The sequence below is a fragment of the Mustela lutreola genome, chromosome 8, assembly GCF_030435805.1.
Source record: "Mustela lutreola isolate mMusLut2 chromosome 8, mMusLut2.pri, whole genome shotgun sequence".
Lineage (NCBI taxonomy): Eukaryota > Metazoa > Chordata > Mammalia > Carnivora > Mustelidae > Mustela > Mustela lutreola.
The window spans coordinates 30,577,710-30,721,888 of record NC_081297.1 but is presented as its reverse complement, the minus strand read 5'-3'; the positions used below and the strand labels follow the sequence as shown (position 1 = coordinate 30,721,888).

The window sequence follows — 144,179 nt, the reverse complement described above, 5'->3', positions numbered from 1 at the left end:
CAAGATTTCTTTCTTTTCTTTTTCTTTTTTTTTTTTTTTAAGATTTTATTTATTTGAGAGAGAGCATGAGAGAGAGAGCAAAGTGAGGGGAGGAGCAGAGGCAGGGGGAAGCGCAGATCCCCCACCGAGCAGGAAACCTGATGTGGGGCTTGATCCCAGGACCCTGAGATCATGACCTGAGCCAAAGGCAGATAGATGCCCAACTGACTGAGCCACCCAGGTGCCCTGTAACGAGACTTCTTAACTGGAAAATCACATGCACAAACTCAAAGAAGACATATCTCCAGAGAAATTTTGAGAGGTCCCAGAATCTCCAGCTGGGCTTGTTGGTTATGGTCTTCCCCTACGTGAAGACAGTCTATAAAGACTGGAAGAGGTGATTGTTTTTTTCAAATGCCAAAATCTTAACAAAAGATCACAAGGTACACAAAAATATAGGGAAACATGGTCCAATCAAAAGACCAAAATAAATCTCCAGAAATTGATCCAAAATAATCAGAGATTAATACAATACCTGACAAAGAATTCAAAATAACCATTTTAAATATGCTTAATAATGTAAAAGAAAACACAGAGAACCAACAAAGTCAGGAAAAGGATTCATAAACAAAAATGAGAATATCAATAAAGAGATAGAAAGTATAAGAAAGAACCCGAATATAAATTCTTAAACTGAAAAATACAACAACCAAATTGAAAAATTCACTAGAGAGGTTTAACAGAAGACTTCATAAAAGCAGAAGGAAGAATCTGTGAACTTGAAGATGTTGAAATCATTGAGTGAAAGGAGCAAAAAGAAAAAAAATGAAGAAAAGTAAAGATAGCCTAGGGGACTTATAGGGCACCAATAAGCAGACTAATATATGCATTTCTGGAGACCTGGAAGGAGAAGAGAGAGAGAGAAAGGTCAGAAAGTTTTTCTCAAGAAATAAGTAGCCAGAAATTTCTCAAATTTGAGGGGAAAATGAACATGCAAATTAGAGAAGCTCAAACAATTTCAACTAAGAAAAACCCAAGGATACCTATGAGGCACATTATATAAAACTGTCCAAAGTCCATAGTAAGAGGACCCAAGGTTTATCTCATCCCTTGAACACAACCAGATAATTATCAGATCATTTGGAATACTCAAGAAATCAACCTGAGGACTGACAGAACAAACTGTATAACTAGAAGAAGAGAGGAGGTCACATCAAGGAGGGTGGGAAGTGCAGAGATGTGATTTAGGGAAGAAACAGATTGTAGGTGTTGTGGAGGGTTGGGAACCATAGTTGAGGAGAAAAGCAAGAGAGAGTGGAGCACATTGGGATACACACAAGGAGACTACATCCCTAAAGTTATTGACTGGGAAAATAAAAGGGGATGATTTTTGTGAGTTTCTGCAACTTGCAGGGCTCAAAAACTTGAGTTTTAAAAGTTAGTGGGCTTGGCTGGGATAGAGCACTAAGGTCACTGCCCTATTCCTGGAGAGAAGGTAAGCAGACAATCCAGGGGACAGATAGCACGATCTGAGGAATGCCTGTGGCACACGAGTGGGTATTGATTTTTCTTCTTGGAGCATATCTGTGAGATGTGGCATTCACAGAGATACCTCTCTGAAGACAAAAGAGCTGGTGGTGCCATTAATTTCCCTTCTGCACATCTCAGCATAGATGCAGGGCAGTAAACATAGAGATCCCTCTCCAGGAACAAAGGAGTTGGCTGGCACCATTTCCCTCCCCCGCCTCTCAACATAAATGTGGAAACACCTTCAGTAAACAGCACATCACTGACACACGTTGCCTAATCTTCTTACACTGGGTTCCACTCCCTTGTGCTTTACTGGTACTGCTGGTCAAGTGTACCTCAGTCTCAGTGCAGCAAGCCCCTTTCCCAGAAGACCAGCAGAAATTTACTGACCACACCATGTCTGCTGACCAGAAAGTTTGGCAAGGATTTCGTTCAAGTGGAAGTAGAATAAGGTATCATTTAACAAGCAGACCAGAGGAAACCTAGTTGTATATGTGTATAAATAGCCACACATTGTGGCTAAGAACCAAATACTGCTCACTGCAGGCAAGGAGCTTCTCTGCAGCTGACTGACCTGAGGGATAGAGCAGTAAAAACACAATAGCACAGTACACACCAGAGAAACTCCTGGAAGTGCCAGGCCCTGGACACTATATGACCTCTTCTTCATAAAGTCATTACTTTCAGGAGGAGGAAATGTAATGGACTCTTGTAACACAAAGGTGAAGACAGAGACTTTAGACAAAATGCCAAGACAAAGAAATTCATCCCAAAGGAAAGAACAAGAGAAGGTCATGTCCAGAGATCTAATCAAAATAGATATAAGTAATATGCCTGATGGAGAATTTAAAGCAAAAATCATAAGGATACTTGCTGGGCTTGAGAAAAGAATGGAAGACTTCAGGAGGCCATTACCACAGAGATAAAAGAGATAAAAACAATTAGAAATGAAAAATACAATAACTGAGATTCAAAAAAGACTGGATGCATGCTCACTTTGGCAGCACATATACAAAAAAGACTGGAAGAAATGAGCACCAGGATGGAAGAAGCAGAGGAATAATTATGTGACATAGAAGATAGAAGAATTGAAAATAATGAAGCTCAACAAAAGAAAGAATTATGGAACACAAAAATAGACTTAGGGAACTCAGTAACTCCATCAAACACAATAACATTCATATGATAAGAGACCTAGAAGAAGAAGAGAGAAAAGGGGGCAGTAAATTTATTTAAGGAAATCATAGCTGAAAACTTCCCTAATCTGGGGAAAGAAACAGACATCTAGATCAAGGAGGCACAGAGAACTCCTACCAAAATCAACAAAAGCAGGTCAAGACATATTATAATTAAATTTGCAAAATATAGTAATAAAGAAAAATCCTAAAAGAAGAAGGACAAAAGAAGTCCCTAACTTACAAGGGAAGACCCATAAGGCTCCCTGTAGATATCGCCGCAGAAACTTGGGCAAGCCAGAAGAGAGTGTCATGATATACACTATATATATGGGAAAATCTGTAGCCCACAATTCTCTATCCAGCAAGGCTATCATTCAGAATAGGAGAGATAAAGAGTTTCTCAGACAAACAAAAACTAAAGGAATTCATGATCACTAAACCAGACCTGCAAGAAATATTAAAGGGGACACTTTCAGTGGAAAAGAAAGACCAAAAGTGACAAAGATGAGAAAGGAACAGAGAAAATCTCCAGGAACAACAATAAAACAGGTAATAAAATGGCACTAAATACATATAAATCAATAATTACTCTGAATGTAAATGGACTAAACACTCTAATCAAAAGATATAGGGTGTCTGAATGGATAAAAAAAAAACCCAAGACCCATCTTGTTTTTTAAAATGAAACTCATTTTAGACCCAGAAAGTGTGGAGATGGAGAAACATTTATCATGCAAATGGAAGTAAAAAGAAGGCCAGAGTAGCAATTCTTATATCCAACAAACTAGATTTTAAAGCAAAGACTGTAACAAGAGATAAGAAGAGCACTGTATATAACAAATGCGACTATCCAACAAGAAGATCTAACAATTGTAAATATTTATGCCCCCAAGATGGGAGCACCCAAATATAAACAATTCATAACAAACATAAAGGAACTAATTGATAATAATACAATAATAGTAGGGGATTTTAACACCCAATTTATTTTAATGGACAGATCATCTAAGCAGAAAATCAACAAGGAAACAATGACTTTGCATGACACACTGGGCCAGATGAACTTAACAGATATATTCAGAACATTCCCTCCTAAAGCAGTTTGTACACATTCTTTTTAAGTCCACATGGGATATTCTCCAGAACAGATTACATACTAGGTCCCAAATCAGGCCTCAACACAAGTACAAAAAGACTAAGATCATACCATGGGTATTTTCTGACCACAATGCTATGGAACTTGAAGTCAACTGCAAGAAAAAATTTGGAAAGACCACAAATACATAGAGATTGAATAATATACTACTAAACAATGAATGGGTCAACCAAGAAATCAAAGAATAAATTTTTAAAACTATATGAAAACAAATGAAAATGAAATCAAAATGGTATAAAACCTTCGGGATGCAACAAAAGTGGTCCTAAAAGGGAGTATATAGCAATCCAAGCCTACTTCAAGTAGCAAGAAAAATCTCAAATAAACAACCTAATCTTACACCTAAAGGAGTTAGAAAAAGAACAACAAACACAGCCTAAAGACAGCAGAAGAGAAATAATAAAGATTAAAGCAGAAATAAATGCTATAGAAACAACAACAGCAGCAGCAACAAAACCAGTAGAACAGATCAATTAAACCAGAAGCTAATTCTTTGAAAAAAAGTAATAAAATTGGTAAGCTCATGGCCAGATTTATCAAAAAGAAAAGAAAAAAGAGCCAAATTTAATAAAACCACAAATGAGAGAGGAGAAATAACCACCAACACCACAGAAATACAAATGATTGTAAGAGAATACTATGAAAAAGGATAAACCCATAAATTGGACAACCTAGAAGAAATGGATAAATTCTTAGAAACATATAAACTAACAAAACTGAAACAGAAAGAAATAGAAAACTTGAACAGATTGATCATCAGCAAAGAAATTGAATTAGTAATCAAAAATCTCCCAATATAAGAAGATGGCTTCACAGGGGAATTCTGCTAAACATTTCAAGAAGAGTTAATACCTATTCTTCTCAAACTATTCCAAAAAATAGAAGAAGAAGGAAAACTTCCATATTCATTCTATGAGCCAACATTACCTTGATACCAAAACCAGATAAAAACTCCACTAAAAAAGAGAACTGCAGGGGCACCTGGGTGGCCCAGTGGGTTAAGCCGCTGCCTTCGGCCCAGGTCATGATCTCAGGCTCCTGGGATCGAGTCCCGCGTCGGGCTCTCTGCTCAGTGGGGGGCCTGTTTTCCTTCCTCTCTCTCTGCCTGCCTCTCTGCCTACTTGTGACCTCTCTCTGTCAAATAAATAAATAAAATCTTAAAAAAAAAAAAAAAAAAGAGAACTGCAGGCCAGTATCCCTGATGAACATGGAAGCAAAAATTCTCAATAAAATACTAGAAAATTGAATTCATCAGTACATTAAAAAAATCATTCATCACAATCAAGTGGGATTCATTCCTGGACTGCAAGCGTGGTTCAATATTCTCAAGTCAATCCACCTATAACATTACATTAATAAAAGAAGGATAAGAAACACATGATCCTTTCAATAGTGCAGAAAAAGCATTTGACAAATTGACATTATCATATTCATGATAAAAATCCTCAACAAAGTAGGGTTAGAGGGAACATACCTCAACATAATAAAGGCTATATATGAAAAACGTACACTTAACATCATCCTTAGTGGGGAAAACTGAGAGATTTTCCTCTACAGTCAGGAACAGGACAGGAACTACCACTTGGAACACTGTTATCTAAGATAGTACTAGAAGTCCTAGCCACAGCAGTCAGAAAAGACAAAGAAATAAAATGCATCCAAACTGGTAAGAAAGAAGTCAAGCTTACTTTTTCAGATGACATGATACTCTACGTAGAAAACCCAAAAGACTCCACCAAAAACCTACTAGAACAGACACATGAATACAGTAAAGTCACAGGATAAAAAATTAATGTATAGATATCTGTTGCAACCCTGTACACCAAAAAAGAAGGAGCAGAGAGAGAAATCAAGGAATTGATCCCATTTATGAACGCACCAAAAACTGTAAGATACCTAGGAATAAACCCAACCAAAGAGGTAAAAGATCTGTACTCTGAAAACTATAAAACTTTGATGAAAGAAATTGAAGATGACACAAAGAAATGGAAAAACATTCTATGCTCATGGATTAGAAGAATAAGTATTTTTAACATGTCTATACTACCCAAAACCATCTACAGATTTAATGCAATCCCTATCAAAAGGCCAACAGTATTTTTCACAGAGCTAGAATAAAAAATCCTAGAATTTGTATTTAACCACAAAAGACCCCAATAACAAAAGCAATCTTGAAAAAGAAAAACAAAGCTGGAGACATCACAATTCTGGGCTTCAAGTTACACTACAAAGCTGTAGTGATCATGAAAGTGTGGCACTGGCACAAAAATAGACACATAAATCAATAGAACAGAATAGAAAACCCAGAAATGGAACCAAAACTTTATAGTCAACTAATCAACAAATTAGAAAAGAATATCCCATGGAAAAAATACAGTCTCTTCAATAAGAGGTATGGATAAAACTGGATAGAAACAGGGGCACCTGGGTGGCTCAGTGGGTTAAGCTGCTGCCTTCAGTTCAGGTCATGATCTCGGGGTCCTGGGATCAAGTCCTGCATCGGGCTCTCTGCTCAGCAGGGAGCCTGCTTCCCTCTCTCTCTCTGCCTGCTTCTCTGCCTACTTGTGATCTATCTCTGTCAAATAAATAAATAAAATCTTAAAAAAAAAAACTGGATAGCAACATGCAAAAGAATGGAACTGGACCACTTTCTTTCAACATGCACAAAAATAAAATAAAAATGGACGAACACCTAAATGTGAGACTTGAAACCACTGAAATCTGAGAGAAGAAAACATCAGCAACCTCTTTGATATCAACCTGAGCAACTTCTTATTAGATATGTCTCCTGAGGCAAGGGAGACAAAAGCAAAGCAAAACAAAACAAAACAAAAAACTATTGGGACTTCATCAAAATAAAAAGCTTCTCTACAGAAAGGAAACAGTCAACAAAACTAAAAGGCATCCTACAGAATGGGAGAAGATATTTGCAAATGATGTATTTGATAAAGGGTTAGTTTCCAACTATATAAAGAACTTATAAAGCTCAACACCCCAAAATCAAATAATGCAATTAAAAAATGGGCAAAAGACATAAATAGACATACAGATGGCCAATGGACACATGAAAAGATGCTCAATATCAGTCATCCTCAGGGAAACACAAAGCAAAATACAGTGAGCTATCACTCACATCTGTTAGAATGGCTGAAATTAACAACTCAGGAAAAAACAGATGTTGGTGAGGATGCAGAGAAAGGGGAGAACTCTTACACTGTTGGTGGGAATGCAAACAGGAGCAGCCACTGTGGAAAACAGTACAGAGGTTCTTCAAAAAGTTAAAAATAGAACTATTCTACAACTCAACAATTGTACTATTGGGTATTTACCTAAAGGATAAAAAAAAAAAAATACTGCCTTAAAGGGATACAAGCACCCCAATGTTTATAGTAGCATAATGAATGATAGCCAAATTATGGAAAGAGCCCCAAAGTATCAACTGATGAATTTTTTTTCACTATGAAAATGCTTTAATGGTGGCATCTGTACCACATGTGACATTAAGACAGGAAGGAGTACAAGTGCACACAGAGAACAAGTTGCAAGTGAATAAACAGTTCACACAGCTTTCTCCTCAAACTCACCCTCGTCCTTGGCTGTGGTGTCCTGGTACTGTTGGTACTCAGACACCAGGATGTTCATGTTGCTCTCTGTCTTGGGGAACTCCATCTCATCCTTGCCCTCACCCGTGTACCATGTACAAGGAAGGCCTTGCGCTGGAACATGGCAGTGAACTGTTCCAAAATGCACTTGAACAGCTCCTTGATGACCATGCTGTTGCCTTTGAAGGTGGCAGACATTTTTAGTTGCCGGGGTGGGTTGTCACATAAAGAGAATTAAGCCATTAAAAAGAATGAAATCTTGTTATTTGCAACAACATGGACGGAGCTAGAAAGTATTAAGCTAAGCCACGTAAGTCAGTCAGAGAAACACAAATATCATACAATTTCATTTGTATGTGGAATTTAAGAAGCAAAACAAAGGTACAGAGAAGGGGGGAAAAGAAAGGAAACCAAGAAACAGAATATTAAGTATAGAGAACAAAATGATGGTTGCAAGAGGGCAGGGAGGCAGGGAGGATGAGTTAAATAGGTGCTGGGGATTAAGGGGAGCACTCGTGATGAGCACGGGGTGATGCAAGGAAGTGCTGAGTCACTATATGATATAACTGAAACTAATATTACACTGTGTGTTAACTAACTGGAATTTAATAAAAACTTGTAAAAAAAAAAAAAAGTAAGAATCACTGATGTTCTTCTGTTAGTTTCCTCCACAGGGTTAGCAGTATTAAATGCTATGCTTTTTATTTTTTTTAACAAATATTATTAAAATAAAAAAAAAAAAAGAAACTGCCAAAGATCACAAAGAGGGAATACTGAAATTAGCAAGAGAAAAATGATTTGTCATTTTTCATGTAAGGGAGCTTCTTTAAGATTACCAACGGAGAGTCATCTGGGAGGCTCAGTAGGTTAGGCATCTGACTTTTGTCTTTGGCTCAGGTCATGATGTCAAGGTCGTGAGACTGAGCCCTGCGTTGGGCTCTGCACTCAGCAGGGAGTCTGACTGAGATTCTCTCCTTCTCTCCCTCCCTCTGCCCACCCCCGCCCCCAGCTCTCTTTCTCAAATAAATAAATAAATCTTAAAAAACAAACAAAAAAAAGGACTGAGATTGTTGAAGTGGGTCAAACAGCAAGACCCAACTATATGTTGTCTACAAGAAATCCACTTTAAATATAAAGACACATATAGATTTAAAGGAAAGGGATAACCATGTGATTGAAATCATATGTGGAATTTAAGAAACAACACAGATGACCATAGGAGGAAAAAAAAAGAGGGGCAAACCATAAAACAGGCTCTTAACTACAGAGAACAAACTGAGGGCTGCTGGAGGGGAGGTGGGCAGGTGGACGGGCTAAATGGGGGATGATTATTAAAGAAAGCATTTGTTGTGATGAGCACCGGGTATTATATGTAAGTGAGAATCACTAAATTCTATTCCTGAAACTAATATTGCACTATATGTTAACTAACTAGGATTTAAATAAAAACTTGAAACAAAAAAAAAGGAGAGTATGGAGAAAAATATACTATGCTAGCACTAATCAAAAGATAGTAGGAGTAACAACATTGATTTCAGACAGAAGACTTCAGAGCAAGGTAAGTTATCAGATATAAAGAAGACCATTACATAATGATAAAGAGATCCATACCTAAAGAAGACATACATAAATATCCTTAACCTGTACATGCAAAGTATCAAAATACTACAAAGTACCAACAAATTATCAAAATAAGCGAGGCAAAAACTGATAGAAGCACAAAGAGAAACAGATAAATCCACTATTATTGTTGCAGAGTCTACACCCCTCTATCAGAAGTGAACAGATTTATTTCTCACAGTTCTGGAAGATGTGAAGTCCAACATCAAGGTGCCAACAGATTTAATTCTTGGTAAGAGCCCTTTTCTTGGCTTGCAGATGGCAGCTTTCCCAGCTGCCTTCTGGTTGTATCCTCATATGCAGAAAAGAGAAAAGTCTGATTTTCTGTTTCTTCTTACAGGGCACCAATCTCACCATGAGGGTCCAAACTCATGATGTCATCTAAACCTAATTATCTCCCAAAGACCCGCACCTCCTAATGCCACTACATTGGCAATTAGAACTTTAACATACGAATTTGGGTGGAATAATTCAATCCATAACAGATACCAAAAAGAGAACTAAATAAATGGGGAGATATTCCATGTCCTTGGACAGGAAACCTCAACATTCTCAGGCTGTTCTTTCAAACTTGATCCATAGATTCAATGCAACCGAAGTCCCAGAAAATTATTTTGTGACTACTGCCAAAGTAATTCTAAAGTTTATGTGGAGAAGCAAAAAGAAACCCCCCAAAAACCAAAAAACCCCCCAAATAGCAAACTCAATATTGAGAGAGAAGAACAAAGGACTGACATTTCAAGACTTACTAAAAAGCTGTACTAATCCAGATAGTGAAAGAATAGACAAATAGATCTGTGAACAGAATGGAGAGCCCAAAGATGGACTCACGTAAATATAGTTAACTAATCTTTGACTAAGGGGCAAAGGTAATGCAATGGACAAAAACAGTCTTTTTCAACAATTGGATCTGGAAAAACTGGATATCTGCATGCAAATAAAGAATCTAGACAGGCCTTACACCCTTCACAAGAACTAACTATGATCCAATATGGATCATAGAACTAAATGTAAAATTCAGAACTATCAAACTCCTGGAAGATAACATAGAAAATATAGGTGTTTTTTTTTTTTTTTGGTGACTTTTCAAATACAACAGTAAAAACACAATCTGTGAAAGAAACAACGAATTTCACTAAAATTAAAAACTTCCGCACTTTGTAACACAACACCAAGAGAATGAGAAAATGAAGAACAGACTGGGAAAAAAATATTTGCAAAAGGCATATCAGAGCAAGTACTATTATCCAAAATATACAAAGAACTCTTAAAGACTCAATAATAGGAAACAAACAAGAAAAAAACTTGATTTAAAAAATAGGCTAAAGACCTGAATAGACACCTATCAAAGAAGATAAACAGATGTCAGGTAAGAATATGAAAAGATGTTCAACATTATACCTCATTAGGGAATTACAAATTAAAACAATAGTATGGGGTGCTTCGGTGGCTCAGTCAGTTAAGTGTTTGACTCTTGATTTCAGCTCAGGTCATGATCTCAGGGTCATGAGATCAAGCCCAGCATGCGGCTCCACACTGGGTATGGAGCCTGCTTAAGATTCTCTTTCCTTCTCCCTGTGCCCCTCCTCCCCCTCTAAAAGACAAATTAAAAAAAAAAAAAAATCCAAAGCCCAATGAGACACTACTACATTTCTGTTAGAATGGCCACCACCACCCCCCCCCCAAAAAAAAACCCTGACACCACCCTATGCTGACAAAGATGTGGAGAAACAGGGGCTCTCATTTACAGCTCATGGGAATGCAAAGTGGAGCGGCCCCTTTGGAAGACAGTTTGGAAGTTTCCTACAAAACTACATATACTCTCACCATATGATACAGCAGTCATGCTCTTTGGTATTGAAATTTTATGTCCACACAAAAACCTGCACACAGGTATTTATAGCAACTTTATTTATAATTGCCAAAACTTAAAAGCAACCAAGATTGTCCTTCAGTATGTGAAAAGATAAGCTACTTGTGGTATATCCAGACAATGGACTATTACTCAATGCTGAAAAGAAATGAGCTCTCGAGCCTTTATAAGATATGGAAGAAACTTAAGTGCATAATACCAAATACAAGAAGCCAGTTTAAAAGGCTACAAACTGGGCGCCTGGGTGGTTCAGTGGGTTAAGCCGCTGCCTTCGGCTCAGGTCATGATCTCAGGGTCCTGAAATCGAGTCCTGCATCGGGCTCTCTGCTCAGCAGGGAGCCTGCTTCCTCCTCTCTCTCTGCCTGCCTCTCTGCCTACTTGTGATCTCTCTCTGTCAAATAAATAAATAAAATCTTTAAAAAAAATAAAAATAAAAGGCTACAAACTATATGATTCCATGTATATGACATTCTGGAAAAGGCCAAAGTATGGAGTCACTGAAAAGACTGGCGGTAACTGAAAGCTGGTAGGTAGAGGTGTGGAGAGAGTGAGCATCTGCCTTCAGCTCAGGTCATGATCCAGGGATCCTGGAATTGAGCCCCACATCAGGCTTCCTGCTACGTGGGAGGCCTGCTTCTCTCTCTCCCTCTGCTGGCTGTTTCCCCTGCTCATGCTCTCTCTTTCTGTAATAAATATTATTTGTTAGAGAGGAGGAGGAGGAGAGGAAAAAGCAGGCTCCCTACAGAACAGGGAGCCTGACATGGGGATTGATCCCAGGACTGCCGGATCATGACCTGAGCTGAAGGCAGATGCCTAACTGACTGAGCCACCCAGGCACTCCAACTATAATGATTATATATATATCTCCACCTAACATGACAGCTCTTAAATATAAGAGCAAACAGTGACAGAATTAGAAGGAGGAATAGACAACAACATAAAAATAGTAGGATTTTTCAATACCTAATTTTTAATAATGGATGCAAAAGCCAGGCAGAAGAGAAATAACAAAACAGAGGACTTGAAGGACACTATAAACCAAGTGTGAAGAACAGATATATACTGGATATACACAATCCATCCAACAACAACAGAATACATCTTCTCAACTATACATGGAATATTCTCCAGAACAGATCACATGTTAGGACACAAAAGAAGTCTTAAAAAATTTAAGAATTCTGAAATTGCACAAAGTATGTTTTCTGCATGCAAGAGAATAAAACTAGAAATCAAGAGCCCAAAGGAAATGGGAAAATTTACAAAGACTTGGGAATCTAACAATACAGTATTTTTTTTTTTCCTTTAAGAGCAAGAGTGAGGGAGCGAGTGAGCAGGAGGTAGAGGCAGAGGGAGAGGAAAGAGAGAATCTTAAGCAGACTCCACACCCAGCATGGGGCCTGATGCAGGGCTCGGATCTCACATTACTCTGAGATCATGACCTGAGCCGAAATCAAGAGTCTGATAATTAACCTACTTAGCTACCCAGGCTTTCAACAACACACCCTTAAACAACCAGTGGGTCAAAGAAGAAATCACAAGGAAGATTAGAAAATATATCACAGATCTAAAAATACATTTACTGTTTTCTATTAGGGGCTGCAATTTACATCTTTCAGTTACCACAATCTACTGCCAAATAGAATTTCATATAAGTTAAAGACTCTTACAATTTACCTACATTTTTTCTTCTTAGTCTTTCCACTATTGCAGTTATTCATTGTACATGTAAATATGTATTAAACCCTCAAAATTATTAGCACTATGTTTTCTTTAAAGAGTATTCCCATATTTACCATAGCCTGTAGTCTTCATTCCTTTGACATCCAGATGATTTCCATCTGGTTTCACTTCCCTCTGCCTGAAGGACTTTCACCTACCTTGAGGGGTTGGTCAAAGGTCTGATGAATTCTTTCAGCATTTATATGCCTCCAAATGTCTTTATTTTACCTTAATTGTGAAGATATTTTTACCAATTAAAGTATTCTAGGTTGGCTGTTTTTTAATTTCATTATTTTAAGGATGTCCCTTGACTCTTTTCTGGTTTGCATTATTTTCAGTGAGATGCTTGTGTCATTTCTCTGTGCTTTTAAGATTTTTTTCCCTTTATTAACAGTTTTAAGCAATTTGGTTATAAAGTCTTATAAATTGTATCATTTTTCTTGTTCTTAGGGTTCATTGAGCTACATGGATCTTGTGGGTGTATACTTTTCACCAAATGTGGAAAAATTTTGGTCGTTATTGTTTCAGTAGTCTTTCTACTTCCACTCACCCATTCCACATTCTCTCCCTTTGGAACTCTAATCACACATATATTAGGTTGCTTGATGTTGTCGCATAGCTTACTGAACTATGTTCATTTTCACATCCAATCTTTCTTCTCTTTGTTTTTCATTTTGGATAGGTTTTATTGCTTTGTCTTCAAATTCACTAATTGTTTCTTCTCTGGTGTCTGATCTGCTGTTAGTTCCCCTCCCACCTTTTTTTTCCACATTAAGAAGTTTATGTGGGTTATATCTTCTATATAGGTTTTTTTTTTTTTTTTTGCCATGCTTCTTTAACACATGGAAAATATTTATAATAACTGTGTTTTTAAAAAATATTTTTTAAAAATGGGGCCTGGGGCGCCTGAGTGGCTCAGTGGTTAAGCCGCTGCCTTCGGCTCAGGTCATGATCTCAGGGTCCTGGGATCGAGTCCCGCATCGGGCTCTCTGCTCAGCAGGGAGCCTGCTTCCTCCTCTCTCTCTCTCTCTCTGCCTGCCTCTCTGCCTACTTGTGATTTCTCTCTGTCAAATAAATAAATAAAATCTTAAAAAAAAAATGGGGCCTGAATTCATGACCCTGAGATCAAGACCTGAGCTGAGATCAAGACTTAACCAACTGAGATACCCAGGTGCCCCTATAATAACTGTCTTAATGACTTTGTCTCCCAATTCTATCATATGTTCCATAGGTGGGTCTGCTTCTATTGATTGATTTTTCCTCTCACTATAGGTTGTATTTCCCTGTTTCTTTTTATGCTTTGATTTTGTTTAGATGCCAGACTTTGTGAATTTTACATTGTTAGGTATTGGATTTTTTTTTTAATGCCTATACATATCTTTTGAGCTTTCTTTGCCTTTGGATGCAATCAAGTCACTTGGAAACTGATCTTGTCAAGGCTTGCTTTTATACTTTGGGAGGTAGAACAAAAACTAGCTTTACTCTAAAGCTGATTTGACCCTTTACCTGAATTAATGCCTAATAATGTCTATTTAACATCTAATAATTACAAGGTTTTCATTCTGGCTGGTGGGAACAATAACCATTCCCAACCCTGTTTGATCTCTGAGGATCAGTCTGCCTCCTCCCTTCTTCTTCTTCTTCTTTTTTTTTTTTTTTAAGATTTTATTTGAGAGAGAGAGAGCATGAAAGGGGTGAGGGGCAGAGGGAGAAGCCAGCCCCCTGCTGAGCAGAGGGCCTGATGTGGGACTTGATCCTGGGACTCCAGGATCATGACCTGAGCCGAAGGCAGTTGCTTAACCAACTGAGCCACCCAGGTGCCCCTGCCTCCTCCCTTCTGGTGGTCCTTTCTCTAGCCTCAAGTAGTTTCCTTACAGGCATATACTGATCAAAACTCAACTGGAAACCCGAGGGGCACACCCGGTAGCTCCCATAGCTCTCTTTCTATACAGCTCCTTCCTGTCCAGTACTCCACCCCTCTTCCCCCAAATTCTAACCACCTTCACCTCAATTCTATAATTTCCGACTGTTTCCTCAACTTAGGCTCTGCTTTGGTTCCCCCATCTTTGAGCTATAGTCTGGAAACTGTAGACAGTAAACTGTGACAATGGTAGTGCTCACCTCAATTGTTTTCCTTCCCAGGGGGAAGCTTTCTGTTATCCAATGTCAGTGAACAGATGCTTCATAGGCTTTGTCCAATTTCTTATTTAAGATGGGAAGGTAAATCCAATTTCTGTTCCATTACGGTTGGAATAAATAACCACTTGATGGTTTTGGTTTTATTAAATGACTTTACTCATGGTCTGAGATCTAGTGATGAGAGAAATAAGCCTAATAATGAGAGTAAAACACTCGGTCAAATATCCACTGTGTATCAGTGCCATTTAGTATTATGTGCTAACAAAGAAGCACTCCCTGGGCGCCTGGGTGGTTCAGTAGGTTAAAGCCTCTGCCTTCGGCTCAGGTCATGATTCCAGGGTCCTGGGATCGAACCCCGCATCGGGCTCTCTGCTCAGTCGGAGCCTGCTTCCCCCTCTCTCTCTGCCTAGTGATCACCGTCTGTCAAATAAATAAATAAAATCTTGGAAAAAAAAAAAAAAAAAGAAGCACCCTCCCCTTTAAGGTCTTTTTAAAAGACTATTCTCCTCGTTTGGGGTGTTTTCTCTCCCAACTTTTGATTTTGAAAAATGTGAAGGCTTTGGAGAATATGAAAAAATTGAACAATGAAAATCCGTAGCCTTTCATCTAGATTTGACAAATTAGTATTTTACTACATATGCTTTATCTCCATATATTTTTAATTGATTGAAAGTCAGTTTCACACCTAAATATTTATCCTTCACCTTCCAAGGAAGGCTAACATAACCACAATAGGATTATTCTACCTAAGAAATTTAATACTGATATAAGAATTTTAGCTATTACATAGCCACATTCAAATTTCTTTAATTATCCTTTTCTCTTTCCAGAATCACAATCCAATTGACAATTACTGCATTTGTTACTGTGTGTTATTAATCTCTTTTTCTCTGAAACAAACCCCCTGCTATTTTTTGTATTTATAATGTTGACATTTTTGAGGAGCTCAGGCCTGCTATCTTATTCAATTTAGATCTTTAAAAATTGTAATACTGTTAGTAAATTTTATGACAATTTGGGAAAGAGAAACTCCTCATTATTTTAGAATTATATTCATCCTGTCACTTTGAAGACTATGCTAAATTTTGAGTATGAATAAATCTCATTTTAAGCACTAATATCCTTGAAAATGCTCAATGACTCAAGTGTGCTATTATAGAAATTAGAAGTAGAAAACATCTAATACTGCATTCCTCCCTGGCGAAGGGAAAAGCAATTGAGACATTTTAGCTTCATCTTGTCACTTTTGTTTTATAGTACTAGGGTTAAAAATGTGGCCCAACTTTTTCACAAGCACTGTTCTTGTGTGATTGTTATAGAAAGTCAGATCTTTCGTCTACTCAGCCGCAGAACATATTGTATACTCCCCCAAAGTGAAATGGAAGAGGAAAATGCTTGCTTTTTCAGAACCCCAGAATATGCATGAGAGAAACAAATGCATATTTTCCCCTGATGAAAACTTCCGGATATTTCAAAACTACCATATGGTCGTCCACCCTGTTTTTCCACCAGATGGCAATAATCCATAATGGCTGAGCAGGCCGAATGGAATGTACACAAGGGTGTGAGCATTAGAGGCTATGAGCTTGCAATGTGGTAATGTAGGAAAAATGATGAGTCCCGGGAGAAGACAATAAATAAGGGGTTGCTAAATCGGCATCATAGCCATCACAGCCATCATAAAAGGAATCACACGGTGATTCTTCATCGGTGTAAAATTTAAGAATACAACAAGCTGTACCATTGTTACTTTTTTGTTTGTTTTCAGAATCACATAGGAAGGCAAGCTAATAGAGTGGAGAAGCTGTTGATTTTCAAGTAGGGTTTATCAAATTCAGCACCAAAAACACACGGTATACTCCTAACCAAAGGCACAAATTTAGGGGTGCCTGGCTGGTTCAGTCAGTAGAGTGTGAGACTCTTGATCTTGGGTTGGTGAGTTTGAGGCTCACGTTGGGTATAGAGTCTACTTAAAAAATAAATTAAAAATTACCTTCATTTAAAAGAAAAAGTCACAGATTCAGAGTATTTTCAGAAGAGCGTAGAGGACAGGAATCTTTAGGAACTGCTCTTGAAACCTGAGGCCATTTCTCTTCCCTGCCACCATGACTTGAAGAGGAATCCTGCTGACATTTTTTTTTTTTTTTAAAGATTTTATTTACTTATGTAACAAAGAGAGACATAGTGAGAGAGGGAACACAGGCAGGAGGAACAGGAGAGGGAGAAGCAGGGAGCCCATGCAGGGCTGGATGAGGAGCTGGATCCCAGGACCTTGGGATCATGGCCTGAGCCAAAGGCAGACGCTTAACAACTGAGCCACCCAGGCACCCCTCTTTTTTTAAAAAAAACATTTCAGTCTGCCTGCCTGCCTTCCTTCATTCCTTCCTTCCAAGATTTTATTTATCCATTTGGCAGAGGGAGAGAGAGAGAGAGTACAAGCAGGGGGAGCGGCTGCACAAGCAGGGGGAGTGGCAGAGGGAGAGGGCATAGCATGATGCGCGGCTGGATCCCAGAACCCCGAGATCACGATCTAAGCCGGAGGTAGACGCTTAGCTGACTGAGCCACCCAGGCAACCTGATATTTCTTCACCGGTCTTTCAAACTCTCTTTCATTGAGCATACCTACTTGTTTTTGATTTTAGGTGGAAGCATACAAATCCAGTGCTTTGCTACACTATCTTATGCATATAATTCCCAGAATGCTATAGCGCAAAATTCCTGTACAGTTCTATACCTTGGCAGGTTACATGGGAAAGGATTTTTCTCTCACTGGGTATGTGTCATTTTCTCCTCCTCTGGGTTCTTTTTTCTAAGTACTGAATATTCCTGTGGTAAAAGCCAGGCTGTTATTTCTGAAGACTAAATAGTACTATCCTTTATCATTGTTTTTACCATTTTCCTTTCTTTTGTTTTGAAAAATAACAATACAGTCACCCAAATTTTAAAAAGAAGCTCTAGCTTATGAGATAAAGGTTATAATTTTAAATAGAGTTCAAAAGAAACTGGAAAGAATTAAAAAGAAGTTGTTTATTAGAGCACAACCATACAAAAATTCTACGAAACAGCTACGAACATTTTTTTTTCTTGTTGTTTTGTTAAACAAAACAATTATCTATTTAATGTAGGTAAAGTATAAAGGGGGAAAAAAAAGACAATAGTGAGAAGAGATGTAATCCAGGGAATTCTGTTTTCCCTTTAGACAATGTTTTTATAAAGGGAACTGTAATAAAACTTCTATCCTTTTTAAAATATGTTTTTGTCTTCATTATAAGTGATCAATAGAAAAAATTGAAATCCTAAAATTCTAACAAAAAAAAAAAAAAAAAAGAAGAAGAAAGGATAGAAGTCCTGAAATTCTGGTAACAGAAAAGAGTTACCAATCTGAAGACAACTGCTATTAACATTTTAGCATATTTTCTCACACAGTTTTTTTCTAGAAATGTTTCTTTTTATCTTTTGAAAACCTTTGTTTTCTTGATGATTTCATGCTTTTTATGACCTGATTTCTTACATTTCATGATAACATATGTATCTTCTTATGTGATTAGAAACAATAAAATAATTTCAATTGCTTCATAGTGTTTTAGTAAGGATTGAGCTGTACTTTAATTAACCTATTGTTGGACATTGATTTTGTTTCTCCTTTATTGTTCAACAAATGGCACAGTGATGAACACATTGGTGTATTCAAAATACTGTTCACATTTATTTAGACTTTCTTAGAATGGATTCCCAAGCATGGAATCACTAATTCAAAAATTATAAAATATATTTTTTAAAGATTTTATTTATTTGACAGACAGAGATCACAAGTAGGCAGAGAGGCAGGCAGATAGAGAGTGAGAGAAGGAAGCAGGCTCCCTGCTCAGCAGAGAGCCCGATGTGGGACTCGATCCCAGGACCCTGAGATCATGACCTGAGTCGAAGGCAGCGGCTTAACCCACTGAGCCACCCAGGTGCCCCAGAAAGTATAAAATATTTTAATGCTTTAATTTTGAGTTCGATCACTGCCAATTTTCTTTTTAATGGAGCCAAATCGGTTTACACTGCTAGTAACAATGTGCAGAATGTAGCTTTCACACTGATGCCATTGCTGGGTATTCTGATAAAAAACAAGCAACGGAACAGTTTGCTAAAAGGCCTCTTACTGGTGCTTTCATTTGCATGTCTTTGATTACTAGTGAGATGGAACCTATTCCTACTGTTTGTTAAACAGTTGAGTTTCCTCTTTTATGAATTGTTTACTTATGCCCTTTGTCTGTTCATCTCTTGGGGTCTTTGTAATCCCCATTTACAAAGAGAACTACCAAGCCCCATCCAGAGAACCTTCTGTCTGCAACGTCCTGGAATTCTTCCCCTTGCAAGTCTTTTTTTTTTTTTTTTTTTTTTTTTTTTTTTTTTAAGATTTTGTTTATTTATTTGACAGTGAGAGAGGAAACACAAGCAGGAGCGGGGGAGGGGAGGCAGACTCCCCACAGAGCAGGGAGCCCTATGTGGGACTTGATTCCAGGACCCTGAGATCGTGACCTGGGCCAAAGGCAGACGCTTAAGGACTGAGCCACCCAGGCGCCTCAAGTCTTGGTCTTTCAAGTCTTGTCAGAGGCAGCATCCATCAGAATAGCACCGTGAGGGAGAAACCAGGAAGGGCAGGAAAGATCGGTGATATATTTCCCTCTGCTGTACAGATGAAATAAAAAAGAACACATTGCCGTGGTGAAAATGTTCTGTTCCTTTGCTGAACCCAGCTCTCAGTTGAAAACTGCCTTCTAGTAAGTTTTGACCACTTTTCAAATGTTACGTTCTGTATTATATAACACCAGAAATACACGTCAGTATGAGTCACAGTGGGGCCATGGCTGTTCCACAGATGTTGCCATTCCAGGGTCATCTTTTAAAATGATCTAATTAGCTATCATTTAATTTAATTTAACTTGGAGTGTCATCCTTTATTCTCTAGCCCTTCCTGGGAGGCTGGCACTTCCATGTATAATTTTTCTTACATGGATACAACGAGAGCAAGTAGAGAAGGGGGCATAAATGCAGACTCCTAGCCCAGAAGTGATACTGAACTGTTCTCTGCACAGGTGACTATCCAGACCCGGGCTCAGAGAACATTCCTCCTACGGGCAATGACGGGGCTCAAGATAAACAGGGCTCGGATACTGATAGGCACTTGAAACTCCCTAAATTCCCAACCTGAAATATGCAGGTAATCATAGTTCCTCCTCTTATCCAACGGATATTTTGAAGATTACATTATAAGAGATAAATCTTTGAGGTTGAAAGAACTAGCATTAAGTGTTTATTACATTGTAGTAAATGTTATTTTTATTTTATTTACTTATTTTTAAAAGGTTTTATTTATTTGACAGAGAAACCGCAAGAGAGGGAACACAAGCAGGGGGAGTGGGAGAGGGAAGTAGGCTGTGGAGCCCCTGTGGGGCTCCATCCCAGGACCTGGGATCATGACCTGAGCTGAAGGCACACACTGAATGACTGAGCCACCCAGGCGCCCCAATAAATGTCATTTTTGAACATAAGTCAAGACTGAAAAATGGTCTCTCCTCTCAAATATCCTGAGGTCAATAAAGAGAATTAAGTACCATGGAATCATCAGAGTGAACTCTCTTGTCTGACAGAAGAAACTGAGGCTCTGAGAGGTTTCATCCAAAATTACACTTGTATAAAGTGATGCTGCTAATTCCTGTCAGAGTTAGCATACTAATCCCAAGTTGCCTCAAGAAATCTGTCCTGCCTCTATCCCCTCATGCAGTGAGTAAAAACTTCTAAGAGTAAAGAATTATATTTTATTTTCTGATCATCTTTAACAGGAACTGTTTCTAGCTCCGTCTTTATTGTGAGAGCTAAATTTCTGTTCACAGTAAAAATAATTATTTCAGGGCCACCTGTCTGAGCATGCAACTCTGAATGCCAGGGTTGTAAGTTCGAGCCCCATGTTGGGTGGAGAGCCTACTTTAAAAAAAAAAAAAAAAGATTATTTCAAATAGGCTAAAATATGTATGTAAAGTTTTCTGACAAAGAATGTGAGTTTATTGAAACATAAAATACTGTATGTCTGAAAGTTTAATAAATAGGCATCAAAGAGCAGGTTTTAATCAGCGGAAGCATCTTTTTAAACTTACACTTGCAATGCAATACCATTGTCTATCAGCTGGGGCAGAGCTGCAAACACAAGAGGACAAAGGTCACCGAAATGAAGTGGAACCAGTTTGACAGAGAGCCTGCAATCTGGTTTCAACAGTTTGATAAATATCAGAAGAAACAAATTTGTTACACTAAGGAAGAGGGCTTCAGAATCTTTGTGATTTAACAATATATGCCCCTCTTTCCAGCTAATCAGATAAGGGAATGTGGGAACTCTCTATGGAATTAATGTGGATTGCAATGAGGAAATCAAGTACCAATACATCAGAGAATCCTCTTCATCAAAGACGGGGAAAACAGGCAGCAGGTTGATTGATTTGTGTGAGGCTAAGGGGAATCAATCATACCAGTAGATACTTTCAAATGATCACGAATTCAAACATGTTGGGGCACCTGGATGGCTCAGCTGTTAAGCATCTGCCTTGGGCTCCGGTCATGATCCTGGGGTCCTGGCATCGAGTCCTGCATTGGGCTCCCAGGTTGACGTGAAGCCTGCTTCTTCCTCTCTCACTCCCCCTGCTTGTGTTCCCTCTCTTGCTATCTCTCTCTCTGTAAAAAAAAAAAAAAAAATTAAAAAAAAAAATCAAACGTAATCATAAGTGGTGCTTAGATGGAGAGGGGAGACACACCGTCAAATCAAGAGAGAATCTCTTTTTTCCCCCAATTTCTTTAACGGTTAAGGAACTTTTGTTTTCTTTTATATATTTTCTCCCAACTCAAGTAGGATTTAATATATATTTAGATATAGGGGTTGCCTGGGTGGCTCAGTGGGTTGGACGACTGCCTTCCACTCAGGTCATGATCCTGGAGTCCCGGGATCGAGTCCCACATCAGGCTCTCAGCTCCACGGGGAGTCTGCTTCTCCCTCTGACCTTCTCCTTGCTCATGCTCTCTCTCACTGTCTCTCTCTCAAATAAATAAATAAAATCTTAAAAAAAAAAACTTTAAAAAAATATATATTTAGATATAAAAGAATCTCTCCTCTTTTATTCTGTGTGTGCACATACACACACACATGTGAAATGTTATGAGTTAATCAGACAGAAAAAAACCCTAGGAAGTTCTACATGGCAAGAACTTTTGTGATGCTTTTTTTCAAAGTAGCCAGATTATTTACCTAGTTTTATTCTTACTGTTAAGGTAAATCTTTTACTACTTAGGATACCTAGGTGGCTTAGTTGGTTAAGCATCTGCCTTTGGCTCAGGCTATTACCCCAGGGTCCTGGGATTGAGTCCCATATCTGGCTCATAGCTCAGCAGGGAGTTTACCTCTTCCTCTGCCTGCTGCTTCCCCTGCTTGTACGCTCTCTCTTTCTGACACTTTTTACCACTTATCATGCTGTGGATACTTGGTGTTTAAGATTCATTAAATAACTTGCTCTGATTTCACAGATCTCACTGAATACACAAACATATGAGCTTTACCACAATTCTGGATTTGAATTCAGTAGTCCTGACAATTTGAGATTCTGTGATGGCATGCCAGGAAATGAAGAAAAAAACTATCTCATTTTAACCATTAAATTCAATCTCTTTTCTCACTTTTTTTTTTTTTTTAAAGATTTATTTGTTTATTTTAGGGAGAGACTGAGAGAGCGCATGTGTACAAGTGGGAGGGGCAGAGGGAGAGAATCTCAAGCCGACTTGATGCTGAGCAGGGAGCCCAAAGTGGGGTTTGATTCCACAACCCTGGGTTTACAACCCTGAGATCATGACCTGAGCTGAAACCAAGAGTTGGGCACTTAACATACCGTGCCACCTAGGCGCCCCTCTTTTCTCACTTCGAAACAAAACTGGTAAGGCAGCAAAAAGAACTGTTTCACTTTCCACTGACCTTGCATCCCAAAAAAGTGAAGAATATGTTTTGAATTGCCTGAAAACAAAAGGAAGACAAATAAAGGGTGCACATTAGCACAAAGTGAAAAATCTGTCTCAAAATCCATGAACATTGAATGTGATTAAGAATATTTAAGGAGGGGCGCCTGGGTGGCTCAGTGGGTTAAAGCCTCTGCCTTTAGCTCAGGTCATGATCCCAAAGTCCTGGAATCTAGCCCTACATCGGGCTCTCTGCTCAGCAGGGAGCCTGCTTCCTCCTCTCTCTCTGCCTGCCTCTCTGCCTCCTTGTGATTTCTGTCAAATAAATGAGTAAATCTTTAAAAAAACAACAAAAAAAGAATATTTAAGGAAACCAGTACCTTGCGCTTATGGAAACTGTCACAGATCGTGTAGTGGCTGTATCTTCTATTTCCTATGCTGAGTGAGAACATTGGTATTTTCCTGACTCACAAGGACAGGAGTGTGCTGCCTGCTGAATCACCCTCCTCACTTCCCGGGGTGCCTGAGTGTTCCAAGACACTAATGGAGGATTAAATTGTGGTTGCCATGACAATTACCTAAATGCTGTCCTGATAATATCAACAGATGTAGTACAGTGTTCCCTGAAAGTTGAATTTTTTCCCCTTCCAAAACTTCAGTAATTTTAATCATTGAACTTCTTTAATAACTATGCGAAGTTGATCTAAAGAATTAGCAAAATCTCTTTTTTTTTAAAAAGATTTTATTTATTTATCAGAGAGAGAGAGAGAGAGCGAGCACAGGCAGACAGAATGGCAGGCAGAGGCAGAGGGAGAAGCAGGCTCCCTGCCGAGCAAGGAGCCCGATGTGGGACTCGATCCCAGGACGCTGGGACCATGACCTGAGCCGAAGGCAATTGCTCAACCAACTGAGCCACCCAGGCATCCCCCAAATCTCTTTTTTTAAAAAAAGATTTTATTTATGCATCAGAGTGCAAGAGAGAGAGAAAAAGAGAGAGAGTGTACAAGCTCGGGGAGCGGCACGCAGAGGGAGCAGCAGGCTCTTCACTGAGCAAGGAGCCTGATGCGAGACTCAATTCCAGGACCCTGGGGTCATGACCTGAGCCAAAGGCAGATGTCCAACTGACTGAGCCACCCAGGTGTCCCAGTAAAATCCTTTACTTAACTAGATAGGTTGCTGTATTAAGATACAACTCATCTCTTTACTTAAAATTTATTTCTCCTGGGGCGCCTGGGTGACTCAATCGGTTAAGCGTCAGACTCTGGGCTTCTGTTCAGGTCATGAGCTCAGGGTCATGGGATCAAGCCCTCTGTGGGGCTCTGCACTCAGTGGGGAGTCTGCTTGAGATTCTCTCCCTCTGGCCCTCCCTCACACTTACGCTTGTGTGCTCTCTGTCTCTCTCAAATAAATAAATCTTTAAAAAAAAAAGTATTTCTCCTAGTGAGTGGTGATTGATAAATGATGTTGCCTATTATAATTTTAGAAATTGAAATGAATATTGAAATAGAAGTAAAAAATAAAGTTTTATCGGGTGCCTGGGTGGCTCAGTGGGTTAAGTCGCTACCTTCGGCTCAGGTCATGATCTCAGGGTCCTGGCATTGAGTCCCGCATCAGGCTCTCTGCTGAGCAGAGAGCCTGCTTCCTCCTCTCTTTCTCTCTGCCTGCGTCTCTGCCTACTTGTGATCTCTCTGTCAAATAAATAAATAAAATCTTTTAAAAAGAATAAAGTTTTATCAGTTTTCTTTAAGTCTAGGAACTCAAATTTACAAAAACAAATCTGAATACCTTAAGCATTAGCCAGCATCTTGTGGTAACGGACTCTTTTTTATGTGTGCCAGCATTTTATGCAAATTATATCATGTAAGAACCTGCCTGTGGAGGGTTTGTATTTGCTAAGTAGATGTTCTGTCCCTCCTTCCCTCTATTCCAGTGATTAAACCATTAATAAGAACAGAGAAACAAGAGCAGAGGTTCTTATTTTTATTTCAAAGATCTTACTTTTTGGGAGGTTCACAATGTCTTTTAGGATTACCAATTACTGTTCTATTACCAATTACTAGGAGCACGTAGAGTCATTAAAATGAACATCAGAGTAAGTTCAATGACCTTGAGGGTTCTTGAAATGCCTTTACTAAATGCTTTCAAAATTGGGCTTGAGCATTTGCTGCTGCTTTTGATAGAGTGTTTTTCTCCTTTCATTTCATCTGCCCTCAGGGTGTTGATGTTGTTGTTGTTATTATTATTATTATTATTATTTTGCTGAGGTGTCTTTGGAATCCTTTTAATTTCAGTGGCAGAAAAAAATCATCACAATTTATCAAAGACTAAGCTGCTCTTGATTAGGAACACGGTCAATCCAATGTGTCAGGCAGGGACCAATCAGGAAAAGTTCCACTTAAATGAATTTAGTGGAAGAAAATTTAATGATGGGACCATTCACAGAGGTGTGGGTAGAGTTAAAGGAGCCAACAAGAGGGTGGGTGATTAGGCACTCCAGGATTAGAACAGTCAAGAATCATTCCCACCATCCTGACCTGAGAGCTGCCTAAAGGGAACTGCATTTGTGGAGGTGAGCATCTACCTCACCACCAGAACCTTGGCAAGACAGGGAATGGGGGTAGGAAACACCAGACCTTCCTCTCTTTGCACCTTCTATCTTTGTCAGTACTTCCCAACCCCAAACCAACAGGACAAGGAAGCCTGGGTTTGGATACAATTCCAAGGGACTGGCTTCCAGGGCATAAAGCAGGACAGAGAAGGGCAACAGAATGAATCTGGGGATGGTGGTTAGTAAGGAGAATAACCAGCCCATTGAACTCAGAATTTCAAATTGGGTAAGTTTTTTGCATGAATTCTGTTCCATGTACCAGTGTCCCTGCTTTTAAAAAATTTCTTGGGAAAAAAAAGAATAAATAAATAAATAATAGAAAATAAAAAATTCCTTGGTTCTCAGCAATTTAGACAGTCCAAATGGCCAAGTATTTGATTTATAGTTGACCCGACTTCGAGTTTTGTAGTCATAGCATCACACTTGGATTGATTCTGGAAAATGACAGTGTTCTAATTTACATAATGGTAAAGAGGACAATATGCATTTTATTATTTTTTTTAAAGATTTTACTTAATTTGACAGAGAGAGACACAGCAAGAGAGGGAACATAAGCAGGCAGAGTGGGAGAGGGAGAAGCGGGCTCCCTGCCAGGACCCTGGGATCATGACCTGAGCCAAAGGCAGACGCTTAACGAATGAGCCCCCTAGCTTCCTTGACAATATGCATTTTAATGTTCTAGTATTTTAAACATAATTCCGGCCACACAAAAACAAATGTTTCTTCCTAACTGTGGAACAGAGAAAATTCTCCAGGACTGACTCTTCAAACCAATACTATACAGAATTATAAGAGTGAATTGGCAGCACATACACTGCAAGCAATGCAAAGTTCACACACTCACCTAAAAGGAGCCAAGGCCCCTGCTACCATGGAGGAGGAGGCTTCAGCCAGCATCTTTAAGAAAATGGGATTATGGGCGCCTGGGTGGCTCAGTGGGTTAGGCCGCTGCCTTCGGCTCAGGTCATGATCTCAGGGTCCTGGGATCGAGGCCCGCATCGGGCTCTCTGCTCGGCGGGGAGCCTGCTTCCTCCTCTCTCTCTGCCTGCCTCTCTGCCTGCTTGTGATTTCTCTCTGTCAAATAAATAAATAAAATCTTAAAAAAAAAAAAAAAAAAGAAAATGGGATTATGGCGGCTGGTTCCATCTTGTGTATATCTTAAAGAAAACTCAGAAACTGAAGTTTGTGTTTGAGCTCAGGACTGCTATCAGCTTTATTTGAAAATAGAAGTTATTCTCACTCTGCTCCCAGAGTTTCCCTGGGGGGGTTAACCTCCAACTGCCCACCACAGACATTCTTTACCAATTCCTCTCTTCCCTATCTCCTTCCCTCACATCCAAATCAACGTCCTATACTTTAATCCTTGCCTCAAGATCAGCTTCTGGAGGAGCCCAGACTAAGAAAGAGGTATCTTTTCTTTTTTTAAAGATTTTATTTATTTATTCATTTATTTGAGAAGAAAAAAAAAAGAGAGAGAGAGAGAGTGCAGGTGGGGGGAGAGTAGAGGGGGGGGGAGAGAAAGAATCCCAAGTGCTGAGTGTGGAGCCTGATGCGGGGCTTGATCTCACATGATCTCGCATGAGATCAGGACCCATGAGATCATGACCTGAGCTGAAAATAAGAGTCAGGTGCTAACCGGCTGAGCCACCCAGGCATCCCAGAAAGAAGTCTATTTTCATCCCTTGCCTGTTTAAACCTGTAAAGGTCTGTCTTCCACTACTTCAGAACAAATGACTCTTTCGCAGAGTTGAAAAACTCCACATACTTCAAGTTTAGGATGCCTGGGTAGTGCAGTGGGTTAAAGCCTCTGCCTTGGGCTCAGGTCATGATCTCAGGGTCCTGGGATCAAGCCCAGCATTGGACTCTCTGCTCAGTGGAGAGTCTGCTCCCCTTCTTCTCTCTCTCTGCCTGCCTCTCTGCCTACTTGTGATCTCTGTCAAATAAATAAATAAAATCTTAAAAAAAAAAAAAGAACTTCAAGTTTATCATTGCTGACTACCTACCAAATGCCAGGTTTGGGGTAGGTACTTTTATCTTGTTTAGTTATTTATTTATTTTATCTTATTTAATCCCCCTTGCCCAATCATATGGATTTTAGTAATGTGATTTGTGTGCTTTATCTACTGTACGACATTATATAAATGTACATTAAAGTTTTATCTACAAATTTACTTATTGCCAGATACTTGGTCGAACCATCAGTACAATGTTGACTAGGAATGGTGAAAGCAGACATTTCTGCCTAATTCCCAAAGTTAGAGAAGTATCTTTGTTTTTAAATCAAGAAATATTTCTATCTTAGCTGTGTTTCATGTTGAAGCACTGTTCTACTGCTTACTCGTGACAAATACCAAAGGTTTTTCATGAGTTCTAGATGATGAGTTATTCATCATTGATTTTAATTAACTTTAGGGTCATTTCTTATATCTGAGTTATATATAAAGCTTAAAAGAGTTCATATTTAATTTAAAGGATATGAGCAGAAGAAATTAAAATAGGTCTTTAATTATTGATTGGCTGGTTACATAGTTTAAATTGTAAAGCCCATTATTCATTTTCCGGTATCAGGCAGCCTATGGAGTTTTGGAAAAATTTCCAGGTGGCAATTCGCCGTTTAGTCCTAATTATTTATGTTTGCATTCGTCTTTCACAAGAGTGTAAAAACACTGTTCATATAAGTTTATATGGTGAAAACTGAGATTTCACAAGAAAATATTTACAAGCCCTTGAAATCCTTAAGTAGATGGTGGTATGTAAATTTGAATGCTACTGTAGTTTGTAATTATAATTCATTTTAAATTTCTGGGAATTAAGCCTAGAAATATATAAGATGGTGAAGCATAGGCAAAATAATTTCCAGGGCATCTTGGTGAACTGTGGAAGACAGGAGGCAGTTGATATTCCAAAGTGGGCGAGTTAACAGATACACACAGAAGATATGCCTTCAGGGTTTTATCCCAAATATATTTTTCTTGACCTTAATTAGGAGATGAGCAGAGGGTTCACAAAATTCTAGTTTTATTACTTAAATCAGAGGATCCAAGTCATTATAATTTGTTCAAGTCAGGCTCTACTTCAAGAAAAATAAAGTACTTTTGAAAATGTACGTGTATTTGATATGGTGTATACCAGGCTTCAAACTAAGGGTAAGACCTGGATCTTAAATTATTTCAGGAGTATTTATTGTTCAATCAGAAGTTAAAGAAAATAACTGAATCTTTAAAAAGTTTATCTAATGTATGTACCAGTTTACTTGATATACTTATTCTGATTAGGTAAACTTTGATAAATAGACGAAGCCTGGATTTTTTAATAACAAAATAAAGATACCATAAAAAATGTAAATAAAATATTTTATTTAATTTTTTTTTTTAGGATTTTATTTATTTACTTGACAGAGATCACAAGTAGGCAGAGAGGCAGGCAGAGAGAGAGGGGGAAGCAGGCTCCCTGCTGAGCAGAGATCCTGATGTGGGACTCAATCCCAGGACCCCAAGACCATGACCTGAGCCAAACAAAGGCAGAGGCTTTAACCCACTGAGCCACCCAGGTGCCCCTTTATTTATCTTCTTGACTAGATAAAGCACTCTCATGGTTTGAATATCAAAAATTTTAGATATGAATACAATAAAGGCTCTTTTCCATGACTTCCATCCACAGATTTCTTATACCTCAACAGTTAGTTTGTCCTAGTTTAATGCATATACAAGCCAATACATTACTCTGCACCATTTTCTCATTTAACAAAAAAAAAAAAAAATGGGGATTATAATATTAAAACATAAAGATCTTTGCTTCTATTGTTAGCCACATTTGAATGTATGGATTTATCCTAATTTAAGTAGGGGTCCCGAGGATGGATATTAGTGTTATTCCCAATCATTTGCTATTCTCAACAATACTATAAGAAATACCTTATCATTTCTCATGTGTGGAAATACATCTGCGGGATAAATCCCTAGAAGTAAATTCAGAATGTGTATGCATTTGTAATTCTGATAGATACTGCCAAATTCCCTTCCTCTAGAGCCTAGCCAAAGCAGGGATGCCAGATATAATTTCATGCCTTTTCATTTAGAAATACACAATGAAAAGCGGGTTTACCTATTAAACAATTAGAAAGCAGGGCATATCTAGCCATTTACAGAGTACGTTTTCACTCAAAAATACATTCAACAAAAATGTATTGTGTTTCAGGCACTTTGGAGACACATACACGCATGCATACACACAAATCAAACACAAACCTCTGCCTTTGTGGAGCTTACATTTGAATTCTACATTTTGGAACTCTATGCTACCTCATTAGTAGTCAGTTAAATGTCAATATCCTGAAAATGATCTGTTGCGATCCTGAGCACAGGCGCCAGACATATGCTACTGGTGTTATTTAAAAACTAACTAGAGGCAGTGTTGCAAATGATTGCATAGCTCTCCATCAGGTCCTTTTCAAACAACACACATGGGTGAGAGCTCTTTTTATCCGACTCCATCTGCTGTTGGTAGTGATCAGCATACTGTGGGCACTGTGGTATCATCTGAGATTATGTTGTGAAATAGGAAGTAGAGTCACAGGCAGATCAGCAACTATGTGCAAACTGTTCAGCTCTATCTATTCCTGAAACCAAGGGTGCCCAGTTCAGGGGTGAGGAGTAGGGAAGATAAAGTTATCAGCACATTCCTATCAGGGCACAGTTTACTTTTCACAGTCGTTCCTTGTTTTGGTTCTAGAAAGAGATCACGAGGGATTCTATGGCAAATAGTTTCAGAAGCATACAGGAGCACTACTCCATACACTGAACAAGGGCATAGAAAAGAGAACATGTAGAAACTGAGAAACACAGAAAAAAAAAAAAATCAGTGCCAAGGAAAGGGAGTGCAATGATAGAGACAGTATGGTCTTGGCTTTTTTTTTTTTTTTTTCTTCTTTTTCTGTAGCTTTCCTTTCTAAAAGGGAAATATTTTAAACTTAAGCACTATCCCCCCTTAGATTTAATTTAATTTAATAAGAAGGTGGAAAACTACAGCTCTTAAACTCTTACCAGTAGCCCAGTGGGTTCTTTGCAGTCATTAAAAAACAACAGGAAGTTCAGCTTATGAGGACACCAGACACAAATGGCATCTTTAAGTATGAGATAAGAACAGAAAAGGGCCAATTCCGGAGAGTGCCTCCCCAACCATACCTTGCTTTTTTTTTTTTTTTTTTAATCCGGTATCATTAAAATTTTATCCAGCACCATAACAGACACACTCAACAATTGATTACTAAATGACTGGTTTCTTAGAACCTAATACTTATGAGTTAGTTTTCCTCAGAGTCATGAAATTTAGGGCTAGAAGAAGGAGTCTTTTCGCTCAGTCAACATACTCCGTTGACAGCTGAGGTCAAGAAGCGACAAAGGCAGAAGCTAGGTGTCTTTTCCAAATTCCCATTCCAGTACTACTGCCGCCATAGGCTCACCCCCACATGAAAAACCTTTAATGCCTCTGACTTCTGGATTCTGTGCTGCCAAACTGCAAACGCTGCGATCTGTGATGACTTTGGCCAACGACACTGTGGCCCTGGGGCTTACACACAGCAGGCCCCGTAGGCAGCTTAATGAGTGGTTATGCTGCTTTGGAGCAGCCTGATCATGGAACAGGGCCTCCGTCATCTTTGACTGTGTACAGCTGGTGAAGCAATCTGCCCTGGTAGCCCCAGCGCAGGACAGCTCCGCATGGCCCCACTACATGGACTCAGTGCCTCCAGAGTTCCATTTCGTCCCCTTGAAGTGGCGTGTGGCACTTTTTCCGAGTCTCCCCGCGGGATTTCCGGGGCAGTGAACAACGGACTGACCTCGTCTGGCAGCAGCTCCCAGCAGGCCAGTGGGCCAAGAAAGGGTGCGGGCAATGCCCACCGCCCCTCTTTCCCTGGGCCCATTCCTGCCATCCTACTGTTGGGTCCGTTTCCCCTATGCCTTTCACTTGTTTTCTCCCGAGCGTTTTCTCTCAACGTTTCCCATTTCAGGTTTACAAAGTGCTTACGCCCACTTGGCGGGCAGCAACCTCGCCAGCCCGAGTCCCTAATCCAATCCCTCCGCCCCGCCCTCTGCCTCCCCTCCTCCCGCATCCACCCCCGCCGATTCACCCGGCGCCCGCCCGGGTCGTCACGTGAGCCTCGCCTCGCCCCGCCCCCTACCGTCACGTGAGCCCCCAGCCCCGCCCCGCCCCCGCGCCGGCGCGCTCCGACGTGCCCTGGAACTTACCCTCCCTCGGAGACCAGCCTGCGGGGACGGGCTGGCCGCAGCCGCCGCGGTGTGAGCGATCTTCGGGCTCGCCTCGGCGTCCCGCAGACCCCGTGCTAATACAAGAGGGAGCTGCCTCCTGCGAGGCCGCCGTGCTCTCGGTAAGGTGGCGGGACGCGGGTCCCCGTGGACAGAGGGCAGGTTGGTAAGGTGCTGCACAAAGGCGTCCGCGGTCGGGGCTGTGCCCGCCGAGGGCGGCGGAGTTAGGGGGAGGTGTGTGCGGGAGGCGCGTCGCCGCCAAGGTGCGCGCGAGGTGCGGCCGGGAGCGTCTCTGGAGGGGTGGGGCGCAGGACGCAGGGTGGGCGCGGGGGGAAGGGGAGCCGTTGCCAGCGCATTGACTGACGTGGGCGAGAGGGTTTAAATGGCTCGAAGTTGTGGCTCCTCTACCCCCCGGGTTTCCTGACTTCCTGTGTGAGGGCAGCGCCCGCCCGCCCCGCCCCTAGGAAGGAGTGTGTGTGTGTGTAAAAGGCAGGCTGGTGCCGCCCTCTTTCCTCGCCTTCTGCAGCTGCGTGTGCCCGCTCTCAAACTGCTGTTGGGTGTGTAAGCCTCCGCCCCCCCGGGGAGCCTACCTGAGGCCTCCCCTCGAGGACTGCTGACCTTAAACGGGTACTTTTGTCTCTGCAGTCTTTAGAAGTGCCCTGCCCCATTGAATGGACACTTGCTACTCTGGCTCTTCTGGGAGCAATCTTCTCAAAGTCCTTGAATTAAAAAACAAACAAAACAAAACAAAAAAAAAACTCTTTACAAGAGTGGTGCCCTCCTCCCATTTCAGCGTAGTTGATTGTCTTCCAAGAATGGCTGTCCTTTACGTGTTGTGTCTTTAGTTACTGCAGACCCTCTGAGAAGAAATGTCTGCAGGGTCATCATTACGGAAAAATGCAGGGCCTTCAGTTTCAGAGGCTTGTGATGTTTTTCTTCTGACTGCAGCAGCAGTTTTCAATGCATTTGCAAAGGTTAAAGCAAAATGTTTAAAGCATACCTTTAGGAAAGTTCGGATGTCATTCCAAGTGAAGTGTTTATGATGGGTAAAGTCAGCTAACACTGGAATTGCTTTATGTTTAGTTATGACACACGAGAGCAGCTTTTATCGAATATTTATGCACATATTCCAAAAGGGAAGGAAATGTGGAGGAAAGCTCGGCTTCTGGTTGAGATTCTGCCACACTTCCGAAGCTGAGACCCGGAAGACTCAGTGTTAGTGAAAGGTTGTTAAAAAGTATCTAGCCCCTAGCCACGCCTGTTTCATCCGAAAACTGGGGGGAAACAGTGGCCTAGAGCGGTTATTTGCCCATATCCAATGTTCCTTACCTGAGCTATAGGAAGGTGTGTTACAGAATGGGTCATCTTTCTGTACCTTTTCTTGTCTGAGTAGACATTCGGTTCCTGGTGCTAGTAGTTTTCTCTTTTGCTCTGTTTTGAAATGCCTTGGAAACGTTTCAGAATAGGGATTGGGAGCCCAGCAGAGTGCCTAAAAGCAGGATCTGAAGAGTTAACCTTGAGCCATGCACCCTGAAGAACCAGACAACCTGGATGCATATGTGTGACCGGTGGTTGCATGTAGCTTTCTGCTTTGGAGGTGTTTGTTCTTGGGGAAAAACAATTAAGTGTAATGAAACAGATTTTATGTGTGTATGTGTATGCCTGTATCTGTTGATGGGTTTCTGTTCATGCTTTATCAGCCATAAAAGTTGGAAAAGGTCGATAACTCATTGATTCTTAATGTGCCATTGGTAAAGATTTGTTATCCGTATATAGTCAATATGTATCTTTTGGTGTTTATTTTTTACTTACTATACCAGTTGTGAGGCACAAGTGAAAATATGTAGTATAAATGCTGTAGAAGAACAGCTTATTGTTTGTAGTTAATCATTTGGTTTTCATTTCATTTAGAAAGTTTTTGTTTGGTGCTTTTTAAAAATAGGTGGGTAGACCGTGGGCTTTACAAATTTATGTACTTGAAGTTGTGCAGTTGACATTCCTGAGAATAATAGGGTAATAAAAATTCGAAGTTGACTGAAATAAAACTGAATACAGTGATGTGTAAAATCCTTATGTGGCACTACCAGTATTTTGCTTACCTGAGAAAATTGGTACTAAGAAAAGGTAACTTAAGGTGAATCTGCCCAAAATGGACATTCCAGTTTTCTAGTAGTGGGAGAGAAAAGTGAAATTAAACTTTTATTTTCTTGTATTTACATTTTTAGTTTTAATTGCAAATATGCACTGTTTTGTGGAATGAGTCAGACATGAAAAAGTATGATATGATGGTATCACCTATAATCCTCAAATCATGCTTTTCATATCATCCTCTTTTGAGGAACCCATTGGGTCACTATCTTTGTGGTTTTTCTTTTCTTCAATTGTTAACTGGTCTAATTATGCCACATCCTTAGTTGTTGATGGCTTTGCTGTGATTCAGCCATTTCCCTGCTACTTTTATTGACTTAACAAATATCATGCAGTTTCAGTTTGCAGTTGATTAGCTTTTTATTTGAACCAGACTGCCAAATACTGACGTGTCTAAGTATCCCTCCCCTGTTGATAATTAGTGCTTCTCAAACTTTAATGTGCATGGGAATCACCTGAACTTCTAACAAGTCCCCAGGTGATACCCTTGATGCTCTACTGCCCAGACCACAAACTACGCTGCAGTCCGATAGAAATATAACGCCAGTCACCTGTGTAACCTTATTTTATTTTTATTTTTATTTAAGTAATCTCTTCACCCAGCATGGGTTTTGAACTCAAGCCAGAGATAAAGAATTGCGTATTCCTCCAACTGAGCCAGCCAAGTGCCCCTCACTTGGGTAATTTTCAAGCTTTTTAGTACTCCCATGGTAAAAAGTAAAAATAGGGGGAAAAATCCCAAGTGAAATAAGTTTTTTTTTTTTTTAATCATCTCATCATGTAATCAACATGATTCTTTTATTCAGACTAAGTCTTTAAATCCTTGGTGTATTTTACATATACGGGGCTTTTCTTTTTCTTTTTTTTTTTTAAGATTTTATTTATTTATTTGACAGACAGAGATCACAAGTAGGCAGAGAGGCAGGCAGAGAGAGAAAGCAGGAAGCAGGCTCCTCGCCAAGCAGAGAGCCCCCTGTGGGGCTCGATCCCAGGACCCTGGGATCATGACCCGAGCCGAAGGCAGAGGCTTTAACCCACTGAGCCACCCAGGCGCCCCAATACGGGGCTTTTCAATTTAGATTAGACACACTTAATGTGGTCAGTAGCCACATTTGGCTAGTGGCTGCTGTATTGAGCATCACTTCTGGAGTCTAGAATCTAGACCAGAGCTATTCTCCATGTATTTTTAGATTGGCCACATCAGCAACCTTTGGAAACTTGTTAGAAATGCAAATTTTTGGGCCCCACCTAATAGTGCTCTCATTAGGAATGTCTGGGTTTCAGTAACTTGTGTTTTAAAAACTGCAGATGATGACTACAAAATGTGTATGTGCTATTCTGGATGGGATCCTAGAATAGAAGAAGTCTATTAGGGGATAACTAAGGAAGACTGAATAGAGCATGGATGTTACTGAAAATGATATATTCATATATACCCCTGGATATGATAAATGTACCATACTAACATAAGATGTTAATGGTAGGAGAAACTGTGTATAGGATATATGGGAACTCTCTGTACTATTTTTGCATAATTCTCTAAGTCTAGTACTAATCTAAAAAAGTTTTTTGTTTTTTTAAAGAAAAGCTCTCCAGGTGATTCTGCTCACTAGAAGTTTCAGAAGCCCTGATCTAGATCACTGATATTACCTACACTATTGTACTTTGGATGGGTAGGATGGCTGCTAAGTTAAAGTTTGGTAGCATAGAAATAATAGTATTTTGTAAGAAGATCTAAAATCTGTAAAGCATTATACCAGGTGCTTTACACATATTTACTCATTTGATTCTCTCAATATGTGGTATCTGCTGTTAATAAGCTCCGTTTCACAAATGGAAGGAAACAAGACTCCGAGAGGTTTAGTAACTTGTCTTAGATCACATACCTAGGAAGAGGCAGAGGCATGTGCATTTGAGGAGGGATTATTTTTTTTAGTCATTAGTTAATTTGTCACAATTTTTCTACTCACAACTTTTTTTTTTAAAAGATTTATTTATTTTAGAGGGAGCAAGAATGAGCACGCATGCAGTGGGGAGGGGCAGAGGGAGAGAGTCTGAAGCAGACTCTGCATTGAGTGTGAAGCCCATCACTGGGCTCGATCTCACAACCCTGAACTCATGACTCGAGCTGAAACCAAGAGTTGGATGCTAAATGACTTTGCCATCCCAGGTGCCCCTGAAACTTACCCTTTTTTGAGTTAAGCAGTGATTAGTGTGGATATTATGTTTACAGAATACTTTTTCTCTTTTCCATTTTCACAAGAATCTTTGGAGATTTATATTGTTTGTTTTACAGGTGAGTTAAGGGGCTCAGCATCTGAGCGCCAAGAAACGGCAAATCCTAGATTTAAATTTCAGGTCCCTAACCCTGAGTAATGTAATTTAGATTACATTTTGCAGTTCGAGTGGTATCTTTAAAATGCCAATATTTGGCTGCATATTACTGATTTGTTAAAAAAAATCAGTTTTATTGAGTTATAATATGTGTATACTAACATAGAGTAATACTCAGTAATTGAAAGGAGTGAACTACAGCTACATACAGCAACATGGATGACTCTCAAAAGTGTTCTAAGTGAAACAAGCCAGATGTAGAAGGCTCTCTCTCTCTCTCTTTTTAAAAGATTTTATTTATTTATTTGACAGCACACAACCAGGGGGAATAGGAGAGGGAGAGGCAGGCTCCCTGCTGAGCAGGGAGCCCAATATGAGACTCGATCCCAGGACACCGGGATCATGACCTGAGCCGAAGGCAGACACTCAACCAACTGAGCCACCCAGGCACCCATCAGCATTCTCTATTCCTTATGCTTTGCTCACCACAAGTGTAGCTACCATCTGTCACCATACACACTATTGTGATATCATTGATTATATTCCTTATACTGTGCCTTTTATTCCCATGACCTTTTCATTCCATAACTGGAAGCTTGTATCTCCCAGTCCCCTTAACCTTACATTTTGCCCATCCCCCTCCAACCCTTTCCCAGGATCTCTTTTGGTTTGTATTCTTTCGTGTTTTACAGATGGATGTACGATTAGTTTAGGCATTCATTAGCTGATAAGCCTTTGAGTTGATTCCAGTTTCTAGCACTTATGAATAAAGCTGTTGTGAATGTTCATATAAGGCCTTTGCGTGGACTTATTTTTTCATTTTTCTTGGGTAAATACCTAGAGGTATTGAAAAGCAGTGGCTAGATCGTAAGGTAAATGCATGCTTAATAACTTTATAAGAAACTGCCAAAATGTTTTCCAAAGTGGCTTTAACATTCTGCATTCCCACAAGCAGTGAACGAGAATTCCAGTTGCTGGCATCCTTACCACATGAAATAGCCTTTATATGTATTTAAAGCCATTCTAGTTTGTGTGTGTGGGAGTGATAGCTGGTACTTTGAATTTATATCATTAGGGTTTTTTATTTTTATTTTTTTAAAGATTTTATTTATTTATTTGACAGAGATCACAAGTAGGCAGAGAGGCAGGCAGAGAGAGAGAGGAGGAAGCAGGCTCCCTGCAGAGCAGAAAGCCCGATGTGGGGCTTGATCCCAGGACCCTGGATCATGACCTGAGCTGAAGGCAGAGGCTTTAACCCACTGAGCCACCCAGGTGCCCCTCATTAGGGTTTTTTAAAAACAGTTTTATTGAGGTATAATTGCTGTGTAATAAGCTGCATATATTTTAAATGTGTAATTTGAACATATCTAACTCCCACCTTGCCCTCCAAATTTCCTTGAGCTTAAGGGTAATTCATCACCTTGTTTTCTGGTCAATATTGATTTGCTTTCCAGCACTATAGATTTGTTTGCATTTTGTAGAATTGTGTGTAGATGGAACCATATAGTATGCGCTTTCTTGTCTGGATTTTTTTTTTTTTTTTTAAATTTTCCTACTCAGGAAAATTATTGTGAGATTTTTCCAGTTTGTTGTGTGTATTAATGGTTAATTCCTTTTTGTTGCTGAGTGATATCTCATTGTGTGGATATATCACAATTAGTTTATCCATTCACCTCTTGATGGTCATTTGGATTGTTTCCAATTTGGGGTTATTAGAAATAAAGCTGGTGTGAACATTCACCTACATGTCTTTGCGTGGATACATGCTTTCGTTTCTCTTGGATAAATACCTAGGGGTAGATTTCCTGGGTCCTATAGTAGATATATATTTAAAATTTTAAGAACCTGCCAAACTTTTTCCAAAGTGGTTTTACCATTTTTATAAAATGTCCACTAGCAGTGTGTGAGAGTTTTGATTGCTCCACATTCTAGAAAACACTGGTGTATTGTCAGTCTTAAATATTAGTTATTCTAGTGGATGTGTAGTGTTATTTCTTTGTGACTTCAGTTTGCATTTCTCTAATAACTAAAGATATTGGGCATCTTCTAATGGTCTTACCATCTGTAGATCTTTGGATAAGTGTTTATATCTTTTGCCCATTTTTTATTGAGTTGTGTTATTGACTTGTACAGTTCTCTGTATATTTAAATATGAGTCCTTTGTTGAAGATAAGTTTGTGTCTATATTTATGAGGGAAGTCGGTTTTTAGTTTTTCTTATAATGTCTTTGTCTGCTTTTAGTATGAGGATAATGGTGACCAGATAGAATGAATTGGGATGTTTTTCTTCTGTTTCAATTTTCTTCAAAAGCTTTGTGTAACAGGCATTATCTTCCTTATATTTTTGGTAAAACTCTCTAGGGAAGCCATCTGGGTCAGGGCTTTGTAGGAAAATTATTTGTTTATTATTTATTCTTAAAGATTTTGTTTATTAGAGAACATGAGAGTGCATGCTTAAGAGCACACAGCAGGGGGAGCAGCAGAGGGAGAGGGAGCAGGGAGCTTGATCCCAGGATTTAGGGACCATGACCTGAGCTGAAGGCCGACGCCTAACCAGGTGACCCACCCAGGTGCCCTGTGGGAAGATCTTAAAGATTTTTAAAGACAGATCAATTTTTTTATTAGATACATGGCTACTTAGGTTATCAGTTTCTTCTGAAGTTCTGGTAATTTGTCCTTCAGGAAATTTGTCTGGTCATCTAAGTTGTTAGATTTACTGGCTTAAAGTTGTTCATAATATTCTCTTATCTTCCTTTTGATGTCTTTACATCTATAGTTATATCCCCTGTCTCATTCCTGATATTGGTAATTTGTGTTTTTTTCCCTTCTATTCTGGATCAGTTTGACTAGAGGGTTATCAGTATTATTGATCTTTAAGAACCAGCCTCTGATTTCATCTAACATTTTTCTCTCTCTTTTTTTTATTGATTTCTTCTATGCTCTTTTCATGTCTTTTCTTCTGCTTATTTGGGGTTTAATTTGTTCCTCATCTAGTTTCCTAGAGTGGAAGTGTACATCAATGATTTGAGACCTTTCTTCTTTTCTAATATGGGTATTTAGTGCTATGAATTTTCTCTGAGCACTACTTTAGCTGCATCCCGTAAGTTTTGAGATGTCATGTTTTCATGTACATTTCAGTTCAGATTTCCTGTTTGATTTCTTCTTTGCCTTATGAGATAATTAGAAGTATGTTGTTTAGATTCCAACAAATTTGTGGGTTTTAAACTATGTTTTGTTAATTTATAACTTAATTCACTTGTTAGAGAATATACCTTGGTATGTTTTCAGTCCTTTTAAATTTATTGAGATTTGTCTCATGGCCCAGAATACAGTCTGCAGAAAATGTATGTTTGTAGGAGACTACTGAACTGGCTGTCCCGTTTGTAGCACTTCCATTAGCTCTGTATGAGTGTTCCAGTTGTTGGTATCAGCACTTTGTATTGTCTTGTTTTGTAAAAATAACTGTATTGTGGTAGGTATGTGATATCTTGTTTGGATTTAACTTGCATTATTGGATTTTCAGTGTTTTGTAAAAGAACTTAAATTTTAGTACAAATTAAGAATCATGGTGTGTTTTCTTTCCCAGGAGAGGACAGAAAGCTCTGAGGCATTGATAGTAGTAGTAGGTCATCATTTGTGTGCTACATAAGTGCTACTTTTCGGTTTTCTAAAAGTTTGAATGTTTGCGTTTTAAAATTTACTTTGAAAGAGGATCTGTAAAACCTATGTGAGGATTTATTGACTTTTGTGGTTTTTGGGTAGACGGATATAAGGTGATTTGTAGTCTGTAGTGACTATTTTGGTAATACATAGACAATAGTATTGTATATATATACCACATTTTGATTAGGCATTTATCTATGGGCGTTTGGTTTGCTTCCATCTTTTGGCTGTGGTGATTAGTGCTGCTATTAACATGGACCTACGTATATCTTTTCAAGTCCCTGCTTTCTCTTCTTTCAGATGTGTACCCAAAGTGGAATTGCTGGGTGTTTTGAAAAACCACTGTACTGTTTACCTCTGTGACTGTACCATTTTACATTCCTACCAGCAATGCACAAGAATGGCAATTTCTGGGGCACCTGGGTGGCTCAGTCAGTTAAGCGTCTGCCTTCAGCTCGGTCATGATCCCGGGGTCCTGGGATTGAGCCCCGCATTGGACTCCTTGCTCACCAGGGAGTCTGCTTCTCCCTCTCCTGTGCTCTCGCTTGCGCGCTCTCTCTCTCTCTAATAAATAAATAAAATAATTTTTTTTTTTTAAAGGGCAGTTTCTCCACATCCTCAACACTTATTTTGGGTGTTTTTTTTTTTTTTTTAAAGATTTTATTTATTTATTTGACAGATAAAAATCACAAGTAGGCAGAGAGGCAGGCAGAGGGAGAGGAAGGGAAGCAGGTCCCTGCTGAGCAGGGAGCCCAACTCAACTCAGGTCTCGATCCCAGGACCCCGGGATCATGACCTGAGCTGAAGGCAGAGGCTTTAATCCACTGAGCCACCCAGGTGCCCCTTGGTTGTTTTTTGTTTTGTTTGTTCTTTACAATAGCCATTCCGATTGGTATGAAGTGGTGTCATTGAAGTTTTGATTTGCATTTCCCTAATGATAGTGACATTGAGCATCTTTCCTTGTGTTTATTGGCCATTTGTGTATCATCTTTGGAAAAATATCTATTCAAGTCCTTTGCCTATAGTGGCTCTTATCACATTGTTAATTTTGGAGTAGGTTGGCATCATTGTAAGCATTAAAAAGAATAGTCTTTTTTTCCTTTTTTTAATTTTAAGTTACTGATGTCTGACTAGAACTTTGCAGTGGCCAGATGTTAAATCACTACAATTGTATTTGCCTCTGTTTTGTAGATTATATCTTTTTTTAAAGCAAAGAATTTGGTAAACATTTGAAAGTAATTGAATGTGAATACTCATTTCAAAGATTTTCTTTAAGAGGGTAAATCTGAATGGTTTAAGAAAATGAACTTTTTTTTCTAGAGTAAGTTATTAGAGGGCTAGAAATCCTATTAAGCTTTATAAAGACCAAGGTTATGATTTTCTGATTAATGTATGACAACTTGTGTAATGGTATGGTCTGAGATCATGAGTGTGGGTGCTTCCCCAAAGGAAAATCAAGGTGTTCTTATTAAAAAGGGGGACAGGTGAGATGCCACAGAGGCAAGATCAAATTTATGTGAACTGTAAAAAAAGTTAATTTCTTTATTTTGCTTTGTGGTTTTTTTTTCCCCCTAAAGATTTTATTTATTTGGTAGGAAAGAGAGAGCACAATCAGGGGGAGCAGCAGGCAGAGAGAGAATCCGGGTCCCCCTGAGCAGAGAGCCCCACATGGGGCTTGATCCCAGTCATGATCTGAGCTGAACGCAGATGCTTAACTGACTGAGCCACGCATGTGCCCCTCTTTGTTTGTTTATTTTCGATTAAAAATGATTATTTTTCAAAGTACTTAATAAGAAATTTAAAAAATGGAACTCAGGTGTTGAGGGTATAGAAGAATCCATTGGTTGGAGTGCATTTAGAAGAGAGTAAAAAAAAAAAAAACTGAAAAATATGGAAGCAGAATTGAGCATCAAAGAAGGGTGGTTTTAAAGGTTAGCATGGAGCCATTATCAATATAGGTGCTTATGAAGTAGGAGAATCTGAAGGGAGAGGAAGTTAACTTACTGACTCAAGAAAACCTTTTTGTTCCTTAGACTTTTTACTAGTTCTGTTTGTTTATTTTTACCTTATAGGCAATCTTCCGGTATCCTGCACCACCACATTAAAACTCTTAGTGTGGGGCGCCTGGGTGGCTTAGTGGGTTAAGCCGCTGCCTTCGGCTCAGGTCATGATCTCAGAGTCCTGGGATCGAGTCCCACATCGGGCTCTCTGCTCAGCGGAGAGCCTGCTTCCCTCTCTCTCTCTCTGCCTGCCTCTCCATCTACTTGTGATTTCTCTCTGTCAAATAAATAAATAAAATCTTAAAAAAACAAAAAAAAACTCTTAGTGTGTGCAGATGGATCTGAAGGGAATAAATTCTAGTTTAATCTTTAGTCCTTTTTGGTCTGAAAGGCTTGATCAGGGTACAATACTCAGTACTGTGTGTGTGAAATTTTTGATACAGTAGTCTCCTAACTTTCTGCTGTCATATATCAGCTAGATCAGTATTTACTCTCCACATAGAGATTATTTTAGAATGATTTTGAAAATATAACAACCATTGATAATAGAGAACACTACCTGTTAAATAATTGTAATTCATGTTTTGATGATAAAGTACCTAAAGAAGCATGAGTTTATTTAAATTATTCAAACATATGTCGGCATAATGTAAGGTATTTTAATAGGAATATAAAATATGCATGGTATCACTTTTAATTTGGATTTAAATCGAGTCCTTAAAATCCAGAGGGGAAGGGTCAGTGTGGCACTTAAGATGCTCTGGGCTCATCTTGTGTATTTTCTGCCACAGTACTTGGATCGGCCATTTCTCCAAGAGCCTTGATTCCTTTGGGAATGATATTAGAAACTGTATCTGGGTGCTAGGTATACTTATTGCTGCTAGGCTGTCATTTTTGCTGACAGAAAGGAAATATGCATATGTATACTAAGCAATATATAGAGATATATCTATAATATTCCTGTTTTTTTGTTGTTGTTTATTGTGTTCAGTTATACATCATCAGTTTTTGATGTAGTGTTCAGTGATTCATTAGTTATTTATAACACCCGGTGCTCATCACAACACATGACCTCCTTAATACTCACCATCCTGTTACCCCTTACCCCCAACCCATTTGTAATATTTCTTTTTGAAATCACCTTTATGTAACTTTATCTGTAGTAAGCTAAAAATGAGTTTATATTGATGTCTCCAAATCTAATCCATGGATCATTCTAAACTTTTCTGCAGGATTATAAATTCCCACTCAGTCATCGAGAAACCTGGCTCCCATCATCTGAATTCCATTTAATTAATTATTTGATTTTAGTGTACATATATGGCGGTATCAGAGTTTTTGACTTATACCCCCATGGGAAATGTTTTTATCAGCTTAGAATAGAGTACTTGTGTAGTTCTTTTGCCTATATTCTTATAGACTTCACTTATTTCCAAGATAATTCCATCATCCTTCTCCAGAGGTTGTTCCATGTATTTGTCATATTGTTAAACTATATTGTCTCACCTGCTTTCTTGGGAAATCCTGTGATTCCCCCAACCTCCTGAATGATTTTTTAAAATTTGCATACATGGACGTTCATGCTTTGTGTTATAAAGATTAATGGGTTTTCACAAGTGTACAGTGTTATATATCCACCATTACAGGATCATACAAGATAGTTTTATTGATCTAAAAAATCTCCTGTGCTTCACTTACAGAATGCTCCTTCCCACTCTCCCGTTCTGGCAATCACTCTTTCTATGGTTTTGACTTCCCCAGAATGTGATACACTTGAAGTCATTCAGTGTGTAGCATTTTCAGACTGGCCTTTTTCACTTTGCAAAATATATCTAAGATTAATTTGTATCTTTTCTTAGTTTGATACCTTATTTTTTATCACTGAATAATATTTCATTGTATGGATGTCTCACAGTTTATCTTTTCTCCTATTGAAGGACATGTTGGTTGCTTCCAGTTTTTTTTTTTTTTTTTGAACATAAGTTTTCAACTTATTTGGGTAAATACTTTGGAGGGTGATCGCTAGATCAGATGGGAAGACCATGTTTAGCTTTGTAAGAAGTTGCTCAACTGTCTTCAAAGTGCCTGAACCATTTTGCATTCCTACGGGCTATGAATGGAAATTCTGTTGTTCTACATCCTCACTTGCACTTGGTGTTGTCAGTTTTTTGGATTGTAGCCATTATAATAGGTGTGTGCTGTGTGTCTTGTTTTAATTTGTAATTCCCTAATGACATAATGTTGAACACTTTTTCATGTGCTTATTTGCCATCTATGTTTTCTTTCATGGTATCTTTTCATATCCTTTTTCCATTCCATTCAGAACCTATTCCATATAAAATTCTTTTTGTTGACTTTTAAGAGTTCTTTGTTTACTTGGTATACAAATCCTTAGCCAGATAAGTGAAAGTATTTTCTCCTTGCGTGTGGTTGATGTTTTCATTCTCTTAGCAGTGTCTTCCACAAAGCAGTAGTTTTTAATTTTAATAAAGTTCTAATTTTTTTAAAAGGATTTTTTATTTATTCATTTGAGACAGAGAGAGAGAGAGAGAGAGAGAGAGCTTGAGCAGGGGGAGAGGGAGAAGCAGACTCCCTGCTGAGCCAGGAGCCTGATTCAGGACTCAGTCCCAGGACGCTGGAATCATGACCTGAGCTGAAGGCAGATGCTTAACCATTTGAGCCACCCAGGTATTCCTATTTTTTTTTTTTTACCCCAATGGATTGTGTATTTGGTGGTTTATCTTGAAACTCATTGTCAAACCCAAGGTCATATTTCTTCTCCTTTAAATAAGAATATTTTCTCCATTCTTGTAACAGCTCAAAAAAAGTCATCATGTCCACACTCATTTCTGACTAAGACTTAATGGCACAAATTGCCTTAAAATACCCCATGCAAATATCATTTTTAGTAGAATATGCTTGCTTCCCCAAATGCTTTTTTTGTTGTTTCCTCATTTTTGTTTTAGATTTAAATCTTGGTTTTGAATTTCCTTTACTAGTTTATGTTTGTGTTCTGTCCTGCTTTCTAGTTACCAATTATTTCCTGTATCCCTCTGCTGTCCCCATTTTTGCTATTTCCTTATGTCTAGAATAGTTGATAATATCAGTTACTGTATTTTTCTTCTGTTCTTTAGACCTAAATAAATGTCTTATATTCTGTACTCTTTTATTCTTAGAAAATAGGGATCATGCATTATGAAAAACAAAGTGCTCACTAGTGGCCTATGATTTCTTGTTGTACAAGTATAGGGTTTACAAAATTATTTACTATAATTTCTTATTCTGAAACTTAATACTGGAATTGTCCTTAACTATTTGTTGTGCTCATTAAGTTTAATTGATTTCTTTAGTAGAGGCCTGTTTAGGGATTCTTCATTTTATTTTATTTTATTTTTTTATTTTTTAATTTTTAGATTTTATTTATTTATTTGACAGAAATTTCAAGTACACTGAGAGGCAGGTAGAGAGAGAGAGAGAGAGAGAGAAGGAAGCAGGCTCCCTGCTGAGCAGAGAGCCCGACGCGGGACTCGATCCCAGGACCCTGAGATCATGACCTGAGCCGAAGGCAGCGGCTTAACCCACTGAGCCACCCAGGCGCCCCGGGATTCTTCATTTTAAACAAGTGCTTTTTTTTTTTTTTTAAAGATTTCACTTTTTATTTATTTATTTGACAGACAGAGATCACAAGGTAGAGAGGCAGGCAGAGAGAGAGAGGGGGAAGCCGGCTCCCCACTGAGCATAGAGCCCGATGTGGGGCTCCATCCCAGGACCCTGGGATCATGACCTAAGCCGAAGGCAGAGGCTTTAACCCACTGAGCCACTCAGGTGCCCCTTAAACAAGTACTTTTAAATCTTCTTGGAGAACTTCACGTCAAGGATAATGGCTTAAATTATATTTTGAAGTTAGTTAATATTTATGTGTGAGGCTATATTAATATTTTGTTGCTCATAGCACTAGAATTGTTAAATTGGTTGTACATCTGTGTATTAGGCTTAATGTGTAGACTCCTTCCAAAAAAATTGTAGACTTATTAATTATGGGTGTATTTACTATATGTCTCTTAAAATTGTGTTTACTTGTTTACTTTTTGGATACACCTAGTAAAGATATCATGCTGAGAGATGTACTTGATTAAAACAGATGTCCTGGGGGAGGAAGATAACATGTGCTGAGCTATGTAATTTGTGGTAGGAAAGAAAAGGAGAAAAAATGGCAAAAAAAGGAGGAGGCCATTAGATTTTAAAATAGCCTGGTAGGAAGTTCTGAATCAGATGTGGGGGAAGAGAAGTAAAAGATGTAAGCAGTTGTGTGTGTGTTTATCTCTGTGTATATCTCTTCTTGTTGAAACATGAGAAAGAAGAAGACTGGTAGGAGGCATGGAAAGCCTTCATGGCTATTTATGAAACTGCCAAGTAAACAAGTGGTTGGTACTGGGCAGTAGGTATGAGAAAACTTTATATGTATTGGTGGTTGGGTAATTACTTGTAAGTGACCTCGTGATGAATATGGGTAAAGGATTGTGATGATGAGTATAGAACATATTTCAACTGGAGGAGAGTCGCCTTCAGAACATTATAGTTGGATCAGTAAGGAATCTAACCAAAATACTTGAGAGGTTAAGATAACAGGATAAACAGTGTTAACCTAGTCTAAAGAGAAGACTAGTTTCCACAAGTTTGGAAAATAGGGAAAGAAACAAACAAATGAAAAGTTAAAAAGGTAAAAAATTTTTTAATATAGGTTATATTTTTAAATAAAATTAGGTAACATAACTTAGATATTTAAAGATGATTTTCACTTAGATCTGAGTTTCTAGAGCTACCCCACAATTTTGATTTTCTTTGAACCCATAGCTTATAATAAGGCTTTTTTCTTGTTTTATGTAACTTTCCCAGATCTTGGGTTGTGATACATAATTCCTGTTGTGTGACTTTTTAGAAGTTTATAATTTTAATAGTGTCTCTTTGGGGCTTCCCAGTTTCATTCCCCATCTCACCACCCCAGTATTATAACTAGAACACGATCTTGGCTCCAGTTCCCCTATTCTTATCCCATTGTGTCCACTCTTGCTCATATCGCTTGCCTTGATACCCAGCTGCCTTTTCTGTATAGAAGTTTTGTCTATGTCTCCATTTTCCTTATCCTTCCAGTCTCATTTTCTTTAAAGCTTTAGATTACGTGTCTCATGTTGAATTGACTTATCTTTCTCCCTAACTCCTCCTTCATACTTAGCTTTTTAGTCACTGGGCAAGGCGTAGTCATAAAGCCTGGCAGTGAAAGGGGCTGAACTCAGACTGGCTTTTAACCTATCATTGCTCCCCATTGCCTAGCTTCTCTGCTCCTAGTGTGACTTACAGTTTTCTTGTTATTCTTCATACTTTCCTTTTCTCCATTCATGTGGGTAAATATCTGACTAATTATAGTACATCTGAGCTCAGAGATGTTGCTTAAGTTATTCTATTACTTCCTGGAAGGAAAAAGAAAAAAAAAAATCACCTGAGGATAAGTACTTCAGTGTGGAATTTTGAAAAGTTGTAGTGAAAAACTTCTATTTAGATAAAAGCATATTGTGATTGACTTCCTGGAAACGAAAGTAAAGGCTGAACATTTGGAAGGTTAGAATCTGTATTACTGCTATGCTATGGGACACCATGCAGACTTGCTGGGGCTCCGGGTGGGATAGAGACAGAAAGTAGCTTTTGGATATGGTAAGTTTTAGGTACCTTGTAGAACACTAGGTGGATTTGGTTTCTGTGGTTCATTTGTCTCTTTTATTTTTTATTTTTATTTATTTATTTATTTATTTATTAAAGGATTTTATTTATTTGACAGAGATCACAAGTAGGCAAGGAAGCAGGCAGAGAGAGAAAGGGAAGTGGGCTCCCCATTGGGCAGAGAGCCCGATGCGGGGCTCTATCCCAGGACCCTGGGATCATGACCTGAGCCGAAGGCAGAGGCTTTAACCCACTGAGCCATCCAGGTGCCTCCATTGGTCTCTTTTTTTTTTTTTTTTTTTTTAAAAGATTTTATTTATTTACTTGAGAGAGAGACAGTGAGAGAGAGCATTAACGAGGAGAAGGTCAGAGAGAGAAGCAGACTCCCCATGGAGCTGGGAGCCCGATGCGGGACTCGATCCCGGGACTCCAGGATCATGACCTGAGCCGAAGGCAGTCGTCCAACCAACTGAGCCACCCAGGCGTCCCCCATTGGTCTCTTTTAATGTAGAAGAATCTTCCTCCCTTTTTCATTTTTTATGAAATTGAATTTTTTGGAGAGTTCAGATCTGTTATCTAATAGGATGTCTACACTTTGGAATTGTTTTCTAATAATTAGCTTAGCTTTAAAATGTTTTTGACAAGAGTACAACTTAGGTGACACTGTGTATATCACATTAGGAAGCATATATCATCCAGGTTGTCCCACTGTTGGTATAATTAAGTTTGTCACTTGGTTAAGCTCATGACTGCTGCATTTCTCTTATTTGGGGCATATCCCTCTATTTATAATTAGTAAGTAGTCTGTGGGGAAATATGTTAGGACTCCCAGTAGCTTTTTAGTATTTGTTTTCAGTCTATCTGCTCAGTACCGTAAACTTGAAAATGTATTCCGTCACTTTAACAATTTTACAAAAGTTGTTTCTCATATTACTAGAAAATTTAAAAAGGTATTTGTTAGGATAAAAAATAAAGGGCAGAAATAAAGTTGAAATTACGTGTAAGTGAAGTAGAAGGGGGTCGTGTTGAAGCATACCTTTTTATGGGGTACGGTTTGGAGGATGGCACGCAACACAATTGTGATCTGTAACATTGGAGCTATTATAAAAATGTGAGCAATCCATTATAGCTATTCTAAAGCAAGAGCAGCGTTACATTATTAGCCTTTTTAAAGCATTCCTGCTTGAAATTAATGAACTTTATTTTTTTTATAGGTTTAAGTGTAATACTGGATATTTATTTCTTTTAAGGTAAGTTTTTTCTTTTTCTTTTTTTGAAACATTACCATATGAAGTTTGTTATCCAGATAGTTTGTCTAGAAAGTAAATTTGTTACCGAAATTGGATCAATAACTTATTTGTCATCTGGGCTTATGGGCTTTAACTATTACAGAGAAGAAAATTGTCTTGAGGGGAATGATTGTTAACTGCACATATACATTCCACAATATGATGCCCAACAGTTGGCTGCTGAAGATTGGTAGGTTGTCACGGCACCTTAGGTTTACAGTTCTGGTATATCTCAGTATTCAGAATTGCTTAGGTTTCCCTTGGGAGCCTTGAGCTCTGGGTTGAATATTAGTTTCCTAGGGCTGCTGTAACGAAGTGCCACACACTGAGTGGCTTAAAACAGTAGAAACTTATCATCTCCCAGTTCCGGAGGCTAGATGTCCAAAATAAAGACATTGGCAGGGCTCTGCTCCCTTTATGAAGGCTTTAGGAAGCAATCTTTCTTTGCCTCTTCCTAGCTTTGCCAACCTAGCAGTTGGCAGTCCTTAAAGCTGCTTCACTCTAGTTTCTGCCTCTGCTGTCACGTAACCTTCTTTCCTCTGTGTGTCTTCTCCCTGTTTCCAATCCCCCTCTCTTTATAAAGACACCAGTCATTGGGTTTTGGCCCCACCCTAATCATGTATGACTTCACTTAAATTGATTACACTGCAAAGATCCTATTTCCAAATAAGGTCATATTCACAGGTCCTGAGGTTAGGACTTGAACATACTTTTTTGGGAAACACAATTCAGCACAACACATTTATGGTTGGGCCTTGACTTGAGTTGTAGCAATATTGAGATGCTGTGATCACTTGGAGGCTTGAGTACTCTCTCTGCGGTACTGAACTGTTTTGGAATTGATACAGAAATAAAAATGAATCCTTGGATTTCTCAAGCCAGTTTAGGGCTTATATCTATTTCAGACTTTGGCAGAGGGGATGAGAATTTTTAACATATCCAGATATAAAGACTTGTTATTTGCATTTGTGGGATTCAATCTGACAAGAATTGTGGCCCTCCTGAGGTAGACGTAAGAGGGAAACAAAGTAAGCTAGGAGTTTCTTTTCTTTGTGTGCGTACTTTGTCCAACTATTACAATACTGTCCTTTTTATCTGTTTATGTTAGGAAGGGAAACTTGTATAATTGGCTAACTTTTTAAAAGGTCATTAGTACTCTTGATCATTTTAGAAAATAAGGGGTAAAGGGTTATTGAATTCAGCTCCACTTTCAAAAAAGTTCTCAGGTAAATGAACCTAGCTCAGCGCCCGGCCCTTGGTAAGTGCCTGAGACATATTTATTGAGCCTTTCTAAGAAAGTGAAGGAGGTTTGAGGCAGTCATGAAAAGAAGGAAAGTTTTCACTTCTCATTTTTGAATTTTTTTCTCTCTGGCTGGTTAGGGTATTTACTATTCCAGTAATTGATTTGGTTTTGTTCATAAATGACTAGAGAATGTAGATTACAGTTAGAATTAGTGTTTTTAATATAGGACAATACATATGATACTAGACACATGTTTAGTTTCTTGGGTTTGAGATTTGAAGGTAATATTCTTTAAGGGCCTATATTATATGGTGCTTATGAATAAATCTTAAAAAATCTAGGCTATGTTAACGTTTTCTTCATTCTTTTCCTCTACTTACATAAAAATAGCTCTATTAATACAACAAGCTTTAAAGCCATAATGTGGCATACCATCCTGTTTGAGAGGTGAACATTGTTGAATAAAAATGGCTGACAGAAGTGGGAAGATTATTCCAGGACAAGTGTATATTGAAGTGGAATATGATTATGAATATGAAGCTAAGGACAGAAAGATTGTGATAAAACAAGGGGAACGATACATCTTGGTGAAGAAGACCAATGATGACTGGTGGCAAGTCAAACCCGATGAGAATTCCAAGGCGTTTTATGTGCCAGCCCAGTATGTTAAGGAGGTCACCCGTAAAGCTCTCATGCCGCCTGTTAAACAGGCAGCTGGACTGCCAAATAATTCTATGAAAATGATACAGAATCTCCATCTTCAGAGGTCAACAGAAAATGTGAACAAATTGCCTGAGCTTTCAAGTTTTGGAAAGCCATCATCGTCTGTTCAAGGAACAGGTCTTATTCGTGATGCAAATCAGAATTTTGGACCGAACTATAATCCAGGTCAGACTGTGACCCTAAGCTTGGACCTGACCCATAATAACGGAAAGTTTAACAGTGACTCACATTCTCCTAAGGTTTCTGGCCAGAATAGGACGCGCTTATTTGGTCACTTTCCCGGTCCAGAGTTCTTGGATGTAGAGAAAACTAGCTTCTCCCAGGAGCAGTCTTGTGATTCAGCAGGAGAAGGCTCTGAAAGAGTACATCAGGATTCTGAGTCTGGCGATGAACTTAGCAGCAGCTCCACTGAACAAATAAGGGTAAGAGGAATAGTAGAATTATGCAACACTTACACCATCATAACAAAAATACTACAGATTTTAATCAAAATCTTTGTAGGATTTAGGAATTGTTTGTTTGCTTTGTTTTTAGACTACACGAGTTCTGTCCTGATTTAATGAGATGGAGAATAGTATAACAAATTGTCAAGTTCATAAAGGTTGACTTTATGGTTTCCATACTTTTTATGCCTTTATGGGGCTTTATGTGTGGAGAAGATTTTTTTCTTTTCTATTGAATTTACTTAACTTACCCAGTTATGATATTTCTTTTACTAGACAAAATTTGTTTTCTAACTGGATTCATTTTTTTCCATTAAGTTTTCAGGTACTAATGGGCATTTGAGGAAAGATACCCCTGGAATGTTAGCTGCTTGTTTTTTGAAACTGGTTTATTGACCTTGAATATTTTTTTTTTTTTAAGATTTTATTTATTTGACAGAGATCACAAGCAGTCAGAGAGGCAGGCAGAGAGAGAGGAGGAAGCAGGCTCCCTGCTGAGCAGAGAGCCTGATGTGGGGCTCTATCCTGGGATCATGACCTGAGCCACCCAGGTGCCCCGAATATTTATTTAAATCTCTACCTTCATTCTTGCACTTTGTGTCCTAAGTGTCTAAGTGTTCTTGCCTAGAACAGTAGCCTGAAAAAAATTTTGTGTCCATGATTTTATTTTATTTTTTTTGCTCCCTTACCTAATTTTATTTTGAGATTAAGTTTTTACCAGTTTGTCAAGTCAAGTGAAATAATTTTAAAAGCAAATGCAGGAAATTGAACTTGAATGTATTTGGGTAAGTCTAATTTTAAGTGAAATTGAAAATTGATTAATTTCTGGCCCAAAGCTCTGTTGTAAGATTTAGTCATCCAGTTGAGTCAGTATTTGTGAGGCTGCTCTTAGGTGTGGTCTAATTGTGATAGAACCAGTTTGTTTTTCCTGTAGCTTTTAAATTTTCTTGTGACATTTTGAATGAAAGTAAGGAAAAGGAAAGATTCTTAAGAGAAACTTATGATGTTTAAGATCAAGGCAGTTGGGCGCCTGGGTGGCTCAGTGGGTTGAGCTGCTGCCTTCGCCTCAGGTCATGATCTCAGGGTCCTGGGATCGAATCTCACATCGGGCTCTCTGCTCAGCAGGGAGCCTGCTTCCCTCTCTCTCTCTTTGCCTGCCTCTCCATCTACTTATGATTTCTCTCTGTCAAATAAATAAATAAAATCTTAAAAAAACAAAAACAAAAACAAGGCAGTTACATGAGGTCGCACTACCAGTTCACTGTCATGTGTTTTGCAGGCTTTTATTTTTTTGTAGTCTTATGTGATACTTGGACATAGGATATGTAATGTTTCTTGGATTTTTTCTTGTTCGTGCTCCTTATTGAACGAGCGGGACCTGGGAAGGACATGTTTTCCGTTGCCGATAATCATCACTGTTACTGTGCGCTTCAGGTTATGTTTTATTTTTAGGTATGCTAGCAGTCCTGGATTCTCTTCATCATGCTCATTGTAAATTCACTGCATGGAAGTTCGTGGCGCCTAACCTCTCCTGAACCCCTAACACCATTTGGAAATCCTGTTAGATCTCTCTAGCTGGTCCTTTTCCTAACTCTTCACCTCAAGTGTTTTAAAACTTTTTCATTTTTTCAGTTCTCTCTCATTCACCTGTTTTTCCCTGCTCTCTTATCTCAGATAACCTTACCTTCTACTGACAGCCTAAATAAAAGCTTTGGGATGGAAAATATTTGGTTTTGGAGAGGAAGTATTGCACAGCAGTTGATAGTGCTGGCTTTAGATTTGGATGTGTTTCCATACCACTTACCAGCTGCGCCATAACTGCGGCAAAGTACTTAACCTCCGTGTGGCTCAGTTTCCTTCTCTTAAGATGGGGATCCCAAAGTTGTTGAGGGTTATGTGGGCTGCTGTAGCTAATATACTTCGAGCTATGCCTCGTGCATAAATACATTACATATCTGTTTCTCCTTGATACATTACTGCTAAGTCTGGTGTGGCTTAAAACAGTAAACATGATCTCAGTTTCTGTGCTCAGTAACTCAGAGGTAGGTTAATTGAGTGGTTTTACAGGCTTGGGGCTCTCAAGGGTATGGTCTTAATGAAGGCTTGGCTGGGGCTGGAGAAGCTGCTTCTGGTTCCATCTGGTTCACAGGGAACTAGCTGTGCTGCCTCACAGGTGCTGGAATGATGTAGACCAGCTTTCCCTCAGAGGGAGCAGTCCAAGATGGGACATGGCATTATCTTTTAAAAGCCAGAGTCTTGAAAGTTGAACATTATCGTTTCCTTTTGGTTATACGTTTTAGCTGTATTCCTTGTGGGAGGAGACAACATAGGGATACGAATGTCAGGAGAGGAGGATCACTGGGGGCCATCTTGGGGCTGGCTAGCATAGTAAGTATTCAGTACTTACTTATAGAGAGAGCTGTTGTCGTCGTTTCTAATGTTATTTCCCCCATCAAATCTGTTAGTACACCTGTATCAGCAGTCCCCTTTCCCACTCGTACAGCGCAAGCATTGCCTCTCTTATCCAAGGGCATTCTCTTCAGATCTGCTTTCCCCTACTTTTTCACAAACCTTTTGTTAAAGATTATGCAATATTGTGCTCCTATGGCTTTAGACTGATTATTTTTGTTGGTGATTTTTTTTCTTTCAACACTTTTAAGTATTTTACCCCCTCTTCTTGTTTGCATGGTTCCTTATGAAAAGTATGCTGTACTTCTTTCTTACTCTTTACTTCAATAGTTCAGGTGTCTTTTCCTGTGGCTTCTTCAAGCTTTTCTCCGCATTTTTGTTTTTTTGCAGTTTGTGTATGATACGCTTTTCTGTAGGTTTTGAAAATGTTTGTTTTCATTTTGGGACCTTTTTTTGACATATCTTTGTGCTTTTGATTCTTTCCCAGCATATTTAGTGATCATCCTATCAAAGACATTTTCTATTTTTGTTATAGTGTTTTAGTTTCTAGAATTTCTTTTTGATTCTGTCTTAGCTTTTCCATCTACTTTGTTTTTGAATGTTGTCTTTCTTTCATAGTTCTTAACATGTAATTATTTAAATTCCCTGATAATTCTAACATCAGTGCTTTCTATATCTCTTTATGTCTTACTTTACTTTCTTTATCTCTTCAAATGTTTTCTTGCCTTTTGCCATATCTTCTAATTTTTTTGTCGAAGTCAGACATGTGTTACTGGGTAACGGGAACTAAAGTGATTCGACCCTAGTGTGAGGTGTTAGACTAATCTGGAAGGAAATTGAATTGTGTTTGTTTGTTGTGATTTTTAGGTACCAGAGGCTTTAAATTTCTCAAGTATCCATGAGTTTCTCATTAATTTGTGGTTCCCCACTAGGTCTCCTTGTTCTCTCCCTGTCTGGGAGGGGTTGAAGTACCTCATTACTTGGTCCACATACCTTCCACTAATACCATTTAGAGGATGGCTTCCTTACCACTTGGCAGTAGTGAAAGTTCTGACTTTCCCAGTAGACTGTGTGTGTGTGTGTTGGGGGTGGAACATGTTTTGTTACTGTCTGACAATGACTGTCCTTTTCTCTTTGCCTTTTCTGACACCACTCTCATGGGGGTTTTGGGGTGCCTTGTAACATCCTGGCAAGTGTGTAAATCTAGGTTACCTGTTTGCCATTGCTGGAGATGTGTGGTAGGGCTATTGGCTTTTTTCCTGTAGCATTTGGCTGTTGTAGAGTGGTTATGTAAAAAAGTTTTCAGTCTTGCTCATTCTTCCCCTTTTCTGGTCCTTTTGCTAGACAGAGCAGGAATTTGTTGGGGCTTTTTGGTCTGTGTCCGTTAGTGTTTCTGGTTTTTGCTGACTTCCCCCTTTAAATCTGGGATATATAAGCCAAAATTAAATATAGGAAACTCAACCACCATGTTGTTGTTCATTGGGTCCTGAGGTCACTAGTTGGTCTACCTTCTCTTTACCTTTCAGAGTCTTCGTGTGTGTGTGTGTGTGTGTGTGTGTGTGTTTGAATTATTTAATAATAATTCTTGATCACTTTCACCTATTTGACCCATCCCCTACCTTCTCCCCTCTAGAACAACCAGTTTGTTCTCTGTATTTATGAGTCTGTTTCTGGTTTATTTGTTCAGTCATTTGTTTTGGTTTTCAAATTCCACATATAAGTGAAGTTATATGGTATTTGTCTTTCTGTGCTTGGTTTATTTCACCTATCGTTATAACCTCTAGGTTCATCCATATTGTCATAAATGGCAAGTCTCTTTCTTATGGCTGAGTAATAGTCCAGTGTGTGTGTGTGTGTATGTACACATCTTCTTTATCCTTTCATCTACCGAAGGACAGATGTTTTCTTGTTTGCTTTGTATTATGTTCAGTGTTTTTATTTGTAGTTAGTTTGAGGAATAGGGAATGTACATATATTCCTTTTATCCAGAATTGGAAGTGATTGATAAGTTTTCAGTGGTACTTTTTAAGTATTAATTTTCTTGACCTTTTAACAGTGTTCTTAGTCTGGTCATCCATGGGATATCCTCTCGTTAGCTTTCATCACATCCTGTGCTCCTCCGTTGTTGTGCTCACCACATTTATGATGATTTTCTTCCTTCTTGCTAGGCAGTCTGTAATCTCCAAGCCGTGCTAGTTACTATGCCTTTGTCTGTCTCTGCCTATCGAGTTCTTAGTATAGTACCTGGCATATAGTAGATAGGCTAAAGGCTTCTGGAATGATGACCAGTGTTTAGCAACAAATACTTCAAGTTAAAGGGGAAAAGGAAACCTAGGTTAATGTCCTGGTAAAGACGCATATTTCTTTCTGAAAAACAGTAACCTAGAAGTGCTGTGATTCTTGCCTACAGGCATATCAAAGAATATTAGGGAGATGGAGTCAGAGGTAAAAAGTTCTAATTCAATGCAGAGATTCCAAAATTTGAGTAAAAAATTATAAAATTGTGTTTGGCTCTTTGTTCCCAGTAAAATGGATACATAATTTTATTGTCTTCCTATGAGCAACAGATTTTTAGGTCGTTTCAAAGTTCATACTAATGGTTGCAGAGAATATGAAACTTTGAAAATCAGTAAGTTAGTTCAGAGCTCTAAACCTTTTAAACAGCCTTAAAAAAGGGGCACCTGGTGGCTCAGTTAAGCCATTGACTTCAGCTCAGGTCATGATCTCAGGATCCTGGCATCAAGCCTTATATCAGTCTATGCACAGCAGGGAGTCTGCTTTTCTCTCTCCCTCTGCCCTCGGTACCCCCCCACCCCCGCTCATGCACTTAATCTCTCTCTAAAATAAATAAATAGAAAATCTTAAAAAAAAAATGCTCTGTTTGCTTCTCATGATCTCACTAATGCTACTTTAATATATATTTTACCAGGCTTGAGTATCGAGTTTCTCAGTTCCATATAATTATTAGAAAGTGTTGTCTAAAGCTGGAGAGTAGAAATGGTATGGTAGATCTTTGTCTATAAGCCTGACAAAATGCCAGACAGAGAAAGGTCAGTTAGAGGACTGACAACCTGACATAAATTTAGGAAGGCCAAACAACTTTAATGCCTAGAATCATTATTTTAAAATATAATATGAATATTTATCATGGTCTTAAATCTAGAAATGTTTAAGTTCTAGATTTTTAGGTGGTAGATACATTTATAGAAAGAATATCTTCATTAATAGTGATAAACTGATCCATTTCTGGCATTTGGAACCTAATCTTAAATTAATCTGGAAAATTTTATATATGAAATAGTTCGTCAGCATTTCAAGGTATTACTCTTCTATACTGGTTTCATGAAATCAATTTCGTAATTTGTTACAGATCTACACTTTGTTCCTAATTGAAAAGCATTTAAATATTTATTTTTAGTCTTTCCTTAATCCGAAATAGTGTCGACTGCTAGTATAGATGTTTATTGTATTTAAAAATACAAATTAAACTATACATACATACATATATATTTGCAAAGTAAAAATCATACTGTATGTGCAATTTCAGTGTAGGGAACATTTTAAAAATTGTGCCTTAATACAAACAATATCTGTTATACTAAGAAGAATGCTTGAGGGATGTAATTTTTCAGGCTAATTGGATTTTCTGGCTAATACAGATTAGGTATAAAAGGTTTCAGTGTTTGTTAGAGATTTACCTAAATCTGTTTCCACATAGATGGTGCTGAATCTAAAAACAGATATGAATTAGCTTTGTGTAGCAACAACTAATAATGTCCCCTGTCATCCAAATCCTTGCTCAGTGTATCTTTTTGTTAAGTCCTCCCCTTGCCACACTGCTGGAGCGAGTGCAGTCATTATTTAGCCACATTTAGGCACAATGTTGACGTTTTAAGACTATTCAGTGTCCTTAACTTTCCTCCCTGAGACATCTGGGAAGCTCCATCTTCTGTTTCTGCTTCCCAAGATTATCTTCTCTTCACATCTTTATTCTTAATCCAAACAGGAAAGAATAATAGTTTTAAAATTTGGTTTTATTTGATGGACTACTTGATGAAAAATACCAACCCTTTTCTCAAGAAATGCACATTTGCACCAAATTGTGTTAAAATTTCAAGGTATCCAGAAACCTAGATTCTTCCCCCCCGCCCCCCTGCACGTTTTTAGTTTTTTAGAGCATGAGCAAGAGTGGAGAGGCAGAGGGAGAGAGAGAATCTTAAGCAGGCTCCATACCCAGCCTGGAGCCCTGTCTGGGGCTCAGTCTCAAAATGTCACAGTCATGACCTGAGCCAAAACCAAGAGCTGGACACTTAACTGGCTGAATCACCCAGGTGCCCCCAGAAACCTAGATTCTTGAAGTGAAAGTTTTTGGCAGAGTAATTAGGAGTAAAGATTGATAAATCTTTAGGGAAATTTAGGCATGAATGCTAGATAGATGGAAATTTGGTAGAGGAGATCAGCTTGAAATTATATTTGGGTTAATTCCAAAGGCAAAATTGAGTGAGATCTTTTAGGATAACTGGTATTACTAGGTTCTTTCTGGAACTAAGAGCCTGCTTTATTTTAGTATTGACCTGTTTATCCGGCCGCTTCCTCTTCAGTTGTTTTTGGTGGTGATCTTTTTGAGGATCTAGCGAAAGCCATGAACTGTCTAACTAAGAAGGGACCTACATTGCATCAGTGCCTACAGTTGCATTGGGCTCACTATCCATGTAAATAAAACTCCTTTTATGTCTGCCTGCCTTTTACCTCTTACCTGACCTTTTCTCGCCTTTGCATTTTCTAAGACAACTAGAGTCTCTTAACTTTCTTCTAAAGTTTACCTGTCCTTTTACTTTATTAATCCATAATGCATTTTGCCTTATTTTATTTTACTTTCACTTACTTTTTTTCTACTTTAAGCCTGATGATTAATCAGAACTTAGCTGTAAGTGCCAGAAACCAACTGTGCCATGGTGAGGCAAAAGGGAATTTATTGGCTCATGTAACCAGACTACAGGAAGGGTTTATTCATTGGAGCCAGGGTCTGGTTTACTGTCACGATTCCTTTCATTGCTTTTGTCTCTTGTCTCTGATTATGTCTCCATGATTTTGTTATACTTCCCAACAGACTTCTTCCACATGGCTATAGATGAGTTGCTAGTAACTACTAGGCTCACGTCCTTCGTTTTTGTATTAGGGTATTTTATTTTCTTCTCTTAGTTCTAATTCAGAAAATCTCAGAGAAGGAATTTGGCTTAGCTTGTGACATGCTTACACTTATGGCCAGGGGCATGATTGGGCTGTACCCAAACTGCATATTTGGAATTTATTTTAGAGAAACTGTTCCTCCAGAGAAGTTGTAAGTAGTTCCCAGAATAAGGGAGAAATCTCAGAGAGGCAAAATGGTACTTACCAACCATATCCTCTGTTTCTGAGATTGATTCTCGAGGTCTTCCCACATTATACCTCTCTGTGTACCAAGTCATTCATTGACACCAGCTGCTCTGAAGGCCAGAGAGGGAGCTGGCAAAGTTGGAACTGCCAGACTGATTCCGGTTCAGCAAAGAAAATTTTGAAGATCCAGATTTCAAGTAGAGAGAATTCTTTGTGCTATAAAATTAGAACAGCAAAGTAATATTCTCCTTTGTGCATATCTTGGCCTTTTCAGAATGTAGTCTTTAAAGCCCAAGATTGTGTTCTATTTCTGCCAGTAAACTTTTGATAGCAAATAATTTAGTAAATAATCTGTATTGTGAGTACAGTACTCACTTAAAAGAAACATCACCTTAAGATATGCCTGTAGATGCCGAGAGGTGAACTTGTGATGAAGAACTGAATTTGTATGTCAACTTGGCTGGACCATGGTGCCCAGGTATTTGGTCAAATATATTCTGAATGTTTCTGTGTAGGTGTCTTTTGGATGTGATTAACAGGTAAGTCGTTGGACTTTGAGTAAAACAGATACTCTCTCCATAATGTGGATGGGTCTCATTAGAAAGACTATAGTACAGAATAGACCTTCCCCTCAGCGAGAAGGAATTCTGCCTGCAGACTGCCTTTGAACCTAAACTGCTACTCTTCCCTTGGTCTCCAGCCTTCCAGCCTACTCCACAGATTCTGGATTTGCCAATTTACTTTTCTCTTTCTCTCTCTATATATACACACATCCTGTTGGATCTGTTTCACTGGAGAACCCTCCCGACTACACCGGATGTGTAACTGTCTATTCCAGTCTTTATCATCATAGTTAGATCCGAAAGGAAGACCTGAAGTTCATATGTAAAATCCTTTGCCAGGGGTTCCTGGGTGGCTCAGTTGGTTAAGTGTCTGCCTTCGGCTCAGGTCATGATGTCAGGGTCCTGGAATCAAGCCCTGCATTGAGCTCCCTGCTCAGCAGGAGCCTGCTTCTCCCTTCCCTCTGCCTGCTGCTCCTTCTGCTTGTGCTCTCTCTCTGTCAAATAAATAAATAAAATCTTAAAAAAAAAATCCTTTGCAGGGACATCTCAACCTAGCTTGATTAAGTCTTGTGCTCATCTCTGGGCCAATTACTCTGTTAGGTTGAGTACTCCAATTTGTCAGAACTGCATTTTTTCCAGTCTCTTCACAAAGAAGGTGTGAGGTGAGCAGGGTAATGTAATTGGCAGTTCTATCAGAATCACATCATTTGGGGGAGGGCAGATAACCAAAGAAGGGAATGGGGGGTAGTGCTAGTATGTGAAAAGGAGAATGCTAGACAATAAGAAACAATGAATGTTCATATAGCACAGTTATTGCTATACCTTGGGATATATCTATCCTTTGGAATATGGAGTTAATATATTTATGTTTCAGAATTTTTGGATACTCAGTAAGGTCAGTTGCACACAAATTTTTTCACATCTGTAGGGAAATTCTGATAGACTTTAAATGCATGAATATTCTAGTCTGATTTTAAAAAGTCAGACTTTATGTTTAAAGTCACTGTGTCAGTTAACTTGGGATATTGGAAATTTCTCTGTCTCTTGATATATGTGTGTGTGTGACACACATATAATGGTATTAGGATCATAGTAGAGTAGTAATAGAAAATATGGTTGAAAAAAATGACATAATAGAGTCATTAAAAAATGTGTACATTATAAATATTCTATGTTTTCACCCTGTTTCCTGCCTAGGAAAGAATTTGCTAATCTAGGTGACATATCAACAAAAACAACAGATGTGGAAACATTTTTGCATTTTTCTTCAGAAAAATCTCATCTGTATGCATAGACTATCTTTAGCAATTGCTTCAGTAAATGCCAGACAGATGGTTTAGACTCAGAATGACTAACAAATAATTTTATCACCATAATTACTGTGAAGTGTGGTATAGTAACACATAAGCTCAGATTTCTGGAAAATCATGAATGTAACTTGGTACATTAAGGAAGGAGATGCAGAATAGTCTTCTGAATCAGAGAAATTTTTGTCTCAGGGCCTTTCTACAAGATATTTGACTTCTGAAGCCCTCTTTCTGGAACCTGTGGTTGGATACTGCTCTCTTTGCCTGCTTTTCTGACTCATAGCAGTGTAAAATTCGATAACTTGAACGTAGTTGGAAAGTGGGTAACAAATTGATTTCCGATGAGAGATACAAAAATACACTAGAGGGGACTCATGAAAATAACCACAACTGGAGAGGAAGGTAAAGGGCAACTAGCTGTTACTGAGCATTTCAGTGCGTCAGGCACCAGAAGAGATGCTCACATATGCGGTTGCTTCACCCAGGCTATGTAAGGTAGGTAGAGATGACTTTCTTATTACACTGAAGAAACAATTCTATATTCTCAGTTTGCAAAGTCGGGGGAGTACTTGTATCTTTTAAAAAATACTTAAATATGACAAAATAAAAACTTGACATTTTTGTGTTAGGAGTTGAAACAGTTGCTTTCCACAGTATACCAGTTTTACCTGAGGGAGTGATTGAGAAACTAGGGCATTTGTTAGATATTTTCTCAGATATGAACAAAGTAAGCCCATCGCTTTAAGTAAAACAGTGTTTGTTGCAATGATAAAATTCAAGCTTTAAAGTACAAATTAGAATTTTAAAAATTTATAGCTACCACCTTGAGCTTATACTTCTTAGTCTTAAGACTTTTCTGATGAAACATTGGTAATATTGAGTATTTTGTTTTGTTCTTTGTCTTTCATATTGCCTAATGAAATGTTTTAATATTTGGAAGAGAAGAAACTACCACTTTCTGAGTTTTGGTAGAATGTCAGAACAATGTCCATAATTATCTGGAAGGGCTATTAAAATATTTCTCCCTTTTCTGTCTGCATATCTTCATAAGATCATTTTCCCTTTATGTAGTTCAAAACAAATATTACAAAAGACTTAATGTAGAAGTAGATTTGTGAGTCTGGACAAAGAGATTTGTAAATGTTCAACAATGTCATCTTTCTCATTAATGTTTTTGGGGAGACTATTATTAGTTTTCACTAATAGATATTTATGCTAACATATAATGGGCTTATTTTTAAATGAGTCGAACAAATTTTAAAATTTCTTTAATTTGTAATGACTAGGTAGCAATTGATAGAACATACATGAACAAAAGCTCTTTGGTGCTCTCGAGTAATGTTCAGATTGAGAATTGCTGTTTTGGTGAAAGTGTACATCTGGCTATGTGATAATGGCATTTGATTGAGGCATTGCAAGATTCTTCCCCTTGGAATGTACTCCTTTGTGTAGTAGGTAAATGGTATGTGTTAGTGGTTTGTGGTTGATGATGATAAAAATTTTTTTAAAAAGAATTATTTAGTTATTTGAGAGAGTGAGAGAAGAGATGGAGAGAGAGAGAGCATGAGAAGGGGGAGGGTCAGAGGGAGGAGCAGACTATCTGCTGAGTAGGGAGCCTGATGTGGGACTGGATCCCTGGACTCTGGGATCATGACCTGAGCCGAAGGCAGTCGCTCAACCAGCTGAGCCACCCAGGTGCTCACAATGATAAAAGTTTTTGATAAAATATTTTAAAAGTTGGCTATATACTTTTTGGCTAAACTCTTTTTCAGTTTGACAACTGATTAGGTGAATGATTTGTTAAAATCTGTGTTGGTTAAATCAGAAAGCATATATTCAGTGGTCTTTTAACAATACATAGAATTAAATTGATTTTTTTGATGTAAACCCATATAAACTATAATGAATTATAGTAATACCAAAGTGTTGGAAATTTCTTGCCTTAGGAGTAGTTTATACTTGAATCAAAAATTGTTGTGCATGAAGTCACATTCCCACAAGGAAAGCACAATATGAAAATACTCAGTTTCAAGATCTGAAAACCTTGAATATGCAAAAATAGGAATGACAAGAAGTGAAAGACTTATGTCTCTAGTAAGGATGGAAAAGAGGAAGGAATCAGACTGCCTTAAATATCTTTTGTGCTGAAGTTAGAAAATGGAAAACTCACCAAAAAAAAAAAAAAAAAGTCTGCCTACTATATTGGTTCTTCCTTAAGCATAATATGGAGTTTTTTTAAAGCGTATTTTAATCCATGCTCCAGCATTAGTTACAGTATTTGAAAGATTATTGTACCTTTCTGTAAAGAGACCAAGATTTTTGTAGTCTTCATAATTATTACTATTAGTTGTCTTTTTAGTAGTTTGCTAGTTTTTAGTGTCTCTCCAGGACATACTCAGTGTAATGTGGGGGGGGGGGGGGGATTGTGCTATTAGATATAATTTGCCCAATTAACCTAAAATGGAAATGCTGAAAAATTCTAGGTAATAGTTTTGTTTACTGTAGGCTGTGATTACTATAATTTTTTCAATGTAGATATTCAACTTTTGGTCTGATTAAAAAAAAAAAATCTAAACAAAAACCTTGTTTCCCTTACTCTCTAAGTTTGGAGCACTTATTTCTCCTACTGCATGAGTTTGTGTGTTTATTATTTCTGACATTCATTTAAAGTCCTATAGATGTAGACTTGAGTCTTATTTTGGAGACTCTGTCCTCACAATTCTACCTAATCATTTTTTGCCTCTTAGTTAGAGCCCAGAGTATACATCTGGCCTTCTTAGTTTTTGTATCTAGTAACTTTTCCACAGATGAAGACCATAGGTGACGTTAGTTAAAATCTCGTAAGTATTTGCGTACATAATCTAGCTGAATGGTTCACAATGGGGAATTGTTTTGCCTCCCTTTCTCTATGAGAAATTAATGGAGGAGAAGGTATTCAGTCCCTTACTTTGGGAGAGTAGACAGAGATATGGTGCTGCAGTCAGAAATGTATTTGAGGGGCACCTGGGTGGCTCAGTTGTTAAGTGTCTGCTCAAGTTATGATCCCAGCGTCCTGGGATTGAGCCCCATATTGGGCTCCCTGCTCATCAGGAAGCCTGCTTCTCCCACTCCCACTCCCCCTGCTTGTATTCCCTCTCTCACTGTGTCTCTCTCCGTCAAATACATAAATAAAATCTTAAAAAAAATAGAAATGTATTTGAAACTTATTTTGATAAATTGGTGGGTATGTCATGACCATTATTTTATAATTTCCAAAGTACTGCAGAGCCATGAAAATAAATCTTCAGAATTGTCTTTTCCTGCTTAAAACTACCTCATGCACCATACTTAAAGGCACTCAATAAGTTGGATGACTGTGTATTGAATAAAGTAGTAATCTGTTTACTAGTGGGATACACTTTGCATTGTTAATTATTCTACTTTTATTGTGCATAGAAAAATTAGTTGGACAGTTGAAAAAAATTTTTGAGCTTGTATTTTTGATAGTGTCAATATGGCAACCATACTTTATGAATCAAAAATCAGAACGAAAGTCTGTCCCATACTTGTTGTGACCAAGTATGGGAAGTGGAGAATGTACTTCTGGGGACAGTGGGAGGCACTGAAATCTGAACTGAACTGTATGGTTGCTATGCTCATAGACCGGTGAGTATTATTTAATTATTTAAAATCTTTATTGATTACTTATGCTATGCTAGGCGTGTTTTTGAAAGTATGGAACAGTAATGAAATTCAGATCTTTCATTAAAAGGCAAACTGGAATTAAAATTGAGTAACTTAGCACTTAATTTTAAATTATTTTTTAATTATTTTTTTAAGCACTTAGTATTTCTTGATGTTGTTTTTCTGTTTGCAGTTTCAGGGAGAGACAGTGTTTCAGTTATTAAATTTTAAAATATTTTACACTGTGGTAGTGAAAGTGTTTATTAAACATAGCTCCAAGAAATGATTTTACTTCTTCTCATTAGCAAGAATATAGGTACTGAGTAACAGCCCGGACTTTGAAATCAAATAGACCTAGTTTTGATCTGAGTTCAGCAACTTCCTCATGAGGAGGAATAATTAAACTCCTGGGTGTTGAGAAGATTAACAGATAAGTCAAGTCAAGTGCTGTGAATGGAATTTATGCTTAATAAATATTAATTGCTATGTATTGTTTTTGTTCCTGCTTAAGGAAAATTTTATAGGGAAAAAAAGACAGTTGGAAACTTTGTGGATTTCTCTTTGAGAAGCTCAAACAGAAAGTTCAAGAGAGCTTTTCTGAGGCAACCAAAAATTCTTAAATTTGTACTTAGTATTTTATATACTGTATTGGGCCTCTTACAATGTATCAGTGGGCCTGGGTCATGCATTCTTGTTTTTCCACCTATATGGACAATGTTACTACTTTAGGCATGTTTTTATTATTTTTTTTAACATAATATTGCTTACTACACTTATATTTGATAATCTTTTGTCAATTTTAATATTCTTTTAGAAAATTGATATGATACAGTTTTTTGAGGAACTTACAACCTAAAGTCTGGGAAGTACACTCAACTGCTCTGAATCTTGCTTCCTATTCCTGGGTTGGCACACTTCTCAAGGACAGCAATTTGTCTGTTAATTTTTTCTATCCTATCAGTTACGGATGTGTTGAACATTTGTTGAATGAGTAAGTGAATGAAAGAGAGCATAAAAGGCTACTAGTGAAATCAAAAGACCTGGACATTATAGAATAGGACTTCTCAGTTTAATTTCCCAATTAATAAATACATTGTCAAACAGAAATGTTCTTTTATTCTCTGGCACAAGTCCTTTTCTTGATTTTCCAATTTAGTCTTTAATGTACTTCACATAAGAAATATAAACAATATCATTTAATATAATTTTAGTAAATAAGCTAGGAAAAAACCCTGCTAACCTATATTGTCAGTCTGTTAATCTGTATTGACTTTTTCTTTCTTTCTTTTTTTTTTTTTAACTAGAACCAAGTGTGAGCATGTTAGGTGATTTGTTGAAATGCAGGTAATAAGTAGGATAAGGCAGTGAATAGGATGACCTGTGAGGTCAGAGGGAAAATATCTGGGGAAGAATAAGTTAAATAAGTTAAAAATTTTTTTTTTTTTTTTAAGGTTTGTTAGAGAGGGCACATAAGCAGGGGGAGCGGGAGAAGGAGAAGCAGGCTCCCCACTGAACAGGGAGCCTGATGCAAGGCTCAATCCCAGGACCCTGGGATCATGACCTGAACCGAAGGCAGAGCTTAACGTACTGAGTAACCCTGGTGGCCCGAGTAAGTTAATTTTTAAAGCTAGAGATTCTGCATTTAATTGTGTGTCTGTTTGAAGCTGGCTAGCAACTAATAAAGTATGTATGTATATATATATACACAAGGGGAGGGGCAGAGGGAGAGGGAAATGCAAACCCCCCGGGTGAGCAGAGAACCAGACATGGGGCTCAGTCCTGGGCCTCCAGGCTCATGACTGGAGCTGAAGGCAGACACTTAACCATCTGAGCCACTCAGGTATCCCTGAAGTTTTATTTTAAAATAAAATTCTTTTCAAGGCATTCTCTAAAGGTCTTTGTGATACCTAAGTCTGTAGTTAAGAGAACTATTCTTGTCTTTTAAATAGGTATTAAAACTTACGTGTGAATTAAGAAAATTGAAACTCAGTATTAACGTAAAAGCTGGATTGCATTTTCTGCTACTCCTTTCTGAAATTTATAGGAGAATGTCAATGCTGAATGCATGTAAATTTTGTAATTTATTTGAGGTAATTACTTTGGAAGAATGCAGTGAAATACATAATACTTCTAATTCTTATGTACTTGGTTTTAGTAAAATCTAGCTGAATATGGGGAGGGCATCTTCATAGGAGTTGCCGATTTCTTCTATAAAGAACCAGATAGTAAATATTTTAGGTTTTGTGAGCTTATGTGGTTTCTGTTAAGTATCCAACTCTCATTGTAGCATAAAAGCAGCCATCAACCATATGGAAACTGTATGGCTATGTTTCAGTAAAACTTCATTTACAAAAATGTGTTGCAAGTTGGATTTGGACTATAGATTGGTTGTCTCTATATCAAATATTGGGGAGTGCTGTACTATTTTTTTGTTTTTATTTTTTTTGCCTCACTAATAAGTGTGAAATACAATAAAATGCTCATAAAAATTGCAGAAACATTGTCCTACAGATAATATCTGAAAAAGAACTTTTGCTCTTATTTGATTGCTCAAGAACTTTATCAGCTGGTTTAAGACTGTCCAGATTTTTGTATTAAAGGACGCTTAGGGGTTTCATTGTGAAATTATAGAAGTACAAGATGTTTGAAGGTTAAAAATTTTAAGTGACGTGTTCACAACTTCATTTAAGATATCAACGGGTTCTACTGGAGTAGTAGATTTCTAAAGTTTTGTTTTGTGGTATTTTTTTCTTTTTAATCCTATTTTCTGTTTTCAGAAAAATTCCTTTTTTGTTAGAAGATAGTTTACTTTTCTTTTTGCCTTTTGTAACTATATTTCATAATTTAAAAAAGAGTCTAATACTTTGTTCAGCTTAGCACATCCCTTTTCTAGCCAGCAAAGTATGGTAAAACTTAAAGTTTTATTACTTAGTTTAGTAAGTAATGTATTAGTAACATATTGGTAAGTAATATGTTTAGTAAGTAAGATGTTTAGTAAAACCTCTCTCTCAGGTATGCCAGATTTTCCTTCACTTGATTTGTCATGCTTATTATTGAAAAGCGTTGGGGCGCCTGGGTGGCTCAGTTAGTGAAGCGTCTGACTTCAGCTAAGGTCATGATCCCGGTCATCTCCCTCTATGGCTTCCCCTGCTAGTACTATCTCTTTCTCAAATAAATAAATAAAATCTTAAAAAAAAAAATTATTAAACACCCATGTCATGTCAGTGGCATTGTTAAACAGTCTAGTAATGTAACATATACCTAAAGATTAGATTGTTTTTACAGAAAGAGCATCTATTTCATATTTCAAGTAATTTTTTTCTTCATTGACAGTCCTGTTACTGTAATTTAAATGAGTTAAGGAAAAATAGTGTTTATCAGTTGTAACGGCTAAGTAACTAGCTTTTCTTTAGGTATAATCAAGCGGGAAGGAATGTGATCTTTTTAACTTTCAGCTACAGATTTAATGATTGAAGTGGGAATGAATAAATTTTAATGTTCCTCTAGTAACTAAATATAAATAGAAAAATATGGATACTTTTATAGTAGTCACCTTCTGTGCTGTATCACTGTTGTTATGCAGTAGTTTTCATGTTAGTGAATTCACTGAAAGAGAATATGAAGATTGAAAACTGTGATAACCAGACTTGTTTCTTCCTATGGTTAGCACTTTGTTCTGTTAAAAGGAGCAAAGCATCTTTATGCCATGTTCAGTGTGTCTCATCCTGAAGAGCAACAGTATCCTAAACAGACACAGTAAACAAGAAGCCAGTAAATCTTAATTTAGATCTCTATCACAGATTTTCTCATTTGTTTTTATACACAGAGACTTCTGAACACTGGATGAAAACCTTTTTATTTCTTCTTGAATGTTCAGATACTTAATGAAAAGCTGCAAGCATGTATAAATAACCGATTTGGAATCAGAGGAGACCAACAGGATTAGGACAGGATAGGGTAATTCTGAGTCTTTAGATGAGGGTCAGTAGTTAATTTGACTTAGGGGAACGTATCTTTTGTATTTATTTATTTTAAAACATTTAAAAAATATTTATTTATTTGAAAGAGAGAGCACAAGTGGGGGGCGGGGAAACAGATAGAGAGAGGGAGAAGCAGACTCACTGCTTAGCAGAGAGCTTGATGTGGTACTTGATGCCAGAATCCTGAGATTGTGACCTGAGCTGAAGGCACACACTTAACTGACTGAGGCACCCAGGCACCCCATATTTATTGTATTTAAGAGTCTTTTAAAAAAAATTCTAAACTGTAGTTGAACTAGTTTTGAAGAGCCCTAAGAGGAAACTGAGGATTTGGGAAATAAACCACAGTTTTTGATAGCATTAACTCTGTAGATTTTGAGTGTACTTAATAGATGAATTTTATTTCATGTACTTTGAAATATAAGTAGAATGTTTTGTATTTTTCTCTTTGGCAGTAAGGATGTATGAGGAGGTCTAGAGAAACAAAATTACTTTTAAACTTAGGTGCTGATTTTTTCCTCCTTTTTTGGATTAATAGTCTTCCATGTATATGTAAGATGTCAAGATGTGGAAAATATGTAAGGTATCAGGGTTAATTTTTTGAATGATGACCTTTAGAGTTGATGGTAAATTTTATTTGAGGTGTTTGAAGAGAAAAGGGCTCTTATTAGGTTTCTCAAGAGAAAAAGAACCAATAGGGTATCTATAGATACACTTTTTAAGAGACTTATAGGACTTATCTCATGCAATCATGGAGGCTGAAAAGTCCCAAAATGCTGTCCACAGTATCTGTGGGATACTATGCAGCCTTAAAAAGGAAATTCTGACACATGCCGCAGCATGGATGAAATCTTGAGAACAATACATAAAATGAAATAAACCAGTCACAAAAAGGCAAATACTGTATGATTTTGCGTACATGAAGTACTTAGCATGGTTAGGTTCATTATAGACAGAAAATGGAAATGTTGGTCGCGGGGAGCTGAGGAGTGAGGGAATGGAGGATTACTGTGTGATGTGTACAGAGTTTCAGTTTTATGAGATGAAAAAAGTTCTGGAAATGGATGGTGCTGATGGTTGCAGAGAGATTACCCAGTGTATAAACAGGCCTCAGTTTATGAAACTTGAGGATGAACTGCTCGTTTGGACAGGTCTTGGACTTTTGATCAGTGTTGTTAAAAACAGTCTCCTTCTACCTCATGCATTTTACCTTTCTTTTCTCTACCCTGTCCTGTTTTATCCTTTGGCAACTTGGTGAACTTGCTTTAACTGGGAGCCATATTCTCATTGTGGCTTATGAGGCTTTTAGTTCTAAGCACAGTGACTACATTTCTGATTTAGAGTGAACCCAGAGTATTCATGACCGTGAACTAGCCCTTCCTCCTTGCCTGCTCTGGATTTTCTAGGTAAACTTAAAGTTTTAGATACTGACTTCCATGGGTATCATCAGTGTGTTTTTGCCTTTATAGCTTAGGCTGTAGAATTTCATTTCAGAATTGTTACATAGGTTTAAAACTAATGGCCTTTTTCTCTTCTACAATTTTTTTAAAAAATCTCATTTCAGAATAAATAAGAGAATACAAGTAAACAAACCAGCCATAATTTCATGAAACAAGTTATAAGAACTTATATACAGGCTTGATTTTTTTCATGCATACATATGAGTGAATGTACACACACATTTTTATATTAGGTTCATCTATAGGAATATACCTTTTCTGAATATCTTTTAAGGAATTCAGGGCTTAAATATTTCTTCGTTAGTATAAAGTGGCCATTAAAGTGATGGAAATCGTCTAGTTTTTATTTGCTTTGTATAGGTATAAGGTTTTCAGTACAGCTTTAAGGATATCATACTTTAAACTCTATAAATTATGCACTGAATTTGGAATTTATTAGATTATTCAAGCAACTGTATTATAGTGTTGTCTTGTGGGCTTCTTAACAAATTGGTACATATGGTAAGTTAGAAATCCATTTATTTGGTTCTCTTCATTTGAGTGACAATTTATATTTTCTTTAGTTTTTAGAATATTTTACTTCAGAATCATATTTCCCCAAAAAAGAGAAGAATGGATTTTTTTCAGAAAATAACAGAAAGGATGGTATATCAGCCAATTAAATGTGTACTGTGTACTTGGTTAATTTTTATTTTTTTTTTGAAATTTATTTTTGGCTGTAACGAGAAACCTCAATGTCTAAGCTTAGACTTCTGCGTGTACTGTGTGCTTTCAACAAATAAACACAGATTCATTCTTTTCATTCGTGATTGTGCCATAAACTTGTTAGTCTCTAGAACTTTCAGAAGCCAGAGTATTATTTAGTCATCCTCTGAATGCTGATTATACAGTTAGCATTCAAGTCCCTAGAGAGAGAGATTTGTGATAATGCATGGCAGTGGACCAGGCCATTACATGTTGCTTCATCAGTATAAAATTGTAGCTAAGTCTTGCTCTTTCAGCATAATGTCCTATTGGGGAATTTTGTTTGCTTAACTGACCAAGGACAAGCATATCTTGTTGAATACTTTCAGTACACATTTAACAATGAGGTTTCATCAGTAAATTATTAGTTCCTGTCAGCTGTTGCATTTATCTTTCTTTTTTCAAAAATTTTGTATGGATTGGGAAAGTAGTTACTGGGAAAATTTTTCAGAATCTGAGTCGGGGCTTGAGAGGAGATCTTCAGTTTATTCGTTTCTAGACTTTGAAAATACAGTGTGTTTAAGACATGATCTTGCTCTAAACTCTTGGGCTTTGAGTTTCTTTGGAAAGACTGAAAAATAACAACTAAACATAATTTAGAATGAGGTGAACTATAAGTGAACACAGAATGCTGTAGATTGATACTGTCCAGTATAGCAGCCGGTTGCCATGTGTGGTTATTGAGCACTTGAATGCGTGGCTGATAGACTGAAGAACTGAACTTATTTTAGTTTCAATTGTTTTAAGTTAAATTTAAAAACTGATATAGAATAATTTGAGTATGTGAATTTGTTTTTTCAGTTGTAAATTTTATGAAATCTAAATACAGATCAAGTACTTCTTGAAATTTTAGGATTTGAATTGAAATACACTATAAAGTATACACTGGATTTTAAAGACTTGTAATTTTTATATTGATTATATAGTAAAATGCTAATATTTTAGATGTATTGGGTTAAGCGAATATATGAATTCAATTCACCTCCTTCTTTATACCTTTTTAAAGTGGCTACTAGAAACTTCTTTTTTAAGTAGGCCCCATGCCTAGCATGGAGCCCAGTGTCGGGCTTGAACTCACAACCCTGAGATCAAGACCTGAGCTGAGATCAGGAGTCAGATGCTTAACAGACGAGCCACCCTGGTGTCCCCACTAGAAAATTTTACATGTCATACCTGGCTCATTATATTTGTGTTGGTGCTGCCCTAGATAGATGGGAATTCTACATTGAGGAATAGAGGAGCGTCTCAAAGAGAAGGTGACTTTCAAAGAGAAGGTGAACTAGCTGTTTATGGTTGTTCAGGCTGAGGACATAAGGAATTTGAGGAGTGTGCAAAGGATCCACTCTAGTAGGTCTTTGAAAATACTTGTCCATCATTTAAGGGAGAGAGGTGGATGCTGGAGGGCTCAAATTCATGGCTTAATAAAACAGGAGTAAGGAATTAATTTCAGTATATGAATTCCATGATAGCATCTTAGTTTATATGAAAGTCGTTTTCATCCGGGGATGTGTTGAGTGTTTACCATGTGCAGGTGCTATACCGGGCACTATAGATGAAGAGATAAACGAGGCAAACATTTCTACCTTAAAGATAGTCAAGTTCTAGAAGAAAAGCCAGATAAGTAAATCTGAGATTACAGTACAGTGTAATAAGTACCACAGTAAGCTGCAGCATCGTGAGGCTATAGGAAGAGGTGCATTGTAAGGGCACAACAGAAAATTACTGGAGGACGTGGGTGTGGGCTTAATCTTTAAGGGAAAGTTTGTCTTTTGTTCTTTCTTTGGCAAGTCTTTGTACCTATGATAAACTTCCTAATTGTGCACACCCTCGTGACTATGTATAGATAGGTCCCTTTTACCTGGGTCTTTTCACTGTGGTGTCTGTCAGCTCTTACCTGTACACCCTCTAGGTACAGACTGTCTTTACCTACCAGTAAATTTAGTTTGCAGCATGGCATGATTGCACTATTGTCAGTTGGCATCTGATTTTGCAGGTTGGTAGCACAGAAATGACTTGATCAGTATGTTTGTTTATGGCTTCCTAGAAATAAGCATTTATTACCTCACAGCTTTCCTACTTGGGGCCTGCCTTCTTGTCTGTCAGGGGAGAGGCAGAAATGGTGGCAGATCTCTGATGGTGTAAAGGGGTTGTTCAGTTGTTGGTCAAGGTGATCAAAGAGGAGGGGAAGAGGACAGAAGCAAGATGAAAGGTGAGGGGCTAAACAAGTTTTAATATATTAATATAAGGTATCAGACCCAATAGGAATTGAGCAACCGCAAGTGCAATAAATAGAAAAACAACAGAAAAGGGTTTTTTTGTGTGTGTGGTTGTTCTTTTTTTACCGTGAAAATAATATTTATTAAAGCTTTTCACAGTGCTGACTTTCCTTAGCCACCAGTTATGTTTCATTTTGGGAAGGCCGCTTTTTATTTCTTTGTGTTATGTCAGCTAAAAACAGGTTTAAATGTACTTGAAGCGCCCTTCACTACTTCCATTGGACTTCCTTGGCTTCCTCCTGCTTCCGTTTACAGTCCAGTTAAAGCTCTGCTGTGAGCCTTTCCTCCACGTCACATCTCACTGTCTTCTTGTTTATTGCCACTTTTTTGTGCCCTAGAGCATCCTGTACATGGAGCTCTCTGCAGCAGAAGTCATGCCATTGGAATCATTTTATTATCTCTCTTTCGGGTTGTTGGCCCTTAAGGACAGGAACAGTCTTACATCTCCCACAGCTCGAAATTAGTTCTCCTATGTTAGCTAAGTAAAATCAGAGAAAATGTCCTTGTGCTCTGCAGACCCTGAAATCTCAGTGCAGTCATGCTTTAAGACGCAAACATTAGAATTTATATTGTAAAATTATCAAACAAGGTGTTTGTTTTTTAATGTGTTTTTGTCTCTAAAATTTGGTCTTAAGCAAAAAGATTTCTTTTGAAAAGTTAATATTTTCCAGTTAAAATTGATACATGATTTTCAGTTGTGAAACTAAAACAGATTTTAGTGTTGTTAACTGAATATTGGCTTGTTGGTTATTATTTTGTCCTCTATTCTGTTAACTGGCCCAGTATTATAATTAGCAATTATGGTAAGGCAGAGTTTAAGCAGGTAAATTACCAAAGGCACATAAATGTCTTCTTTCCACATGAATTAAAATAGAGTTAAAAAATAATTTAAATTTTGTTTTGGAGTCTGATATTTGGTAATTGCTTTGTTTGTTTACCCATAAACTAAATCAAAGATACGATTATAGGCTGCAGGGACTTAAAGTGATTATTCAGTAACATAAACATAAATATATTTATGTAAATATAATTCATCATTGTTACTGTTTTTTTAGTGGTTATTATAAAGGTAGGTACCTGAGTATTAATACCTAGTAGCATATGCTATTTAAGAAACAATAGGTATAGCTCCTTAGTTAATATGTATTCTGCTATTCTCTGAAGTTTATTTTAAAAGCAGTTCTTGAACTAATGTTAAAGAAAAAAGGGGACAAATCTCAGTATTTTTGGTATTAAAGTAGGGCTTCAGGGAGAGTCTAAGTTTAGAGTTATTTTCTTTTTTTTAAAAAATATTTTTTATTATGTTAGTCACCATACAGTAGGTCATTAGTTTTTAACGTAGTGTTCTAAGATTCATTGTTTACGTGTAACACCCAGTGCTCCATGCGATACGTGCCCTCCTTAATTCCCATCACCAGGCCAACCCAACCCATCTCCCCATCCCCCTCCCCTCTAAAACCCTCAGTTTGTTTCTTGGAATCCAGTCTTCCTCCTCTGATCCCCCCCACCTTGATTTTTCCCTTCCTTCTCCTGATAGCCTCCAAAAATGAAAAAATAAATAAATAAAGTTACCTTCTTATATATATGGTTCCCCAATTTTTTCTTTCTGTGGATAGTGGGAGGACTATTTTAGTCTCTGTATAGATAAAGTGGAACAGGCCAGGGCTTTTTTAAAATATAAAATTGGGTCATGTGGAGAGGTACTAGTCCCAATTCAGTTGTTAATTAATGACAGATATGGCCCATAAAATTAACTTTGTTTCTGTGCTCTCCTTTTAAATTTTTTTTTTTTTTGGTCTGAAAAAACACTTATTCTTGTCTACAGTTCATGAACAAGGTGCTTTGTTTAGTTTAAGTGCACAATACTTAAGTCTTAAAAATTATCCAAAATTAATTTTTATGTGATTCACATGTTGAAAGTGGCTGTTATTAATTTAATTCTTTTGGTTATCTGCAGAGAAACAACTGGTTGTATGAACAGAATTGTCTTTAAGTACTTTGATTTTTATAATAGAAGTTTATTGGACCAGAGGGAGTAGTTTACCCTGAATGCATTCAAGATGTAATTTTATCAGTGTGTTCCAAATAATAGTGTGCATAAGGATCCCATAGAATACTTAAAAATACAGATTCTTGACTATCATTCTTCACCATTTTCCACCCCCAGTGACTCTGGGATATGACTCAAGAATTTTAAGTTTAAAGAAAAACATTCCTGAGTCTGATATAGATGATCCACTGACCACCTGTTAAGAAAGACTAGTCATAACAACACTACGTGTTAATACTCTTATTGTCACTTTTATGAGTCTCCTGGACTGAGCAAGTGCCCTGGATTCTTATCTTCATCAAACTCTAAAGGTAGTAATTCTCACTGTAAAATTGGAAAAAATAAAATTGGGAAATAAAGCATATAGAAAAAAAAATTATATATAATCCCATTATCCAAAGAAGACTGATAAATGTTTTAGTTGGTTTTTTCTCCATACTTCTAAATTCTTAGTTGGAGTTTATTTGGAAGTTAGAAGCAGTTTTATATTCTGTTATTCCCATTAAGGTCATAATTTTTTATAATGTTATTAAAAATCATCATCATCATTTTTTTAAAAGATTTTATTTATTTATTTGACAGGCAGAGATCACAAGTAGGCAGCGAGGGAGGCAGAGAGAGAGAGGGGGAAGCAGGCTCCCTGCTGAGCAGAGAGCCCGATGTGAGGCTCGATCCCAGCACCCCGAGATCATGACCCGAGCCGAAGGCAGAGGCTTTAACCCACTGAGCCACCTTTTTATTGCCACTCAAAAAATATATATAAATTGCCTCATACATCATTGTTTACTTAACCATTCCTCTATTTCTGGATGTTTAGATGGTTTCTTTTTTTACTTAATTAAAAAAATTAACATATCATGTATTATTGGTTTCAGAGGTATAGGTCTGTGATTCATCAGTTTTAATATAATACCCAGTGCTCATTACATCACATGCCCTTCTTGATGTCTGTCCCTAGTTACCCCGCCCCTTCATCCCTCTCCCTTCCAGCAACCCTCAGTTTGTTTCCTATGATTAAGAATTTCTTATGGTTGGGGCGCCTGGGTGGCTCAGTGGGTTGGGCCGCTGCCTTCGGCTCAGGTCATGATCTCAGGGTCCTGGGATCGAGTCCCGCATCGGGCTCTCTGCTCAGCGGGGAGCCTGCTTCCTCCTCTCTCTCTCTGCCTGCCTCTCTGCCTACTTGTGATCTCTCTCTGTCAAATAAATAAATAAAATCTTTAAAAAAAAAAAAAAAAAAAAAAAGAATTTCTTATGGTTTGTGTCCCTAGCAGGTTTCGTCTTGTTTTTTTTTTTCTCTTCCCCGATGATCCTCTGTTTTGTTCCTCAAATTCCACATATCAGTGAGATCATATGTAACTGTCTTTCTCTGATTGACTTAATCCTCTAGTTCCATCTACATCATTGCAAATGGCAAGGTTTCATTTTTAATGGCTGCATAATATTCGTGTGTGTGTATCACATCTTCATTCATTCATGTGTTGGTGGACATCATGACTCTCTCCATAGTTTGGCTATCGTGGACATTACTGCTTATAAACATTGGGGTGCTCATGCCCCTTCAAATCACTACATTTGCATCTTTGGGGTAAATATCCAGTAGTGCAATTGCTGGGTTGTTGGGTAGCTCTATTTTCAACTTTTTGAGGAACCTCCATACTGTTTTCCAAAGTGGCTGCACCAGCTTGCATTCCGCCAACAGTGTAGAAGGGTTCCCCTTTCTCTGCATCCTTGCCAACACCTGTTGTTTCCTGACGTGTTAATTTTAGCCATTCTGTCTGGTGTGAGGCAGTATCTCATTGTGGTTTTGACTTGTATTTCCGTGATGCGGTTGATGCTGAGCACGTTTTCATGTGTCTGTTGGTCATGGGCTCTTGGTTTTTTTGGGAGATTTTTGATGACTGCTTCAATTTCCTTACTGGTTATGGGTTTGTTCAGGTTTTCTGTATCTTCCTGGTTCAGTTCTGGTAGTTTATATGTCTCTAGGAATGCATATATTTCTTCCAGATTATCTAATTTGCTGTCATATAGCTGCTTATAATATATTCTTATAATTGTTTGTATTTGTTTGGTGTTGGTTGTAATCTTTCCTCTTTCATTCATGATTTTATTAAATTTGGGTCCTTTCTCTTTTCTTTTTGATAATCTGGTCAGGGGTTTATCAGTCTTACTAATTTCTTTCAAAGAATCAGCTCCTAGTTTCGTTGATCTGTTCTACTGTTCTTTTGGTTTCTATTTCATTAATTTCTGCTCTGATCTTTATTTCTCTTCCCCTGCTAGGTTTAGGCTTTATTTGCTTAGACAGATAGACAGACTTTCTTAATATTTCTACTTCTTTCCTGAATTACTTAATGCCGTGCTGGATTTGATTGCTAATGTTTTACTTCATATATTTTCATTTATATTTATAAGTGAGGTTGGTTATAATTTTCTTTCATTTAATTCTTCTCCAGTTTTGTTTTAGAATTATGCTAGCCTCATAAACTGTGTTGAAGCATTTCAGTTTTTTAAATTAGAAAAACTGTTGGAACTGTTTAAATAATAGGAATTGGTTGTTTCTTAAAGATTTAATATAATTTTCCATAAACAGCTTTTAGAAAATGGCGTTTCTTGGTGTCTTTATTTCTCCCAGTCTAGTAAAGCATTAGGAACAAAGTAAGAACTTCTTTTAACACTTGTTGAATAAATATTCTCTAGATAAGGTTCTGGGAAATGATATGCTATATAGAATTGTTTGTTATATTAAAAGACTTCATTGTAGTAAGAGAAACATTGTTACCTTGGCTAATTCACCAGGATATGGAATTAGTCTGGAAGAGAAATACTACATGGAAATCTGTCTTCCTAGATAGATTTTCTTCATAGAAAGGTGCTCTTTGGTGGTAGTCTAATTTCAAAGCTAACATTTCAAGGAAAACAGTCTCATTTGTATCATTGAATACAGTAGTTGGGTAATTACCATGTGTAAAAAGACTGAATGTAATCGTTTTACATACGTATTCATGTGTGGAGTTATTTTTAATGTGTTCACTTTAAAATCTTATTCTGTGACTTATATCCGTTATAATCATTTTACAGACAAAATAATATTTTAGAAGTTAAAGTACTTTAATTTTATTAAGACTGATTCAGTGTATCCATCCGCATTTCCTTTTTTAAATTCTGTATTTTTAAGCATTCATAAAGCTCTTGGGTACATTATAGAAGTAATTAAATTTCTGAGTATAACCCTAGGATTCATATAGTAAAGCAGCCCAGGGTCAGCTATTTCCCCAGAGGACGTTTGGCAACATCTGGATACTTTTTAATAGACACAGTGGAAGTGCCACTAACATCTAGTGGGTAGAGATGCTAGTAAACATTATAAAACACACAAGATAGCCCCCTGCAGTAAAGAATTATCTGACCCAAAATGTTACGGGTGCGCAGGTTGAGAATGCAAAGTGTATGAAGAATATTCTGCTCTTGACTGACATCTAGTGAGACATATAAAAATAATAAGTAAAAATGTAGATTGAGATTAAGCATTTAAATCAGTTACTGCTGATTCTTATTTTTCCACTGTTAGGAAATTCACAAATAAGGAACCTAGGAGGAGATTATATGATTTATTGGTATTGAGAAATTCTAGCTGAGAAAGAATGGAATGTAGTAAATTCTTAGCTGAAATGTTTTATCTCCTTTATCTTTCACTTTTACATTCCTGATTTAATATTTGACAGTTTTCTATCAAAATCTTTCTTTTGATAGTTTTCTGAATAAATGTTGAATTACGCATGTGTAAGACTTTTCGTATTTTAAAAAAATTGCCTAAAATCATAGACTTTCAGAGACAAAGAAGACCTATGTGGTTTAATCTGATTCCCTCATTTATAGAGATGTAAAAATTCAATTTCAGGAAGGATGAGATGATCTAATCCAATGTTCTACAACTTGTTAGTGCCAGATCTTGAACTGGAACTCACAGTTCCTGACTTCTAGTGGACTATTCTTTCAGGGTGAGGGAAAGTTACTAAGTATATTTTGGATTGTGTTTGAAGCTTTTATGTTTTCTTCAACCAAATCATGAATTTTAATACTGTGAAATTGTTTTTTCTTTAGAGAGAATATATATATATACACACCTGTATATGTGTTTTAAAATAAGCTTATATGTATTTTCTGGGTCTCATGTTTCATTTAATTTTTATTTGTAAATGTTATTCCAGTTTAAGCGTGAATATTTCACATTTTTCACAGGCAACAACACCTCCAAATCAAGGACGTCCGGATTCTCCTGTCTATGCTAATCTACAAGAACTGAAAATATCCCAGTCTGCTCTCCCTCCGCTTCCTGGGAGCCCAGCAATTCAGATTAATGGAGAATGGGAAACTCATAAAGATAGTTCAGGGCGTTGTTATTATTATAACAGAGGAACCCAGGAAAGAACCTGGAAACCACCTCGTTGGACTCGGGATACAAGCATAAGCAAGGGAGAGTTCCAGAGTCCAGGAGACCAAGAGGTATGAATAATTAAGGAATCAACCATTGGCTTACCAAACTTTCTCTCTTTTCATTATTCAAGGCCAAGGAAATGAGAGGTTTGTTTCTTGGTATTGAAATGATAGAATACTTGAAATCTCTAAGCTATTAAATGTTCTTTCCCACTTTCATTATATTAATGCTAATTCTAATGTCTAACTAATAGACAGTAGCTAACCTTATAATGTGTTTACTAGTTCCTGAATTAAGTAATTTAAAATTGCTTAGTACCAGTGGCTTTCCTCACATTATAGAAGATACTAATTTAGTTACTGTTATTGCCAAATCAGGGACTTTTTTAGAAAAAGGAAAGAAAATATATGATGTGACTTAGCCACATAAATAAAAACAAAGTTATGAACTAATTAAAATAGACACTTTCTGTATTGGTTTGCTGTGACTACTGAGATGCTTTTCAGTGTTTCAGAGGTGCAAGATCACTTTTTATTTATATGTAAGGAAAATAAGTATAATGTAATTCCTTTGCTATAAATGGGCCATCTTGTAAAGTATGACTGTTCAGTCTAAAATCATTATTTTCTGTATCTAGTGTTCATACTACTACTCCCACCCTGCCCCGCCCCAACCTTTGTTTCACCTTCACCTCTTAGAGGGTGGTGCAGTGAACTTGGCCAGCTATATTTTGAGAGACAGTCATGTCAGAGATCTGGAGAGATTCCTTGGGACCATTTAGACATGCAGGAGAGGCTTGGGTAGAATTGACAGAATGGAATTAAATCCTGCTGTTTGGTAGAGGGAGGCCCCTATACCTGCATAGGACACACTGCTCTTACAGAAAGCATGTGGAATAAAAACAACTCGTTAGGTAGGAGCTGGAAAAATCAGGTGGCGCATCCTGTATTTAGCAGAATCGAAAAGCTTTTTGTAGTTAATGACTCCTCTTGTCCTATTTTTCAGTTGGTTATTTATAGCTTTGGTTTGGTGATAACTTGTACTTTTTAGTGTTCAAGATTGAGATCAAGAGTAGTGAGAGAAATTTGTTCTTGTGTTACTATAATAAGAAAAATGTTGAGAAAGTTATTTGAATTGTAGATTTAGAAAGATATCAAATTACATTGTCCTGTATGTGAATAATAAAGTAAAATCTAATAATTTGGAAGAATTAGGGAGAGCTCAATTATAGAATAAGGAGATTTAAAGTACACACAGCAACTTTAAGCATGCTTTTTAGCTTTCCATATTAATAAATAGATGAGAGTGATTTGTATATCAGAATCTCTGCTTATTTGGCCTCTGCACAAACTGTTTAAAAATAGTTAATTACAAAGTGGCTAGAGCACATTTTCTAATAATTTCTTGAGAAAGGTTGCATATAGGAGGTGATACTGAGACTTTGTGAAAAATGTTTATATTCTGCACTTAGATTTAATTGGTAGCTTGTTGAGTATAGAGTTCTAGGTTGGAAATACTTTTTTCTCACAGTTGGAGGGCATTTTGAACTTCAGTGTATGGCGATACAGATCAGCTGCTTGCCAGGAGTCTCCAGTATCAAGACCATTAGGTCTTTCTTTTAGACTACTCAGTCTTCACTCTTCACAGAAGTCTTAAAATCTGCCAAGAAAGTCAGGGCTGCAGCGTCTTGGTAGTCAGTATTAGTTTTGCTTATAGTCCCTCAGTCTCCTCGTTTCTGTTTGGTACCTTGTGTCCCAGTTGTGCCTCTTGTCTTCCAAATCAGAATCTTACTGTTTTTCTCTTGTAAGAGGTAATGAATTCCTGTACTTCAACTAGGAAAAGGGAAGGGTGCATACCTAGCAAGCAGGCCAGAAGGAAAGGGATTCTGGCAATTTTAGTCTTCATTGCCTTCACCCCTAGTTCCAGGAGGACCTAATACTGTTACTTCCTGAGCCATTTGAAGATTCTGCTCTGTAAAGCGGTTGGATTTCACTTCCCTCTCCAACTCCACAGCCTCCCTTCACCATTTTAGAATCTGCTTTCTTTGTAGATGAGTTAGTCTTTTGTTCATTTGCTTCTCAGCTTCCAGAGTTTTGTGATTGCTTACATCTTGTGTTCTCCCTATTCTTGGTAGTATAAGTCTTTAAAAACATATTTCAGTACTTTTAGTGGGGTTTGAGAAGGGGAATAAGTGTTAACTCTTCCATGTAATTCAGAGCTTATTATTTTAGTGGTTATCTTAGAGCAGTGGATCTCAATTGGGTACAGTTTTGCCTCCTGGGGGACATTAGACAATGGGGACATTTTTTGTTAAACTCAAGGAGGGGTACTGGCATCTCGTGGGTAGAAGCCCGAGATGCTGTTAAACATCCTGTGATACACAAGATAGCTCCCACAACAAAGACTCATCTGGCCCTAAATGTCAGTAGTGCTGCTGTTGCAAACCCTGCCTTAGAAATGTTAACGTGCATACTCACCAGAGCCTAGTCAGCGTCTTCTCTTTAGAGCCAAGTGAGAACTGTATGTGCCATTTGCTATTGTTGTCTTTTATTTCAGTTTTTAGCCCGCGTATTGTTGTACATGGTGATTCTTAAATTCATCCTCCTGTTTGGCACTTTTTTCCCCCTCACACTCCTTTATGCAAATCAGATTATTTTGGATAACTTTTATCTTGGATAACTACTGTCTTAAGCACATACATTTAAAATTTTTTTAGTGAGGATTTGTTAGTGATAGAATCTTAGTTTAAAATTTAGTGATGATGTTAGTGATAGAATCTTAGTTTTTGTCTAGAAATTTATTTTTCCTCATTTTTGAAGAATATCTTTACTTGATACACAGTTCTTTTTTAAAGGATTTTTAAAAACTTATTTATCTGACAGAGCACAAACAGGGAGAGGGAGAAACAGATTTCCCGATGAGCAAGGAGCCCAGCCCAGGACCCTGGGATCATGACCTGAGCTGAAGGGAGTCAGTCAACCAGCTAAGCCACCTAGGCGCCCCTTGATATACAATTATAACTTGACTGCTACTTGTTTGTTTCTTCCTGGTTCACTAAAGATTTTATTCTCCTGTTTTCAGGCTTCCGTTGTTGATGTTGGAAATTCAGCTGTCAGTTTGATTTTTCATTCCTTGAAGAACAGCTTGTCCCTTCTGGCTGGCAGCTTTTAAGATCTTGTATCTGTAATTTTTCTATAATATGATTAGGTGAAGGTATCTTATTTCCTGCCCAGGGTTTTGTTGGGGTTCTTTTTTTTTTTCCTTTTCTATTCTTTTTCTTTTTTTTTTTTTAAAGATTTTATTTATTTGAGAGAGAGAGAGAGAGAGAGCACAAGCAGGGGGAGGGGAAAAAGGACAGGGAGAAGGAGGCTCCCCACTGAGCAAGGAGCCCAACCAAGGACCACCCCCCCACCCCCATCATGATATGAGCTGAAGGCAGACTCTTAAGCGGTTGAGCCACCAGGTGCCCCTTTTGTTGGGATTCTTGAACTTGAGGGGTCCTATCTTTGATTAGTTCTAGAAAATTCCTACTTGTCTATATATAGCCTTTGTCCCACTTTCTGTTTCCTCTCATTCTGGAGCTTTGATTAGATGAATATTTAATCTGCTTGCATTGGTCATGTCTTTTGATTTCCCTTTACTTGTGAATTTCTTTTTTTTAAGATTTTTTCTTTATCTGACAGAGATCACAAGTAGGCAGAGAGGCAGGCAGAGAGAGAGGAGGAAGCAGGCTCCCTGCAGAGCAGAGAGCCCGATGTGGGGCTCGATCCCAGGACCCTGGGATCATGACCTGAGCCGAAGGCAGCGGCTTTAACCCACTGAGCCACCCAGGTGCCCCTACTTGTGAATTTTATCTCTGTTTCTCTTTGTGCTTCATTCTCAATGATTTTTGATGTAGTTCTTGTTCATTATTTTTCATCTTTATTATTAAACTAGTCCTTAAATTTTATTTTATTTATTTTATTTTTTTAAAGATTCTATCTATTTATTTGACACACACACAGAGAAATCACAAGTAGGGAGAAAAGGCAGGCAGAGAGAGAGGGAGAAGCAGGCTCTCCGCTGAGCAGAGAGCCCGATGCTGGACTCCATCCCAGAACCCTGAGATCATGACCTGAGCCGAAGGCAGAGGCTTAACCAACTGAGCCACCCAGGCGCCCCAGTCCTTAAATTTTAAAAACATCTTAGTTTTTATTTATTTGGGAGAGCGTCTCATCTTATTACTTTGAAAAGTTTTAAACCTAAAAAACAGTATAGTGAACATCCACATACTAGGTAGCGCTTCATGTAGATTTATCTGTTTGAACATTTTGCCACATTTTGCTTCTTTTCTTCCTCCTTCTACCTCCTAGTAATTTCTTTTCTAAACCATTTGGATTAAGACAACATAATATTTTGTTGTCTAAGTATAAGGATGTTTTCCAGCAAAACTGTTGTCAGTTTTTGGTGAAAAATTATTGTGCCCAAGAAGTTTAATATTGATATGTTATTTAATACACAGTTAATATTCAGTGTTTCTCACTTGTCAAGTAATGTTCCTTATAGTTTTTTTTCCTGCACTGAAAGACCCAGTGAAGGATAATGTATTTCATATCTTTCTTTAGTGTTATTTTGTATTTAATTTAATGTAATTTATTTTTAAAGATTTTATTTATTAGCAAGAGAGCTCATGAGTGGGGTAGAGGGTGAGCTGTTTTGGGCAGAGGGAGAGAAGCAGACTTCGTGCTGAGTAGGAAGCCCGATGTGGGACTCAGTCCCAGGACCCTGAGATCGTGACCTGAGCCACTTGGGCGTGCATATATATATATATATATATATATATGATAATTCTAGTATATAAGGTCTTTAAGAGTTGAATTATTCTTTTCTGATGACTCTTAAGGTGTTTTGTTTCACATCGTGTCCACATATGTTTTATTTATTTATTTTTAAAGATTTTATTTATTTGTCAGAGAGGGGGAAAGAGAGAGAACACACAAGCAGGGGGAGCAGCAGGCAGAGGGAAGAGCATGTTTCCTGCTGACAGGGAGCCCAATGTGGAACTTGATCCCAAGACTGTGAGAACATGACCTGAGCTGAAGGCATACACTTAACTGACTGAGCTGCCCAGGTGTCCCCTGTATGTGTGTTTTAATATGTGACTATATATAGTGCTTAGAAATTTTTATATATAGGAAGTCTTTAATGCTGGGGTTGAAAGCTTGTTGTGTTAGAGAGGACTTGCTTTTGTTTCTGCCAGGAAGGTAGTATCCTGTAAACATTTGAAACTGAATTTTCAGCTTTAGTTTTTTAGGCCATCCAAGTAGTAGTAATTTAGATTGCGTGAAGCCTTGTTTGCGGTTGGGGATTCTCCCATTTCCCCCCACTTATCTGGGAAGATTCCTGTTATTTCCATTGTGTGGAATAAAAGGACAAGACTTATTTCTGCCTCACTGGTAATCTGAGGGTTACTACTTTGGGGTGTCAGGTCTTTATCAGGGGGAAATCTGGTTATACTTCGTACTTTTGGTAGTCTCAACTCCTGTTCCCCACTACTTGATGCCTTGAAAACTAACGTTCTAGTGTGAGGTTTGACATATGCCTTCAAAGAGAAAGCTGGTCATTACATTCTACTTAGGTTTTTTTTTTTTTTTTTTTAAAGATTTTATTTATTTATTTGACAGAGAGAGATCACAGTAGGAGAGAGGAAGGGAAGAGATCACAGAGAGAGGAAGGGAAGCAGGCCCCCTGCTGAGCAGAGAGCCCGATGTTGGACTTGATCCTAGGACCCTGAGATCATGACCTGAGCTGAAGGCAGCGGCTTAACCACCTGAGCCACCCAGGCGCCCCAACATTCTACTTAGTTTTTGACCTCTGAGTATTTCTTAGCCTTTTGCTTCTTGATGAGTCGTAAAAAAAATTATGTAATATTTTATTGTTTTAATCCAGGTGGTCATTTCAGTACCTACGTGTCATTGTCCTGTAAATGGAACGCCTCTGTAGCACACTCTATAAGGCTATATTTGCTGCAAAATATATACCCCAACATTACTGAGCCAAGTACCCTGTTGAATGGAGTTATGAGTATAGCACAGAAAGCATTTAGAGAATGCTTACCAAAAATAATCAATTTTATTTAATTACCACTAATTTCTAGTAGTAAATATCAAGATTTTAGAGGTACCTCTGCCTTAAAAAAAAAAAAAAAAAAAAGATTTATTTATTTATTTGTCAGAGAGAGAGAGTGCGCGTGCACGCACGAGCAAGCATAGGCAGGCAGAGGTAGAGGAAGAAGCAGGCGTCCAAAAGAATAAGGAGCCTGATGTGGGATCCTAGGACGGTGGGGTCATGACCCAAGTTAAAGGCAGATGCCCAAATGACTGAGCCATCCAAGCATCCCAGTACCCCCGGTTCTATAAAATAATAAAACATATTGAGATACATGTTTCTCTTCATGCAAAAAAGGAACATCTTGGGGTGCCTGGGTGGCTCAGTGGGTATAGCCACTGCCTTCAGCTCAGGTCATGATCTCAGGTCCTGGGATCGAGCCCCGTGTTGGGCTCTCTGCTCAGCGGGGAGCCTGCTTCCTTTTCTCTCTGCCTACTTGTGAAATCTCTCTCTCTCTCTCTGCCAAATAAATAAATGGAATTTTAAAATTAAAAAAAAAAAGGAACATCTTACTGCACAAAAATTGGGAAATTATGGGAGCATTTCATTAGCTAGAAAGTCATGTCTATGAAAATATTGATTTAGTGACTTTGTTTCCTAAATTAGTTTTACTATTATAAGACATAATTGACATACAGCATTGTTAGTTTCAGGTGTACAATGATGATGATTCTATATTTGTGTATATTGTGAAATGATCACCACATTAAGTCTAGTAAAGAATTTTTTTGTCATGTGAGAAGTTTTAAGATCCACTCTTTTAGCAACTTTCACATATGTAATACAGTATTATTGTGTTTTCCATGCAGTACTTTATATCTATATCCCCATGACTTATTTATTTTATAACTGGAAATTTGTGCTTTTTAGCCCTTTTCCCAGTGGGTGAACCTGCCTTCTCCCTCACCTCTGGCAACTACCAGTCTGTTCTCTGTTATCTGTTAGCTTGTTCTGTTTTGTTTTGAAGATTCCACATAAGTGGGATCATATGGTATTTGTTTTTCTCTGACGTATTTGACTTAGCATAATGGCCGTAATGTCCATCTGTGTCTTTGCAAATGGTAAAATTTTGTTCTTTTTTATGGCTGAATAATATTCCATTGTATAGATTTCTTTTCTCTGTTTCTAGAAGATTTTATTGTACTGTACTTAAGTGGTCTCAATTTAAAAACAAGTCTTGATTTTTAAAATAGGTTTTCCATTTTTAACATTACTCTTAAAAAATGTATATAGGTCACTTTATGCAGGGTTCCTGTAAAGTCGTCTATGTCAGTTTTTGTGAACATGTTACTATTAGTATGTTTCTTTTTTCTACAACATTGAGAATCTACACAGTTAAGTGTTTTAGACCAAATTATGATGATAGAAGATATAGTTTGAGTCAGATTTAATTGCAGGAAGTATTTTACCTAGAAGTGATCCTGGAGGGGTCATTTACAAGAACTCTAATCACATAAATATTCGTGAATGAATGAAGTTTAAGTGCAGTAAGCAAATTGCTACTTACTCACATTATGGTGCCTATTTGAAAAAGCAGAAATTAACTTTTGTCAATCTTATTTGCTTCTCTTGTATGTCTGGATTTTATCATGCTTTTAAAAGTAAAGCATACCTAAGTTATTTTCATACTGAATTTTCACCTCTCTATCGTTTGAATTTTTTCAATATTATTTTTCCTGTTTTGAAGTTTAGTTTCCAACTATCTTTAATAAACATGTGATTGAGGAAATAAATTAGCCAAATAAAAGCAATGAATGAGAGAGAACATAAAATACAGTATTACAAGACTAGTGACCCCCCTCCAATTCCACACATTAAAAAAACAATAATTCTATTTATTGAGCACTATTGTTTGCCAGGCATGAGAATTTTCAAGAAATTCGGTCTGAGGAAGTACTGTCATCCTGTATTTTGCTTACACAGGGATGTATATATCCATACATACTCCTGTCAGTTTTTAATCTGATTTCAGTTCAAAAGCAGAATTAAATAATAGAAGGTAGCATTTTATCTCTCATTCTGAAAACATAGTTTTCAATTTTATTATGGTGAATTTTTACAGGGTTACATCATTGTGATAAAATAACTATTATAAATTTCCCCTTACCATGTAACATTGTACCATTTAAAAGACTAACAATTTGTGAGTTAAATTTTCAGATATAGTCAAGATATCTTAGTGTGCTTATAGCTATTACAGTTTATTGTTTAGATTTGCAATGGCTGCATATGTGTGTGTGTAAATATATATATATATATATATATATATATTCAAAGAAGAAAAATCCTTATGTTTCTGACTATTTATAGCTTCTTTCATCAGAAGAAAACTACCACAGCATTTGTTACAGCCAGTCAGATAGTCAGTGTGGTTCTCCTCCAAGGGGTTGGTCAGAAGAGTTGGATGAACGTGGGCATACCTTATATACCAGTGACTATACTAATGAAAAGGTACATTTTTTTTTCTCACCTAGTTTTTTGGGGCAGAATCCTTACATAAAATAGTCGTGTTCTGAAGTTTTAGTAGTATTTAAAAAACACATGAAAATATTCTTTAATTCTGAAATCATGCCAACTGACAACATGAAATCTCATTATATAACTACTGATTCATGGTTTTAAATTGCTTATAATTACAGTGATTTTTGTGGTGTCAAAACCATCTAAGACAACTTTTTAAGAGTAGACCTGTTGAGTGTCATTCTGTTAAGACTTCGTCAGTAAACATATTATTTTATATTTTTCTCAAGGAATGAATGGTTTTTAAGGAATAGTTTTCTCAGCATGTGTCACTATGATATACCACCTCACTTTCTATACTCCTTTTTCTTTTATAATCAAGTTATGTAAAACAAAAACCATGAATCTAGTACCTTATGATTAATTAGTTTGGGAATGCATATTGAAATTTTATGTATTAACATCTGGTATCATCAGAGAAGATAACTGATTGGTTGTGCTTGCTTTAATTACTTCGCACTCGAACATGACACATTAGTTTTCATGTATTTCACAATTAAGATCATATGTTAAATTAGCAGTACTTCCAGTCTTTTGCCCCTCATAGTCCCTATGTTTTATCATATGAAGTTTTATTATTAGTGTTACTTAAATGATATTGAATGAGGAATGTGTTGGCTACAGGAGGTAATTCCTAGGGTTTTACATGAAGTTTGGCTTACAATGTTTAGTAGTTTTATATTTGAAGATTTAAAAAATACTCTCTCGTTTTTTTCCCAACCCTGTTTTCAAGTGAGTGTGACCCTGTGTCTAGTATATATGTATATCTGTGTGTCTTTATTTTATATTTTCTTGTGTTAAGTGGTGCTTCACATTAGAACTAGCTTGATACTGAAAGAGAGAGGAAATAAATTCACATTTAATATTGAGTTTATTTACTTTTACCAAACTTAAAATTCAAATCTATTAGTATAAGCTTGTAAATTTTTTTTGCGGTGTTCTTGAGTATGCAGAATAAAGTTCATAAGAAAAATATCTAATATCTCCAGTTGCATAAGCTTAAACTCACTTTTACTTAAATTAAAAAAATAAAACTTTTTTTGTTTTTTGTGTTTTACACCTGTTTTGTTTTTATAGTGGCTCAAGCATGTTGATGATCAAGGTAGACAGTATTACTACAGTGCAGATGGATCTCGTTCAGAATGGGAATTGCCAAAGGTAATAAACCTTAACATTGAATTTATATTTTAAAATAGTAGATATAATAATATCTGAAAATGGTCTCAGCAGATTTACTTTAAAATTTTTATTCAACTTTTAAAAAGCAGAACTTTTTTTTGGAATTCATTGAGAATCCTTTGGCTAAAATATTCTAAGTTGTGTATGATCTTTGCTATATAATACTAATAATTTCTATTCAAAAGTTCTTTTGGTTGAAATTGGTTTTTCCATCATTCTTGGAAATAAGAATTTCCTTCAGTGCCAATAAGGTTATCTTATATCTAGTCATCTTGCATATATTGAATTTTTGAGGTTGGTCTTAACATTTAATCGTTTTTGTTTTTTTTTTAAGAGAAAAAAGTGACTCAGTATTCCAGTTTATTCTCGTATGTGAATATGGGTTGTAATTGTGTCCGTCATTAGCAGCATGTGCTGATAAAATCTTCTAGGGTCTCACTGGGTCTTTTTCCAGATGAGTACATCAGGGCTCAGTTGATCTTAAGGCCGTGGGCTTCAGAGTGGTCATGTGCTTGTCACACTACTAGTATTGAGATAATTTTAAATGATATCTGAGCAAAAGTTTAAATTTTAATTGGTAGTTAATTTTGATGTTTTAGAAAATGATAATGTTAGCAGACCTATCTGTAGTGTTAGATAGACTTTAATTTTTAAAGAAATTTGTCTTTTTGCCAAAGAAAATCAATTTAAAGAAAAGTGCTGTTATTATAAAGATACATGGATATAGAAAAAAATCACTAGATGTTAATAACTTGAAGGTTGGAAAACACTGTTTAGTAAAGTAGTAATAATTATGGTTTCTTCTTTTGTGAATTTTATCTGACCTCTATTTTATGAAATTATAAGGTTTGATACTAGTGTAATAAGCTATACAGTGAGCACTTGATTATTAAGAACACCTTTGTGACCTGTCTTGAGTTAGTAGCATAAGAACTCCATTATAAATCTGACAGCTTTTAAAATGCCAAGATATCAAGGAACGATGTAGGGCTATAATGCAAACTTGACTCAGGGTTTGGGGGAGAGGGGTGAGAATAAAGGAAATAATAATTCTTTTAGTTAATTTAGCTATCAGGTACAGCCCCAGAATTTTCTTGTGTTAAAAAAACCTTGTTAGGGGGCACCTGGGTGGCTCAGTGGGTTAAAGCCTCTGCTTTTGGCTCAGGTCATGATCCCAGGGTCCTGGGATAGAGCCCTTCATCGGGCTCTCTGCTTGGCAGGGATCCTGCTTCCCTTCCTCTCTCTGCCTGCCTCTCTGCCTACGTGTGATCTCTGTCTGTCAAATAAATAAATAAATAAATAGTCTTTAAAAAACAAAAAAAACAACAAAACAAAACAACAACCTTGTCAGATCTTCAAATAAGCATTTGTATTTATGTATTTTACATGTATTTTAGCATGTATTTTATACAAGTAAAATACAGCTCAGCAGAAGAAACTATTTTTAACCATTTTTTAATACTTTCAAAATGAGAGGTTGTATTAAAATTTACATATAGACAATAGGATTGTTTTTTGAAAATAATGCTGTTTGCAACATAACATTAATGATAATGATGATAATTTCTATATTTTAATTTCAGAACTCAACATACAAAGAATTATGAAGATATTATCACATTGTGGGCTTTCTTTTTTTAAGGCTTAATTTTTTTAGAACAGTTAGAGGTTTACAATAAAAGTGAGAGGAAGGTATAGAGATTTCTCATATATCTTTGGTTCCTGCACATGTGCAACCTCCCTCATTATCAACATCACTCCCCAGGGTAGTATATTCTTTACTAAGGATGAACCTGCATTGACAAATCATAATCACCTGAAGTCCATAGTCTACCTTAGAGTTCATTCTTGGTGTTGTATATTCTGTGGATTTAGACAAAAGTATACTGATATGTCTTTCCTTATAATATCATACCAAGTATTTTCAATGCCCTAAAAATCCTCTGTTCACTACCTCCCTCAGCCCCTGGCAACTACTGATCTTTCTATTGTCTTCATGGTTATGTCACATTCTGGTTTTTTTTTTTTTTTTTTTTTTGAAATTTTATTTATTTATTTGATAGAGAGCACATGCAGGGCGAGTGGCAGGCAGAGGGAAAGGGAGAAGCAGGCTCCCACTGAGCAGAGGGCCTGATGTGGGGCTTGATCCCAGGACCTTGGGATCATGACCTGAGTTGAAGGCAGATGCTTAACTGAGCCACCAAGGTGCCCTATCACATGGTTTTTATTTAAAATTAACCATAGATAATATCTATCTAAATATACATATATTTAAATATATATATTTCTAAAAATATATATCTAAAATAATACTGAGAATGAGTAAAGATCCAAATAAAAATATACTTAAAAATGCCATAAATCGCTCCTCACATATTTCAGGGATAGAAGTTTTCTATTATCACTCTTTAAAATTATGAAATAGAGTTCAGTAAAACATTCATGGTTTTTTTTTTTCCATTTTCGTCACTAATTAGTACTTTTGGAATCTGATTCTTCAGATAAAACCATATTTACCTTTTAAACTTTGAAGTTGTACCAACCCCTTGGAATCTTATAGTATTTTATAAACTAGAGAATAGCAGTTGAATAATACTGTAGTAACATTTAGGGTTTTTTTTGTTTGTGAGATGTTTGTTTAGCTTTGTTTCATTGTGGTTTTTTGGGGAGGAGGTTGATTGTTTTACAAAGAATTAGATATGAAATGGCCTAAATTTCCCTAATTTAATTGTCCTTTAATAAAATGTTTTAGTGGGAAATAATATTCCAAGTTTAATATGATTATTATTAACTTTTAGGAGAAAAGATATATGTAATAAGATTAACAGTATTTTTATTTGTAAATATACTGGGAAGAAATAGAATACATCGGCTCTTATTTTTCAAAACCAGTACCATTTACAAATAAAATCCTATTTAGTGATTAAATTGGAAAGAAAAATCTTATATACGTAATACCTATGTGCTGGGAAAGGAGTATGTTTTTGGTATATAACTGTTCAATATTGAAAACTGTGTGACATTGATGGAGCTATTGGGCTTATAAAATACGAAATCTGATTTCGACTTAAAGATACCAAAGGAGGGACTTCTGGATTGCTCAGTCGGTTAAGCCACTGCCTTCAGCTCAGGTCATGATCCTGGGGTCCAAGGATTGACCCCCGCATCATGCTCCTTGCTCGGCAGGGAGCCTGCTTCTCTTTCCACCTCTGCCTGCCATTCTGCCTGCTTGTGTGCTCTCTTTCTCTGACAAATAAAATCTTAAAAAAAAAAAAAAGATACCAAAAGATATATCTGCTGAAGGCTTAAGTCACTGAAAATGATTTAGACTATAGAAAAATATTTTATTAATATAATAATTACATAATTTAAACATATTACATTTTTCTAACAGTTGACAAATTCCAGTTGTCGCTCCTGTCAGTTCCTCACCATTTGTGTTATAGAGGAATCTTTTGTTGTATTGTATCTTCCTTCATAGTAGTTTCTAATTGCCTGGAGTAATGGAATCGAACATAAGACTTCTTTTGAGTTATTTGTCCCAGGTCGGGGTCCACTGAAAGACGAGGCTTCCCAGATGACCCAATACAAGGAGTAATTTGAAATCTATACTTAATGTATAGCTTCATATTCTATTTGTTTTTTTATTAACTCCTATACTCTCCCTGGTCAGAAAACTTATAGGTTCAACATTAAAATACCTACTTGTGGAGATGTCCTGGGTGAAAGAAAGAAGAAAGGGAAGGGACTGAGTCATATGAAAACCTTTCAGGGTAGTTCCACGACAGTGGAAATGGGTGTTGATTGTGATCATTGTTGAGCCATTTAGTGGTATTATCTCATTTTCGGCCACGATTTGCCACTTAGGATAAAAGCAGAATGGGTAGTTTTTTGAATTTCTAATTAAAATGAATGTGAGGAGAAGGTTGGATTTGGGTATAGTGGGAATGAGGAAATAAGGCAAAATGTTTTAGAACCTCTACTTAGTAAGTCCAAAATAAGTCTCTCAGAGGGTTTTGTAACTCCCAGTGCAGATATTAGAAACTTAGCGTTTGTTTTTTGAGTACATCTTTGGTGGTCAGCATTGTATAGATATTATCATGAATGCAGATGCACAGGGCTTGGTCTTTATCCTCAAGGAGTTTGCTATAAATCTGGAAAGCAGAAGCATGTACATATATGACAGCTAAGTGAGACAAAATATGTACACATATACATTTATGCATACCTGGCTGTAGATTGGGTATAGGTGAAGGGAACCATAAAACAAGACTAGAGGAAGCACTCGGGTGGGGGGAGGGGAGGCGATAAGGATGAATGAAAAGAGAACAAAAGGGGCACCTGGGTGGCTCAGTGGGTTAAGCTGCTGCCTTCCGCTCAGGTCATGATCTCAGGGTCCTGGGATCGAGTCCCACATCGGGCTCTCTGCTCAGCAGGGAGCCTGCTTCTCTCTCTCTCTCTCGCTCTCACTCTCTCTGCCAGCCTCTCTACCTGTGATCTCTCTCTCTGTCAAATAAATAATTAATCTTTATAAAAAAAAAAAAAAGAAAAGAGAACAAAACAAAATGTCTCCCACCCAAAATGAGTCTGGTATTCAAAATTCCACATAAAACATATGAAGAAACCAATGCTAATATAAACACGAAAAAAATCTAAGAATCAGAACATTGTACTCCAGTTGAAATTAATTTTGTTAATAACTTAATATAGACTTTAAATAATGTTGTAGGTGTCTGGAGTTAAATGAAGGCTTTCATTTAGAAAGAACAAGAAGGGCAACTCTTTTTGGTCCCCTCCCTCTTTGGAAGCTTTGTGCTATCACTCAGTAAACTTTGCTTTGCTGCGCACTCAAAAAAATAAAATGAAAAATAAAAAGTACAAGAAATTATGAAAAATAAAAATGAGTGATATCTGAATAGGGGACTATGATAAAAAATAGAAATATTTCAGATGAAAAAGCTAGTCATTGGAATTAACAAGTATAGTCAGTAGTGTAAACTATAGACAGAAGGGCAGAAAGATAACTAATACTAAAGCATAGTTAAAAGAAATGGAAGATGGGTGGGAAGTTTCCTGTATTCATAAACTAGGAGTTCCAGAAGAGAAGAATGAAGGAAAGATGGGGAAATAATATCTAATTTCTAATAATTTCTAGGAATTTTCTAAAATCAAAAGAAGGCATGAGGGTATAACTTGAAAATATGCCTTAAATACTGACCAGGATAGGCACCTGGGTGACTCAGTGGGTTAAAGCCTCTGCCTTTGGCTCAGGTCATGATCCCAGGGTTCTGGGATTGAGCCCTGAGTCGGGCTCTTTGCTCAGCAGGGAGCCTGCTTCCTCCTCTCTCTCTCTCTCTCTCTCTCTCTCTGCCTGCCTCTCTGCCTACTTGTGATCTCTGTCTATCAAATAAATAAATAACAAAAAAATTTAAATACTGACCAGGATAAATTAAATATATATGTTGACAGATTTTCCTGGATGTGCAGAACTTCAATATAGGGAGACAATTATAACAGCTGTCAAAGGGTAAATCACCAGATTTCCTGCAGTGGTAGATTGCATCATTGGGTTCATTCTTTAGCCATTCCAGTAGAAGTGCTCTTTGATGTTTACCTTTGTAGAGGCCTTCCACTGTGTGTGGGGGTATATTCTGCTGTTACCTGAGTTCAGTCATAATGACTTGCTTTCCCTGATGATTTGTTAGTAAATGTATCACAAAGTATAGTATTGAAATGGGCATGTGCAGCAAAAATTATAATTAAACATTAAAAATTTAATTAAAAATTTAAAAATGAATAGAGCCTCAGAGATCTTTGGGAAAATACAGAAGATCTAACATTTCATTGGAGTTCTTAGAGGAAGAGAAGAAAGAGTGTGAGGTTGAAAAATATTTGCAGAAAACAATGTTTGAAAACATCCCAAATTTGGTAAAAGACCAACAGAAATCAAGAAGTTGAGCAACACCTAAAAAACAGGATAGACCTAAAGAAATCCACATCTTGACACATAGTAGTCAGATTTCTGAGAAGTAAACACTTCCCCTTTCATTCCCTCCTAAATAATCTTGAAAGCAGCTATCTTGAAAGTACCTATAGGGTGATAATGATTTGAATGCAGTGGATGTCTTACTAGAAACCATGAAGCCAGAAGGAAGTGGTATAACATTTTTCAAACGCTGAAAGAAAAAACTCTAAACCTATAATTTTACATCCAACAAAAATGTCCTTCAGGAATGAAAGTAAATAAAGACCTTCTCAAATGAAAGTAAACTAAGAGATTTATTACCAGCATCATATTTTCAAAGCCTTGCCGTAGGAAGTCCTTCACACAGGAGAGAAATGATAAGAAGACATTAGGAATGAAGAAAGTACAATGGAAAGGGTGAATATCTGAGGACACTTGTCTTAGTTTTAAAAATTATGTTTGACATTCAAAACAAAAATCGAAACATTTCTGAAATAACTCACTGTAGGTAGAGATGATACTTACAACAGCTGTATACCATAAAGAGGGGAGAGTAATATAATTGTTGGTAAGATTTCTGCATTTCACTTGAAATAGTGAAATATTGATAGTAGTAGACTGTGGTAAATTAATCATGTGAATTTAATCCCTAGAATAAGTACTAACAAGCCAACGAAAGACTCAAGAAACCATAGATAAACTATAATAGTAAAAACTTTTCAAATAGCCCACAGAAGGCAGGAAAAGAGAAACTCAAATGAATAATAGGTTAGAAAACAAAATGGCAAACTTGAATCCTAACATATATAATTACATTAAATATAAATGGTCTAAACACACCTGTTAAAAATTTTTCAGAAACAATAAAAAACCATGACCCAACAATTTGCTTCCATAAGAAAATTACTTCAAATGTAATGTGATATTATATCATGCTAAAGGTTATTTGTCAGATCTACAGTAAATTTCATACTTAAATCCCATACTTGTGGGATTATAGGAGCTTTCTCATTAGAATTAGAAACTAGATTTGAACTTTTTAAAATCACTGCTTCTGTTCAACAATAAAGTCAAGTCGAGAGGAAAGGTACAGTTGTTTTAATTATTAGAAAAATGAAGAGAATTTACATACTCGAAGCTGTTGATTTGCTGGATATAAAATCAACATAAAAACTACCCATTTCTTGGGGTGCGTGGGTGGCTTAGTCGTTTAAGTGTCTGCTTTCAGCTCAGATCATGATCCCAAGGTTCTGGGATCAAGCCGCATGTTGGGCTCCCTGCTCAGTGGGGAGTTTGCTTCTCTCTCTGCCTCTCTGCTTGGCTTGTGCTCTCTTTTTCACTCACTTTTTCTCTCTCTCAAATAAATAAAATGTTTAAAAAAACCCCAAAACTACCCATCTCTCTAGTAAAAAGTCAGATTTGAGCTGTGACAGAAATAAAGATCCCCTTTTCATTACCAGGAGTAGCAACAGGAAGAGGTATAACTAAGAATATGCCTGTTAAAGGTTTGTAAGATCTTTTTTTTTTTTTCCAAAAATTTTATTTATTAGCAAGAGAGAGCGAGCTCATGCTTGCGAGCATGAGTGGGGTGAGGGGCAGAAGGAGAGAGAGAAGCAGACTCCCCCCGATCAAGGATCCTGAAATCATGAACTGAAGGCCAGTACTTAACCGACTGAGCCACCCAGGTACGCCGGTTTGTAAGATCTTAAGAAAATTTCAGAGCAGAATTGAAGTATGTAAAACCTGAATAATGGTGCGATATACCATTATGATCTTGGATTGGGAGGCTCAGTGTTATAACAGTGTCCGCATTAATCTATAAATTCACTGCCTTTCCATTTACTTTCTCCCTCTCCATGTTTTTGAGAACCGATGCTAATTTTATTTTCAAACAAAGGTCTATGAAGAAATAAAGTATTCCTGAAAATGGCAGGTGGGGTGTGTGTGGGGTGTGTGTGGGGTGAGGTTCTTGCTATGGTGATTAAGATGGCATAGTAAGAGCAGACATACAGAGAAACTAGTTGAGAAATAAACCAGAGTAAAAAGCTCACATGTAGCATTACATATCAGTGGGTTAAGCATGGAGTCTGGAGTTTGCAATTAATGTTGCTAAGATTATTTGTTATTCATGTGAAAAAAATGAAGTGTAGCTCTTGACCTCACTTCACCTTAATGATTAATTCCAGGTAGATGAGAGATACAAATGTAATAAGCAAACTTTAATGTTTACAGAAGGATATATAAAAAATATCTTTGACTTCAGAGTGGGAAGGATTTCTTAAAACTATAATCAGGAAAAACTATAAAAGGAAAGATTGACAGATGTGATTACATCAAATTAAAAAAAAAACACTTTCTAATATAAAAAGTACCATCACAAAGGGGAAAAGCTGAGCTATAGACTAGGAAAAGGTATATTTAACTCATGTAGCTTACAAAAAGGCTTTGAAGTTAAAATACATTAAGAACTTCCTGGTCCTTTCTGTAAGACTAGAAGAAAGCCCAGTTGAAATTGTGTAAAAAACATGACTAAGCAATAATCAGAAGAGGAAATACATGAAATAAGTATGTGAGAAGATGTACAAATTTACAGGTAATCAGAAAATGTAAATTAAAACAACGAGCTAACATTTCACTTCTCACATTTTTTTTTTTTTTAATGTGTGTGTGTACTTAAGATTTTATATACCCGAATGCATATAAATTCAACAGTACCAACTAGGGTTGTGCAAACCAATCTGTTCTGCTGGTAGAAATGTAAATTAGTACTCCCACCTTATACATGTCCATTTATAGCAAAATTATTAAATTACATCTATCTACAATGTAATATATATAGCAGTGAAAATATGAGTTAGAACTGCATACTCATCAGCATGGAATGTTTTTTAATAAACTTATTGAATGCAAGAAGCAAGTTGAAAAATGATGCATGTGGTAGGACTCCATTTATATAACTTTTAAAACTCCACAAGTAGTGTATTTATAGATAAATAAGTATGTATCAAAGTGTGATTACAGTGATGACCACTGAGTTGTATGGTGCTGCTGGGGAAAGAGGGGGAGGAATGGAATCTGGAAGATGTATTCAGAAGGGATCTAGTATGTCTGTGTGTTTTTTTTTTTAAGATTTTATTACTTATTTGACAGAGAGAGATCACAAGTAGGCAGAGAGACAGGCAGGGATGGGGGGAGGGAAAGCAGGCTCCCTGCTGAGCAGAGAACCTGATACATGGCTCAGTCCCAGGACCCTGGGATCATGACTTGAGCTGAAGGCAGAGGCTTTAACCCACTGAGCCACCCAGGTGCCCCTCTTTTTATTTTAATTAATTAATTAATATTAGTTACCTAAAGCTATTGTTTCATATTAGATATGTTAAACCTTGTTGGTGGGTTTTCATGATAGTCCTTATTCTTTTGTATATGTTTTCTTCTAAAATTCTTAAAAAAGGTATTTGTAAAGGGATTAGAAAAGTTTGGTTTCTTTGCAGGGGGATTAGAAAGTTTTAAACTTAGCCATCTTGTTAACTAGACTATATTTTATATCTGACATTTTATTTATGTTTTGTTTTTGTGAACATACTGTTGCCTGGTAAAACTACCAGCACATTTACAGTTGTGATTAGTTGTGATTATTGCCCAGTTTAGTTTCACATTATTTTTGTTGCCTTATTGAAAGTATTTCTAAACAATTGAAGTAGTTAGTTACAAAGCTCATAAGCTAAGGTAGTTGTATCTGTTAAAGTTCATGCACATGCTTTTACACAACTATACATTTTAATTATTGCTAATGATTCTGTTGAAAGTATAGCTCTGTTTAGGTCTCTTTTCTTAGAGATTTCTGACAGTGAATTTTTTGGGGGATAGCCTTTAAGTTTCATCTTTGTTCTTCCTAGAAATGATCCCTCTGTGAACTTCTGTGACAAATTTTTAGATTGCTATTTGTTAAGCAGCAGTGATTTAAAAGCAGATGCCATATGTGATTGCCTTGCATTGGCAAATTTTAATGTGAAGAATGAAGTAACAGATTTGGGAGATAGTTGGAGTTTGTGTGTAGGCTCATTTTGGGAAGTAAAGAAATGGCATATTGTAGAGAAAGATGTTGGAAGAATTTTTTAATATTAAAAACATTCTTATAATTTTACTGAAAGTATAATGAATCATTAAATTTTTAAAAAAGATTTTATTTATATATTTGACAGACAGAAATCACAAGTAGGCAGAGAGGCAGGCCGAGAGAGAGGGAGAGAGTGGGCGGGGGGGACCAGGCTCCCTGCTGAGCAGAGAGCCTGATGTGGGGCTTGATCCCAGGACCCTGGGATCATGACCGGAGCTGAAGGTAGAGGCTTTAACCCACTGAGCCACCCAGGTGCCCCATGAATCATTAAAATTTTAAGATTTACTGGGCGTTTTAGGAGTGGGAGAGGTAGATAGGTATTAGGTATCCTTTGCTTTCAGAAGAATAGAGCCTTTAATTTTCTTTTGTCATTTAATATTATTTTATTTATAATTTATTAAAATTGGCTGTATAGAACAGCATAACTGTTAAATCTCAGATTGCTGAAATGTTTGTGCTTGGTGGTCTACTTGAATTTCAAATGTATGATTTAATACCTTATTGATAATGTGTTCTTAATTTTATATGTTATTTTCGGGGGCAGTTATTATCTATTCTTTGTACACAACTGATATATTCAGGATTGGTTTTTCGAACTAGTACTATCTCTACCTTCAGACATGATTATGTTTTACAACTTCAGAGAAACAAGTAATGGTGTGTTTGGCCTATAAATGAAAGCAAAACCAAAAACAACCAACCCTTTAAATAAGTGAAGATGCTGTTGTATATGTAATCATCATTTTTAAAACCTAAACCAAAAATTGAACTCATGTAGATTTTCAAGGTAGAAGGAACCTTAAAAAAAGTTTGTCCAATTTTAGAAATTACGGTAATTAATATTCTATTGAGAACCTACTATTAGGGCAGTATTGGCATTTTTATACTGCTTAATTATTATGTTATTAATATGTTATTATCAGTTATTAATACATCTGTGAATGAAAGGATTTTTCTGTTATGTCTGTTTTACAGTTGAGGAAACTGAGGTATAGGGAGACTAAATATTTTGCCAAAGTTATGTTAACTGGGTCTCTCAAACACCAAAATCTTTGATCATCTCAGTTGGGGCACAGTGTGGTCAAAGATGAAAATACCAAGGCCAGAAAAATTCCTGTGATGAACTTTGCAGAACATCGTATGTCATAGTTAGATTCCACTTTCGTTTCTATTATTTATAAGGTGTAATTTTTTTTTTTTTTTTTTAAGTATAATGCTTCATCCCAGCAGCAAAGAGAAATAATTAAAAGTAGGAGCTTGGACAGGCGGCTGCAAGAACCAATTGTATTAACAAAGTGGAGACATAGCACCATTGTGTTGGACACCAATGACAAGGTAGGTCTTTGTGAGAAAATTTTTTAAGAATATCGGAAGTTCTTTTTATTCTTTTATTTTTTTCTTAGCTGCATCCCGTACTTTGGTAACAATTCTTTTATTGTGTGTAGCATCAGTTTGTCCTGGAATGGGTTTTGGTTTTGTAGTTCATTGAGTTTTGCACAGTGGACTGACTCATCTGTGGTTTGATAATGTATATGTTTGAGCCTAGCTGGTGATAGATATTTTTGATAACCCTGTTTTAAAGTTCTGTATCTGTAGTTGTTTGGCCTCTGGGAGGTTTTAATAATAAAGATATTTAATTAATTTCTTCATCCCGTGGGAGAATTGGAATCCCAATCCTCTGTTTCCTTAATTGTTCTCTGCACAAAGGACTTCTTTTATGAATCTGAGAAGGAATGTTCTCTGTTTCAAATAAGGGATAGATTTTGATGCAAAGATCAGAATGGAAAACCCATAAAGTTTTTACCTTCCTTGTGAGTTTTTTCTTTATGTTGTAGCTTCATTTTGGGGGATGGAGTAGGAAATTTGTATGAATTTGTAGAACATTAGCCATACTAATATGTAAAAACTTTGAGAGCGGTGGCAACACTGTAAAAAGTATATTTTAAAAAGATATCTGTCACTGGGGACTCTTTTTTACCATCAGACTTCTCTTCTGGCATAATGAGTAGGTTTCTTGCATTTTTCAGGTGTTAGTGAAAACAGAATGAACTTTCTTAGGGCATATTTCTCTGTGTTTGGGTACTTTGAGTTATAAATTCCTTTGCAAATTATCTCACATCAGTCAAAACAAGTTTGTTTTGTTTTTTAGTGACTATAATGTTGGTTTTCGTGAAATTAAATGGAAGACTTTTTGCACAGCTGTAGAAACAGTCTACACATATGAGATAGACTAATAGAACCACAATGCAAGTAGTAGACCAGTTTGTAATTTATATTTTGTAAGGATATTTTGTGATTTGAACGTAGAGGGCATATCAAAGAAAAGAAAGTCTGGAATCTGACATTGAAGAAAACGTGAAAATATTTTAGCATTAAGAATAACATGAGTAGCTAAGATTCCTAGAGATTTTAACAGAAAATTCATTTAACTCCAAGAACAAAATTAACAATTCAGTGCACTCAGGCTTGTAAATGTCCTATATAATGTTCTAATGCAAAAGCCATTCCAATTCCACTGCCTCTTCATTTTGGAACAAAAAGGATGATTATTTTGCTGATGTAGACTTAAAATTTCTTACTCTTTTAAAATCTTTTTTGAGATTTATTTTCAGTGTTTTATTAGAATAAGTTACCTGAAGTTCTCATGACTTCTTTTTTTTTTTTTTTTCAATCTGAGTCAGAGTTATGGGAGCATGATTTTCTTGAGAACAGAGATTTACTTATTTTTGGTAGAAATATCTTTTTTTCTTTTTCTTTTTTAAACCTGCGCCTTAACCTTAATGGAATCCTAGGTGGTTATTCACCAAGCAAGCTTTTCTGTTTATTATCACCACCTACTGTATATGTTTTTAAGATCTGAGGTATGAAAGAAGGACTGTACCTGAACAAACTCGCTGACTAATGTATGATAAAGGTTAAAGGGTTTGTGACTTGAAATGTAATAAGCCTATTACTATGTAACAAACTGATTATCTAAGTCCTAATTCAGTTGTCAGACTACACTGGAGGAGGTAGATGTGTGTATCTGTGTGTGTATGTGTGTGTGTGTGTGTGTGTAGATGTGTGGGTGCGTCTGTTTCTGCCTAGGTATTGTTTTTACTAAAATCTGCTAGTTGTAGGCATTTAAGATATATATCCATATACATTTATAAATATATATAAATATATGTGTAAAATCATTGTTTATAGTAATTATAATTATTGTATATACATTATTCTCTATTTGCTGTGGTTTTTATTTCTGTAGGACTGATGATCCCATGAAAAATAAATTGTGATTACCATTCACTTATTTTCTACTTTGTGGGTCATTATCTTTTTTCCAAACATTTAATATTAGGCACTTTTAGAAGTCAAGAAATTAAAAAGTGAAACATCTGAAGTGGTCAGAAAAAAAATACTTAAAATGAGGGTATACTAGATTTGGATATTATGTGTAATTTTTTTGGCAAAGATATAATTTGATATCATTTTAATGTTTTCTTCACTAGTAGTATAGGCCTTGGATGTTTGATTTGTAAGGTTTTACCTTCAAGGATTTCCCAGTAAACTTGCACTACTATCTAGTTTTTGTGTTTACAAATTTTATATGGTATAAACCTGAAGACTTATTTTTTCCAAGTGAATGGATGTGTTAATGGCTTGTATATCGTGATATAATATGAATATCCAGATTTGTTAACAGTACCATGTCCAGTTTCATAAGTATGGTAAAGTAGATTGATAAAAATGTGGAGATGAATATGCAAAGGCATTATTTGGTTTTATAAGAAAATAAGAGGTGTTGGCCTATGATTGTTCTAATTCTCTTTTCATGAGATTATGCAAAGCATTTAGGGGAATAGAAAAGATTTGGCTGTTGGTGCCAAAAATGTGTTTTTTCAGTCTTGTCCTCTATAATGAATCTTATAAACACCTGAGGTAGAAATCACATAGTGTGTTTTAATACTGACAAAGTAGAATTGCTTTTAAAAAACACATTATTAATTTGCTCCTATTATATATTTTTGTAGGCTTAGGTGTTAAAAGATTTTTTTTTCTGGTGACTTATTAAATTTTCTTCTTTGCATTTGAAAAAAATCTCATTTTTTCTAATAATTGGAAAGTTACCTGTAAATTACTTTAAATATTAATAGCAGTTTAATTAAGTGTCTTACGTAGCCATTGACTTAAATGAAGTTCTCTTTCTGGCGGTTGCCTGTCATTCCTGTGGCTGTTGGCTTACCTAGTCCCTGGTGTTCATGGTACACTAAGAGCCCAGTTCGTATGGTGATATTACATTTTTATCCCTGCATGTTTAGATTTTACCCATTTAAATGTCAGTTCAAGGATAAAACGTCATGGTTTTAAGGCAACATGCCTTATTTTTGTTGAGTAATTCTGTATGCAGTATTTATTTATTTATTTATTTATTTATTTATTTTTAAAGATTTTATTTATTTATCAGAGAGAGAGAGGGGGAGAGAGTGAGCACAGGCAGACAGAATGGCAGGCAGAGGCAGAGGGAGAAGCAGGCTCCCTGCTGAGCAAGGAGCCCGATGTGGGACTCGATCCCAGGACGCTGGGATCATGACCTGAGCCGAAGGCAGCTGCTTAACCAACTGAGCCACCCAGGCGTCCCTGTATGCAGTATTTAAATTAAACTATAATGAGTGTAAAATACACCATATTTCATAAACCTTCAGACAACTGTAGTTTGCAAATCCGTACCATAATAGTTTCAGAGCTGAATATTGAAAGGAAATAATTAGGGAAAAAAATTTCGGAGCTTCCCTTATTAAGCTCTCCCACTGTGAATAGAGGGAGAACTATAATGATATAAAATAGAGTAACATTTTTCATTACTTATTTCTTGTAGGAATCTCCAACTGCCTCAAAACCCTGCTTTCCTGAAAATGAGTCTTCTCCCTCTTCACCAAAGCACCAAGATACAGTTAGTATGATAGCCTATAGTATAATATAGTCCAGTTATTTCAATCAGTTTCAATAAGTTAATTTTCTGTAAATGTAACGTATAAATATTTCTTGGGCTTCTATTAACTTTCATTGGTTTTCCAGATAATAACCATTAAGATAGGTTTAAATTAAGAATTTAATCAGTTTTAGAGACTTAAAAGCCCCTTTTTATGCAAAATAAGGTATCTCTGTGATTAATTTATATACCATATTTGCAAGTGACATTCATGTTTGGTTTTTAAAAATAAACATAAAATCCCTGGAAAATGCTATCATATTCTACTTTAATCTTTTTTCCTCAGGCCCGCAGTCCAAAGGTAAGCAGTTTCCCTCCTTCTTAATGACCACAGGCACCACTTTTGTTCTGTACTTTAAAATAACAGTACCCAGTCCATGCCAGGTGGATATTAGAGATCTGTAGCTCAGCTGTAAGTTTGCCCTAAACTGAAAATCTCCAGTTGACTTTAGAAACCTGGTTTAACTTGGGTGAAAGTTACTTGATTGGTATCTTTGTAGTCCCTTGCGTCTTTCCTATAGTTGGCTGATTCTGCTATACCCCCTCAGTGGCTTTCCTTCTCCTTCAGAATGAAGGCCAGAATTTTTAATGAGGACTGTAAGACTGAGCAAGCGCTGGCTCTTGACTGCCTCTCCAGCCTCACTTCCTACTTGTGTCCTCTTCTTGCCTCCCTGCTTGTTTTCCTCCAGCCACACTGTATCTCTTTCCTCAAAAGAACCTACTTTTCAGCTCAAGGTCCTGGCACATGGCATTCTTCTATCCACTGAACCATTTCTCTCCCACATCTTTGCCTGTTAACTTCTGTTCATTCATTAGAGTTCGGTGCAGACTTAGCTTTCCCAGAGAATTTTATTCGAATCTTCTAGATTTGGTCAGTTTTCTCTGTAATGCTCTTTGTAGCATATAATTATATGTTACTTGATTCTATTAAGTAGAATAGCACTTTTCATTTTTTATTTCTTGTGGAAACCTCAAACCCTCTATTTGTGTCAGTCTTCCCTACTAGAAAAAGAAAAGTTTCATTAGAGCAGGAATAAGCTCCATAACTACTGTGTACCATATGTTAGCTGTTCAGTAAATATTGAATGAATAAATGAAACTTTTAAAGCTTTTTAAAAGACAAACTTTTATTGTTACTTCCTTATTTTGTAAAACTGTAATAGAGTTGTTTATGGGATACTTCTGATTTTTTTAGAGGCAAAGTTTTTCACAAAAGTCATTTGAATTTTCTCTCTGTCCTTTCCCTAACAGAATCAGATCTTTTATGGTTCATATCACATGTTTTACACATTTCCTTCTGACATTGCTCAGGGAGTTCCCCCTGCCTACAATTGTCCTTGGCTTTTTACACTTAAACTCAGAAAAAATTTTTTAAAAAAAGATTTCATTAATATTCGACACAGAGCACAAGCAAGAGGGAGCAGTAGGGAGAGGGAGACGAAGAGGGAGAAGTAGGCCCCCCATTAAGCAGAGAGCCTAATGCAGGGCCCTATCCCAGGACCTTGGGATGAGGACCTGAGCTGAAGGCAGACATTTAACTGACTGAGGCACCAAGGTACCCCAAAGTTAGAAAAGTTTTTAAGACTGATTCTTTAAGAGGCCTTGCCAGACTAACCTTAGCATAATAATGATCTCTTCTTATTTTCCTGAATTTCTTTTTTTTTTTTTTAAGATTTTATTTGTTTATTTAACAGAGAGATCACAAGTAGACAGAGAGGCAGGCAGAGGGGGATGGGGAAGCAGGCTCCCTGCCGAGCAGAGAGCCCAATGCCAGGGCTCCATCCCAGGACCCTGAGATCATGACCCGAGCTGAAGGCAGAGGCTTAACCCACAGAACCATCCAGGCGCCCCCTTTTCCTATGTTTCTAAGTCACTTATTAGATAGTGTTTATAAATGTTACCTCAGGGACTCCTCCCTCCGAAGGCTTTAAACTCCTACTAAAGGATAGATAGTGACTCTTTTTCTCTTTTTTGTCTTTTGCATTATTTAATACTGTTTTGGGTACAAAAACATTAAACATAAAAGTGAACATGATTTTAGTGGTGCTGTCAACAATTGTTGTATCCGTCTAAGGTGGTATTACTGCAATACTCTATCAGTGCATCTAGAAAAAAGAAGAAACCCTCTCCAACGTATTTTAAATATGGGTAATACGTAATTGCTAAGGAAAACTTTTATAAATTATTTACATTTAGGTTAAAAGGAATCTCTAGGTTAGCCTAGAAACATGAATTTGCAACTGTTCCACATGGAGTTAAAAAGACAGTTTGCAAATTATTTCCCAAACCATCTACCCCTTTTCTCAAATTTGACAGTAACTGGACCATCCTGGATTCACGATACCCCCTGCTGGCCACCACAGGGAACTGCCTAACCAGTATCTTTGATTCTTTTGTCTTAGAGTGAAAGATGAATCAGCTTTTGTTCATTCTAACTGAGTCCATTCTTTTTTTCACATAAACATACAACTCTGCTTTTCCACTGCAGAGGGCACCTCTTCCCTGCTGTCTTGCCCCTCCATGCTGAGGCTTTTTCCCTCTTTGACTTTTCCCTCTCTTGGCCCTCTGCTCCCTCTGTACTGTGTTTCCCCTGAGTCTCACCTGTTTTTCTCACTCTTACCCAGTTCATACAAGGAGATATCTTTTCCCTCTTTGTGCGTTAAGATCCTAAGCCTTCGTGGTAAGAAAAAGGAAGCTACACATTTAGGAATAAAAATAGTGTAATCTGGGGGCACCTGGGTGGCTCAGTGGGTTAAAGCCTCTGCCTTCGGCTCAGGTCATGATCTCAGGGTCCTGGGATTGAGCCCCGCATCCGCATCGGGCTCTCTGCTCAGTGGGGAGCCTGCTTCCTCCTGCCTCTCTGCCTGCTTATGGTCTCTCTGTCAAATAAATAAATACAATCTTAAAAAAAAAAAAAGATCCAAAAAGGCTGTCATTTTAAAAAAAAAAAATAGTGTTGGGACGCCTGGGTGGCTCAGTGGTTGAGCAGCTGCCTTCGGCTCAGGTCATGATCCCAGCGTCTTGGGATCGAGTCCCACATCGGGCTCCTTGCTCCGCGGGGAGCCTGCTTCTCCCTCTGACTCTGCCTTCCACTCTGTCTGCCTGTGCTTGCTCTCGCTCGCTCTCTCTCTGACAAATAAATAAATAAAATCTTAAAAAAAAAAATAGTGTAATCCATGTTAGCTATCTGATGCCATCTTAAAATCTCTGCAGATTGCCCATCTGCCTCTTCAGTCTTTTCTGTTTTGTTTTTATGAAAATCTTTATTGAAATGTAATTCTTAAAATGTATGATTTACCCACATAAGTATACAGTTAAATGGTTGTTGGTATATTCAGATATGTGCAGCCATCATCACGGTCAATTTTAGAACACTTTCATCGCCTCAGGAAGAAGCCACATTCTATTTGGTATCACCTGTCTAACCTCCATGTCTCACCAAGCCCTGAACAACCAGGAATCTACTTTCTGTCTCACTAGATTTGCCTGTTCTACACATTTCACAAGAATAGAATCCTATAATATGTGGTCTTTTTTGACAGACTTTGTTCATTTAGCATGATGTTTTCATGTAATCTCTTCTAATCAAGCCAGATTTAAAATTTCATCCCTTAACATAAATTTTAAACATGTTTATTTTTTTGGATTCATTTGCAGTTTTCAGATGCATTATTGTTATTTTTCATGGCCCCTTCAAATCCTTTTTTGAAATACCCAGCATATTTTAAAAAGCTCATTGTTCTATTTATGTACAATATGAGCACACTGTGGGTTAAATAGGATTTTGTGGACTGATCTAAGAACCCGGTCTCCGTTTGTTCCAGTGTGTCTGTGGCAGATGTGCATTTTATTTTATCTTTTTAAAGTTTTTATTTTAAGTTGCAGTTAACGTACAGTGTAATATTAGTTTCAGGTGTGCAGTATAGTGATTCAGCACTTCCATACATCACTCGTGCTCCTTACAAGTGTCCTCCTTCATCCCCGTCACCTGTTTCACCCATCTCCCCACCTGTCTCTCTTCTGCTCACCATCAGTTCTCTACAGTTGAGTCTGTTTCTTTGTTTGCCTTTCTCTTTTCCCCTTTGTTTTATTTTGTTAAAATTCACATCTGAGTAAAATCATATGGTATTTGTCTTCCTCTGACTTATTTTGCTTAGCATCATACTCTCTAGCTCCATCCATGTCCTTGGAAATGGCAAGATTTCATTCTTTTTTCATGGCTGAGCAATACTCGTGATAAATATGCATTTTGAAGTTTCTATTCATTGCATACTGAATAAAATTTTAGAATATATAATTTGGAAACTTGAGTTTTTGACCCTGTATTCCCTAATTATGGTATTAAAATGCATTGGAGAGAAAAAAAAACGCATTGGAGAAAAGAATGTTTTAACGCTTTCTTTAGCAAAAGTATCATGGACATATTTGCTGATTTTTTTCATTAAGCCTTTTTAAAAAATGTGATTTAGACATCTAATTTTTTAAAAAACTAGTTCTTTAAAGTATATTATTTTTAATTTTTTTTTTTTTAGAGAGGAGAGAGAAAGAGAAAGAAGAGGTGTGTAGAGAGAGAGGGAAAGGGAGACAGAGAGTCTTAAGCAGGCTCCACGCTCAGCACAGAGCCCGACACAGGGCTTAATCTCATGACTCTGAGATCATGGTCTCATCCTAATTCAAGAGTCACATGCTTAACTGTGCCACCTAGGTGCCCTTAAAATATATGTTTTTTATTGAGGTGAAATTCATATAATGGAAAATTTGTTATTAACCATTTTAAAGTATACATTCAAATGACATACAGCATCATGTGTCATCGTGTGCAGCAATTACTTCTACCTGGCTTCAGGACATTTTCATTACCTGAGAGGGCAACCCATACCTATTAAGCATCCACTCCACATTTCCCTATCACCTTTTCTTCTCCCCTGGCAACCACTAGTTTGTTTTCTCTCCCTGTCAACTTACCTGTTCTGGAAGTTTCTTCACCTGGTTGTTCTTCAAATGATATCACCGTGCAAAGTTTCTTACTCTTTATTACAAAAAAAATACTGATTGCATGATTAACTGAAGATAAGAGTTTTGATGGGTTGCATTGATGTTGGTATATAATAATTGTTAGCCAAATTGGGAAAATTCCTGTTTTACTAAATGTATGCAACATTGATTAGAAATTCTGGAATCTGCAGGGGCACCTGGGTGGCTCAGTTGGTTAAGCAGCCGACTCTTGATCTCAGCTCAGGTCTTGATTTCTCAGGGTCATGATTCCAAGCCTCACATTGGAAACAAACAAAAAAAAAATTCTGGAGCCTGTAAAGTTATTATGAGCCTGTAGAAGTTTTCTCAGATTACTTAATAAAACTAACATCTTATTGTTTTCTTACCCTGTTAGGATAGGGTAATCTAAGTACAGTCATTTTGATTAAAATTTGACCATATTTTGCTAGTCCTTATTAAAACATTTCTGCTAATTTTCAGTATGAAGTTTCCTTTGGAGTAGCAAATGTATTTAGACTAAGAAATATTAATGTGTAAATATGGGCATTTTTCGTAAGATTTTTTTTTTTTTAAGATTTTCTTTATTTATTTGTCAGAGACAGAGGGAGAGAGAGCGAGTGAGCACAGGTAGACAGGCAGGCAGAGGCAGAGGGAGAAGCAGGCTCCCTGCCGAGCAAGGAGCCCGATGCGGGACTCGATCCCAGAACCCTGGGATCATGACCTGAGCCGAAGGCAACTGCTTAACCAACTGAGCCACCCAGGCGTCCCCATTTTTCGTAAGATTTAACAAGATATTTTTAAGGGGTTTTTTTAGTAAGCAGCACAAAAACATTGGTTGATTTTGAATCCTATTAAGTAGTGAAAGTACACCAAATAGCATGTTCAAAATCTGTCCAAATTTTTCCCCAAATTTCTCACCTGTATAGCCTGTATAGCCAAACCTCTATTATTCATCTGCCTGTTCAGCACTTTTTATATCAAATTCAGAAACTTAAGTGTTTAAAAGTTAAAGCTTTATTTTCTCCATCACTGACTGGCATTCTTTTGTATTCCTTTCTTGGAATAGCACTGCTAATAGGTTGGTTAATTACTTTAACAGCTATGTATCGTATTGAACATCAACTACATGCTGTAGATACCTGTCATACATTGATGAACACAGCAGATGTGGTCTCAGTGTATAGCCCTATGAAATAGATAGTAAATAAAAGATACCTAATTGTACTTTGCATTAAGTACAATGAAGGAACCAAATTGGGGGCAGTGGTAAATAATGGGAGGGGTAGAGGAGCTCTCACTTAAGAGTGGTCTGGGAAAACTTCATTAAAACTGAGATACCACCATCTGTCTAGTTGTTCAAGCTTGGGAGTTTTCCTCAGAGCTTCCCTCTTACCCTCCTACCCACTCCCAGTTAATTCTGTCTTCTGGATCTCTCAAATTTGGCTCCTCATCACTTGCTTTTGGGTACTGCTCTAGCCCAGGCCTTCACCATCTCCTGTGGTAATTACTAGAATGTATTCTGGTTGGTTTCCAGTCTTTCCACCCTTTCTTAGTTCATTCTTTACACTGTCTCATTTGCTACTTCACCTCACCCGTTACTTTGAGGGAACTTAAAGACCCTCAGATATGATCGGCTCACTTTCACTTCTGTACCTCTGTACTTTGTTGTTTTCACTGTCATCATCTAGCTAACCCCCATTCCTTAGCTCAGGAGTCTCCAGGAAGCCATCTTCTTCACTCCCTCTGTTTCTTGGGTGAAGTTAGATACACCTTTCTCATAACACTTAACATGTATGCTAAGTATTTTTGTGTTTTTACATTTTGAATGTGGCAAATTTTGTCCTTATTTTATGTTCAAATTAGAATGCTTAGTACTTAGAGCAGTAGTACTGGCGTCTTGATCCCTGTGAGAATTTCATGAGCGTTCTGGACCCTTGAACAATGTATATACTATCCACGCACAATTTTGTACCAGTTTCAGTCCATCCATTGACTCAGGTAAGAATCCCTGATTTAGGGGCGCCTGGGTGGCTCAGTGGGTTAAGCCGCTGCCTTCGGCTCAGGTCATGATCTCAGGGTCCTGGGATCGAGTCCCGCGTCGGGCTCTCTGCTCGGCGGGGAGTCTGCTTCCCTCTCTCTCTCTCTGCCTGCCTCTCCATCTACTTGTGATTTCTCTCTGTCAAATAAATAGATAAAATCTTTAAAAAAAAAAAAAAAAAAGAATCCCTGATTTAGAATGTCTCTCTCATCCTTAAGCTTATCTGTCACTACTGCTATCCCTTCCATTTTTCTTCTGTATTCCCTTCATGCCTCAGTTCTTTTGTCCTCTTCAGTTGTAGCTTCAGCATTTTCTGTAGACTTGATTCCCACTCCTCTGCTATTTTAATTCCCATGCTCCTTAGCTCACATAAGCAGTGCCATCCTCAGATTAATGTTGTACTTAGTTCCTGTATCTTTGAGTTTTTTTTTCCTTCCTGCTTCTGATAGTAAATTAGGAATGTTTTTACTTAGTATCTTGTAAATATTTTTTACATATTTACAACTGTGTGATTGATGTTTTTGTTAAGGGGCACAGTTCTTAGAAGCATCAGACTTAGATATCTAAGGAGATCTATACTATGCTTCATGAAGAAATTACAATAAAACTTCCTACGACGATTTCCCCAAGTTCCCAGTATACCATAGATGAATTAATATTAATACTTTATCAGCTTTGTCTATAGATGAGAATTTTTATCAGACTAGGCAAAATTTTCAAGCATTATTTTTAAACCTTATTGAGAAAATACTCCAAATTATGTTTATCTCCCATACAAGAAAGATTTATTTTTTTCTAATGGAAGTACATTGAGAAAATAGCTGAGGTATGGATTAAATAAAAATAAATCCTAATTGGGGATATTTTTTCTATGTGCTGCGTGTGTGTGTGTTTGTGTGTTTCAGTGGAAGTATAATTGCTCTGTCATGTACACACAGTGCTTACTAATATTGGTGATTGCTGTAGATATCTACTCATTTTGATTACATTCAGTTCCATGTCAGAAGCTAAAGCAATGAGAAAGTGTTTCCTTTCTTCTACCTGGAGGAATTTTAAGATGACCGTTAACCTCAGCAAAGTGGCTCATGCCTTCATGGGGTTTGATGTTATAGCTGTGTCACTGTGTTTGACATCAGCAAACTAGTATATCTGGTTTATGCAGAGCCCCAGTGTACATCTGATAATACATTTAATGAAGCATTATTGAATTTTTAATGCCACCCTGAGGCCAGTTCTATGCATAATAACATTTACTTTTGAGTAACTTATTAATATAGTTATTGCATTTGTTCTATCTAGTTATTTCCACATTTGACAAAGCAGGTTAGTATCATAAAGAATTTTGAGACTGTATTGCTGTAAAATAATAGCAAAGTAGATAATTGCTTTTTATGATATTTGTCAGTATGGTATTATATTTCTTTCTTTGAGCAGGAAGTCATAAATCATTTTTCTACTGCTGATAGGTGGTATTCATGTGGAAATTTGAGTTGATAGCAGAGTACCTTAGGACTTGAGAAGAGGAAAGATCTAATTGCAAAATTACTGAAAATAACTATATAGAAGTATTAGGAAATTGTATTCCTAATATACTTTAGAACTAATCACATTACATAGTGACTAATCTCTTTTTCCAAGCTAATTTTTAAAGTACCAGATCATTTTGATTCCATCATATATAAGAATTTGGACCTCATTGTCTATATGAATGATATGTAAACGGTATTACTCTGTTCCATAGGGCCAAGAAAAATATGGATTATTAAATGTAACAAAAATTACTGAAAATGGGAAAAAGGTTCGGTAAGTACGAAAACCATTAACGTTCTGACATGTTTTATTTGATTGAAATAAATAAAAGCTATGGGTATGTTATCTATTATGAGTATGTTATATTCTAGTAGAAATGATTGAAAGTTTCATAAAGTCACATAATTTTCAAATTTCAAATTTTCTAAAATGTATGTAGTATTGTCATAAAATGTATGAAAGTCTTCCTTTGTCTTGACATATTTTTTAAGGTAATATTAAATGCAGGGGGGATAAAGCAGAGGATTCTGAGCAAGCATTAGCTTTATTTGAAAAATTTTTTCCAGGGGTGCTTGTGTGGCTCAGTTGGTTGGGAGTCTACCTCTGGCTCAGGTTGTGATCCCAGTGTCCTGGGGTTAAACCCCACGTCAAGCTGTTTGCTCAGTGAACTTCTTTGCTTTTCCCTCTCTCTCTGCCCCTCCCCCTGCTTATCCTCACGCTCTGTCTCTCAAATAAGTGAAATATTTAAAATAAAAAATAAGTAATTTGTTTCGGTTAAGCATTGAGTGTACACTTAATGAAATATACCAAATATTTAGCCAAAAATCAGTCACCCAACCATGGTTTCCATTATCCAGAAGTAACTAGTTAAGTGAATGAGATGTAGTGTTTTCCTTGAGATAGACGATATATATGTATCTATATGCATGGTTAATTTTTTTAATATATATATTTTAAAGATTTTATTTATTTGAGAGAAAGAGTGCGAGTGTGCACATTGGTAGGAAGAGTAGATGGGGAGGGAGAGAGAATCTTGAGTGGATTCTTAGTTGAGTGCCAGTCCCAACACAGGGCTAGCTCTTACAACCTTGAGGTCATGACCTGAGCCGAAAGCAAGGATCCAATGCTCAAATAGTTGAGCCAAGCAGGCACCCCTGCATAGATTAATTTTTTTAAACACAGTCTTTGAACAGTTTTATTTTGGAGTTGGTTCTATTTTGTTGCATGTGGAGCCGCCACATTGTTTCTAAGTTCTCCATGGTTATATACTGTGTAGCTAGTTATTTAGCCATATGGTAGGTAAATACGCCTGTCTGTTGCTAGACATTTAGAATGTTTACATTATTTTGCTGTTGCAAACAGTATTGTACTTAGATCTTACATAGTTCATTTGCAAGTATATAAATATCCCTGTTGAATAGATTTTACAAAAGTGGAATTGCTAAGCTATATGCAGCAGTCATTTTGATAGTGTTCTAAATTATGCTCTAAGGCATTGAATCAGTTCATACTTCCAGAAGCAGTGGATTTCTCCACACCTTTGCCAGTTCAATATGTTGTCTGCTTTTGTTATCTTTGCTAATAGAGATTAGAGAATGATATTTTTAATTTTTATTACTTTGCAGTGTGGTAGAGTATCCCAAGACATTTGTGTGTCTTTTTTTGTTGGTGAATTGTCAGTTCATCCCCTTTATCTGTTTGTTGTGATGTTGGCTTTTTTAGTTAATGTGTGGTACCTCCTGATGAATTAAGGAAATTAACTCTGTGGGGTGCCTGAGTGGCTCAGTGAGTTAAGCCTCTGCTTTCTGCTCAGGTTCCTGATCAGGCTCCTGGGATCGAGCCCCATATCTGGGTCTCTCCTCAGCAGGGAGCCTGCTTCCGCCTCCCTCTCTGCCTGCTTTTCTGCCCATGTGTGATCTCTCTCTGTCAAATAAATAAATAAAATAAAATTGTAAGCAAGTTGCATTTTCCCCAGTTTTTAAGAACTGCCAAAAGGCTATGATTTTATAGTCAACAGAGATCAGCCTGTTGTGTAAAGAAGAGTTTGAAATTTACATATAGTTAAGTTTTTAAGATTTTCTTTAACTGACCTGTCTTTGTCACATTTTAGTACTTGGAAATTTTTCTTTTAAGTGCTCTGGAATACCTTTACAAATACTGCAGTTATTTGATCCTTAAATTGTTCCATGGGTGAAGTCACTTGTGAATGGAGTCTGTTTTTCCTTTTTCTCCCTTTTGGGCATGTGTAGTGCGGATAGTTCTTTGGCCACTTTCTCTGTTTTCATTGTTGTCATTTTCCCTGTGGTAATTAGCCCTTTAGATTTTCTACTTCATTTGGAAAACTTCCGGTGATTTATGTTTTCTAAGAATATCATCCATTTCATCATCTTTAAATTTATTTATGTAGAGTTGAGCAAACCAGTTTTTTAGTTTCCTATTAGTGGTTCTTAAACATTTTGATCTGAGGACCTCGTTAAAAAACTCTTAAAAATTATTGATTAATTTTTGCAAAATGCGAAGAACTTTTTTACAAAATTAAAAAAATAATTTTTATTTTTCTATAAACATATATTATTAGCCCTAGCGATACAGGTCTGTGAATCGCCAGGTTTACACACTTCACAGCACTCACCATAGCACATACCCTCCCCAGTGTCCATAACCCCATCACCCTCTCCGTAACCACACCCCCCAGCAACCCTCAGTTTGTTTTGTGAGATTAAGAGTCTCTTATGATTTGTCTCCCTCCCGATCCCATCTTGTTTCATTTGTGATTATTGCAAAGAACTTTTTTTTTTTTTTAAGATTTTATTTACTTTTATTGGACAGAGAGAGATACCACAAGTAGGCCAAGAGGCAGGCAGAGAGAGAAGGGGAAGCAGGCTCCCTGCTGAGCAGAGCCCGATGCGGGGTTCGAGATCATGACCTGGGCTGAAGGCAGAGGCTTAACCCACTGAGCCACCCAGGAGCCCCTTGCAAAGAACTTTTGTGTGTATAGTTTATAGCTGTAGATTTGAGAAATTTCAAGTTTCTTAATTTTTAAAACTGATAACCCATTATATGTTAATACAAGTAACATTTTTATGAAGAAAACCCCCTGTATTTCCAATACAGAAATTTTCCATGAGAGGTGTGGCATTGTTTCACATTTTTGCTAATCTTTAATATTTGGCTTAATGGAAAACAGCTGGAACCTCATCTCTGCTGGCAGTCAGTTTCTGTGACACATTATTTTGGCTGAAGTGTATATGAAGAGAAATCCCCCCTTTCATATATAAAGTTGGAAAAGGGAGGAGTGTTTTAATACTCTCCTTAGATAAGTGCATATATTTTTCTGTTACACCAAAATGCCACAAGTTAAGACTGAGTAAAACCGTTATTGAACTTTTCATACTTGGTTACCTCAAAATCCATTGGTCTGGGGCGCCTGGGTGGCTGAGTCGGTTAAATGTCTGCCTTTGGCACCTGAAATCCCAGGATTGAGCCCCACATTGGGCTCCCTGCTCAGCGGAGAGTCTGCTTCTCCCTCTGCCCCATACTCTGCTCTTGTGCTCTCGCGTGCTCTCTCTCTCTCTCTCTCAAATAAATACATAAAATCTTTTTAAAAAAAAAAAAAACTCCATCGGTCTGTGGTGCATTTTACTATCTCTACCTGTACATAATTTTGTAGCATCTTGGAGATCCTTTGGAAAACACTGGTTCACTAAGTTTGCTGATTTTTCAAATGTTGACATGTTTTACAATATCAAAGAATCACAAATCAGTAACATCATCAGAAGAGTCATTAGATATTGGAAAATTGTCAACCTCACAGTGGCAGATATGCCAAGTTTTCCAAAATTCTGTTTTCCCTTTGAAAGCTTCAGTTTTTTGTCAACAAATACTATCATTTAAATGACAGGCTCACTTCATTTATTTTTGAGATAATGTCTACCTGCCAGGTACACAAGTCTGAATAACCATAGTGTGGCCGTCAGTCATTTTTATTTTTTTCCAGGAAAAAAATGTGACTAATTCTGCTTGCAACCCAGGTACACAAGAACTTCAGTCTTTGAGGCAGCTGTTGTTAATTCAGTATTCAAATACCCAATAATTTTAGATACATTGACTAGTTCTGCAGTTTTCTTAATTTGAAAATTAAATTTAAAAAGTTCATTTAAGGGGCGCCTGGGTGGCTCAGTGGGTTGGGCCTCTGTCTTCGGCTCGGGTCATGATCCCAGGGTCCTGGGATCGAGCCCCACATTGGGCTCTCTGCTCAGCGGGGAGCCTGCTTCCTCCTCTCTCTCTGTCAAATAAATAAAATTTTAAAAAAAAAGTTCATTTAAAGTGGAAATATACTTATTTTAGCATTTTCCAGAGGAGGGAGTTAGTAGATGTTCTCTATAGAAATAGAAGATTGAGTATAAAATAAACTTACAAATAAAAATAAATCCTTTCTAATATCTTAAGATCCACACAAAACAAAATAATAAGAGGAAGACGTTACAAAATGATAACGAAAGGCCCAAGCATATATCAGTGTCAATAAATGTAAATGGACTCTCTTCCTCTATTGAAAGATAAAGATGTTCAGATTGAAGCACAAAACAAAACCCACCTAAATATTATATATATGAATGACATCAGAAAATCGATTCAGGGGCACCTAGTTGGCTCAGTCATTAAGTATCTGCCTGTGGCTCAGGGGCTCCTAGTTGGCTCAGTCATTAAGTATCTGCCTGTGGCTCAGGTCATGATCCCAGGGTCCTGGGACCCAGCCCCACTAGAGATAGCTCAGTGGGAAGCCTGCTTCTCCCTCTCCCACTCCCCCTGCTTGTGTTCCCTTTCTCGCTGTGTCTCTCTCTGTCAAATAAATAAATAAAATCTTAAAAAAAAAAAAGAAAAATGATTCAGAAAAGTTAAAAAAAAAGGCAGGTCAAAACCATGAATGTACAGTAAAGATCTAATCATTAAGAATAGCCATTCACCAAATAAGTAGCATTAACAACCAAAAGCAAAACCAATAGGAAGTAAAAGGAAAAATACTCAATAGTAGTAAACCTTATTTCACTTTTAATGCATGAAGTTCAAGTATACATAGAAAATAACAAAGTAGGTCTAATTGATAGTTACTGAATTCTACATTCTGAAAGTGTTCCTTTTGAGTGCCCATAGAGTTTTCACAAAACTGTCAGTATGTTTGGCAGTAAGGTATGCATATATATATTTGACATTCATTTTAGCCTTCCATCAATTGAATTCTCTTATAAGGTAAATATTGTTTTTTTCTACAATGTGGATTGAAGGAGAAGAAATGGGGCCTTCCTTTTTATACATTTTTATATTTAGAGTTTTGAGATATCTATATATATATATATAGATAGATAGATATCTATATTTTTTTTTTATAACTTAGACAATTAAAAAAATCCTCAGCTTAGTAACCTCATCATCAGTGAGTATGTAATTTATAGTACCTAGTATCTCCCATTTACATAGTGTAACCTTATCAGGGGAAGGGTGATAACCAAGAAATATAAAAATAAATAAAAATCAATTTGTGTATGTCATTATAAACAAATATATAAACATATACAAATATAAAATATAAAACAAAAACCACAAAATTTTAAAAGAAACGTCATCTTAGTGACCTCTGATCAATGAGTATGTAATTTATTATACCTACTATCTACTTAGGTGCCTAGTATCTCCCACTTACCTGGTATAGCCTTATTAGGGGAAGGGAGATATCCAAGAAATATAAAATAATCTGTATCTATAAAGAATTAGGTGAGGTGGACACATTTGCCTGATTTTTAATAATGAATAATTTTTGCCAAATACAGAGTTCAATTCATGTTCCTTCAAAGTAGTTTGGTACCTTTGATCCAGTGTGCTGGATTACCACGTGAACATAATTAGGTATATAGTTATTCTGATAAGGTGTCTCTATTACCTTCATTTGTTTGGGGGCCTTTATGGTCCGTCTTGGGATCATAAAATGAATGTAATTCCATTAGCAGTATATCCTCAATAAAAACACTTAGAATCTCAATAATGAATGTAAATTGTGGACAACATTGATAACTAGATTGTAATATTTTAAATTTGGTTGGAAAAACTGAATAGCAAAGCTCTAGTTGGTTCTCTTTATAATTACAGAAAGAACTGGTTGTCATCTTGGGCCGTGTTGCAAGGTTCATCTTTACTCTTCACCAAAACTCAAGGAAGCAGCACAAGCTGGGTAAGTATCTTCTTTCTGAAGGCTTTACACATTTAAATTACGTTGATGGCATCGTACCTGATTTTCACAAAGTATTTCAGAGTCCTAGCTAGCTACAACTAGTATGCAAATAAAAGTAAATGAAGTTTTTTAAAAGATGCACTTTGAATTGAAACAAAAGAGGAAGGCTAGTTGGAAATTTGATTAGTTGTATTATTAAAATCAACGGAGTCCATTTTATCCATTGAACTGAAAGGTGGTGTTACTACTTGGACATTATAGAACAAAATAGATTTCTTGAATAAGCTCCAGGGTATTACAGGTTTCCCCTGCTGTCCGAAAGCAGGGTGCTCTTCTGAAACCTTTGTGAAGTAAAGATGCAGTTATCATTAATCTATATGAGAAAGTTTTTGAGCATTCCCAGACCGCCCCCCCCCCCACCAAGAAAAAAACCTCTTTTAGGCTTTTCTGATACCTTAAGATATTTCTTGCTAACCAATGCACCAAAGGAGCTAAAACACAGATGCTCACACAGTTAAAACTGAGGTGCTGACATGCTGAGTGTGGTTTCCTGAAAAGGAGCTTAGTGGACCACCTTCGCTGTTCAGGGTATGTGCTGGCTCCGTAGTTGCTCGCAGCACAGCAAATGCCGAACACTGTTTTCACTTTTCACCTTTTTTAATGAAAGTGAAAATACTCATCAGATTTGTTTTGGTTAGCAAAAACAACAATGTGTTTTGTGTTTTGTAGAAGCAAAGTGGTGTGGTGTGAACTTTCGAAAAGCAGGGGATACCTATAAAGCTTTTTTGTGCTTGTGACTTGGCTAATTCAGCTATTTAGTTAGAAAATAAGCAAAGAAATAAGTCAAGCCCCACCTTGAATTGTGATCTGATCTTTGGATACCCGTTGGTGATTCCAGTGTCTGTATTTGTAGATAATGTCAGCCCGCTTTTAGAAGAATAAGTAAATGTCCCATTACTCATGGGATTTTGAAGGTTTTTGTGTATCTGAATGTTTACTATTATTACTCTTTGGTTAATTTGTAAAACAAATACTAAAAACTATAATTTGTGACATGTAACAGCTAACACTTTTTGAAAGCTTCATGTATCAGGTACTGTTCTAAGGGCAGATTATGTATATATTACTCTCTTAAGTCTGATATAGCTACTGTTTCTCATCCCCTGTTCCCCTTTTGTAGTTAAGAGAATGAGGTATAAAACAGTTAAGGAGCTTGCTGAATTTTGTATAGCTGGTACTAAGTGGCAGATCTAGGTAGCATTTTGTCTCCAGAGTCCATGCTCTGGATATTTAAAAAAAATTTTTTGGTAATTGAGTTTGAAAAGTCAGTGCTTAAGTAAAATTTAAAGTGAAATCAATCTAATGTCTTTAATTTGCTTTATATATCCTACCTTAACCAATATTTTCTTACATTTACTGAGTTGCTTTAAAATTAACAGGACCTATGGATCTTATATTTGATGAAAAAAATCTATTTATAAAATTCAAGCAAATTCTACTCATCTGCATTTATAATGCAACCATTTAACATTCTTCTGAACCAGGAATGCCACAGAGCATGTTAGTCCACAAATACTTTGATGTGGCAGCCCCCAAATTCTCTGGATTGGGCACTAAAATGAACATTCTAGAATGATTCTTCTGTTTTACTCTACCTTTGATTTGCTTCATTGTTTAGCCAGTACAGTGGAACTGACCTGTAATATGCTTTCCATATTTAAAGATTGAAATTTTGGTTTCACTTATCTTAAAGTAAATTGATAATTATGTGTCTCTCCTTTTTTCCCCCTGAGGTAAAACATATGGTACTTTCATTTATGTTAATGCATTCCTACAGGGTTATGTAATTATTTCCTCCTACTTATGGCTCAACTTCTGTTTGAAATTGAGTGCAGGAAATGAATGAAAGAAGAAGAATGGAGAACAGTTAGAGATTAATAAATTTTAAAAAGTACCCAAAGAAAGTTGGATAATGGGCATTGATTTGATAATTTCTGATACTTAAGGATTGGAGGTTGTGGTATATACAAATAAAGTAGAGCATTATGGTAAGAGGCATCATTTAGGTATGCAGGTTTGTATGCTTTTAAAAGAAAATAGAAACTTCTTTTTAAATGTGAAGATGTTGATTGTTAGTAGAGGCTGGTTGCATTTTGTTTAAGGTTTTCACTCTTGAGGGTTTTACATAATTGAGAACTCACAATTACATCTGATCCTGACAGGGCACCTGGGTGGCTCAGTGGGTTAAAGCCTCTACCTTTGGCTCAGGTCATGATCCCAGTGTCCTGGGGTCGAGCCCCACATCGGGCTGTCTGCTCCGCGGAGAGCCTGCTTCCTCCTGCACCTCCTCTCTCTGCCTGCATCTCTGCCTGCTTGTGATCTCTGTCTGTCAAATAAATAAATAAAATCTTAAAAAAAAAAAAAAATCTGATCCTGACAAAGGGTCTGAGGTATGTCTGTTCATCAGCCAGAGTTGTGTCACTTTGTTGCCATGTGGCAGTAGGGAAGCACAGTTTAAAATTCACTGAGCTAGCCAATTTGGAAATTGTAGAATTCTTAATGGGTTTTTAATTTTGGAGATTCATTCAGTATTTGAATTTTTGCTTTTAAATGAAATTTTATTAATATATTGTGAATCATACAATATATTATTTCAGATTAGTATAAATAAAATATAGTCATACTGTATTTACAGTCTTAATAAAAACTAAACAAATGTGGGAGGAGACAAAGTGCTTGGTTATTGCAGTCAATTCTTAATTTTTGTTTTATGACATATTTAAAGATCAGACTTTCTTGCTTTTTCTTTCCATATGTAACACTTATGAAGGGAATGAAAACTAAATAGTCTAAGTAAAAGCAAGTAAGATTATTCAAATAAAAGTATATGAATGTATCTAATGTATTCTGGCATTATACAACATTCATAAATATTAAAAATTGATGAAATATGTGAGAGACTTCTTAATTAACTCTGTAATTACAATTATTAAAAAGGATTTGGAAGAAGATCATAGTTTTGTTTCTTTGCTCAGTCACCAAGTGGATTTATTGTAGGTAAAATGTATCCTGTTTGTATAGTGAAATCACACCTGAGATTCTAAAGACTGGTATCAAAGCTAAAACCAGAAATCACCTATAAGTGAAAATTGTCCTTGAGTATCTCTTAGGAAGGTGTTAGTTGATCTGTAGCAGAGCCATTTTTTACCTTTGAGGTTGGAAGAGATTGCTTTCCCTCCAGTTGAGTTTGGTTTATGTTGTTGTTATTATGATCATTATTATTAGTTTGAGTTTGGTATATGTTAAGGGGACATGTTGCAGAAGTTTGGTTCTTTAAAGATTATTTTTCATATGTAGTACAAAACCTACATCTTGGTCCACTTGAAAAAAGAGCTGGCTCAAATCTTTTGCTCACTCCCGAGCATATATTCATATATTCACTGAAGACTGAGCAAAAGCATCCACACTATTTGAAGTTGTTTTTGTTTTTGTTTTCAAATAATTCATGCTTTGTATTTTAGGTATGGTTCCATGGGTAGTTAATATTGGGTAAACAAAATGTACATATGCAGCGTGCAACTCGAGCACGTAATATACACTTTACATAGATGCTGTATCATCCCATGAGCTGGTTTTTCTCCTTTAGGCTGGTTACATTCCAGTTGTTTTCTGTGTAGTATTATCTACTAGATTGTGGTATCAATAGCATAAATCATACTTGCTTTTTTTCTTACTTCATTTCACCAGTTTGTTCAACAGACATAAAACCCTGTTTTGTTCTAGACATTGTGTTAAGTTTGAAAGTTTAGAAGTAAGTAACATGGTCTCTGTTTTCATGGCTTACACTGGAATGGGGAAGACTGACAAGTGCATGGTGACAATAGGACATGACATATATTGTGTTCCCTTTCAGATATCATTCATCATGTACCTTGAGTATTAGAAAAATCACCTCACAAATATCACTAGTTATTCAAGTTTGCTTATATGTACTTCAAAATTTCTAAAATTTGTCTCCTTTTTGGGTCAGATAATTCTTTCTTCTGGAGGCCCTCCTATAAATGCTGTGGTATTTAGCAGGAGATAGAAGCAGCCCCACTTCCAGTTGTGACAACTGCAAACGTCTCCAGACTTTGTCAAATGGCCTCTAGAGGACAAAATTGCCCGTGGTTGAGAACCACTGTCCTAGAGGAAGGGGAAGGCAAATTGGATGGTAGGGCCACTCCCCAGAGAGAACTTAGAAAGGGATACCAGAGGACATTGCCCGGCAGGTCACAAGGAGGAAGCTCAGGGTTTTCTGAGTAGTGGGCTGAGCAAGGTGGCAGTGGGCCCGATGCAATTCTCCTGATTAACCCTCATGTCTTCTGTTGTGATTATAGGCTAAGGCAAGTTTGTTTAATGTAATTTCTAAAAAGCATTCACCTTAAAAATCAAATATGAATTTATGTAGTAAGAGTCAGATGATATTCTGAGATATAAATGCGAAGGCCTTTATAAAAATATTTGGAAGTTAAGCTTTGTGTTGTGTCTGCTTGTGGAATTGTATTTGTGTCCCATTTAGTTCCATATGCTTTTCTCTTGTGTGTCATTTTACCATTGTGCATTATTATGACATCATCATTTTCTTCCCTTTTTCCATCAAGTCATTCTGCCAACAGGGCTCAGTCTCTGAGTTCTTGCTTTCGCTGCTTTCTTCTTGGAAAAATTCTGTCAGTCGACGGCCTGCATATGTAAAATCTGCTCCTGTTTCAGCTGTCACTGTATGTGTTCTTGTTGCATGCTCCTTGCCACAATAATTCCATTTTCTTTGCCTTGAATACATTGGAGGGTGTATGGTAGAGTGGGACTAAAGTTTGAAAAAGGATGAATAACAAACACAAAATTTTGCCAACCGTTTTGAATGCATTTTTTACCAGCATTCCGTGCCCTACCATTGTACTTGTATTTGGTTGCTCTGTCGTACTTGGTTAGTTGTTTGTATCTTAGCTTATAGCTAACCATTGACAGAGCGTGTGATGGCAACAAGTTCAGTTCAGTTAAATGTGCACATTTGAGGTTTATAACTTTTGAGATATGTCATTTTTACTCAAAAACTTACCTTTGCCCATTGTAGCTTTATGGTTAATGTCTTTTGAATGACAAAAGTACTTAAAAAGGCCAAGACTTTGTAGAAAAGTTAAAATTTTTGTGATTGTTATTAAGATTCCACTAATGAAAATTTAATATAATATCTTAAACTTTGTTTTGATTTCACTAATAAATTCAATATAATATTCTAAATACTGTTTTGTTACAAGTACATTATTTAAGACCACATTGCTAGCCGAAAAGATGAAGTAAAAGGAAACAGATGAAGTCGAACCATTTATTAAATGCGAAGCTACTGAGTAGCTATTGACATTATAAATAGTGCACAAGATTTTACCAGGTTGATGAGTAAGATCCATTTCCAATGACAAGCACAATTTTACTTGAAAATACTTTAAGAAATGAAATTTCCTAAAATAAATCTTTGACCTTAAGGTTACAATTCATTAACCCTTTAAGATTTTAAAACCTCTTAACCTTTCAGTAAATAGGAATGCTATTTTCTATTCTTAGTTAAGAGACTAAACAAAAATTTAACTTAATGATGGCAAGATACAGAGTAAGTCTATTTTTAACATAATTTTCTGCTACTTGCTAATCTTTTCCTTATCTGGTTAACAAAGTGTAATAGCTTGCTAAGTGCTTTTTCTTTTCAAACCACCCTATTCTTTTCACAGTTCCTTATTAAATTGGTGAGGCTTTATTAGCATCTGGCTTTAGTTATAATTTCTAAGAAAGGCTGAATAAAAGAATATGGATCTTAGAGCTTTCTGTTTTTACAAGTTACTGTTGTTGACAGCATAAATAGTCGATAAGGAAATAACTCTTGAAAGCACAGAATCAGGATTAGAGAATGTTTATTAGGTGGAAAAGCTCTTGATATCTGCAGATACCCAGATTAATTTTTGTTTTGTGGCATAATCCATAAATATGACAAATCCAGATATTATTTATACATATGTAAGAATATTGCCTTGCCTTTTTGAACATATCATTTTACCTATTTTATAGGTATATGACTATTTCCTATAGTCATATATAGTCTAGGATCAATTCCAAGAAATAAAATTGCTAAAACCAAACAATACATGTGTTTGTAAATTTGCAAATACAGTATTATCCATTTTCCCTCTCTAGGCTTTATTCCAGCATATGAAGGCTCCATACTGTATGAAAAAACAAAGAATTTTTTTTTATTATTATGTTCAGTTAACCAGTATATAGTACATCATTGAAAACAGTTTTTCGTCTAACTTCTGGAATTTTTTTTTTTTCCTATACTGATGGGTGAAAAAAGATTTGTGTGGCCTTATTTTATGTTTTTCTTATTAAGATGGAAGTTGAGCTATTTTATTTCCATTTCTATGAACAATATATTCATATCTTACAGACATTTCAATTTTAAAGTAGGAATTGTTATTTTATAATAAAGACAAATTTGGGGTAATCGCCTATTTGGTTTATTGTTAATAATTGGTCTTAAATCTTTTTGATATGCACATGTACATGAACATCACAAAGATTTTTCCTTTTTTCTAAAATGAAGTTTGGGAGTAATCAGTCCAAGCCAGAGTTCACAGTGGACCTAAAGGGGGCGACAGTGGAGATGGCTTCAAAGGATAAATCCAGCAAAAAGAATGTATTTGAGGTAATATGTTTGTTTTCTAAGTATGACTCACATTCTTAACTATACTAATTGGATGTTCTTCTTTTTGAATTCTTTTGAGTTGTATTTCAATGTGACTGATTAAGGGAAAGGTGGTCATTAAGCCAGTTTGGTATCATAATTTAAGAAGAAGCTGGCATGAAGAGCTTGGCTTCATTTGCACAAGTCATTGGATCTCAGACTATAGATGAAGAGCCTTTGTTCCATAATCTCGCCTTTCCCTACCGACAATAACAAGGGTATGGTTTCATTTGGATCTTCTGGGTGGCTCAGTCAGTTAAGTGTCTGCCCATATCTCAGGTCATGATCCCAGAGTCCTGGGATTGAGCCCCACATCAGTCTCCTTACTCAGTGGGGAGCCTGCCTCTCGCTCTCTCTGTTCCCCCTTATTGTGCTCACTCTCTCTCTGACAAGTAGATAAATAAAATCTTAAAATGGGGGGGGGGTGGTTTCCTTTACCTGCCAAATCTAATATGGAAAATAAATTGAGACCTTTCCATTTTGTCATTAACACCTTCCCACCACCACCACCGTAGGGGCACCTGGGTGGCTCAGTCTGTTAAGGGGCTATCTTTGGCTCAGATAATGATTTCGGGGTCTTGTGATCAAGCCCTGTGTCTGGCTCCCTGCTGAGCGGGGAGTGGGCTCTTCCCTCTGCTCTCCCCTCTGCTTGTGCTCCCTCGTGCCCTCTCTGTTGTCTGTCTCAAATAAAAATAAATAAATAAATAAATAATACAGTCCCCTCCTCCTCCCTGTAATACAGGATTCTGTATCAGTTGTTTATTGCAGCATATCAGACTACCTCAGGGTTAAGTAGTTTAGGAAAAGAGCCGTTCTGTTTGTTCTGTTTGGCCTGTGCTGAGCTGAGTGATTCCGATCTCAATGTGGGACCATTCATGAGGCTTTAGTCATTCAGTGACTCTCCCGGATCTTGATGGATCTTGATGGTCTTGTTCACTTGTCTGATATCAGTGCCAGCAGTTTGCTAGGCCTCCTTCTTTATAAGATTTTGCCCTCAAGGATTCTGCTCCAGGCTTCTTCACAAGGCAGTGCCAGGCTTCCAAGAGGATGAGAGTGGAAGCTACTACACTTCCTGAGGCTTAGATTTAGAAAGTCACACATCATTGTATTCCTTTGGCTAAAGCAGTCAGAAGGTCAGCTGAGTACTCAGGTTTGTGGGGAAATAGAGCTCTCCTGTTGTTGGGGGCGCAGTAAAGGCACATGGCGGAAGGGTGTATATGTGGAGATGGGAGGAATTACTCAGACTGTCTTTGCAAACAGTGTTCCAGAACCCAGCCTTCCTTTATAACCTCATGTGTCCATCTTTTCCTGTCTTGTTCCTGAGTTGCTGGTTCTCAAGTGAGACCTAGGTTTTCCTGCTGTGTTTTTTATTCTTTATTAGTACTGACCCATGGCAGTCTCTGCTTGTCAAGTGTTAACCTATCTTCCAAGACCCATCAGAAATGCTACCACAACACCGGTGCTGCCTTTTTACTTATGCTTTTAAAATAGCATTTAATTTAGTGTACCTTACATTACCATCATCTGTAAATTACTCATCCCACTAGATGATTATTTTTTTTTTAAGTAGAGAGACTGTATTTTTCTTTATCTTTAAGGAAGAACCTCTAACTGAGATTATCTTATGTGCACTGATTATTTAGTATTGGTTGACTGGTTTGACTCACTCTCTTGAAAGAAGTACAAGAAAGGAAGTCAGTGTTTCCTGAATTAGCCTTGCAGTTTTAATACGTGATTTCAGAGTGAAAACAAATCCATGGTCAAATAAATGTAGGTAGTGATATAGATGTTTTTCTTTCCTTAAAAAAATCAGAGCACCCTGGAGTATCAAAGCCCTGAGACATTTTGAAGGAGAGAATCTTGTTTATTAGCTTTCTTTAATCTAGTATTTCCCAAATAAATATCATATAAGTGTTTTTTTTCCTTTTTTTTTTTTTTTTTTTTTTTTTTTTTTTGGTGGAATACCTTTTTTAAACATTACTTTAGAAACTATGTTTGAGGCATATGTTTCAGAATGTTGTTTGGGAAACATTACCATATGTTCCACAAGGAAGAAAAATAAACAGTTACCAGCCAGAAAATAGGAGGAATGCTTTCTCTTAATACCTCAAAATTTTTCCTCAATCCAGTGTAAGAAACTTTGAACCAAAGAAATTCTACATAAATTAGTTTCTGCCCTCATATAGAATAATACGTAGTATTTCTACATGAGTTAGCTCATGATTTGACACAATTTAGTACTTTCTGCCCAAAAGTGATGTAACATTTATTGTCTGGGCCTTCTCTTTATATTAGGCTATTATATTTATTTGCCTATTAAGTAGGAAATCATGAAAGTTTTAACACTATCATATATTTTTTCTATATTTAATTTTAATTGGAGAGAGAAAAACACTCAGATTTACATAAAAATATCACAGATTTTATTTCTTTACAAATGAATTTTCTTTCAGTTCTAATGGAAAATGCACAGCTTTGTTCCTTGAACTACTTTTTTAATGATACAGGATGCTAGATTTCAGCAAGGTTTATGGCATTTATGTGTTGGAATTTGGGACCCTTAAATTATTGGATTTTCACTGAGAATTTTTTGTGAGGAAAACTTCATGTTTTATAAAATAATTCCTCTGGGATTATTTTATATTAAAAGGTCTTCCATTGCTGTGCATTAATCTTTCATCACTCAATATAATATGGCATCTAGTGTTCTGCCGGGGGTTTTGTGGACTTTGGCTTGAATATATTCATTTATTTAGGGGCTCCTGGCTGGCTTAGTCAGTGGAACATGCAACTCTTGATCTCGGGATTGTGAGTTCAAACCCCACATTGGGTGTAGAGATTACTTAAAAATCAAATCTTAAAAATACATAAATTTCATTTATTTGGTTGAAAGCACTAACCATCCTCTTTTTTTCATCTTTCTCTCTAAAGCTGAAGACCCGTCAAGGAACAGAACTGCTAATTCAGTCTGATAATGACACGGTTATTAACGATTGGTTTAAAGTTCTTAGTAGTACTATCAGTAATCAGGTATGTGTTTGAGTTATGTAAATTTTTTTTACTTCAGAGCTGTTTTTCTTTTCTGCATTCTAATTGGTTATTGCATATCTGGTTTCCAGTTTATATGTGATAAACACTTCTTTAATATGTATTTTGACAAGAGGTGGGAAAGGCAATGGTGGTTTAGCAATTCCTTGGGGCTGGTGAATGATTTAATATTCTCAGTTATAGAATACTTGCTAGTAGTGGATTTTAAATAATTTTCCCATGAGGCATTGGTCTAAAAAGACCATGAGATCCATGGTCTTCTCTTCAAGAAGAGCGACAAACCGTTTCTAGTACTTAGTATTTATTCAATGACTAATGAGTTGGGAATAGTACTGTTTGGTGGTGACAGGCCCTAGGTAAAGGTATGAAATGAATGAAGCTGTAGATTCTTCATGAGCACATTTTCTTTCCTTGTGACAGCTCTTTAGTTACCCCTGGAGGTGTTCTAGTTCTCCCCTGTCCCCCAGCCAGGGAGGTGTTCAGTACCCTCATGTTCCTGGTAAATTAACCTCTTACATGTGTGTGTATAATGTGTATATATATGTATATGTAGTAGACACATAATATAATATGTTTTATATGTAGTGTATATGTATAACAACCAAAAAGAACCTCCAATTATATTCTGCTGTTATATTCTGCTGTTAATAAGAGCAGGAAGAAACAGATAGGGGCTATACTTTTTGAGACTATTTTCTTGTCCCTCACTATAGGGGGACATGACTCCTGACTAAGGATCATATGTCAGTGACAAAAAGCAAAGTGAATACTTACGGGAGTGTGTTATCATTTTAAACTAAACAGATTGAAGAAAATTTGGGAATCACAGGCTTTATTGGAGAGTGAGAAGTCTTTCAGAGACTATAGGTGAAATCTTAGGATGAGGTTTGTGATCTTACTGAAGTATTCTACGTCTGTGGGTTTCGTGTTTTCACTTACAAAATAGAAACGTTGGGTTTGATTTTTTTCCAAGTATCCTTTTAAACTCTAAAATTCTTATGGTGTACTCAGTTCAGAACAACCAGATTTGGAATCTTGAGTATCAACTTTTCTTCTAACTCTTCTAGCCCATTATTTACCCATCTATGTAAATATTCTTCTTTTGCAATTTGTAATATTGTGTATTTCTGAATCTTGTCTCTTCCTTTCCGTTTATTCTTGAAACCATCATCAGGACTTTATATATTAAACAAGAGTCACTTCCTAAATGGTTTGTCTTATTTCATCCCCCACCAGTCCATTCTTAATAGCATTGCTATATAAAACTTCCTAACGTTAACTTTATAATCTTCTCCTGCTCAGAAAAGCTTCTGTGACTCTCATTAAAATTCAACAACCTGAGCCTGATCTATCTTTTCAAATGTACCTTCTGTTCTACCTAATATGAGCTTTCTACTCTAGTCACTATAATCTGTTTCCAATCCCTTGAAAGCAAGTATGGCTGCATTCATTTAACACATGTGGGAGTGCTTTGCCCTGGAGATAGAGCAGCATGCAACCAGGTGCTACACCTTTCTGCGTGGAGTTTACAGCCAAAGGCAGAAGATGACTGGAGGCAGACAACTGAGCAGTTAATACAATGAAATGTGATGAGGTTAATGATGGTGAGGGGCTAACCTAGTGTTAGGAGTCCAGGAAGGCTTTGCAGAGAAAATATGTTTTGTTTTGTTTTAAAGATTTTATATATTTATATATATATAGAGAGGGAGAGAGATCACAAGTAGGCAGAGAGGTAGGCAGAGAGAGGAAGGGAAGCAGGCTCCCTGCTGAGCAGAGAGCCTGATGCAGGACTCTATCCCAGGACCCTGAGATCATGACCTGAGCCGAAGGCAGAGGCTTAACCCACTGAGCCACCCAGATGCCCCCATGTTTTGTTTTGTTTTTAGTTGAAGCCCATAGGATCAGAGAATAAGCCCACGTGAAAAGAGAGTAGCATATTACTATGAAATTTAAAACATTTACTGTTTACAGAGTAGCAAAAGATACTGTAGAAATATGCACAATAAATGTAGAAAGATGCATGAGACTTCCACAGGGAAGATTGCAAAACTTTAAACGCTAAAGAAAGTCTAATTAGATGAGAAGTATATCATGGTTTAAACGATTCAATAGTATAAAGATAAAATATTCTTCCAAATGATTTATAAATTTATAGACTTGAGATTTTTGAATCTCTTTCAAAATCCTAGTAGGTTTTCTGGTGGAGCTTGACAAGCTTATTCTAAAATTCATACCAGAATATAAAGGGTAAAAATATGCAGGACACTGTTGAAGAAGAAACTGTAAGGACTTGCTCTGTCCAATGTCAAGACTTCTCTAGTTGTATTAATTAATACAACATGCTCTCCATATCAGGGTAGATCTACAGACCTGTGGAGCACAGTAAAGAGCCTAGAAACCAGCGTTCTTTGGACACTTCAAGCCAGATGTAGCACTGTAGAAAAGTAAGGAAGAATAAACTTTAAGTGGTGCTGGGTCAGCTGGATATCCAGGAAGAAATCAGAACCTTTCTTAACACTATACACAAAAATAAATTCTGAGTGGAGCAAAGACATCAGTGTGAAAGGCAAAGCAGTAATTTTAGCTTTGAGAACTCACTTCAATTTTTTAACCGGCAGAAGAGACTTTGGTTAGGCTGTACACGAGCTCTAGGATTTCTTTCAGTGCCTAACATCCATGAGTCTGTGAGTGCGATTACTAGCTATTGATACAAAATATAATTTGAAAAGATTGTTGGTGTGAAAAATTAATGTGCCATTGGCTAGTTAGCCTTGTACTGTTAGCACAGAATGTAGCTTCATCATGTTCTCTCACCATAGCCTGTAGGTCAGAACCTTTTGACTCTTGTTACTGTCATTCTTAAGCATTTGATCTACATGAGTGAAGATAGCCTCATCATCAGTATATAAACTCATTATCCTGTGAATAATCAACGTTTTTTTTCTTTTTTGGAATTCAGAATTAATTCCCCCTGTTTAGGGGGAAAAAGAATACTTTTTTAATGATTTACCAAGTATCTAAATCATATCAGATATTCTGTGTACTGATTGGGTCCCTAAAGTCAGTTGGGAGGATCAGTTTTGAGAATTGTGCTATTACATCTAAAATAATCTCAAAAGTAATACATTTTTGGGAAATCTCTAATCAACAGACAGAAACCGATGAAGCAATCGAAGAGGAGATACCAGATTCCCCAGGAATAGAAAAGCATGATAAAGAGAAGGACCATAAGGATCCTAAGAAACTTCGTTGTAAGTTATTCTTTACCTGTTTTGTCAGTTGTTTGAGTATCTTCTCTTACTTTTCGAGTATTTTAAATATATAAAGGCTGAGTGGAATCTCCAGTGTTACCAGGAAATCCCAAGGTCAGGTATTTGCAATCTCAGTATTTTAGGAGTACTCTCTTCCTTGTTAACTCCTTGTTACTTTTCAGCCTCATCGTGTGCACCCATACAGCATCTTACTAATCTTAAGATGTTGTGGTTCTTTAAAAGAAAAAAAAGTGTATTAGAATGCACTTCTATTGAGGTATCCAGGAAGTTGAACTATATTGATTTAAAAATATATAATCAGAAAGGACAAATACCCAACTTTTGTAGCAACATGGACAGGACTGGAAGAGATTATGCTGAGTGAAATAAGTCAAGCAGAGAGAGTCAGTTATCATATGGTTTCACTTATTTGTGGAGCATAACAAATATCGTGGAGGACAAGGGGTGTTAGAGAGGAGAAGGGAGTTGGGGTAAATTGGAAGGGGAGGTGAATCATGAGAGACTATGGACTCTGAAAAACAATCTGAGGGGTTTGAAGTGGCCGGGGGCGGTGGGAGGTTGGGGTACCAGGTGGTGGGTATTATAGAGGGCACGGATTGCATGGAGCACTGGGTGTGGTGAAAAAATAATGAATACTGTTTTTCTGAAAATAAATAAATAAATTAATATATATATATATAATTACTCTTTAAGATCTAGATAGAATCTTATACTTTAAGACGTCAGAAGTCATGGGACATGTACCATAGTGCACACAGGACACTGGGCAACCATCTCTGCTAGGATAGGAGTGTGCAGGAGCAGCTGCCTGCATTCATATCCCCAGATCATTCATATATATATATATATATATATATATATATATATATATGCATGCTAAAGCCAGCATATATATGTGTGTGTGTGTGTGTGTGTGTGTGTGTGTGTGTGTGTGTATGCATGCTAAAGCCAGCATATTTGAGAATAGCATTTTCTGATGCAGGCCCCTTGTGAATTACATTGTTTAAATAGGAAATTAGCTGTGGCTCTGAACTTGTTAAAAATATTTTAACAAGTCCACATTTAACTGAGAATTTTTGACCTTGGATTGACTTCTGGATTAACTGAATGATTAGAAAACCATTTCTACTTTTGTTCTTCCACATTCTAATGAAGGTTAGGCCTATTAACAGACGTTGTCATTGACATGTAACAGTGTAAACACATGAAAATTTGATTATTTTAATGCTTTACTAATATGTTCTTTATGCTCTCAACTTTCCTCAAATATGGTTCTTTTCAAGAAATTTACTTTTTGGGTATTTTTTTTTTTTTTTTTTTGGAACCAAAAAAGAAATCAGAGTTATGGCAATGTGGGAAATTTTTCAGATGGTCCCATTTTTAGTTTGGAGGTAATTATGATGAGGTGTGTTTAACTTAAAGTAAAAATAGTAGTGATGGATAGATATATATATTTCTAGACTCCTAGTCCTGTAAGGATACTCAGGATAGACTTTTTTATGTTTTATGGACATTTTTTTTCCCTCATCATTTTACCTTCTAAAACTGATGGAGAGTCAAAGGAGATAAGTAGTATCATTTATGAAATAATGATTATAAATTAGAATAACCAGTGTCTTAGCACATAAACCAAAGAAGGTACAGTTCGTGTTCAGTATTTGGTGATAATGGTTTAGCCCTTTGAAATTAGGTCTTTGTTAACTTGATTCTTGACATACTACTCTTAAACTATATTAAAGTTAGAATAAGTTTATAACTGATTTTTACATATGAAATTAATATTTTTGAGTGCTAGGTGGAACAATTTTCATCAGTTAAGTTTTTATTTTATGAAATGCTTAATATCCGTTTGTCTTAAGCCACGAAAGTGTCTAGTATAGATTCTTCAGAACAGAAGAAAACCAAGAAAAACTTGAAGAAGTTTCTTACACGACGCCCCACTTTGCAAGCTGTTCGTGAAAAGGGTTATATTAAAGGTAGGTAGAAGTGATGTTTATAATAATGAACTTTGGCCAAAATAAGAAGTTAGACATTTTAAATTAAAAACTGACAAATTTCTAACAGTAAAAATGTTTTCATTCTTTGAAGTTACCAGGTTCATTGGTTTAAAATACATTTGAGTGATTAAAATTGATTTTTCAGTGCACACAGAAAGTTTAACTATGAACGATTTTATCTTGATTGTTTGCCTTCAGTTCTCATTCCAGATGATTCTAAAATTAGTATAAGGTGTTTTTTCCTAATTATTTTTTATATTTATTATTTCATTTATGAGCAACAATAGCAATAATGCACTAACAAGATCTTCATAGCAGAGTCTTCTTTAAAATCACATATACTTGTATATACCTTTATTTTTCCCCCCCAGCTTTTCAGAGAAGATAGTCTATTTTTTTAATTAAATTTTTAAATGTTTTAATAAACATATAATGTATTTTTATCCCAGGGGTACAGGTCTGTGAATCGCCAGGTTTACACGCTTCACAGCACTCACCATAGCACATACCCTCCCCAATGTCCATAACCCCACCCCCCTCTCCTGGCCCCCCTCCCCCCAGCAACCCGCAGTTTGTTTGAGATTAAGAGTCTCTTATGGTTTGTCTCCCTCCCGATCCCATCTTGTTTCATTTATTTTTTTTTTCAACCCCCCACATTGCATCTCCACTTCCTCATATCAGGGAGATCATATGATAGTTGTCTTTCTCCAATTGACTTATTTCGCTAAGCATGATACCCTCTAGTTCCATCCATGTCGTCACAAATGGCAAGATTTCATTTCTTTTGATGGCTACATAGTATTCCATTGTGTATATGTACCACTTCTTCTTTATCCATTCATCTGTTGATGGACATCTAGGTTCTTTCCATAGTTTGGCTATTGTGGACATTGCTGCTATAAACATTCAAGTGCACGTGCCTCTTCGGATCACTACGTTTGTATCTTTAGGGTAAATACCCAGTAGTGCAATTGCTGGGTCATAGGGTAGCTCTATTTTCAACTTTTTGAGGAACCTCCATGCTGTTTTCCAGAGTGGATGTACCAGCTTGCATTGCCACCAACAGTGTAGGAGGGTTCCCCTTTCTCTGCATCCTCGCCAGCATCTGTCATTTCCTGTATACCTTTAGTTCTTACAAGCACTTTTAATTTCGATGATGAAATTTTCTAATAAAGGACTCAGTGACATTAATTAGTAAATGAAGACATAGATAAGGGTAATAATATATAACATATATATATATATGTCCTCAAAGTTTCTAAAAAAGACCATCGCTGGAACATCTGTTTGCAAAGCATCTAAATTAAAATACGCAAATTGGTTTCATTAAAAAGATATTTAAAACTTCTCGGTAGAGTTTGGCTAATTAAGTGATTCAGATTAACCTTAAGAGAGGTAAATAGGGACGTCCAGATAACACATAAGAATTTAGCATATTATGTTTAGAACTTAAAAAAACAAAACAAAACCTGACAAATCAGTGAATAGAAATTGCTATTAAGTTTTTACCAGGCCTTTTTTGAGAAATATGAACTGTTGCTGCTTTATTTATTTATTTTTTATTTGTTCAGGACTTCAAATACTTTGTTTTCCTGAATAGTTAGTACTAATGTGGCATTTCAGAAGTGTTGGATTGAAAGACTAATAGAACAGCCTTTGAAATATACTTTGTGAAATCAAGGGTTAGCAATGACAGATGTGCACCATGCTTGTTTTAATAGTTTAAAAAATATTTAGTTGTTTACTAAGTACTGGGTGTGAGCCTGCGTGCCATGAATACCTATTGGTTTGAGAATTAAGAGGTCCCTGCTCTTATGAAACTTCTCTAAAAACAAGAGACAGACCAGATAATTATGACTACTCTGAACAGTCTACCATGGTAATGAAATAGGGAGTGACTGTAACTGGGTCACCTTAGGCTGGTCATAAGGTTTTTCTAAGGAGATGACAGTTTGGCTGGGGTGGGAGTGATAAAAGGAGCTCAGTTGGGGGAGAGGACGGATCTCTGCAAAAGGTATAGAAGACTAAAAGGCTTTCAGGTGAAAAGGGGGTGTGCGTGGAGTTGAGTAAAGCAGGAAAATTGTTGGAAGTGGAATGGGAACGGGTGGGTAGACAGCTTACAGACGGCACGAGTCACGGCAGACCACGGCAGGGTGCATTGTATGTTTTCTGTAGCATCGTGAATAGTGATTGCCATTTTGCAAACTCAATTTTAGCAGGGTGGTTGATTGAAAAAAATAAAATCTCTTTTCAGATCAGGTATTTGGAGCCAATCTTGCTAATCTTTGTCAGAGAGAAAATGGCACAGTGCCAAAATTTGTGAAGTTATGCATTGAACATGTTGAAGCGTATGGTAAGGAAATGAATTTTTTTTTTTTATGTTAAGCACACTAACCCATTGTTTTGGCATTAAAATCCTTAGGATTTTTTACGATTTTGAGTGATGGAACAGTCGTAGATGTTAAGAAAGGCATCGTTGGCAAAATTGCACGCTTTAATGATTACGTCTATCTGTTTTAAATTAAGACCTTTTCAGGAACCTGTTGAAACTCAGCACTTCCATCTGATTAAGTGTATGGTATTCTTTGAAGCCATTTGGAGTTGGCCTTTGCTTAAAATGAAGAAGGTGGTGATTATGAAACTGAGTTTATTAGAAAGTGATTTGACAGTGTAGAAAATAGGTGATTGTGTTTACTTACCAAGAGCAAGTTGCTTCTCTTTATAATAAAAATGAGATGACATTTTAAAACTTGTTACGTCAACTATAAAATGTCTAAAGAGACAAGAGACAAACCTTCTTATGCCATTTCCTATTAAATAGGACAAATCAATTTATATTTTGGTTGATCTTAACCTAATATTTATACTAGAAAATAACTATCATGATGGTAATCACATTAACTTGTACATCATCAAAAACATCTTGTAAAATTAAAACATTTGCATAACTTGTAATTTCTGTCAATTTCAGACCTTGTCTTTGACTTTCTTGTCAACATGACAATGGAGATACTGTGCCTTTATTTGAATTTCTGTGAATAGCAAATCAGATAATGTGCTTTCTTAAATGTGTACAGCATTATCATTTAATGAATATTTGGATTTTTTAGGCTTACTTGGGTGAATTCCAATGATTCTATTCCACATATTAAAAAAAAAACGAGTAAACTACATCAAATTATCAGTTTTTATTTTAATTCATTATTAAGTTTATTTATTACAAGCACTTAACAGAATAACCATTTTTAAAAGAGTGCTTGAATATGTACATTTACATTATGAAATGTGCCAAAAAATGGACGGAATGGTTTTATCTTTGTTTCTTTTACTTTCTGAACTATCCCCAGGTTTAGAAGTTTATCTTAAATTGTTAGTATTTCAAGTTTAATGAGATGATTTTTTTTGAGATGATCCACAGTCTACATAATAAACAAAGTAGAATTGTTCCTGTTTATTAAGTAGAATTCAGAGTGTATCTCCACCCCCTCTCCCTCTGCCAAGCTCTATAAAAAAGCCAGTTAGAGGAAAAGAGTATTTGCCCATTTGATTTTAGGCTTATGTTAATGAATAAGGATTCTGAAGCATGCAAGCATCTTTAGAAAAGGCAAAGACCGACTTTAAACACAAAAATACTGTAATTTTCTCTTAGGTTTGGATATTGATGGGATATACAGAGTAAGTGGCAACCTTGCTGTGATCCAGAAACTGAGATTTGCTGTCAATCATGGTAAGATCATAGTCCCTGTTGCTATGTGCAAAAAAAAAAAAAAAAGGCACTCTTAACTTTTAGAATTGGTTTAAAGTTATTTAAAAACATTTCCTGTTCTGTTTTTCAGATGAGAAATTGGACTTGAATGATAGTAAATGGGAAGATATTCATGTTATTACTGGAGCACTCAAAATGTTTTTTCGAGAATTACCAGAACCTCTTTTTACATTTAACCATTTTAATGATTTTGTTAATGCAATTAGTAAGTATGTTGTTACACTCAGTGTTTTTTCTACGTATTGAAAGTCCTCTGTACTAATGAAGCCACTACATTGTTTGATCTTTTCTTTTAAATTATTTCAAAGGATTGTTTTACTTCAGAAGTTTTAAATGTGGCCACCAGATGTCACTGTGTATTACCAAATGTTAGGTTCTAAAATATGTCACTGTTTTCAATTTCATGCATAATCTCTCATTATCTCTCCGTCTCTCTCTTTCTCTCTCTCTCTCTCTTTTTTTTTTTAAAGAACAAGAACCAAGACAGCGAGTCACTGCTGTTAAGGACCTCATCAGACAGTTGCCAAAGCCAAATCAAGATACAATGCAGATTCTTTTTAGACATCTCAAAAGGTAAGAGGTTCACCACAGAAAAGAAATAGTAATTAGGCAGAAAAAAAGAAAAAGGTAAGAGAAGTGCACAGTTATGAGGTGTGGTATAGTAGTCATGAGGCCAGGGTCCCTCATACACTGGTTCACATTCCAGCTATGCTACTTGCTGTCTTTGTAGCTTGAGAAAGAGAACTCCTTTGGGCCTTGTTCTTCATAGGTAAAATGGTCTGGTACGAAAAATACTTAAAGTAAGTATTATATGCGAGGCATTTACATAATGCCTAGTGTGTAAGGATTCAGAAATTGTTGTTTGACTTAACCTGAAAATAAGATTTTGGTTATGAAATGAGGACTATTAAATTACCTTGGAGAAAAAGCCATCATGGCTTTCAGGTGACTATGTAACCATTTTAATAACTGATTTTTGCTTTCTGACAGAACACTAGATAGCAAATTATGCCAGTGAAGGAGATTAAAAATCAAACAAACAAATACAGAATTAGTAAAATGAAAATTTAATCTGTATACTAATGAAATTTTTCCCCATCACCTTAGTGGAGTAATTATGGTTACCTGAATTGTAGTTCATACTTAAGTCTGTGTCTTACTTTAAGCACTAAGCTGAAATATCACACGTACAAAGTTTGTTAGAGTGGATATAATTATACCTTTCAGCTGTGTTTATCCAAAAGAAGTCTTCATATGACATTTGGACTGAATTCTACTTGTTTTAAGTAGCTTGAATATATCTTAGGAAGATGAGCACTATTTCTCATTTCTAAGTGTAAACTGTTTATGTTTATAATGCAATTTGAAGAATTTTTCCTGTTGTATGTTTTATATTCTCTTTAACGATTTATTTTTCCCCCCTTAGAGTTATAGAAAATGGAGAAAAAAACCGAATGACTTATCAGAGTATAGCAATTGTTTTTGGTCCCACTCTGTTAAAGCCAGAGAAAGAGACTGGTAATATAGCAGTTCATACTGTCTACCAAAATCAGATTGTAGAATTAATTCTGCTGGAAATAAATTCCATCTTCGGGCGTTGATTCTTACAGAAGACAACCTGTGGAATAGAAGCTGGATTCCATCAGATTTCAAGCCCTTAAACATGATGTATTTTATTTTTGGACCAAGCAGTGACTCTTTGATTTTGCACTTTTTTGAGGGATCAGAAGGGAATGGGAGTCAAGATGTGTATTAGGCCCTCATATTTGCTGCTTTGTTGCAAGTTGATATAACTGTGTGTAATTTTGAATTAATTTTATCCTGAATGTTTGCATTTCATACTCTGAATTTCAGTAAAAATTGAAACTTGCAATTCTAACCAGTCATATACACTGGATAATTTGGTAAGAAAAACATGTTTTTTTTTCTCAAACTGGATAATGTAGAATTTCTTCTCATCATTCGTTAGATTCATCACTTGATAGAATAGTACTCACTATCCGTTATTTTGAAGACGCTCTTGGGCATTCTAAACAAAATGAAGTATATCTTTTTTGAAACCTGTGTATTTCTTTTTCAGAGGTTCTGCATGCAGTGGCAGTCTTAAGTACTACAGTTCATCATAACCCAGATGTAATTCTTTGGCAAAGGCTTGCCACCTTCACTGTGTTGCACACTGTCTATATTGGATGGGTGTCTTAGTCGCTTGTTTGGGCAGCACACTAATATTACTTAACACACTGTGATATACTGGAGTTTAATTTAGCATAAGTCAGTTCAGGGTATTTTGGGGCTGTCTGTGCTACCCTGATTTGTAGCTAACAATCCTAATTATATCTAGTGCCATACTGAGTTCTTGGTATGACCCTGTGGAAACAGACATTATTTGATGTAAATATAAGCTAAAGACTAATGTCCTTTAGCTTATGTATATAATTTTGTTGTATAGTCTCAGAGTACATCCTAACCTGACATTTCTAATCATGATATTGGTAATCTTTTCCGTGAATATTAGGTTCCTCCAGAAATAGGCTGTTATTTGAGAAACTTAACTGTGTGCACTTTTAGATTTTAATTACATTTACAGGCAAATCACTGTAATGCAAATGGTACTGGAAAAATACTGAATAGACTTGCTAAATGGTAAATGCACTACAAGAGGAACCTTTTAGATAATTTAATATGTACAGAATACATTAGAAAAAAATTTATTACAAAATTCTAACTGCAGTATGAATAGTGGAAACCCATATGTAAAGTAGATGGATGTCAAATGGAAAATGACATTGCTAAATTTGAGAATTTCTTTTTACATTACTAATGTAGATTGATTTGTATAATAAAACAGGGTTTGGAAGGTTTTGTTACCGAGAGCATGGTCTGTTGAAGATATTTTAAGATGTATTTTTCTAGATTAACTGATGTATATGAAATGTCTAATCTGAATAAAGAAAACTATAAGAGGTTTAGAGATTTTCCATTGGAAATGTGCATTTTGGTTTTTAATATTTTTCTTGTTTTTGCATTTACTGGCATACTCTTATACCTCATTTTTAAAAAATCAACTGAATCCAAGATTTCTTGTGGTAAATATATTTTCTTCATTTTTTCATACTTTTTCTACTCCCTGCCATGCCAATACCTCCTCCACTCTCCCCCCTCCAATTTTTATTTCTTCATCAACATTTGAAAGTGAATGATTTGTGACCAAGACTCCTTTTCTTAGAATTGCATTTGTAATTAACAGGTTGCCTTCCTTGGGAGCAAGTAGTTTTTGTACAATCTGCCTAAAAATCTCTCGTTGAGTTTTGTGGTAAAAATGTTGTTTGTTATTGTGGTCTTGTTGAATTGCTAACAGACCAAGCTACTTGATAGCTGTGGAAAGCGGATTGTTTTGGGCAGGTAGAAAAAGCCCCAAAATGAGAGCGTTTATATTTGCCTAACAAATATTTGTCCTGAACAATACAATATGCTTTAGAACTGGCCTATATAGTGATTGTATGCCAGCATAACCATTAGACTCAAACCAGTGATGCTCTTTCTCTTGATAGCTGTGGACATAACAAAGATTAAAATTGTCCTGTGTTTCTTGTTTCAAAGTACATATGTATGTATGTGGAGTCTTAAATGTTTTATTAGTCTGCAGCTAATTAGTTTATTGTAATATTGTATGTACAGTGAGATCAATGTCTTGTGTTTTCATCCTTTGTGAATTAAAAATTCTCACTTGTTCTTTTTTGTAATAACAAAACCAGTAATATTTTCCTGTCTTGACAACTTGATTTTTAGTAGACAGTATATTAAAGGCTGAAATAAATTGGCAGTGGAGTTTCATTTACTAATAGACCTTTCTTCAGAATGTCATTTTAGAAAAGTAGTTAGAAGTGAAAAGAAATAGTATATTCAAATACGTAATTACATTTAATTAGAAGAAAAATACTTATTTAAATTTTACGACTGTAGGGAATTTTACCTTTACTCTGGAAAAATGACATTACTTTTTAGTTAGAAGCAAGTCTGCAGGTTTTTTTTCTTATGGGAAAAGCACAAATGGAATAATTCATCTAAACTGGGCTTAGGCAGATGGGTATGTACGTGTACATGTGGATGTGTATGTAAATGTGTGCGTGTGAGTCACTGCTTAACGTACGGATGAAAACTGAAGAACAGTCATGATGGCAGATACCTGGAGACCTTCGGGCTAGTTCAGCTCCATCCAGGCTTGTCAGCCTGTGACACTAGATGTTAAGATAGCAGTGAGAGGAAAAAGAGTTATACCGTAATTTTGCTAAGAGATTCTTTTCCAGCTCATGGGAGAGACCCTCTAATTAAATATTTTAAAGTAAACACGTGGTTTCCCATGACACTAATTTCTCCAACATCTTTAAGCAACACAGAGGAGTCTACAACATGTCATTTTAGTAACGAGGAAAATAAAAATAGTCAAATGGGCGTCATGTTCTCGCTGACCTAATAAAAGCCAAATGCTCAAAGATCGCATCTATATAGAGAATTGAAAATGGGTAGAAAATAAGATTTTATGGAGTTTGCTAGTCTCTCTGAACTCTAGCCATCAGCTCTAATGATCCTCTTTTATAGGAAGCACGTTTCCAGTACAAGACTATAGACGTGTTTAATAGGGACTGTAGCCCGTATGTTACATTCCTGGATGTGGGGCACAGTTCTGTTTTCGTTTTTTTAATAGTATTTGAATATAAGTAATACAGTTCTTTTAAACGAAACTTCAATTTTAAACTAAAAAAAAAAAAAAAAAGCTAAAAACCAACACCAAAAAAAAAAACCCAAAACCAGAAAGCGAAGGGGGCCGCAAAACAAAATCAACAGCCTTATAATAATGGTGAATTAGAATCTACTGGAAATTCACAAGCCGCAGACCCAGGCCAAGCAGAGTCAGATTCAGTGTTCTAGAGAAGGGGGAGGCACAGAATGCCTAATGAGACATTCTGTAACTACTAAAGACAAGGGACGTCTCCTGAAGAATCTCAATTAGTCTTCTCAACTGCAGTTTTGTGGGCCAGTGGTGGCTGTAAATATATTCAGCTGGATTGAGTTTTTACAAATTAGCCTTATGTGAATATGGCACTTAAATGAACTCTTTCATTTCCTTCATTGCTTCCCTTCTCCCACAGGAAAAAAAGGAAAGAAAAAAAAAGCACTTTCATGGTACTCGCATAAACAGAGCACTTGTGGAACAAGGTAACTGTTTAACAAACCACTACAAAATGTATTTAGAATCTAAAGTTTGATTTCTTTTTTTCCCCCCCTCATAAATCCACCCCCCCCCCCCGCCCCCGCCTTTGTTTTACTTCCTCTCTATGTTTTCAGAAAAACCGTTTCTGGTAAAGATTTTAAAATTATTAATGCTGGTTGCTACATCATGTAGTTCTATTAGTAGTGGCTCACGCTGCAAGTAGCATTGAAACTTGCAACGTCATGAATCTTGTAATGTTGATAAAATTCCTGGTGACATCGGAGCAACAAAAGAGGCTGTGGAAGCTCTTATCAATAGAGCCTTTGCAGAGGTAGACCTCAAACTCCGAAAGCTCACGGTGGAGTGACCAGTGAACATTCGGCATAACATTCAACGCCTCCTTTCTCCTCCTGGGCATTTTGAGAAATTGTTTATATTTAGGGAAGAGAAATGGGACTCTTAGACACTCAAGTAAAACTGAGTCTCATTGATTGATAAAGCAGGACAGAACCAATAGGGACCCGCACATTCACAGCCTTAGTTAATGGAAGCAGCAAATGTTAAGCCTAAAACTGAAGGGAAGAAATATCTTGATTAGTTACATTATGTCTCTTTAAAGTTTGTGATCGATTTAAGTAAAGCATATCCTGGCATGTCCAAATAATACCATTTGAGGAAGAAACTAGTAACTTCTCTACATATTGGGAGCATCTGTTTTCAAGCTAAGTTAATTTTTATTTGTATGGCATATTGAAACTTAAACATACAAAGTTCTTTCAAAAAATATGTACTCTAAAACATTATATAATATTTCATAATCCTCCCTCATGCTTATCTCAAGTACATGACACCAGAAGAGTTTAAAATCAAAGAACATTTTTATAAAGGTCTGCCAAACTTTGAATATTTGTCCCATAATATGCTCTCATGAGGGGGTCTGAAAAGGTGGTAAA

The 144,179-nt window shown here is 36.7% G+C and overlaps 1 protein-coding gene across 3 annotated transcripts; it reads left to right on the top strand.

The window, feature by feature from the left end:
* Positions 1-31,634: 31,634 nt before the first annotated feature.
* ARHGAP12 (Rho GTPase activating protein 12) lies at positions 31,635-141,852 on the top strand. 3 transcript variants are annotated; one of them, XM_059184210.1, is made up of 19 exons: positions 31,635-31,772; positions 48,724-48,759; positions 50,432-51,186; positions 79,272-79,535; positions 87,925-88,065; positions 89,212-89,292; positions 100,605-100,730; positions 104,254-104,328; positions 113,142-113,203; positions 119,075-119,156; positions 125,791-125,892; positions 128,863-128,961; positions 132,131-132,230; positions 134,111-134,227; positions 136,503-136,601; positions 137,898-137,975; positions 138,085-138,219; positions 138,485-138,587; positions 139,441-141,852. In XM_059184210.1, the coding sequence occupies exons 3-19, from the start codon at positions 50,509-50,511 to the stop codon at positions 139,613-139,615; spliced, it is 2,517 nt and encodes an 838-aa protein (XP_059040193.1). In that variant the 5' UTR covers positions 31,635-31,772; positions 48,724-48,759; positions 50,432-50,508; the 3' UTR covers positions 139,616-141,852. The 3 variants fall into 3 exon arrangements, with proteins under 3 accessions (XP_059040193.1, XP_059040195.1, XP_059040194.1); XM_059184212.1 differs by lacking the exon at positions 87,925-88,065; XM_059184211.1 differs by lacking the exon at positions 104,254-104,328.
* The last annotated feature ends 2,327 nt before the right edge of the window (positions 141,853-144,179 follow it).

What these genes read in the sequence shown, in the direction of transcription:
- ARHGAP12 (XM_059184210.1), top strand. Translation starts at nt 50,509, where the DNA reads ATGGCTGACAGAAGTGGGAAGATTATTCCAGGACAAGTGTATATTGAA. An exon ending in TGTTGGACACCAATGACAAG is followed by an intron (nt 100,731 to 104,253) that starts GTAGGTCTTTGT and finishes TATTTCTTGTAG; the next exon opens with GAATCTCCAACTGCCTCAAA. An exon ending in GCAAAAAGAATGTATTTGAG is followed by an intron (nt 125,893 to 128,862) that starts GTAATATGTTTG and finishes TTCTCTCTAAAG; the next exon opens with CTGAAGACCCGTCAAGGAAC.